The 114,364-nt window shown below is 32.9% G+C and overlaps 10 protein-coding genes across 38 annotated transcripts; 4 read left to right on the forward strand and 6 right to left on the reverse strand.

The window, feature by feature from the left end:
- Window positions 1–7,716: 7,716 nt before the first annotated feature.
- On the forward strand, window positions 7,717–13,928 carry LOC108340585 (auxin response factor 4). The gene is made up of 12 exons (XM_017578067.2): window positions 7,717–8,805; window positions 8,924–8,980; window positions 9,203–9,388; window positions 9,595–9,679; window positions 9,920–10,010; window positions 10,481–10,645; window positions 10,814–10,933; window positions 11,026–11,104; window positions 11,615–11,777; window positions 12,090–12,808; window positions 12,897–13,087; window positions 13,280–13,928. Exons 1-12 carry the CDS (start codon window positions 8,470–8,472, stop codon window positions 13,461–13,463), a joined length of 2,376 nt encoding a protein of 791 aa, XP_017433556.1. The 5' UTR covers window positions 7,717–8,469; the 3' UTR covers window positions 13,464–13,928.
- Window positions 13,929–14,355: 427 nt separating this feature from the next.
- LOC108340485 (isovaleryl-CoA dehydrogenase, mitochondrial) lies at window positions 14,356–21,102 on the reverse strand. The gene is made up of 15 exons (XM_017577903.2): window positions 20,803–21,102; window positions 19,993–20,076; window positions 19,853–19,910; window positions 19,382–19,506; window positions 19,249–19,293; window positions 18,985–19,033; window positions 18,792–18,901; window positions 16,859–16,935; window positions 16,259–16,309; window positions 16,100–16,164; window positions 15,394–15,548; window positions 15,252–15,292; window positions 15,121–15,175; window positions 14,738–14,794; window positions 14,356–14,655 (listed from the first exon to the last, which is right to left on the reverse strand). Exons 1-15 carry the CDS (start codon window positions 20,914–20,916, stop codon window positions 14,509–14,511), a joined length of 1,233 nt encoding a protein of 410 aa, XP_017433392.1. The 5' UTR covers window positions 20,917–21,102; the 3' UTR covers window positions 14,356–14,508.
- Window positions 21,103–25,155: 4,053 nt separating this feature from the next.
- Window positions 25,156–28,847, forward strand: LOC108338863 (uncharacterized). The gene is made up of 7 exons (XM_017575912.2): window positions 25,156–25,426; window positions 25,497–25,552; window positions 25,637–26,553; window positions 27,111–27,303; window positions 27,416–27,601; window positions 27,756–28,132; window positions 28,310–28,847. The coding sequence occupies exons 1-7, from the start codon at window positions 25,269–25,271 to the stop codon at window positions 28,448–28,450; spliced, it is 2,028 nt and encodes a 675-aa protein (XP_017431401.1). The 5' UTR covers window positions 25,156–25,268; the 3' UTR covers window positions 28,451–28,847.
- A 966-nt stretch (window positions 28,848–29,813) lies between these two features.
- LOC108340426 (nucleolar complex-associated protein 3) lies at window positions 29,814–38,347 on the reverse strand. Its single transcript, XM_017577814.2, has 12 exons — window positions 37,945–38,347; window positions 36,931–37,100; window positions 36,642–36,835; window positions 35,738–35,946; window positions 35,531–35,633; window positions 35,124–35,287; window positions 34,140–34,278; window positions 33,550–33,863; window positions 33,057–33,386; window positions 31,907–32,046; window positions 31,688–31,785; window positions 29,814–30,597 (listed from the first exon to the last, which is right to left on the reverse strand). The coding sequence occupies exons 1-12, from the start codon at window positions 38,097–38,099 to the stop codon at window positions 30,121–30,123; spliced, it is 2,493 nt and encodes an 830-aa protein (XP_017433303.1). The 5' UTR covers window positions 38,100–38,347; the 3' UTR covers window positions 29,814–30,120.
- A 3,006-nt stretch (window positions 38,348–41,353) lies between these two features.
- LOC108340292 (E3 SUMO-protein ligase SIZ1) lies at window positions 41,354–54,103 on the reverse strand. 6 transcript variants are annotated; one of them, XM_052878328.1, is made up of 18 exons: window positions 53,940–54,102; window positions 53,696–53,816; window positions 52,937–53,017; window positions 52,700–52,742; window positions 50,433–50,505; window positions 50,051–50,213; window positions 49,751–49,881; window positions 48,698–48,766; window positions 47,622–47,709; window positions 47,458–47,533; window positions 47,222–47,295; window positions 46,992–47,099; window positions 45,977–46,138; window positions 45,789–45,893; window positions 45,630–45,710; window positions 44,307–45,534; window positions 42,102–42,258; window positions 41,354–41,563 (listed from the first exon to the last, which is right to left on the reverse strand). In XM_052878328.1, the coding sequence occupies exons 2-17, from the start codon at window positions 53,717–53,719 to the stop codon at window positions 42,131–42,133; spliced, it is 2,634 nt and encodes an 877-aa protein (XP_052734288.1). In that variant the 5' UTR covers window positions 53,720–53,816; window positions 53,940–54,102; the 3' UTR covers window positions 41,354–41,563; window positions 42,102–42,130. The 6 variants fall into 6 exon arrangements, 5 of the variants coding, with proteins under 5 accessions (XP_052734288.1, XP_052734289.1, XP_052734287.1 ...); XM_052878329.1 differs by lacking the exon at window positions 41,354–41,563 and adding an exon at window positions 41,652–42,022 and having other exon boundaries at window positions 42,130–42,258; XM_052878327.1 differs by lacking the exon at window positions 41,354–41,563 and adding an exon at window positions 41,652–42,022.
- Window positions 54,104–64,906: 10,803 nt separating this feature from the next.
- LOC108340576 (pentatricopeptide repeat-containing protein At2g27800, mitochondrial) lies at window positions 64,907–70,324 on the forward strand. 23 transcript variants are annotated; one of them, XR_001833234.2, is made up of 6 exons: window positions 64,912–65,298; window positions 65,487–65,563; window positions 67,562–68,982; window positions 69,180–69,315; window positions 69,680–69,728; window positions 69,997–70,324. XR_001833234.2 is itself a non-coding variant. In XM_052878335.1 (4 exons), exons 3-4 carry the CDS (start codon window positions 67,649–67,651, stop codon window positions 68,901–68,903), a joined length of 1,170 nt encoding a protein of 389 aa, XP_052734295.1. In that variant the 5' UTR covers window positions 64,908–65,298; window positions 65,487–65,563; window positions 67,562–67,648; the 3' UTR covers window positions 68,904–70,324. The 23 variants fall into 23 exon arrangements, 11 of the variants coding, with proteins under 11 accessions (XP_052734295.1, XP_017433535.1, XP_017433541.1 ...); XR_008249134.1 differs by having other exon boundaries at window positions 64,907–65,298; window positions 67,562–68,793; window positions 68,879–68,963; window positions 69,183–70,324; XR_008249137.1 differs by lacking the exons at window positions 69,680–69,728; window positions 69,997–70,324 and having other exon boundaries at window positions 64,907–65,298; window positions 67,562–68,793; window positions 68,879–68,959; window positions 69,180–69,210.
- Window positions 70,325–72,131: 1,807 nt separating this feature from the next.
- On the reverse strand, window positions 72,132–72,736 carry LOC108339931 (uncharacterized). The gene is made up of 2 exons (XM_017577158.2): window positions 72,546–72,736; window positions 72,132–72,459 (listed from the first exon to the last, which is right to left on the reverse strand). The coding sequence occupies exons 1-2, from the start codon at window positions 72,629–72,631 to the stop codon at window positions 72,246–72,248; spliced, it is 300 nt and encodes a 99-aa protein (XP_017432647.1). The 5' UTR covers window positions 72,632–72,736; the 3' UTR covers window positions 72,132–72,245.
- Window positions 72,737–82,104: 9,368 nt separating this feature from the next.
- LOC108318729 (vicilin-like seed storage protein At2g28490) lies at window positions 82,105–85,238 on the reverse strand. Its single transcript, XM_017556244.2, has 5 exons — window positions 84,829–85,238; window positions 84,200–84,381; window positions 84,012–84,092; window positions 83,173–83,577; window positions 82,105–82,732 (listed from the first exon to the last, which is right to left on the reverse strand). Exons 1-5 carry the CDS (start codon window positions 85,187–85,189, stop codon window positions 82,346–82,348), a joined length of 1,416 nt encoding a protein of 471 aa, XP_017411733.2. The 5' UTR covers window positions 85,190–85,238; the 3' UTR covers window positions 82,105–82,345.
- Window positions 85,239–88,885: 3,647 nt separating this feature from the next.
- Window positions 88,886–93,162, forward strand: LOC108339042 (exonuclease V, chloroplastic). The gene is made up of 7 exons (XM_052878336.1): window positions 88,886–89,343; window positions 89,448–89,552; window positions 90,759–90,880; window positions 91,593–91,742; window positions 91,842–91,995; window positions 92,297–92,373; window positions 92,672–93,162. The coding sequence occupies exons 1-7, from the start codon at window positions 89,005–89,007 to the stop codon at window positions 92,916–92,918; spliced, it is 1,194 nt and encodes a 397-aa protein (XP_052734296.1). The 5' UTR covers window positions 88,886–89,004; the 3' UTR covers window positions 92,919–93,162.
- LOC108339636 (54S ribosomal protein L24, mitochondrial-like) lies at window positions 92,732–96,795 on the reverse strand. Of its 2 annotated transcripts, XM_052878338.1 has the most exons (4): window positions 96,619–96,783; window positions 96,225–96,434; window positions 93,990–94,411; window positions 92,732–92,850 (listed from the first exon to the last, which is right to left on the reverse strand). In XM_052878338.1, exons 2-3 carry the CDS (start codon window positions 96,419–96,421, stop codon window positions 93,991–93,993), a joined length of 618 nt encoding a protein of 205 aa, XP_052734298.1. In that variant the 5' UTR covers window positions 96,422–96,434; window positions 96,619–96,783; the 3' UTR covers window positions 92,732–92,850; window position 93,990. The 2 variants fall into 2 exon arrangements, with proteins under 2 accessions (XP_052734298.1, XP_017432299.1); XM_017576810.2 differs by lacking the exon at window positions 92,732–92,850 and having other exon boundaries at window positions 93,805–94,411; window positions 96,619–96,795.
- Between the last annotated feature and the right edge of the window lie 17,569 nt (window positions 96,796–114,364).

Here is a 114,364-nt window from a genome sequence, read left to right on the forward strand (position 1 = left end):
AAACCACGGGGGATTTTACTGTCTCTCCTCCTTCTCTTCCTATCTGCTCCCACGTGCACCACCTCATCCTAACTATCCTTAATTTTCGTGAAACCAACAACAATCATTACCATCACTTTGTAATTATGTTTCTTCTCATTTTACTACCATCACTTTTCTTTATTCTTCAAGTTTTTAGCTCTTTACCCTTTAATTCCATTCACTTTTTTCTTAAATACTAACCTATCTTTTCTTTCTTTCAAACCATAGTTTCACCTTTTTTCTTTTAACTCTACATACTTTTTGTTTTTTAGTATTTATGATACTATCTGATATTTTTCTTTATATATATAATTTTTTTTTTAAAACTCACCTTGATATGATAAACTTAGAAATGTAAAATTAAATTAAACTTAAAAATCACTATTTGTTTATAATGAAATATATATATTTTGATGTAAGAAATACATCAACTAAGTCTTATAAATTAATTTTATAAAACTCACTTAAATTTGAAGTTTATTATAAAGTGTGTTTTGCATAACATTATAATCTTAAATTTATTTTTTAGAATCTCATTTTATTTAAATAGAAAAAAAATGAAATTATAATCTTAAAGTGTTTTTCATAACATTAAATAAAACCATTTGAATATAATATCAACTAATTATATTATTATCAGGGATAAGTCACAAATTAAGTTTTAGAGAGAGAAACTTTAACTATATATATTTTTTAAAAGTTTAATGACATTTTAACAATAATGATATGTCTAAGAAATATCATACATGTTTTTAGTGTACAAGGATCAACCATTTATCCATCTATCAAAAAAAGAAAGTGATTTAATTAAATAAAGTTGTAATATTTTATAATTGAGTTTTAACAATTATAAACATAAAGTTTAATTTATATAAAATCACTTTCTTTCTAAATTTAAAATTTTTCGATATTACTTCAACTGTTTTATTTTTTCATTTTATAAATAAATTTGATTTTATCTTATATATGTCTTTGTAGAAACGTCTGATCGCAAGTTATTTTTGCGTTAGTTTTGTTTTGTTGAGATAATATTATTTAAAAGATTTATATGTCTTGCATGTGATTTAAGTAAAAATAATACTTGTTAGTATATGAGCATACCGATATGTTGAGATTGTTAATTAAGTCTTTTATGTATATATACATTTTTATTTTTATTTTTTTAACAGTAATTTTGGGAGCTGGAGTTTGGTTAAATAAATTGTAAAAATAAATAAATAAATTTAATTTACAGAACTTTAGGATTGATAATATGGATGTGATTCGATTACAACGTTTTGAATTTTGTGTAAGAGATGTGGTTTTTTGAAAGAATATCCAAAGTGGTTTGGTTTTGATACATAATATATGATTTTTGAGAGATTTACAATAATAATTTTAAGTTTTAAATATAACTAATGCTCTACATAGACATTACTAGTTATTAATGTTTTATATGAATGACACGTTGAATTGTTGAAGTGACACACTATCGAATAGTTTATGTCTAAATAGTTTGTAATATAATATAATAAAAATATGAAATTGAAGATTATTATCTTTGTTATTGAAAATGAGATTATAATTATACTTCAACTATAATTATCTAAAATGTTGTAATTTTTAATTGTATAAACATATTTTGTTTACCATATTTAAGACTAAAATAATCATTTTTAAAATTTGTAAAATCAATATTAAAAAAAACACATATTTATTTCGTAAATAAAAGTTATCAAGTATCGATTTCACAGTAATATGGAAGATAACTAAAGAAAAGGGGTTTACACACTGACATAGATTTTTGAAAAAAAAAACATACCATTTTATAGCATATATAGACAAATATAGTACCATTAAATAATGAATTAAGCATTGTATTTAAAGATGCTTTTTTTTTCTAGAAGGCACACTAGCAAGGAACAGTGGAAACTTTTTTTATTTTTATTTTTTATAGTTAATAAAACAGCAATATATAATTGGAAGTTAGAATGATAGGTATTATAACCGTTTTTCATTAGTAAAGAAATTACAAAGTGGATTTCAATACAAAAGAAGGATTTTAAAGTGAAAGAATGTTACTTAAATGCTCAACATATCCACATGCAAAAGATTCCTTAAACTTGAACATTTCACACCACTTTTAATAATTAAAAGTCAGACTTTGACTTCAAATACAATATGTCGTGCTATCATGCATTGACACGATTTAAAAAAAATGTGTGTGCGCTTTAGTTAATGTTTAAAACTATTATATTGTTTTAAATAAAAACTTAAATAGTTTAAAGATAAACGTTAATGTGATTGTAAATATCAGAGTGAATTTCATCTTATAAAAGTGATTTAGATTTGAAATTTATTTATTAATATAATATAAAAATTAATTAAGTCTATTTTAATAAATTTTATTAGATATATTAAATACAAGTTATATCATTAATATGTTAGAAATATACTTAAAATTCAATTTGTAATATAATATATACTATCTTTTATAAATAAATAGTCACGGACAAAACAATCAATAAATCTATTAGTCTTGTACAAAATTATTAGTGAACTGGTCAATTAGACTACAAACAATATTGATAATAAAAATGATTACATTAACCCTAAGTCAAGTCATTATTATTCGGGTTGCAATTAGGTTAAGCATTAATCAGAAACTCATCCCAAAATCTATAAATACAAGTTTGATATTCAACTAGTTGGTTATTTTTACTATGCATTTTATTAATACAGCATTAAAACAAACACTGACTTGAGCATCTGAGTGTTTTCTGCATGTAGCACTCAACTTGACTGAACGGTAGAGAGAGGACTGAAGACAAAATCTTAACCTAAACTTAAAACTTAAAGATTAGTGATAGAAAAATACTTAACCATGACTCCATAAACCGAAACATATATTAATTTAATATTACTAAACTGGTTTTATAATTATAAATTAAATTCATATCCTTATATATATTAAAAGAAAATCGATTGAATCACTCTTGAATTGCTTTTGTGAGAATATTAACACATATCTTATAGATTATATTTGAGGAACACATGATGACCAACACGATCTTAACCATGACATGTAAATGTACACAACATTAATGCTAAGGCGTTGAAAGTTAACTTATATGTATACTTTAAACAAAGAGTGAGATATATATTGTCGGGGGAATTTGAAAAGCAAGAAAACAAAATGGTTTGATTCTTTTATAGGTTATATAGGTTTGATATTTGCACACGAAAAGAGAAAAATCATTTTGGTTCAATCTGTATGTATATCCCTACTTTTGATGTGGACCAAACCAACTTCCTCTGAAAATTGCATGATTCTTTTTTTAAAACTTTAGGTTATGTCCATGTCCATTTCTGTTCTATCCATTTGTACATATATATATATATATATCAATCTATATGCGTCTATCTTTTCTCTAACCATGTTTTCACTCAAAAATTAACAATGCAATAATTTACTTAATAGAGAGTTACTTTGCTCCATAACCACTGTAAAAATGGATCAATCTCGAATATTATAGGTTAAAGAAAACTTGTGATGAAAAGAGTTTTTTTTTTTAACGTATCGACAACATAATAGTATGCATATTTATGTGATAATGTTGCAAATTACATATGTTCATCTTGTCATATTGTAAATTGTTATAAATAGACAATATAAGAAATTGCATAATTATTGATGGAGAAATATCTATCACTAAAATATATCAATATACTTTGGTGAGGTTTCCTCCAAACAATGAATAGAAAAGTAAGAATTGATGCTGTTTTATAAAATTTTAAAAGACTAATTAACGTTAATTCACTGATTATTAGATGTTAATTCTTCGTTTAACGTAGTGATAAGATAATTTGACATTATTTAATATTTGTTGAGCCTAAAACTAATGTTAAACAGAAAATTAACGTATGTTAAAAGATTGTTTCACGTTGATATATATACAAAAATGTCATATACATTTTTATCAGTCAAATTTTACTATTGACATAAAATTTATAATGATAAAAATCTCCTTTTTTTTTTTGTTAATGTATAATCAATAATAATTAACAATTTTTTTATCAATAAAATTGATCAATATAAACATTTTCATTTACAAACTTTTAGTCATCACTTCTCCTGTCAATAATTTTCATTTATGAAGAAAAGTTTACTATTGCATATAGATTTTATCTATCGTTAATTTTATTTTTTGTAGTAAGAAAGCACAATGGAATAAAAGGGAATATTGTATACTTGTAAATGTACATTGACACAATGATTAACACGTGAAAGAATACTAATTTAAGGTTATGGTTCACGTGATCAATCATTTGAAGCTAGACAATGATACACAAAGGGTGTTAAAACCTAGTAATAAAAAATTTAGATTGTTTATACCTACACTTTTTAATTCAAACTTTATTGTTCTGTGTAAAAAGAAAGTGTTGGGGGCAAACTGCAAGATTTACGGAAAAATTATTTCACAATATTCATATATACTATCAGTTTGATTAGGACTACATTATAGCGTACAAAATGCACTTTTAATGTTCTACAAATTATTATTATATAAAATATATCATACAAATGCAAAATTATTTTGCAAAACCTTATAATTAAAGGAATACTTAGTTTATTTTTTTTAAATGATATAACATCATAAAACTCACTCGTGAAGTTTTGAAAAAAATTTATATTAGAGATGCTATATATTTGTAAATTTTTTATATTAGAGATTCTATTTGTAAATTTTTCATATTAGAGATCCTATTAGTAGTTGAAATTTGAAAATTCAGTTGCTTTCCTAAATATGCAACTAAGTAAATGTCCAAATATTACTAAATTCAAATATATATATATATATATATATGTATATATATATATATATATATATATATATATATATGTATATATATATGTATATATATATATATATCATTTCTTATTTTTTTAATATGTTGTTTAGAAAATTAATTTTTTTCCTCTTTTTAATCAAGAAAAAAACTATTAAAACATCATTCAAGTATGTTATAATGAATCATCACAATTAGTATCAATAATTTACAATATATTCCTAACAACTTATACGAAACAAAAAGAAAACACAAAAGTGGGAATATATAAATATCTACTAAAAGTTTAATGAAATCAACGTTTTCAATTAATAAAAGTATTTACTAAGATTTTACTCTTATAATTTTTGATTTAAACTTTTATGAGTGTTTAGTTGCTATAAATATTATAACATTTACTTTTATTTTCTTACAATGATTAATTTTGATACATATATACTTTTTTTCCCAAATAGTTTTATTGTCAGTTAGCTATAGTATTTAGAACTGTCGTACGTCAAATGGTACACAAGAAGTATCTCACACTTAGTAAATTAATAGTAATAAAAAGTTTAAAACTACCAAAAAAATTTAAACACTAAATTGATTATTTTAAAAAAATTGTAAAAATTGATTATTTTAAACCAATTGAAGGATGTTAAAATTATTTTACCTCCTCTAGACTTAAATATAAACAAAATTAACTAATTTTACATATATTAAAAATGAAGCTTAGGTTTAAGGATACCTTTTTAAAATTACTCTTAATCATATTTATTATATATAATTCTAAAAGTATAAACGATTTTTTTAAAAATGGAAACATTAAATACAATTTTGAAATTGGAATTTATTTATATATTAACATGTTTTACTTATACAAGTGGAGAGCAAATATTCAATAAAGGGTGAGATCGAGATAAAGTGAAAGTCAAAGTAGTTTAACTCATGGTCAAACTAAAAAAAAAAAAAAGTTCAACAATAGAATTAAAATTTAATTTTGTACTTTTGAAATCTAACTAATGTTTTTGGACATGAATAAATAAATGAACCTAAAAACTATTTTTTTAACTATAAATTTATGGTATAAAGCATGTAAATAATTTCTTAAAGGAGTCAAATTATTTTGAGCCTTTGTAATTTTAATGAAATTTAAATCTTTTTAAGTTGTCTGATTATGTTTAATGCTTTTTCTTTAAATTCCTTTAAAAATAACCACTCGAAAATAGCGGTTTATTTTTCTCTGATCATAAGTTATACTTAATTACATAAAAACTTAACATTTAGTTGTAATAGTACCTAATAAATAAATAATCTAAGTATAGTTATTTTCTAGTCTAAACATTGAACAAGTTAGACACAAGAAAAAAAAAACAGCCAAGAGAAAACGTTTTTCATTAACACTACTCAAAATTTTTAATTTTGAAGCACATTTTTAAATTTCTAAGATTGTCTAAATTTTTTTAAACATATTATAATATTTGTGGACAGAAATTAGTTCAGAAATGGGATAATATATTTCGCTATTATTGTTGGGTGCGTCTTTACTTATTTTAAAGGCTAATTTTTTTCTTCTAATTCTTATAAAAAATTTAATTTAATATATAATTTTTACTTAATTTAATTAAAGTTTTTTAGTTTTTAAAAATATCTAATTAAGTATTTTTTATGTTATATTAATATTAATTTTTTATTAAAATTTTTACATTAAATCACTTCACTTAAAAAATAAAATTAATTTAAACATATAGACTTTTAAGATAAAATAGTTTGATATATAAATTTTAACGAAAATTTAATATAAATCCAAAAAAATCAAATTAAATTATTTAAAAAAATTAAAAGACTAAATTGAACCAAATAAAATATTAAAAATATAATTTAAATTTTTAAAAAATTAGAGGAAAAGAAAGAGTTTTAGCCTATTTTAATTAATAACTTTTTTAGTATTGAGTAATAAATAATAAGTATTTTTTATTAATAGTTCATAAAAAAATATTTTATTCTTTTTAAAATATAATAAATTAAGATTTAAATTTTTTCAAAAAGTGCATCTTTTCTTAAAAGGATTGTCCTTTTCTTTGTTTTAAATTACTAGAAAATAGACATGTCTGAAAACAATGAGAGAAAGCAAAACCAGAGGAAACAATCGACAGAAGAAAGAAGGTTAATTTCAAAATCAGAGAAAACATAAAACTAAAAGAATCTAAAAGTAAATAACAATTTCTCCAATTTTATTTAATCTGATTTTTAGGTTTGGTTGAAAGAGATAGATTACAGAGGTGGTTGTAGAATTATAAAGAGGCAGTGATGAGTTAAGGTTTTTGTCTGTGGGTTTGTGAGTAGAGTGAAGAACTGAGATGTGTTGTAAAGTAGTGCAATGGCTAGTGGAAAAAAAGGTTGTGAGTACTTTGACAACTAATCCAAGTCTACAGTACATTTTTCACAGTTCCATAGAGAGACAGAAACCCTCTCACTTTCCTTTTATTAATGAAACCCTGTAGCTATACCTCTATTTGTCGGATATTCGTGTTACAGGCCTCCAAATCATATCAAATCAACTGAAAAACCATTACTAACCGATTAATGCATATTTTATATACACCTAATAGTGAGTATATTTACCTTGGTATTTCTGTTACTGTTACAGTTAATCATGATATACCTTGAAACTCATTAACCTATATTGTGTGTTGAGTTGTCAGATTGTGTTTTTCTTGGAATTGTCTCTTTTTGGAGATAAAAAGAGAGTGAGAGAGAGAAAGAAACCTTGTTAATGATTGTTTGTTTATTTATCTTGTACATTAACTTATGTTGTCTAGGGTGAGGGCCTGAATCAATGATCCCCACAAGCACAGTGAAAGAATTATGAATAAAGAGGATAAAAAATGAAGAAAAGCTAAGGCAAAGCAAAGGGGAGTGTGTGTGGGGGAGTGTGGGTTCTGTACTGTCTTAAGCCTGTCCCCCCACCCAACACACACATACACAATCTCTCTCTCTTTCTCTCTCTCTCTCTCTCTCTATCTCTCTCTCTCTCTATCTCTCTCTCTCTATCTCTCTCTCTATCTCTCTCTATCTCTCTCTATCTCTCTCTATCCTTCCCTTTCTCACTCTATCTCTATGATTCTTAACAGTCTAAATCCAAAAGCCACTACCACATTGGCTTTTCTTGCCTTTTGTTTATGTGCTTCCTATGCAATTGTCTATGTCTGCTCCTTCTGCTCCCCCTTCTCAGTACCTGCAAATGGGGGTGGAATCATACGTTGAATTTCTTGTTATTATTTAATATTCTTCTCTCTTTCTACTCTCGTCCTTCTTTTCTTATCTTTAAATCCTGTCTGGGTAGCCTTCTCAACATGACTTTCTTGTTCTTTTCTGTTCATCCACTTCCACTCTCCCCTTGATTTATTAACACTGTGGTGCCCCCTCCAAATATGATTTCTTTCTCATAAATTAACCTCCTTTCCGTGCTATTTATGCTTTCCACTTTCTGGGGTTTCCTTTTCTCAATTCCACTTGGTGACATACTCTTTCCCTCCCTTGAAGCTGTGAATTTTCTGGTGGGGTGTTTTGGTTGTTGCTTGTTTCTACTTCTGGCTTCCATTTGAGTCTCTCAAGAGCCTACACCACCAGGTGTTCATGGAATTTGATCTGAACCATGAAGTGACTGAGGTTGAGAAGAATGCATTCGGTGATAGGGAACGTGAGAAAGATGCTGGTGTCAGTTGCTGGTCCTCTTCCACTTCTTCATCTTCCAGTTCCTCTTCGGCTCGTGTGTCCTCTTCTTACCTTGAACTTTGGCATGCTTGTGCTGGCCCCCTCACTTCTCTTCCCAAGAAAGGAAATGTGGTGGTCTATTTTCCACAAGGTCACTTAGAACAGGTTGCCTCTTTCTCTCCTTTCACACCAATGGAGATTCCCTCTTATGATCTTCAGCCACAGATCTTTTGCAGGGTTGTCAATGTCCAGCTACTTGTGAGTGCTGAATTAGATTCACTTGGGTTTACTGAATTTCATTTCGACATGTTGCCATTTCCCTTGCATTGCCTCTATTGTTCATTTTGTTTTGCTAAACTGTCACTTCCCGGAACAGGCCAACAAGGAGAATGATGAGGTTTATACACAGGTTACTTTGCTTCCTCAGCCGGAGGTTGGTTTTCATTTGAAGTTGTTTATGTTTTGGTGTGTTTCTAACTTATAAGGGTTGAAATTTGGTTCTTCTTCAGGGGGAACTAGTAAATTTTTTAGGTTCTTTCATTGCTTAATTAGGATAAGGGATATTTGTCTCTGAGCTTAAAATGTTAGAAGATGCACCAACTTTTCCTTTGCTGCTTCACATCAAGTAGTTCTGAATACACTGGATTCTTTTCAGTTGGAAGGGATGAATTCAGAGGGCAAAGAACTTGAGGAATTTGGAGCAGAAGAGGAGGGAGATGAAAGATCACCAACTAAATCAACCCCTCACATGTTTTGCAAAACACTAACTGCCTCGGATACCAGCACACATGGGGGCTTTTCTGTTCCTCGTAGAGCTGCGGAAGACTGTTTTCCTCCTTTGGTATGGCATCTTTCACATGATAATATTAAGCATTAGCACTTACAAAAAAGAAAATGAAAAGTGAAATAAATAAAACTTCTTACATAACTTAAAATAAACTTTTTAAGCATCTCAACTGTTGCAAAATTTAGATAAGAAAGATTTTATTAGAGTGTATAGATTTGATTGTATATCTTTGATTAAGGTGGTGAACTATTCTTTTACAGGATTATAAGCAGCAGAGGCCTTCACAAGAGCTCGTTGCCAAAGACCTGCATGGTGTGGAGTGGAAGTTTCGTCACATTTACCGAGGTAATGGAATTTGAAAAACTAGGGGTGGGGGGTGAGTATGTGACTTCATATATTGACTAATGAGGCCACATTTGATTTACATTGAGAATCAATTTATGACACTGTAGAGCACTTCCATATAAAGTTTGTGGCTAAATTAACTTGGACATACATCTAAATCATGCTCAACTGTTCAAAATACTTAGATCTAAACCAAACAGACACTAATTGGTACAAAAAATCGATGTGGTAATATGTCAGGTCAGCCAAGGCGGCATCTACTCACTACTGGTTGGAGTATTTTTGTTAGCCAAAAGAATCTTGTTTCTGGTGATGCAGTGCTCTTTTTAAGGTATATCTATCATCATGTGTACTGAGAAAGTTTAGCTATTCTTAAAGCAGTATGTGTGTTGTGGCTTAAAATCTCTTGCTGCACCTAAAAGTCTCACCTTCAATTATTAATTATTAATAATGGTCCTCCAATAATTTAGTAGAAAGTAATCATCAAATGCCAAACAAAGTATGGATTTTATTTTCTTTTTTAATTGAATAATTAATGGGTAGTTTTGTAATATGCGCATTACTTATATGGGGGACCTCCATGGTACTGTGTAGTGCCAAAACTGATGGCCTTTGTTCATGAGAATCATGAATCTAAAGTCTTACCAAACTTTGAAAACATGAAAAATGAATGATAATAATAATTTTTGAAAACCCTTTAAATCTTACTAAATGTTCTAAGTTCTAACCATCCAGTTTTAGAGAAAGAAGAGTCTATCTGTCATTTTCCTCACTGGCTAGTGATTATGAATGATTTTGTAGAGGTGAAAATGGTGAACTGAGATTGGGAATCAGAAGAGCTGTTCGACCTAGAAATGATCTTCCTGAATCAGTTATTGGTAGCCAGAACTGCTACCCGAATGTCCTTTCTTCCGTGGCAAATGCAGTATCCACCAAAAGCAAGTTTCATGTTTTCTACAGTCCAAGGTACTAATACTGATTGATCATGTCTTATTGCTTTGTAAGATGTATGAAGTTTTCACTGCAAGTATTTTTTCCTTAGATTTTGATTATGAAACACTCTAATAATGCTAACTCTTGATTGGTCTGTGACTCTGGCAATAAATTTATGTGTTTGAATTTAACATAATACAGGGAAAGTCATGCAGACTTTGTTGTTCCATATCAAAGATATGTCAAAAGCATCAAGAATCCAGTGAGCATTGGAGCAAGATTCAAAATGAGACTCGAAATGGATGAATCTCAAGAAAGAAGGTGAACTACAACAACATAATTATAAATATTTAGTCCCATGTCTTCCTTCAAAATGATTTTTTCGTGTGACATATCAACTTCCTATCTTTCAGGTGTAATAGTGGCACAATGATTGCAACTAGTGATTTGGATCCTTACAGATGGCCAAAATCAAAATGGAGGTGCTTGATGGTACATTTCGATTTTGCTTCATTACTATGTTGCACCCTTTTGTTTTCATATGTTTTCCCAACTTTGCAATGAGCATATGTTCTAATAACCGTATTTTTTTTTCATTAACGAGGCACTTAAAGTGTAGGTTATATCTCTTCATATTGCAGTTTGCAGGTTTTCAGTGAGGAACCAAGGATAAGAAATATTAAGTACATGTTTGTGATGGATAATTTTAATAAAATAAAAGTTTATACTATCAGTGAGCTTTTAAGTATTCTTAACATCAAAATTAATTATTGTGAAGCCACTTTGTGAATCTCAGAGAAATCTGATCCTATTTCCCCAACATTTCTACATACTGTTTGCCTGCACAATTTTGGTGTCTAACTCTTAAACTGTTTTACATATCATCACATCTAATTATTATGAAGGTTTATTAACAAACCACTGACAAAGCTAAGATAAATTAACTGAGTGAAGGAACACATGAAAATCTCATTAATGTAAAGTTGCTGTGACATTCAACAGGTCAGATGGGATGAGGATATTGAGACTAATCATCAAGATCGAGTATCTCCATGGGAGATTGATCCTTCTGCTCCTCTGCCCCCTTTGAGCATTCAGTCTTCCCCAAGACTGAAGAAACTGCGGACAGGTCTACAGGTTGCCTCACCTAGTCAACTCATCACTGGTATTAGTCCTAACACTAAATTATAATATGATTTTGCTTGGATAAACTTCTCTATAAGAGTATTCATAGGAAAAGAACATAAGAAATAAAATGCATTGAGTTTTTTTCATTAGCTTTTACAGAAAAAGTTAAATGAAAAAAAGCTTTTACAAAGGTTAAGTGCATAAGTTGTTGGTTTTTTTCACTTTTCCATTTTCTTTACCTACAAGTATTTATAGAAAAACTTATCCGAACAAGACTAAGGCTGAAATGCTTGTTGGTTGTTAACGTGATGTATCCTATCTTAATCATTCTCTTTGTTTCATTTTGCAGCACGAGGCAGTGGGTTGGTGGGTTTTGAGGAGTCTGTAAGATCACCCAAGGTCTTGCAAGGTCAAGAAAATGCTGGTTTTGTGTCACTCTACTACGGATGTGACACGGTAACCAAGCCACTAGGTTTTGAGATGAGTTCTCCTAGTCATCCAAATCTTGGATCAGCTGAAGTAAGAAAGGCTACCTCTTCTGAGATTAGTAGTGTTCACCCTTTCAGTTATGCAGGCTTTGTGGAAACTAACAGGTTTCCGAGGGTCTTGCAAGGTCAAGAAATATGTCCATTGAAATCCCTGACAGGAAAGATTGATTTGAATCTTGGTACCTGGGGAATGCCCAATCTGGGTTTCAACCTCCACCAGGCAACCAAACCCAACTTTCAACCTACATTGTTCCCTTATGGGGACATTCACCAAGCTGTTCAACCTAGTTTGTTTTGCTCAAAATCCACCACTTTCCAAAGAGAAAATGTCCCATTTAATAAACCATCCACTCAGGCAGGGATCATTGTAAATGAAGTTGGACAACCAGAACTCCCAAATGAGCATAAGCTGCAGGACAATCTTTCTGCTGCTGCTGCATTAGGGGCTGCAAATATGGGGGTTCCTAATGACAATAACGTCCAGGGAAAAGTAAATGCCTGCAAACTATTCGGGTTTTCTTTATCTGGGGAAACCACTGCCCAAAATTTACAGAACTCTGCTAAAAGGAGCTGCACAAAGGTGAGGGATGATGATAACAAAATTATGTTATGATATGCCTTTTTCTGTCTCAAGTTTTACCCACGTATATAACATACACTAAATGAAGGTTCACAAGCAAGGCAGCTTAGTTGGAAGAGCTATTGATCTTTCAAGACTGAGCAGCTACAATGATCTGCTGATTGAACTAGAGAGACTATTTGGCATGGAAGGCCTTCTAAAAGATCCTAACAACGGATGGAGGATCCTCTACACTGATAGTGAGAATGACATAATGGTTGTGGGGGATGACCCTTGGCAGTGAGTATTCTTCTTCCAGGACTCAAAACAACACTTTAAAGAATGCTGCTTTTTTCCACCTTTTAATCAGTTATCAATGATCACATCACCTGTTTCAATATGTACTTAAAACATGATGTCACTTGTACTCTATTCTATGTAAGCTATCTATTGTCAGATCATAAAATAATTCTCATTTTCCTATGGCTGCAGTGAGTTTTGTGATGTGGTGTCCAAGATCCATATATATACCCAAGAAGAGGTGGAAAAAATGACAATTGGGATCATCAGTGATGACACTCATAGCTGTTTGGAAGAGGCACCAATCATTACGGAGGCTTCGAAGTCTTCCTCTGTGGGTCAGCCAGATTATTCTCCAACAGCAGTTAGAGTCTAAGTTTCAGGGTTGTCTTTAGACATTTATTATGCTGGTCCTGTCTCTGTACAAGATTAATCTACATATGTTTTTATGATGTCTTTGGTTACTACCCTTTGAGCTTGTAGGCCCAGCAAAAATTGCATGGTCAGCGCTAGAAAGACTGACAATTAAGTGCACTGAAGTATCTAAATAAGGGCCAGTCTTGCATCATAAAATAAGCCATTATGGCTTGAGTTACGTACTCTGGAATAATGGTGATGGTGATGGTTTCCAAATCTTCCACCATAGTTGCGTACACCGTTGGGAACCCTCTTTGACGTGTGATTCGGGTTTGAAGATCCCAAAACGTGGCCGTAGAACATTGCAAAACATAATTTGGTAAAAGCTTGAAAAGACACTCTAGATATGCATCAATTAATAGAATATTTCATGTGAAGTACATGAAGAAATTACGCAATAAAAACCACGTTATTCAATATCAAACACATTACTGCAGGCATCAAATTAAGAATGTTAGACCTGTTTATTTTTTTAGCTTACCATTGTCTTAGCATTTTAGCATTATTTTCCAGGGAACATTAGAATTCTGGTTTTAAATTTAGTTTAGTCACGAGTAGTAAGTGCGAGACACAATATCCATCTAATTTTTTACCATTGTTCTTCAAGGAATGTTAGACTTTTGATCTTAACTTAATTTAGTCACATTACTAGTAAGTGTTAGGCAACAAGACCAAATATTTAAAATTTTGATAGCAAATGGCTTGGTATACTCAATAATAATTATTAAGATAGCAAAATCAAGTTGTAAAGCGTGAATCGTTGGTTCTCTTGTCTGAATATTGTAATTTGACAACATCACATGAAATACTTAGTAACATCGTTGTGAAGATCTTCAAGGAACACAAAAATATAACATGGAAAAATTTATTCCTTGGACCAATGATCATTTCTCGTTATTATAATTCTTGTTTGATGAATGAAACATTCATTAGTTTCATCCACATCAGCACTATTCAAGATCCAAAAGATTAGAATCGTGTAAGGTGCAAGGCATAGTGGCATGTTATTGCTCCTTGAAGAGCTCACGTCCAATAATCATTCTTCTGATCTCACTAGTTCCTGCTCCAATTTCGTAGAGTTTGGCATCTCTCAGGAAACGACCAGTAGGATACTCATTCACGTACCCATTCCCACCTAAACACTGTATAGCCTGCACATTTGGTGGGGGTAAGCACTGAAAAATGATAAAAGAACACACAAGCAACTATAACTGATACAAACAACTTATTTACCTGCAAAGCAACCTGGGTTGCTCTTTCAGCAGCACAAAGTATGGCTCCAGCACAATCCTGATGATGAACAGGCAAACAACCATGGTGAGAAATTGGTAATGATTTGGATATGATGGAGTAATATGAAATGTTTAGAGAAATATTTAATCTCTTGGTTCTCCCTCTCCCCATTAATAGTTAGCTTTTAATGAGGTAGGTTTCCTAATTGTGTTGGTGCTTATCCAAGGAGGAGAATCAAACACCTAAATATTTCTCAGAACATTTAGTGTTATACCTTTCTTGAAATATATGGAAAAATATGGATGTAGTTCCATAAACAGAAAAAAAAAACACACACACACATTGATGAAGCTTAATAGAACTAATTTAACATGTGGATGCACCTTTGGGTCAACCTTTCCATTGTCACATTCTCGAGCTACAGAATACACATAAGACCTGAAATGAAGAATGTTATCTACGGCTATACAAACTTATTTAGTGAAAAGAACACCATGACGTTGGAATTTTTTACCTTGAGGACTGTAATGCAGTATACATGTCAGCAACTTTTCCCTGTAACCAAAGTTCAATCAATAAAGTGATTATCTAAGATTCATGTATTTAGAAAATCCATGTGCAGGATAATTGCAAAAAATATGTTGTTCATAAGAAACCTGTATAAACTGAAACTCCCCGATGGGACGACCAAACTGCTCTCTTTGTCGAACATAAGGAAGAACAACATCAAGACATGCCTGCATAATACCCAGAGGACCAGCTGCCAAAACAAGTCTCTCCAGATCCAACCCAGACATCATGACATATACTCCTGAAAAACAGAATAAGTGGTAATGGCTGACACTTGACAGTCAACAAATAACAAAATGTTTGTCTTTCTAACAGTACTAACATTGTAAATAGAGAAGGGAAAACAAATGGCTTTACTTTGAAGAGATTCTTTTAAATTACACAAATTTATGAGTCAAGTGTACTTGGAAAATGGTGGCACTAAAAATCAATTCTGGTTCGGAATTAACAAAGATAAGAAAATAAGAAAAATGCTTTTTCATTGTTTCTTTATATTACTGGTAATGAAAAGATAAAGGTTGACGTGATAAACCAGTGTCATAATATGAATTAATGCTTATTATAGAAGGTAGTGATCCTCAGCTTCTGCAAGTAGAAGTACAAGTGATTTTCAATATTAGAGGTTTTTAATGGGTACTTTTAAAGATTGAGTTCAAATGCAAAATAACTTTTTCCTCAGAAAAATGATAGCTTAAAATCAACATCTTTTTCTTTAGTCTACCCAAACAAGTCTGCTTGGGCAACATAAAAATTATTTCACTTTAAAAATAATATAGATTTCAATAGCAATACCTTTCCCCTCTTTCCCAAGAACATTTTCTTCAGGAACAAAGCAATTCTCAAAGACAAGCTCACATCTGCCCCCAGAATCTCATTTTATCAGTAAAAGTAAGGGAAAAGATTAGGAATGGAATATACAGATGAAATTTCCCACAAGACATGCATACATACGTATCACTTCCTCGCATCCCAAGTTTGTCCAATTTCTGGGCAGTACTGAATCTGTAGTCAAACAGAAACAATGTTAGATTTTTCTCAATCATTTGACTTTCCACACTAATCAAATGATCTACCATTAAAGGGAGGCCTGATCATTTCAACCATATGAGACTTGCTGTCTTCTTATACATATTGCTTGCACGTTATTTATGAGTGGTCACAAGATTCATGACACTTTTTCTTTCTGCATCATTTCAGAAAAGGAATTTTGCATGCTGTAGAGTCACTTGGGAATCAAATTTGAACTATCTGATGCTAAAAGGATCGGATACTTTTTATTAGCATTAAAATCTACAGCACATGGCAAGTCCCACTAAACGAGTCTAGTGTTGAATGTACAAGAGAGAAACTTGGTTTAAGGTATAATTTAAAAGCCATTAGTTTGAAAAGCATCACTTGTCAAAAGGTGAAATCATAGCTTAAAATCATGTCACATTATCGTTTGATTGGCCAAAACATGCAGTCATATTGCCTATGAATTAACGAAGTTCAAATACAGAGGTTTGTCCACTAAATATTTTATAACTAGTTGTCAAGGTTTAGAGCAATTACCCAGACATTCCCTTCTCAATAATGAATGCAGTAATGCCTTTTGACCCAGCAGTTACGTCTGTTTTAGCATAGACAACCTGGTTCAATTAAACACAATCAAATATGTGCTATACATTTTCAGCATGTGTCTGAATTATATTAAGATCTAGTTTTATAACACAATCAATTTTTCTTCATATATAAGGTAAAGAAACTAATCAGAAACACAAAAATTGATATTTTTAGACCAGTGAATAAATAGAAAATGTCATCCACGTTAAATATAAGTTCCATGGTGTACTTGGAATCCAAGCCTTATGATAACATACTAGTTTCGCATTTTCTTTCTTACTTTTTGATACATTCATAGTGTAATAAGGTCTTCCGAACATTTTTGTAGTAAGGGAAGAAGTGATTGAGTATGAATTAAGAAAATAGAATGGGATTCAAGAGAATCAATCTGGACTTATGCAAAGAAGATTATAATAGAATCTATTTATCTTCTATGGGGTTGATGGAACCAAAGCAAAGAAAAAGAATTTTCAATTAATTTTGTCAAATTACTAGAACCATATTATCTAGTGCAAAAGAAAGTGTTGCCAACCTTTTGGAAAAAAAGGTGTTTGGATTATATCCAGGCTAGACAAGCAAGTGTGATGGTGTTAGGAATCAACACTATTTTAAAAAAAACAAAGAAAAGTAAATCTGAACTTCTCTGATTTCACCAATCATACAACAAAAGATACAAAACTCAATTTTCTGAAAAACTGCCCCCCTTTCCCCCTAAACTTCCAATAAAAAGAGGTCCTAACAGCTACCAAGCACTAAGCGGTACAAACTACCTTACAGTTGTATTCTTAGTTATTGTTTTTAAACATTCTCCTACAATAAACCTGCAATCATGTGTTATTGTCAACATGTCGTATTTGCTTCTGTCTATCAGATGGGGGTAATTAGCAGTATGAGAATATTTGGACACAATGAAATTAAGGATGATTTACATTAGGGTTCAGCTTTGAACTATTACTTGTTTAATCTAGTCTCAAATGTGCTCACTAAAAATAGAAAAAATTACATGTGTTACAAATATACGAGAGATACATGCACTACAAATATGACAGAAATGATTTTTTGGTAAAATGTATAGAAAAACGTAACGCAAGATTTTTTGAAGTTTATTGGATTAATACTACTAACATGATGGGAAAATTAATTAATATGTCACACACGATTCATGTTTGAAAGTTAAAATGAAAGAGTGCCAAGGATTATTTGTGATCACAACTCACAATACTTGTCAAGCTCAGAAGGAAGTTTGATCAAACCATTACTCAACCAACTAACTCTATGGTACTGAAGGAAAGATTTTAAAAAGGACAACATTATAGAAAAATAGGAGGGGCAGAAATTATAATGTTAAGATGGACGTGTGGCCACACAAGAAAGGACATAATATAGTATTGCATAAAAGGAGATATTGAAATGGCACTTATTGAGGAGAAGATGATAGAAAATCAGTTTAAGTGGTTTGATTATGTCCAGAGAAGGTCATTGGTGGCACAAGTGAGGTTTAGATTGCATTGCTTTTGACCCTATGAAAAAGGGTAGAGGGAACTAAGAAAGACATTGAAAGAAATTATTAAAAAGAAACACGTGATGAATAGTATACTAGAGAATTTGGTTTTGGACAAGCCCTATGACATTGTGTGTTTCATGTAGCTGACGTTACCTAATGGTGAATTGAAAACACAGGGCATATTGGGTGTTTGACTATTATTTTGCAGTCAGGTCCTCAAATCATGATAATGATATGCTGTCACATGGAAAAATAGTCCATTGAAATGACAAATTAAAGAAACACTGACCTATTTCTTTTCCAAAGTCAAAATTAAACACAAACAAGGTCACAATTCAAAGAGCATAGGAAAATGAATTGAATTTTAAAAATTCATACTAAAGTTTGAGCAACTGGCCCGTTAGTACACCACATCTTGTTCCCATTAAGTACATAGCCCCCATCTACACGATCAGCCTTGCATTTCATGCTGACAACATCGGACCCAGCTGCAGGAAAAATCATTCACTTTGCGAAGTCCTTGGAGAATCTAAAATTGAAAGAGATTATTGTTCAAGTTCACATATCTTACAATTGGGCTCACTCATTGCCAAAGCTCCCACGTGATCCCCAGAAATAAGCTTCGAATTTGGAGAGAAAAACAGTTTAGTCTTTAAATAGATAGAAAAATAGACGCAGAAAAGTTGAGAAAGAATACTATTTAGCACAAGAAATGGGTTGAAAGCTATGAGCATTTTGACTGACAAAGTCAATCCTTCACACATCATCAGTAAGATGGCAAGGCAGCAAACGTTCCACTGAAAATAAATAAGATTAAATTGAAAAGAACTAGAACCTTCGGTAAATATTTCTCTTTCTGAGCAGGACTTCCATTTCTCACCTGAACAAAACAGGAGGTGTCAATCCTGAAGACGCATTGAAAGATCATAAAGCATATAACGAAAAAGACTTAAGTTCTCTTCAATCACCAGCTGATTGACACACAAGTTTGAATGAGCACCATATGAAAGACCAACGGACGCTGAAGCACGGCTAATCTCTTCCATTGCTATACAGTGATACAAGTAACCTAGACCAAGCCCTCCATATTCCTCTGCAAATAAGCAGAAATAGAACAGGAAAAGTCTGTTGGCGATATGACCATATTGTAAAGATTCCATGTATACTAAGCTAAATTTAAGAACACCCAAAGAAAAACTACATAAAAAATGAGCCCCTCGTCCATGTGACTATGTTCATAGAACAATACAGAAGTTATGCCCATCAGAATGAATTGTTCTTTGTTAGAATTTATTATCTTCACAATTGTATCACACAGTATATATACAGGGAAAATAACAACCGTCAAATGATAGCAGATAACACCAACAGCTTGCAAAACAGAAAAGGGAGATTTTCACATCAGAAAATGGAAACAATGGAGAGAGAAAAAGAAATACCTGGAGCAGTAATCCCAAGGAGATTGAATTCCCCCATGCTTTTCCATAAGTTCACCTCCTAAAATTACATCAAATGCAATCAAAACATTGAAAATATTATAGCGTTCACTGACATGATATAAATAGATTCTCATACAGACCTTTGGGAAATAATTTGTGTGGTCTATTTTTGAAGCATGAGGGGCAATATTTTCCGTTGCAAACTGAGAAACACTTTCTTTAAACTGCATCATTCAATAAAACCTTCCAATCATTATAAACAGGTATATTTTAAGTTTTAAGAAGCTAGTACACAAAATCATCTTAATCAATACAAACATTTTTTAAAATGTTTTGAAACAGAAAGCAACTTTTAGAAAAATTCTCAAGATTTTCCACCCACTTCGCAAAACCAAATGAATAATGCCGTGTTTGGTTACCCGTTGGGAAGCTATCGCACCATTACAAAGGAAACATTAAAGGAAAAATTCTTTGCATTGTATCAAACATATGATAAGCTTTCTTCCGTGGAAAACCAAAACAAATAATTTGTTGCTAGTAAAAACAACTTGATGCAACTAGGGGTTGGGGGTAAGGCTCCACAACATTTTCAACCCACTTGAAAAATTTGCAAATAAAATAGATACTTCTGGCATTCATTCCCAGAAAAATAGCAGATGCCAGGGCCAGAGCCATCCACATTCAGTTCTCAAACATGTGTCCAGAAGAATTGTCTCTCCTACGAAAGATACACAGATGCCCCCCTCCCTCAAAAGAATTTGTTTCCACTAAAAACTAGTTCATTTTTCTTAAGTAACTGATCATACAACAAGTTACATCAAGAGTCCAATTTTCCTCGACTGAGTAATAAAGCCAACCCAGATGGAAATTAACATCGCTTTCAAGAAAACCCAGATGAAAAGGTCAAACATTTTCACTAAGTTTTCAAAGAAACACTGAATAACCAGAACCTGTATCTGAGTTTCGTCGAAGAGCAAGGATGTGGAAAAGGCAGCAGAGTGAGGCTGAGGTTTGTTTCTGAAAACAGCAGAAAAAATGGACCTCGCGGTGACGATCTTATGCATGGTAGCAGCAACAATGATGGGTCAGAGTTGGAAAATGAAAATGAAAATGGATCAATGAACTGTTCTTGCCACCAGCCGACGGTGTATACAGAGATGGCTTATGTATTTGTTTTTAGTGCTCAGTGAAAAACATTACCATAAATATAAATAAACTATAGAAGATTGAGATAAGGATGAAAATGGTAGCCTCCGTGGATCATCTTCACGCTTATCTGGTTACCAAACATTTCCCAGAAAGGCATGTACTTCATTGACAAAAAAATTTCAATTTTTTATTGATAGATTAACTTCTAAATAACATGAAAAAAATTTAAAAAAATGAGATCAAAACAAAGTTATTTTAAAAATACAAAGAAAAAAAAAACAGAATTTTACTGTTCGTCGCTCCATTTTGACAAGTTGATGAAAACTTAAAATTTCTTATGGTAAAAAGTATATAAAACAACAAACTTAAAAATGATCAAATCACAAAATAAGCATATCTAAGTAACAATATAGATAATAATATATTTTTGGCTTCTAAATGATTTCAAAACTAAGTGGATATTGAATGATACAAAAATAGATAAAAATTAAGCCGTTTATCACGTGTTTAAGGCTGATTGAATTAAAATAATTACAAATTTTGATATAAGTCAAAAATAAATTTGTTCCATTTGCTCATCTTTGTTAAATTCATGGTGGTGTGTTGGATTAATCAACTCATAAATTTCAAATATTAAATTATATTAAAAACAAAAATAATAAATATTTTCATTTAAAAATATATTTCGATTGTATTATATTTATTTGATTGGGATTATATATAGAGTTTAATATATTATATTTAAATTGAAATTTATTTAAATTTAAGTTAGAAAAAAAATTGGGATTAAAAAAAAATAATGAACCAACCCGTTTAACTCATGATGGATTAAACTAGGTTTGATCTTTTTGAACTCACTAATAAATAAATTGAGTTAGATTGGTTTACCAAATAATCAACTTATGATAAACCAGACCATATCGACCAAACTAGATTTGAACTTTTTGAACTCACGAATGGATAAATTAGAGTTACTGAAATTGTATAGGAAAGAAATTATACAAAACTGTGCGCTTATTGCTTTAAAGCAGAATTTACTATAACCAAACAAAATACAAAACGATCGTGATAAAAAACTAAACTTAGAAAATAAGATTATTCATATTGACTATGATTTATTCAAAACAGAATCAAAACAACAAAAAAACATTTCATTTCCTCCTTTAAACTAACTAATTAGTTTATTTCATTAAGATCAATCATTTTCACTTTCTTTGTGAGCCTTTGGAAGGCCTCAAATTTTAAGGCTTTAGTTATTAAATTTATAACTTACTACTAAGATCCATAATACTTTAATTCAATTTCTTCATCTTTCACAAGATTCCTTAGAAAATGAAATTGCACTCTAATATGTTTACTTCTACCATGCATAATTGTATTTTTTGTAAGTTTAATAGTTGAACTATTATCACACATGATATGGGTGTTGGTTTGAGAAAGAGTTAAAATTTAAAAAATTTTCTCATCTATATTGCTTGACATGCACTAGCAACAACCACAAACTCTAGTTTTGTACTCGAAAGAGTCACGATTGGTTGTTTTTTAGACATCTACGACATTGCTCCTAAATTGAATAAAAAAAACATAATTAAATGTGCTTTTAGAGTCATCCTCACCTCCTACATAGTCAGAGTCAATAAAATGCAAGTAGATTTTCTTCCCCACCTTTCTTGTAAAAAATTCCATAACTATAAATTCCTTTTAGATACGGTAGGATTCTTTTGGCCACCTGTAGATGTAACTTAGTAGGTTTGGACATGTATCTACTAATTAGACTCACATTGAACATGATATTTTGTTGGGGAGCACTTAAATACGTTAAGCTTCTTACAATCTGTTTGAAGTGAATGTCATCCATCATTACATCGTCATTATCTTTATTAACCTTACACCCTAGGACAATTAGGCTCTTCACAGGTTTGTCCTCAAACATTGAAAATCTTTTCATAACATCATTTGCATATTTCAATTGACATAAAAATGTTCCTTCTAGTTTTTGTAAGACTTTTATGCCAAGAAAAAACTTCATCTTTCCTAAATTAGTCATGTCAAAAGCTTGTGTCTTACACTTCTTGAAATTAATCATCATGCTCACATCATTTCATGTATAAATGAGATCATTAACATAGATGCTCACAATTAACAAATTTTGTTTAGCACCCTTATTTTATGAATAAGGTTTTTCACTTTGACATTTTTAAAAGCCATCATTCATGAAGTGTGCTTCTATATAGCTAAATCAATCTTTTGTGTTTGTTTTATACCATATAGAGCTTTGTGTATCTTATAAACCTTGTACTCCTTCCCCCTTTTCACATATCCCTTTGGTTGTTCCACATACACATCTTCATTCAATTCCCCATGCAAGAATGCAAATTTAACATCTAGTTGAAAGATGTCCCACCCTCTACGTGTTGCAAGAGCCACAAGCAAACGTACATTGTCCATGCATGCAACAAGAGCAGATCCTTCAAAGAAATCAATTCCATATTGTCGTGAAGAATCATTAGCTACAAACCATTCTTTACATTTTATCAACTTCCCCAAACCATTCAATTTAGTTTTATAAATCCATTTGACTCCCATTGTCTTTACTCTAGCTAATAGATCCATTAGTTTTCAAGTTTAATTCTTCTCAATTGATTGAATTTCATTGCCCATAGTTTTCCTCCATTTTGCATGTTGAACTGCTTCTTCAAATAGAACTGAGTCATCACTGGTGACATTTTGGACCGTGTAGGCTGCTCCTTCTTCTTCTTTTTTTGGCTTAAATGCTTACTTCGTCCCCATGTTAAGAGGTGAACTTCTATTTAGTACCCGGTTTTAAAAATGAAGACATCGGGTTCCTATGTTATGAAAAATATATGAATAAAGTCCTCAGAGAAAGAACAAGTTCAACAAATCATCAAAGAAAAAACTGAACAAGGGATAGAAAAAGCCGGACAACATAACAGAGAAGAGAAAAAGTACGGCCACATCAGCATGGACTTAACGTCGTTGCTGTCAACTTAACAGATAGGACCTTATTCATACACTTTTCATAACATAGGGACTCAGTGTCTTCATTTTTAAAACCGGATACTAAACAGAAATTCACTTCTTAACATGAGGACGAAGTAAGCATTTAATCATTTTTTATTCACTCAAACCTACACTACTAACAAAATCTCCCATTCAAGTTAGTTGTTGTTTATCTCTCCTTTTGAACTTCATTTATTTCATCATCACTTTCAAGCTCCATGTCTTCCGCTAGTTCATTTCTAGCATTGTCATCACTATGTTGTTGCTCACTATGATCACTATAGGGTTCGTCATCACCCCATATCAAACCAGATTCATATGCTCTTTGTAATTGGTGCTACAATTCCAACTTTTTTCTTTTTCAAACAAGACATATTTATTAATCACAGTTCTCCTGGTTTTAGGATGAAATAGACAATAACCTTTCGATTCACTACTAACACCTAGCAAAATGCAAGAAAAGCTCTTATCATCAAGTTTATCTCGTTTGATGTAAGACTCTAGATGTGGATATTCTTAAACAAGTAACTAGAAACCAATATATTAATAAAATAAAGATATTTTATTCAAATACCATATGCTTATTGGTCAGAGCTTAGTATAGTGAAGAAGAAAATCTCTTTTGAATATATAAAAGTTTTGTAGAAAATAAATAAAATAATAATTGGTTAAATTAAAATTTTAATAAACAAGTGTTTATTTAAATTAAAATATTTATTTTGTCAAATTTTTATTTTAAATGACATTCCTTAAATTTAATTCTTTTTTCAATTTGATTATGTTTTAAAAATTAAATCAATCATTTTGGTAAACTAAAATAATTATTTATAGTTAAATAATTATCCACAAAATAAATAAAAATTATTTATAATAAAATTATAAAAAAATAATTATATTTATTTTCATAATTATAATTTTATTATTTTTAGTTATTATTAAAAAAAGTAAGCATACATATTTTTATTAGTGTAAATACAAGAATGACTTAGAGTATCTATATATATATATATATATATATATATATATATATATATAATTAAATTGGGAAATTTAAAAATAATAAAAACAAAATTGAAAAGACAACAATAATTATGTGACATAAACTATTAAAATATAGTTTTTTAAACAAAAAGAAATGGAGCGAGGGAAGAAGAAGAAGAACTGGGTTTGTATTTGCAATTCTTTGTGTGAAGTGTGAAGCTTAAACCCCAAACCAAAACCCTAACGAGGTTGGTTCCCAATTTCCATGGCTTCTGCGCCCAAATCAAAGTTCAGTGTCTATCAAAACCCTTCCTTTTCCGCGGTTCTCACTTCCAACAGTCTTCAACCTTCCAATTTCACCATCCTCTCCATCCTCTCCTTCTTCGCCGCTTCCGCATTCGCCTTTCTCGCTATCATCTTCAGGTGCACACTCACACTTTCTTCTTCACGCGATTAACAACTCACTCTTTATAACACTACTCACACATTGCAGGGAAAATGGCTTTATCGACATTTTGAGCTTCAGAACTTTTTCCCCTTTCACAGCTTGTAAGTTCCTAACTTTAATTTTTGTTCATTGCATTTTTTTAATTAGGGTAATTTGTAATATTTGATCCATTTATTGAACTTCAGATTGGCTTGCCAAGACTCTACAAGCTTTAGTGGGTTTTATCTTGATTGGAACTGTTTCTGCACTCCTCAAAGTTGTGTTTCTACGTAGGGCTAGGTATGCTGGAGGTGTAGTTCCAGTTAAGCCTGTGTCTGATTCTAGCAATGTTAATAAAACTGACATTTTGCTTACCAAACATCAACAAGGGCTTTTAGGAGTGAGGCCGAAGGTTGATTTGGCACAACCTGATTCGGCCAAGAAGCTTCCCAAGTCTAAACCACAATTTCCTTCTTCAGATTTGCTTGTTCCTCTTCATCAGCCCATTCCCAGCCCCACTCGAGGTTCTTCATCTCGCATTGATGTGGATGGTTCAAATTCTAACAGGGGTGCTGCTGTTCGTTCCATTGGTACTCCCTCGAGGTCTCCAGGATCAGCATCGTTGTATCTTGCACCGGGTTTGGTTTCCCCGCCAAGGGGTCCAAATGGAGTGGATTCTGTGGTTTCCAGTCCTTGGTCTAACAGGAGAGCCTCCTCTGCTAGTAAGATAACGTCAGAGGAAAAGCTGGAGAAGTTCCTAGCTGAAGTGGATGAAAGGATCAATGAATCGGCGGGGAAGATGTCTACGCCACCACCTACAGTTCCTGGTTTTGGGATAGTGAGCCCTAATACAGTTACTGGCTCATCTAATACCTCTGGAACTACAAGACTTATGCCATTGAGGCCTGTGAGGATGTCTCCTGGATCTCAAAAGTTTAATACTCCCCCCAAGAAAGGTGAGGGTGAGTTTCCTTCACCAATGTCTATGGAAGAATCTGTTCAAGCTTTTGAACATCTTGGCATCTATCCTCAAATTGAACAGTGGCATGATCAACTCAGGCAATGGTTTTCTTCAGTTCTGCTGAATCCTTTGCTTAACAAGATTGAGACTAGCCACATTCAGGTTCAACTTATTCTTCTTGTGTTCAAATCATGGTTAAACAATCAGAAAAATGTTGTTTGTGAAAATCAATATATGTGACAATAATTTTCAATGACAAAGTATGTTTGAGCTAAAATATTCATGGAGTGTTTATGGACCTCTCATTTGTGTGTTCCAATAAATGGTGTAGAACTGGTTTTGGAGAATTAATTCTTGGTCAATCTACTTTCCTGATTGTGTTTTACTCATGGTTTGATATGTTATTACCAAGAAAAAGGAGTATAAAGTATATTATTTGACTAATGTGGATTATGGTTATTAATATTTAGCACAAAAAGGTTGAACATTCCACAAGTTTTTTATTTTTCTGAAATTTAAGTTGTCATAGTGTTAGGAGCATGAAATAATGTTTGAATGAGCCATTGAAACTAAGCAAAAACAGTTTAAAACTCATTTTGGCAATTTGTATACAAACAAGCTCTTGTCAATTTATGCTAGAAGCCCCTGACATCTAACATGATTGGAAGATCAACCAAATTAATTTATTTCCCCTGGGTCTAAGATTTTCGTATTCATAGGTTATGCAAGCTGCTGCTAAACTTGGTATTTCTATCACAATTAGTCCAGTGGGCAATGATATGCTGTCTACTTCTGCTACTTTGCCAACAATTGACAAGAGTCAAGACTGGCAATCTACGATGTCTCTCAATGAAGATGGGCTTCTTCATCAATTACATTCTACACTAGTGCTGGCCATAGATTCTTCCAAATGTATGTTGCTTCACATTTGTCAATTGAATGTGATTTTTGGTCCAAATTTCATTATATTTGCTGATAGCTTCTGAGCTCTTACAAATTTCTACTGGTTTATATTTGCAAACAGCCAAGTCGTTTGTATCTAATATACTGCAGTCCGCACAGCAGGCTTCTTTAGTTCCTATGATGCAGGAGTGTGTGGATGCTATCACCGAACACCAAAGGCTCCAAGCCTTGGTTAAAGGAGAGTGGGTGAAAGGTTTGCTTCCTCAAAGCAGTGTTCGTGCTGATTACACTGTGCAGAGGATCCGAGGTAGTCAGAATTATGGATATATTGCTTTTATTAGAGAGTAGCCTTCGTTAGATTTCCTGAATAAATTGAAGCAGAACATCATTTGTCTAAGATTGATTTTATGGCCGCATACACCAATATAACCTAACTTTAGTTACCTTGTCTTAATTTTCAGAGCTTGCGGAAGGAACCTGTTTGAAGAATTATGAGTATCTTGGAAGTGGGGAGGTTTATGATAAAAAGAATAAAAAGTGGACACTTGAACTACCTTCTGATTCTCACTTGCTGTTGTATCTGTTCTGTGCTTTCCTAGAACATCCAAAGTGGATGTTACATGTGGATGCTTTGTCTTATGCTGGAGCTCAGTCTAGCAAAAACCCATTATTCCTGGGTGTCCTTCCCCCTAAGGAAAGATTTCCAGAAAAATACATTGCTGTAGTGTCTACTGTCCCTTCTGTACTGCATCCTGGAGCATGTATTCTGGCAGTTGGAAAACAGGGTCCCCCAATTTTTGCATTGTACTGGGATAAGAAACTGCAATTTTCTCTTCAGGTCGGTAATGCCTGCTGTTGAGCCTTATTTTATACTATTATTATTTTACCCGACTGTTATTTTCAATACGTATTATACATTGTGAACTACTAAACATGATTTTCCGATGGATCTCTTATGAACCAGCACTGTTAATTTTTATATTGGTTTGCTAACAGCTCTGGTTTTTTATGTCAGGGAAGAACCGCACTTTGGGATTCCATTTTGCTTCTGTGCCATAAGATTAAAGTTGGTTATGGAGGTATTATCAGGGGCATGCATCTAGGCGCTTCAGCTTTAAGCATTCTCCCGGTTATGGAAGCAGAATCCGAAGATTAAGTCCTGTATTGACAAACCAGTCCCTTCTATCAACATTCAGCACGCTGATTTCAACTCCTGCAACAGATTGCATTTCTTGAAGTCAGATTTTGCAGGAAAGAACACAGTGGAGGTGAATTCCTTCTGATCGAGTGTTAACGCATTATGCTGCATTCTGTATTCTAGATGCCTTTACAATGACCAGCTGATTTCACTGTATCTGGGATATTGCACTGTCAAAAAGAAATTAACAGTCTCTTTGTATACCATTCCTCCCCAAATGCAGTTCGCTCAATACTCAATGTTATTCCTTGGGGGAAAACATGTGATCTGGTTGATAAAACTAAAACAAAAGGCAACCACACAAGAACATGTTTTTTTTTTGTTATTGATCAATTAAATGTTTTTATCATCTAAACCTTGTTTATTTACACTAACACAAGTTGATTGTTTTTCCATTATTTCTTAAATATTTAGAAACGTAATGACTTTGTACAATTACATCATGTACTTGACAAGCAAAAGCTTTCCAATTCTGGTGTCACATCCAATTGTTTCTAATTTTCACGCACAACACTCAAATCATGCGTGAGACTTTTGATCTTGCTAATGTGACGTGATAAAGTGACTGGAGTTGTGTCTCACCGTTTTTTCATTAGCTTATCCTTATTTATCTGTTGCTGAATCATGTACCAAAAAGCCAGTTAATTTAAAATTAATTCAATATACTTGCTTTCAATAATTAAATAACAAGAAATAAATGAGCAATGTAATGGTAGCCACAACCACTCCAGTGTCTAACATGACATGCATCAGCCAGACCAGCTTAAAAAATAGTTTTCAATGATATCTTTCTTCTCCCTTTTTCAATAAAGCAAATGACAATCAAATTTAATTAAGTTCACATTAATTATATAAAATTTGTAAACATGTCATTAACGAAAAAAATTTAGCTTATCCTTATTACTATACTTTTTTATAGAAATGTATTAGTAATTTATAATAGATTTATGTTACCAATTTAATCCATTATAATACAATAATACTAAAAATAAATATCCGATGAGTTTTCTACATTAATAAGTTTTTATCAGTTCCACGAAGCATATTATCGACTTAGAAAATAACCGTAAAGCGTGTACACGTGAGAGAGAAAAAAACAGAAAAATGAGTAATAAAGCATTCCTTTCTGGCTATCAAAAGGTATGTAAAATACAAATATCCAATAAAGAATTTTCCTTTCATTAAGATCGGAAGCTTAATTTTCTTAGATTTAATTCAGAGCTCTCAAACATAAAAGAACAAGACAGTATACATTCACCATTAATTACCAAACCAACTTCTATATTTAACCAATATTCAATAGTAAACACACTTGACTATGTGTCTTTAAAATACAGTAGTGAAATCCGATTTTCATTTCAAAGGAAAGGCAATATTACAAAATTGATTGCGCCTTAAACCACTCTCGATTTATAAAAGGCAAATAAATAACAATACAATATCACTAACACTCCTAAGCCTCTAATTGTTACTATTAATTCAATTGAAGGTGAGCTAGGAACACATAATCTCAAGTGGGGAAGAACTGTAACTGCATAACTTAAAAAGTGGACGCTACGGAAGCAATGAAGATAAGATGCAACAATTGTTAGAACCTATGGGGCCATACATCACAATGCAATGGCTGATCATCTCCTTGGTTTTGATTGTTTCTTTTGTTTCTTATATTGTTCATATAGCTGTAGCGATAATGCAGTCCTGTCCAGCTCTTTTCTCAACCTTTCATTTTCCTTGATGTCATGATGAACCATGAAATGGGAAACAAGTTTCCTCTGCAACTCATTGTCATCAAATGAACTCTTGACAGTTGTAGAACCAATGGAAAGTGATGCAGCAGGGCCATTTGTTCGTCTCTTGTTTTTTAATTTTATACTGCCAGTTTGTTGTGTGAAACATAATTCTTGGTCCAGAGACATTTCCTTAAAAGCTAGTTGAGGAGAGGACTTGGATAAAAGAACCTGGTTATGTGCAGTACTCATACTTGAAATTCCCGAGGCCAGTGTTGATATAGCTGTATGATAATGGCTGGACAAAAGATTGAGTTCCCAAAGTACCGAGGCAAGGGCACCACTTAAATTGGGATCTGTGGAATGTGGTAGATATTTCTGCATACCGAAGAGTGAGACAATCCATAAAAACAGAGACATAAAAGAGTGCTCCACACTAGAATGTTTTGCAATGAAATTCACAAGTTTTGCATTTTTTTCATACTTCGACTTAAAATTCATACCCAGTTACTTTCTCAAAGAATGTTTTATATAAAGGAAGCATGCTCCCTTGTTTCCCCTTTCCCATATAATTATATCATGCTCTTGTCATTTCATTATCATTAGTCTCAAAACAAAAATATCTAGTATTGTTACTCTATAAGCTAATCCACAATCCATAAAAATAAGTGCAGTGCACTTTACTGTCATAGAGCTGAAGGTAACTTAATAACTAGTAACATACTGAAAGGAAACACAGGAACGACCAAATGCATTTAACCTAGCAGATGCAAATGTAACCAGATATGTCTAACAAAAAAGATTGTCTATTTACGCAACATATATTCTGAATATCCTACGTAAAATTTATGCTTAACTTTGTATAAATTCAACTTCAAACATGCATTTAAAAGAGAATATCACTAATGGACATTTACAAGGAATGGAGGACTTCCCTGTCTTGTAATACCCAGTTCAATTTCCTTATTTCTTTTACATTATTCTGCAAATGTGGATTTAGGATTAACTGTGATGTTTATACCTACTTATTTGTTTAAATCATATTTCTAGACAATGTAAGATCTTAAACACATTCCTTATGTTGAGGGTTGGACATCTTGAGCATAGCACTACATATTTGTGCTTGATCCAAAAACAAAACAATTGCGAGTGATGTGATAGACTCAACAAACTTAGTCATAAACTTTAATATCATCTTAGAATATGAGTTTAAGTTTATATCAACTCCAAAAACCAACTTATAAAATAAAATTTGCATTCAGTTAGAGACTCTATTTTAGCTATACCTCTAGATGATTCAGATCTACAATAACTATATCCTTGAAAAGATATCATAACATCAGCACTCTTATTGACCACCCTCTTGTCCATATTTAATTAAATTTCTCAAGCTATAAAAAAAAGAGGAGAAAAAACGAAGCAAAGATTCTGCACTTAATGCATGCAAATAACAATGACAGAAGCTTACAGGAATTGTGCCAGAAACAGAGCCTCCTCCAATATCATTTTCCAACAAATTTCTGCACTTGACATTCTTCTGAAGGAGATGCTTTACGGTGACCAAGGCTGAAATGGGTTCAAAGGATAACTAAATACGTAAGTAAGTTTCTCTTTTCCAAATATTTCCAGTTTCTTATACCAAATAGTAGTGCATATGAAATTGAAGGATAAGAAGGATGGAGCATACCAGCCATGGAATCTGCTGATCCAACACACAGTGAAAATGTTGCTAATCGTTTTATAAATGCAGCAGTCTTTTGCATGTCATGTTGCTTATCATCGCACAACATTATCTTCAAAGCTTCTGCCAAAACCTCTCCTTGATCTCTGTTTCATAAATATAAAGCAGGAACTGGAACAAGTTAAAAAAATAAAATTAAACTGGAAAAATTGCTAATGAGGTGCATTTCCTTGTACACATTAAAGTTGAAACAAGGAATAAATTTGAAAAGATTAAAACAAAATTCAACAGCACTTTATGTTTCCATTCCATGCTTTAATTGGATGCACATGTGTGTGTCCGCATCAAGCATATATGGAATAAGACCAGTTTTCCAACAAAAGTATATATCAAAAGAACTAACCGATTCTAAAAGCACAAGAAGTTAGGTGAAAGCATGTTAGTAATTTTTATTTGCATTTCTCTAATATATTCATTCATGACAAGGCCGCTGGAGCTTTAGGTGCCAATATATGCAAGCAAACTCTACCTTGGGCTAAAACTATAATTTAATTAGAAAAATGAGGGCAGATAAGACTGAATTCCTAGCCATACGGAAATGAAAACTCTAATACCTACTTATTCTTAAAGCTTAAGGTAGCCAGGACCCAAAGGATGTATTGTTCTCCAGTTTGTTACTGTAGTTACTAAAATTACGTCTTAAAAAAGAAGACTTTAAATCTAATTCACTTTCACAAAATCAGATTTCTATCACACTCCCTTCATACCAAAGAATTTGCACCGGTTTAGCAATAAATATTTAAGGATGGTTTTGATAGCAGAACTGATTGCAAGTGATAAGATAAGTTCAACAAATCTCACCACAATAAACTCTCACTATCTCAAAAAGTGAATTTTAAACATACTAATGAGGTCGTATGCTATAATTTTGTCAAATCTTTATTCAATGTGTGATCTCCAAACATATACATACTAATGAATGTAAATTAGCATGAAAGACAACACACAAGAACAAATACACGAATATCATAGCAACAGAAATGACCTATCCTGCATGTCTGGCTGAATTTCAGCAATAGAAAAAAACACTGGTCATTGGGAAAAACGTTGAAAAAAGGAAAATGGTGACTTCAGGATATTGTATTTTAAAACAAACCTTCCTGGCCTGTATTCAAGAATAAGATTGTAAAGATGGATAAAGAAGTCCTGTAAATCAACATTCAGGGCATCAAGATTGTTCCTCATCACTTTAAAGGCAACAATGCAGCATTGGAGACGTTCCGATACACTCAAACATTTGGAACACTTGTCAGAAGTGTTGCCTGAATTGCTACTTCCAGAAGCAAGTACTTTCAGATGATTCATCAGATCACCCATGAAATCAAGGTCAATCAGATGTGAGAATTTTGCCAGTCCTTTCAGACAAGGAGCAAGCAAAGGGAGGGGTTCCACTGCAGCAGATAATGCCCCAGCGTTAGCTTCAGGCCTGAGCAAAAAAGTGAGGGAAAATTATCAAACCATCGTGACTGAAAGTGATTAATTATTATTCAAAACTTAATGATCAACACAAACAAAAATTATGCACGAAATATTGACACAACAAAATATAAAAAAAAAATAAAGTAAAATACACGCAATATAAAACACACCTGGCACCGATGGACTGCATTGTATGCTTCAAAATACGAAAGTACGTCTCAAAGACAGCAGAGAGTGTTTCAGTTTGCATCTGTTTCCTCTCCATAACATCCAGGGCAAAGGATGCAGCCTTGTAATCAGCTTCAACCTCCTTTCTTGTCTTAGAAATCGATTCTTGCCTACTTTTCTTTCTATCATTCTCCATCAACTGATTTGATGCATCAGTGTGTTTCCTTTTCTTACTTTTCTTATCTTTTAATTTCTGATCCTCTTCTGTCTTTCCAGACTTCAAGAGATCCTCATTAAATGAAAGGGACAAGAAAACCTGAAGAGGTATTGCAAAGAAGAAACGTTACTTAACAGCTCTATCAAACATTCCACACAATAAAATAAAATAGGTTTCACTAAAGTAACAACAGGACACAACTTGTTTTGTGCCCTTTAAAAGATAAAACCTTTTTTTTATTAAAACATGTCTAAAATGATAGAAACTGATTTTACCACAAAAAAAAAGTGAAGTAGAAACTGTTTAAAGAAACAGGAAAACGATGAAGTATAGATTTCAAACAAAAGATACAATTATCGAGAGGGTGGGTCGTACATCAACAGAATCTGGGTGCAATTGGCAATTGTAAGCTTTAACATAATCGGCAATCAATCGAACTGCCTCAACAGTGACCTCACCCCCATGTTTACCCTCATTTGTAAAGAGTGATTTAATCGTGGAACAACAAACTTTCCTGTTGAAAAGAAACAAGAAACTTCAACTAGGTATATAGCAAGAACTAGGAAGTATCATGAAATAAAATAAAGAAAAAAATCAGTATCCATATTAAGCACAAAATAACTCAACCCGCAAAGTACTGTCTTCCAAAAAGATTCAGGGGTCAATGTTAAAAACAAAAGCTAAGTAAATAATACATTATGTCTTTCCACAACTTGAGAAACTGAAATTAGAAGTATGACTGAGTTTCTGACTCAGCTTCCAGGGGAGAGCGAATGATGTCGCAACATAGAATCATGGAATGAAACAAGGTATTTAATTATGCAACTTGGCAACAAGTTCCTGTGGTAAAGTTCATAACTGACTACACGCCTCAAGCAGGTATTATTCTTCACAATAGTTGTTTAAGTCAACAAAAGATGCAATTATGTTAAGCTAAACCATCAAATGCAACCTCATAAATAATAACATTCTACAACTCTTTTTGACAAGGTATGGTTTTCAATACTTGGTAAAATATTCTGTATATACCCACTCCAAACCACCTCAATCACAAGAAATTAATTTGAACACACTAACAAAGGACTCAAAGGAACTTCCATTGAGAAAGAAAATGCGTTTTCTTTACATTTATAAATTCCAATGACCAGTAAATCACAGACAATTTTAAATCCAACAAGAACCCCATTACCATAGACTTTTGGTCTAATCACCCAAATGGCAGCATACATAGTTTCCATTTCTGATGAATTAGAATAACATTTACAAAATTAATTTCATGTTTTCCGTGGGAAATTCCATAAAATTCAGAAGAAAGCTTAACATAATGAAGAATCATCAACAGCGAATATACAATAGAACCTTATAGCCTCATCAGTAGAGCCTATGTTTCTGACAGTAGCATCCAACAAACTTTCACGAAAGTTGAAATGGGGATTTGCATCAAGCAAAGAACAAATACAACGAACTGCTACATGTTGAAATAAAGGCTTCTTCTCTAAGGCTACCAGCCTTTGCAAATATGCCTGACAACGTTGACAAAAAAAAATACATCTTAGCAGAATATAGATCAACAAAGTTCATATTTTGTAACAACTTCAAACAATATATCTTAAAAAAATTGACCAATGAAGTAGGTCCAAGAAAAAGGAAACAACCACCATAGAAAGCTCAGGAACTGAAAGTCATATGTATGAACAGAATAACTATGATTCAGTTAAATAAAGGAATCTTAGTAAGTTGCATAACATTTTAGAATGAATGCGAACCTTGTATGCTGAAAGAAGAGTAGACTCATAATAACGCATCTTTCTAACAGTCTTTGAAACCTTCATTTCTAGTTCCTTTTCAGTAGGAAGCCTGATCCGATAACTGCCACATTAAAAATAGGATTAATGTTGATTTTCAAAGCAAAAATAATCATAATATCGTTACATATAAACTGTGCATTATAATATATAACTATCAGGCAATACCCAGGGACAATATCTTTGAAAACTGCCAAGAGGGATAGAAGTCCAAGCTTAACAATGGTATGATCGTTATCTTTAGATAATTGCACCATCTCTTTCAGTAATTTAATGTTGGACTCTGGATCTGTAAGTAAGGCATTCCCCAATTCTGCAAGTTTACACTTCTTGCTTTCAAATGTCTCCTCAGCTGTAAGATCTTCCTTTACCTCAGCCTAAACAAAGTCAAGACAGTATACCAAAAATTATGCACAATATCTAGTTCAATAATTTTTAGCCTTGTAAAAGGTGTAGGCAGCTCAACATAATATATGATATTTACAATTAATATGAAAATACAGTTAGTAGGTGGACTTCTGTGGAATGTGGATCCTATTAAATAACAATCATAAAACACACTTTACTTAGTGAGCCATACATGAAAATAAATTAACAACAGTGTACTGATATCATTTATCCGTTTTTAATGGATATCATTTCTCTAAATCATACAAGTGGACAGCATTATGGGCATATAATATAACAGTATAACAGCTGAAATATATGATACATATCAAAGATAAATATGCATAAAAAGTTAAGTTGTACACAAAAAAAATAAATACATAAAAGCTAGCATTAGATTAACTTAAAAGTTCAATTGGCTGACAACTTGTCAGAGGACACGAGGATGCAGGATGCAAGCTAGTATTATAGTAATGTGACACATTATTCATCAGAAACTTCAAAATGTGAATGTTGCATGGAATCAATTAAGAAAAAATTTACCTTTGTTGTCATTCCATTTGTATTTTTTTTTTTAACAAAGCATTCCATTTGAAAATTGTTAAGGTATCAGATGTGAAGAAGAAAATGAGATTTGAGAAACCATAAAAAAACTAAAAAGATTTTTAATTTGATTGGATAATACCAGCACTGCTGCATGTGGTGTCTCTTCCACTTCTACTTTAGCCACTTCTTTCCCTTGTTTTTTGGCCTCCTTCTTCATTTTCTTAAGTTTGGCTCTCTTTTCAGCCTTAGTTAGCTTCACCATACCTTCATCCGCAATGGCATCCTCTGCAGTTCCCTCTTCACTTAGATCATTTTCTGATACGGCTTTTGAAGCTGCAGAATTGTTGTGAGAACCCAAGCACTTGATAAAAGGTCTAAAAATAAAGAATAATCTTGAGATAGCAATGCATATCTTGAACACTAGATACCTGTCCGGTAATGGAGTTTTCCATCCAATGTCTTGATTGGAAGAGCATCTACACGATCAACCTGCAAACCAGTTTCTTCTTTTTCTTTCTTGAGAGCATTTTTTTGCATGCGTTTCTCATAAAGTTTCTCCAATGCATCGTCTTTGGCATCAGCAACCCGCGTAACATGCCTGAGGATGTGTGAGAATGTCATTTCGTAAGTAACCTTATCATATAAAACTCATCACAATACACATTGACATAAGCTGATAAATTTCATATTTCTATAGAATCATAGCAACCTAGTATAAGGTACCAGAAGGCCAACTATTCTGGGCCCACCAGAGTTATCTTGGGTGGAAATACGGAAGAAAAAGAGTTAGCTATAATGATAGAAGAGTAGAAGTGAGGTTACATACAAAGGAACGTGAGAGATATGTAGGGAAAATTTGGGTAGTAGCTTTTTATTAGGCAGAGAAATAGTTTCTCTCAGGAGCTCATGCTCTGGGATTACAGGGTTCTCTTCTCTAATAGTTTCATTTTCTATCTATAGTACAAATTTATACCTGTATTGCATGGGTTCCTGTCATAGACTAAACAGATACAATAAGACATTTACACACTAGACAAGTAACAGTTGCACGCTTAGCCTAAAAATTAAAATAGCAGGCTCAAGTTTGTCAGAGTACAAGAACCCATAAAATTGTTCTAAAGCAAAAAGCAGAAAAAGTTCTTGTCACTCTAAAGCTTATTGCTATGGATATATTTGAAAGATAAGTTTTCCATCTTGACAAACGGCGAGATAAAATTTTCAGCTATTTCCCCAAATTATGCACCTAAACAGTCAAAGCAGACAATAAACAAAAGGTTTCAGAGAGGCAAACTGCGCAAATTTATAATTTTCCCTATTTATAAATCGTGACAAAAGCTTCGAAACTTTCGGTAACAATCTACACAAAAATGTAGCATTGCAAGTAAGGGCGCCATAAAATGTTATGAAAACAAAGGACAGAGGGTTGGAAGAAAGAGTCGAACTTGGTGATTGAATGGGTGTCCAAGGTGGAGAGCAAGGAGGCATAGTTGCGATTCTCTTTGATGAATTGGAGGTCTTCGTCGGAAACCTCAACTTCGTCGTCTAGAACCTCCGGGGGAAGGTCCGGCGGAAGAACGACTTTCTGCTTCTTTCCCATCGATCAGTCAGGGAGTTCGTGAAGCGTGGTCAGAGTCTTCAGGTGGTTTGTGCTTGAGGACTCGGGCCAACGGCGTACGCTGAGGTTGAGAAGAAGGAGAAGAAGCGGTGGAATGGTCGAGAAAGAAGAAAAAAGAGGGTGCGGCGGAAGTAACAGGAAGGGGACAGAGTGTCGTGTTGGGGCAAACTTATTTGTAAAAGGCCACTGATAAAAGAAATTGCATGCGGCTGGTGTGGTTGTGTAAATTAACCCTGCGATGCAGGTTTTTCTTCTTTTTTTTATATGTACATATCCAAATAAAATTTGGAACATATTCGTAAATATTTGTTATTAATAATAATGGATATTTTAATATCCATTTATAACAAATTAGATATAAGTATATAATCTATTATTTGAAAAAGATGAAAAATGAGAATATAGTTTATATTTTATTAAGTTAAATTTAATTAAAATTAAAATTAATTTATATTTTATTAGATTAAATTTAATTTAAATTTATATTTAATATACTTTTTGTAATTTTATTTAAATTTTAATTTAAAAATTTAATCTTTTTAAATATTCACTTTATCTATAAATATTTGTAACTTTTCAAATATTTACATATATTTTTTAAACTTATATCCATATTGACAAAAGGTAAATTTTTTTTATTGCAAATGAAGTAACAAATAGAAAAAAGATATTATTCCTGATTTGATCTGTTACTTTTTAATATGTCAACTAAAGTACAATAAAAATGATATTACGCTTAAAATATGCTCTAATTTGGTACTATATTACCTAATTTCTTGAGAGTATATAATGTAATATTTGTTTCTTTATTTTGTGATATTATCTATATCATATATAGTCCTTTTAAGTTTGTTCTATCATTTTTCTTATTTTGGGATAGCCTACTGTTTGCATGTACAGTTTTTCATTAATATTTATATTCTTGGAAAGATAGAACAAATTTTTATTTGATTAGATTAATATTAACATTATTTATATGTTCTAATGATATTCATGGAATTTTATTTATATTTAAAATATTAGAATTTTTACTATATTTATCTCTATGTTATTCTATTTATTATAATCATATTATTTTTATGATTATTTATGTATTTTGTATCACAACTTTCTTATATATTTACAACTTTCTTATATATAGAATGAGAATAGGAGGAATCTTTTAATCTCTCGAGAATTATTTTACAGTTTCAATCTAAAGTTGTTATCAGACCAACATCATTTGTCGTTGTCCACCATCTTCTACACGGTTTTGCCACTATAAAAAGTTGTGAATAAAGTTTGTCACTATTAACCTCTATTCCCTGTCATTCCAACATCCTCTGCCATTGTCCGTCGTTGGCCACTGTAACAATTTCATCCGGTGACCTCACCTCTCCACGCGACAGTCAACTCCATCGGTGTTGGAGCTTTGTGTTGCTCACGCCTCGTCGTCTCCTTACCGAAACGCCATCGCGCCACCTCTATATTGGTCGCCAACCTCTCCTCTCTCTATGTTGCCCTTTCGAACCGTGTTCTGTTGTCTAGACGAAACCCTTTCGATAGTCACCTAGGGTTTGCGGTTTCTCCTTCAGATTCTTTATCCCTTGATTCGAATTGGCTTCTGACAATGTCATCTCTTTTTTCGAAAGTCCCTCCATCACATTTGAAAAGTTAAAAGAAAAAAATTAGTTATCTTGGTCGGTTGCCGTTGAGATGTGGTTTCTTGGTCAAGGTCATTGTGATCACCTTGAGCATGATGGCAGTCATGCACGAGTTGATAAAGCTGACCAATGGAAACAAGCATATTTTCAATTGTGCTCTCTGTTATGGCAATCAGTGGAACCCAAACTTCTTATATCTGAGAGATTTCAAAACTTGTTGCTCCTTTTGGAAGAAAGCTCAAAGTATCTATGTCAACGATATTCAACGTCTTTATGACACAACAAACAAACTTGCATCTCTTAAAATGGCAGATCATGATATAGTGTTCTTCATGGTTAAAGCTCAATCTATTATCGAAGAACTTAAGATGTTTTTGGAAGCAGACTCATTAGAGGATACTAAGAAGAAAGTAGACAAATATTACATGGTGTTAATCATTCATGCTCTACATCCTAATTTTGATCATCTCAAAGATCAACTTCTGACTAATCATGAGGTCTCCTCCATGGAAACATTGATCACTTGCCTTCTGCGTGTCCCCGTACCTCAAACTCAGGACGCACATGAACTAGCAGAATCATCTGTCATGATTGCTACACGAGGAAGAGGAGGACGAGAAGGTCAGGGACATCCTTAATACACGTACTATAAAAGGATGAATCACACTCAAGAGAATTGCTACTATTTACATAGGTTCCCTTCCAAAATCGTCAATATTTCGAAGATTGAATCTTCCACTTCTAAGTTTACCGAGGATGAATATCAAGAGTATCTAAGGTTAAAGTCTAACAACTTGGCACAACCATCTCAATCTCCACAACCTGCATTTCTCAATCCATGGAATATCAAAATTCATGAGTAATTAATTCAGGTGTTTCTGATCACATTTATGATAATACTCCTTTGTTTTTCTCTATTTCCTTTCAAGAAAAGCTTCATTTCATAACTCTTGCTAATGGATTAAAATCTCCTAAAAAAGAGTTGATCATGTTTCCTTGTCTTTCTCCTTCATTCTAAAGTAGTTTCGATTACAAATTTTTTGTTATATAGAACGTAGTTCGAAAAAATAGATTGAAGAAGGATACAAAACCAACATATTATATTATTTTGAATCTCGTCCAAGGATGTTTTGTGTTCCTAATCTTAAAGTGCTACATGATCAACTTAATCATCTTCATTTGTTTAAATTAGAAAAAAAGTATACTAAACTTAATAATTTATAGACCTTAGAATGTTAATCATGTCAACTAAAAAAACATGTATACCTACCATTCCTAAAAGGTCTTAATCCATATATAATTCTAATACAACTGGATAAACCTTGGATACAATTCTAAGGGATTCATTTTAATGCTTATAATATTATTGGATAAGTTATAATATTTATCTCATTTTTATAATACAACAACCCTACATGCTTTATAAAATTATTCCCTTTGATATATTTGATTAATATTAATACAAGTAATGAAATTATTTTGACCAATTTCCTGTGGATGAAAAAATACTACTAAAAAATTGTATTAAGAAAAGTGTCCACAGTAATTTATCCGTCCAACCCTCTTATAATTTATTTACAGAAATCATATTTTTTTTTCCTTTCCTACATCTCTCTTTTTGAGGTGTGCACCACAAAAGTTATTAATTATATAAAGATATTATAAGAAACCTTAAATGCGATTACATCCGATGGCTAAAAAGGAAAGATGCAGGAGAGGGTCCTGGTCCTTCTTTCTCCAATCAATCTCGTGCAAACAAAACATGTATTCAGGCGTAGTCAGGCAGGGAGGCACATCTGATGGCTAAATGTTATAAAATAAATAAATAAATATCAACGTCAAATTGTGATGAGGCATGATCAACAACATAACATTCAAGAAAAATGACCAATTTAAGAAACAATATCTTTGATTTAACTGTAGGATCTGATATGGCTAAATCATTTACAGGTTATTGCTCTCCGCAGAGACAAAAATGCTGATATAATGTCCCACCAAATTTCAAAGTTTAAACTACCATATTCGAATGAACAACTATACAATAAAAGCAGCAGTATACCCCCAGCACACCCTCTTTGAAAATTGATGGGAATAATAGCTCCAGCTTGGTATACAAACATGTCCTAAGGACAATTTAGATAGCAAGCACAAAGAATCATTACGACCAACATCCTTGTCGATGGGGTGGGTGCAAGCATTTTTGGGAGGGTAACTTGTAGCTCTGTTCCACCAGAGATGCCTTAGACCACATAAATGTATTAACTGCCATTTCATGAGGACCAAAAATGCCTCTCAACTTTCTTCAGTTAATAAATACGAAATCTGGTGTTAAGAAGAGTACCTAAAGTTTTTGAGACACAAGGTCTGACCTTACTCTGAATCTGAATCAATAGAAAGGTACAAGCGACGCCTTTGGCGAGGAAATGAGAAAGGACTATCTGACCTTTGCCTACCTGGCCTGTCAGTTCTGACATCATTCATCCCAAGGAGTAAAGAAGCTGCATAGAGAGGAATAACCAATCAAGAAAAGTAACGGAAAAATAAAAAATGTCAAAACTGCATTAATAGTCAGTATCTCAGAAGTAAAAATGCAATTATCTGAGATAGTGAGCAGAAAAGGGGAACCGAACACAACGAGGAAAGTGAGGAGAAATGAGGAAGATGCAAATGCATGAAAGATATGAGGAACACTGACCTCCTCAACTTTGTTTAGAGGTTAACATGCTCGATACTATCTAGTATTAAAGTAACCATTCATACTTTCCTCTGGGTAAGCAAATTATGAGCATTTGACTGATTTTAGGAGTAGAGTTCTAAAAAATCAATTTTCTGTCACAAGGATATGATGCAGCAGCAGATTAACACAGCCGTATAATGTATCTTGACAAATCCACAACTAAACATTTGAAGGTTTCTAACCATTTAACAGAAGGTATAGCAGTGCTCGATGCAAAGAAACTGAATACCCAGCTCCCAATCCTCCTTCATAGCCCCTCAAACAAACTTGATATGAAGCTTAGGAATGTACTAAAAATCACGCATGAAAGAATTAAACCCACCATCTCAAAAGACTTAATATATTCCACTTATGATTGAGACAAAAAGATAGCAGAGGCACGCAGGTGTCCAGAAAAGAAAAGCCAATAAAATTTTAAGAATGCATATATTGTCCACAATATGTAGATAAATGTAAATGCTTATTTTATTCGCCTAAAGATGTTTTGAGAATATTAAACATCTACTATAAACTAAAAAATATGAGCAAACAAAATATTATGCACTCAATTTTGGATGATTTTAGAATTTTATGTATACTATCAAAATGATATTATACCCAAAAAAAATGTGTATAATCTATATTTAAGAACTGAATCTGAGCCAAATTTAATGTTCCTTTGGAGATTTGAATTTTTATTGTATTGTTGACAATCTATTTGCCTGTATATTTAGAATCTAGAAAATTTAGATGAATTAGGGAAAACGTGTACTACATGTATTCTTGTAAAAATTTGATTTTCACATTTTTTTCTGATTTTTCATAATTAGAAATTCTAAAACAAAATAATTCAATCCAAATAAATTTGGATTGATTTGGATTTAGATTTTGAACCAAAACATATCTAATGATATAATAAATATATATATATATATATATATATATATATATATATATATATATATATATATATATATATATATATGTATATCTTAGATGAATTGTCATCCCTTAAAATCAGTCTAATCCAGCTTGAAATCCAAAAACATCCTTCATAATATGGGTTGAGGATAATTGACAGTGATACTCCCAAGAGAAACTCGTGAACCATTCTCAAACTATTGATTTTATTTCTAACGGTTCAAGAACAAATAATTTAACACAGAAAGATAATAGAAATACTTTCTAATGAAGGGTGTGATAACATGTATTTAATGAACACAGCTAAACTAAATCTTTGAATTAAGATACGCAAGTAATATATTTATTTACAAAATTGAAAAACTTTCATGTCACTTATCAAGGTTTTGCTGACATAAGCCCTTTTGGACTGAAGATGAATAGTCATAATAAAACTAGAAACTATAATATTTCAAATATATAGGCTTACTATCTGGTAAACTTCAAAACCGTCAACCAAATTGTCCTTTTAAGTATTACTAGGATGTGCAATAAATATTCCCAGACCTTAAATTTTCAAGGCTAAATGTTGTGTTTCGTAACGGAATTTATATTTTAAATGAAATTATTTGATAATTTGTTATGATAAAATGTCACATCAATCTACACTCCAATATATCTTGGATGGTATATTCTTACATATATAACAAGGAACGGGGACACTTTTTATTTTATAAAAAACTATTTATTTCTTTTACTTTTACTAATTTAAAAAGCATGGTCAATTAAGCATAAAAAAAGAATATGGCCAATTCTGCTTCACTAATATTTTTTATTATTCTCGCCGTTGAAAAAGTGCTCCAATCACCACCAGCTACTCAGTAAAAAAAGTAATGAATATTCTGATTCAGCAAGGTCAGAGAAACGAACCAGTATCATCCAAAGTATTTGTGCCAACTTCTCTGGTTGGGATTTGATGTCTAGAATTCAATCCATTTTGAGTAGAAGCATCACCATTATTACCACCAGCACCACCTCCAAGACTAAGGGATATCCAATCCTCCTCAGTGCAGACACCATTAGCCACATTTGCCTGATCTCTCAATTCATTCTGCATGGATGAATCTGCTGGTCTAGTGGGGAGAAAAATCTGAAGTGAGGGATCATCACCACCAAATGCTAATGGATTGTCCACCAAACCACCATTCAAATCAGCATCCAACCGACCAGCAGAGGAATCTTGCAAGATACCACCAGATCCCAAAGCAGTATCAGGAGCTAGTGCATAACCATTTAGTGATGACGAGCAATTCACAGGACCATGTTGCAGATGGACCAATGCATCTGATACATCTGCATCAGATCCAAATAGTTGAAATCCAGGACCAGCCTGCCTTCCAGAAGGCATAGACCACAGGGAAGGTATCCCAAAATCATCATCATTGGGAAAGAGTCCTAAGCATGAATTTCCACCAAGATTATGATCTTCAGCATACGAATCAACCATTACAGGAGGCTGTACAGAATAACCATCTGTAGCATTATTTGGGTTGTTCCTATACGCAACTGGAGGAGATACCAAGAGATCATTATCCTCTTCAGAATCACTAAGAACAATAACTTCTGCACCAACCACCTGAGCAGAAGTGCCATGTCCAGTATAGTCATATGCTAAATCAACATTATTGAGACACAGAGAATCCATTTCAACGCCATTTGCAGTGGAATAGTCAATATGCCCGCCACCACCCTGATTTACACTAGGATCATCACCATCCCGGCCACTTCCAGTAGCACTGCTGCTCATTGGAATAACAACCTGTTCGGGATTTCCAAAAATTGCTTTCAATTTATTACCAGAAGACGTGTTTGTGCCCTGAGGTTTACTGACTTCCCAATCTCCATTGCGATTTTTCCTGATGCCAAGTTTTAAACCAGTTGGAGTGTCAAAAACCCCTTCCTGTTTGACCTGCTTCAATGCCAATGTATCCACTCTCTTGAAATCTCCATCAGCTGAAACGCATGGGGATCCATCAGGAAGATGCCACTGTGCTAGACTCCCTAATTCCTGGCGTTCACTTTCACCCTTTGTCTTCACACGCCAAGAACCATCAGGCTTCACCTCAACCTCTGTAATTTCCTCGCCACAATTTACCATCTGTGCCACCAAATCAAATTAAATAATGGCTACATATTTTTTCAAATAGAAAATTATGACCATTAGAAACTATTATTAATTTTTTAAATAACTACCATAGAAGTGATGCGATTGAAATAAGGATCAATGATGATATTCTCCAAAGCATAGTTTTTGAGACATATAGGACATTGCCACTGTAGAAACAATTCAGTTCATCAGCAGAAAAAAAATCAGAGGGGAGTAGACAAATCATGCAACATTTGGAATCTTGCCTTCCTTGATCGTTGATTTATTTCCACAAGAACTTCAAGGTCAAAGCAACCCATGTGAATACAAGGTTTGAATCTTCCAGCAATCTTCATTCTTGAACCACTCATCTAAAATTTCGCCAAAATATAGAAAAACTGTTAGTAGGACTTCATGAGTTGCCAAATAACCCATCTATTAATGAAAACCATACAGGACAACGAAGGTTGACACTGAAAGTATCTGAAACCACTTCCAAATCACTGTCACTATCAGCATCACCATCTGCGTTTCCGCCCCCAACACAACGACACACCCGTGCAAGAGCGTCTTCAAAAAGCTCACCATCAGACTCCTTAGGAATTAAGTTTAGGATCTAGAAAACAAAGCATCAAATATTAAATAAGTTTGTAACAGTAGCAAAAGGGAAGCAGTTTTTCGTAAAACATATTCACAAGAAAGTAGGAACCAAAATCCAACACCAACATCTAAATACAGACTTGTTGGTTGGCTCAAAAGTTGTCAATCAGACTTCCAGTCTGTGTTAGTAACCAATGGACGGAGAGTTAAACCAGACACAAAACAAAAATAAAACCAGCAAACTTGGTCAAAACACAAACCAGATCTATTTATTAGTAATATTTATCAATATGCAAAAAATCAGCATTCTTTTATTTAAAAAAAATCTCATAAGCCAGACAATTTTGAACCAAAAAGAATGCCCAGGAAACTACAAGAAAAAAACTAAAATATTTTAGCTTGCTTTAGAATAGAAGCAACACTTCTTGAAGTTTTCCATAACATCTACCTCGGTAATATTTATCAATATGCAAAAAATCAGCATTCTTTTATTTAAAAAAAATCTCATAAGCCAGACAATTTTGAACCAAAAAGAATGCCCAGGAAACTACAAGAAAAAAACTAAAATATTTTAGCTTGCTTTAGAATAGAAGCAACACTTCTTGAAGTTTTCCATAACATCTACCTCGGTTAAGTATGGTTAGGTGCTATTCAAAATTGACAAGAAAGATAACCATAAACCTACTTAGTTTTGTCAAGTTTTAAGAAGAAATCAACTAAAAGGGACCAACATTTGAAATTCAGGCCCAATATCACACATGGAGATACTTCAATCGTTATCATTCCAATATCACAAGGCTAAATTAAGAAACCAACAGTACTTCAAAATATTTAGCTTATATATTTGTCAAGCTTAGAATGCAATCCACCTGCTGCATGCTGCGCCTTCTAACAATCCGAACCCCTAGACAAAAAATACGAGCATCGCATCCTGTTAATGAAATCTTATTAATTCCATCTTTTGTGTACGGCGTGATCTGACAAAGGAGAAATACAAAAGGATATTGAATAAATCAAACACAAATAATAGTATATGAACTTTTGTATGGCAAATTTAAATAATTATACAATTCACAACTATAAATAACACAAAACATACAATTGGGCCATCATCCCGACCATTAGCTCCAAGCAACTGTGAACCAGGTCTGTTAGTTGCTCGAACAGGAACACCTGTACAAATAAAAGTCAAACCAATTGAAATAGATTTCACTACAAGGGTCTTACTTTAAAAGCACTGCTTCCAGGTGCATAACATTCTGTGAAAAGTAAAACCAGACTGCCAACATGAAACCAAATTCATTAATAGTAGGGATAGCACGACTTCAAACATACCATTGACCTGCAGGTCTGTATATTGCGGCCATTGCATCCTGAACGGAACCTTGTCGTTTAGGAGCATACACCAAGCCTACTTGTCATTTTTTTCAATAAATAAGTAAAAGCATTGCACAGAAGGATATACATTAACCCAACATGAACTGAAAATCCGAACCAACCTCAACATCAAATTCTGGTTTGGAAACCAAGTCTTTGTCTGCTCTAGTAAGCTGAAATGTTCTTTCCACACTCTGCACAGGGTTGGTTCTGAACAATTTAAACAGGAATATAGTTAAGTTAGTCAAGCAAAAAGCCACATTGAAAATTAGATTTTAAACATAGACTAGATAATTATTTCACGGGGTCACTAGTTTTTGTATTGGAAAGATATGAAGTTTACTAGACTAGCACCACCTAATAAAAACTTAGACAAACACGGAGAGATGCAAAAAAAAATAAAAATAAAAATAAATAAGAAAAGAAGAAAAAGAAAAGGAGAAAGTCTTCACTTCTTAAGCTATGTTTGGTAATCAGTTTAAGATGCTCCAAACTCAGTTTGGAGAGTAAACTGAATTATGTGACATGTGTGATTACTCTCAAAAGTGGAATTGCACTTTGAAATTTGGACAAGCAAGACATGGTTTGCCTTCTCAATATCAGTTTGCAAACAAAATTTTAACCGTACCTAAGATTGCAAACTTTAGTCCAAACATGCACTTAATAATAATAGGTTACTTTCCAGAGTAATTCAACCACAGAACAGTATTATCAATTGTGGAATACGGTTAAAGGCCAAAATTCAACAATATAAACATACCATTGCAACCTATGGTAGTACAAAAAGCAAGCCTTCCTCCAAAGTTGACTATGGGGATTGGCAAAAGAATTTGCCATGGCAACCGCCATATAACAGCAATGTCACTTTAAACAAAATTCAACAGCTAAAGAATTTTAATTAACAAAACATGCATAGTAGACTGCCTCAACATTACAACCCCTACAAATAGTACGTAAATCATCCAAAGAAAGCAAAAAAACTTATCATCAAGTCAAGGAACTTGCACTTGTGCTAAAAAATTAGAAATTGACACACCACTCCAAATAAAAGAAACAAGCATTCAAGCCTGAATGATGAGCATCTTATTCTCTTACATGCAAGTTAAGCAACAAAAGGTACATCTAAATCCCAAGACATTCCATTTGTAAGATGAAGAAATCAATTACACCATGTATAACACCCACACAATGTACTCACCCATCAGTTGGATTACTGGTTGTTGTTAACTTCACAGGAAGTAAAGGGTGCGCCACTGCAACCCAAAATCTGCAACAGAGAACAGAAGAAGGTGCAAAGTTAACTGGCAAAAAAACAGAAAAATACTAAATAATAGGATGCATAGACTATCCTTGTCAATAATGACAGAATATAACAAGATAAAATGAAGGAAGAACATCCAATAAACAGAACAGAAAAATTATAGCCAAATTGATAATAAGCATATAACTCAATAATCTGAGACAGAAACTCACACTGTAAAGAGTACCTCTAGACATAACTAAAAGGCAAGATACATGTTTGGATATGATTAATTTTTGTGGGGTTGTGGAGGCACAGGCTTTCTAAAAAGCTAAAAGCTAGAATGATCGACAAACTTATCAGTAATAAGAAGACCTTTTCCTAAGCGGGAAAACTTTTCAATCAAAAGCAAAATATAGGAGCTCATGGTAAAAGACTATCAAAGTATTTTCTAGCTAACTTTTGTTTTCCCATTTTATACCCCAACAAATTCATTACTTTTAATGTAAACTAACCACAAGAAATAACTTATAGCCCTTAATATATGATTACAAGGTAATTCTTTTATTTGTTTAGACAATCCAAACAAAAATATCTTCAAATCACTTTAAAACTAATATACCAAACAAAACTTACTTCCATAATTAATTATAAATTTATAACTTACTGAAAAATATCTTTTCTACAACTAACCTGCTGAACAAACTAAAGATACAATACTGTTGCCATATAAGAACAACTGAATCAATCAAACAAACATTGCATTGAAAAGTTGCAATATTGTGATTTGGTATCATCTCAAAACTATAGAGCCCAGTTCACGGTACCAACAGAGTATCGTAACTGAAAAATTGTAAATCATAAGCAAATAATATCAACCACAAAGAAAATAGCAGACAAACTCTTTAACATTAAATTAAAAATAAAAAATTAAGACGAGGGAAAACTTTCAAACAAATCATTATTTCACATCTAGCTGCTAGATAAAACAAAAAAGAAAAATTGACTTACGGGTCAGCACGAGTGAGACGACATAGTTCACAATAAAACTTATCAGGAACTGGTGGGATGCCTTCTGTAGGTTTCTCTGGAATAATAACGCAACTGATGTGCTGCCACACTTGGCATCTTGGATCATCACACTGCAATACGACAAGGAAAATGAAATTCCAAAATAATCATATGTGAGCAACACATTGGATATCTAATGAAAAGTGTGCCAGATCATCATATTGGCTAAATAAATCCTATCTGTTGTAGATGCATACAATTCTTTAGATCATAAAGAAAGAAACATATCTAATGCTACACCTTGACCAAATCCTCTGTTTCCAATCTACTTCCACATAAACAGCGAATCTTTGTATCTGGCTGGAAGGAATCGTCAATTTCACCTTTCACCTTTATACTACTACTATCTGATGCCCCCTGTCCCTTAGATGCTAGATCAGTGGCCCCAGATATCTGCATTTTCCTGCAAAATAGGAAATAAACGAAAGTTAATAAAATAAAAGTTAACAAAACAAGAGACAAGAAATTACAGCAAATATGGAGCACTATAACTAGCTTCAACCAGACCTAATAGTAAGTTAACGGATCATTTACGTGAACTCAGCCAAGTGTGACTGCATGTTTCCGAAGCATACTAAAGCTAGAAAAAAATATAATACAGAGTGCCGTTTCTAACACTGACCTATAGGTATCATCAACTAATTTTGCCACCTGTTCCTTTCCACCAGCATTCTTCTTAGCCCACATTTTTGAAACTGGGAAGAAGAAAAACAAGTTGCTTAACTAACAGTGGAAAGAGGAAAGATCACATGAGAATGTATTCCATGTATAAAAATCATTAAATTTAATAAGATGCACAAGAATTCAAATGCATTATGATTCACTGAACTATACCACAAAGTGGGCAATAATTCCCAGAAAATATAGAAAAATCACAAACCAGCTTTAAATACAAAAATGATAGAAGTGAAATAAATAAAATTTGGGGTTCATATACAAGCCCAGGGTAAAACAAGCAGCATCAATAAAAAGGGAATTAATATAGGAGCAAATTAAACAACTCTTAACTGTTTTATACCCTAATATACAACATAAAATGTATTTCTTCAATGATATTTAATATTCTTTTAACTTAATATTATGTTCAAATTTTCAATATTAAATTGTTTTATTCAATTATTATACTATTTATTTTCAAATTTTGTTTATATATACAAACACACACACACACACACACACAGCTCATATATGTGTAATAGTTCCCCTTTAGAAAAACCCAGTTGCATGCTGACTCAGTATGATAGTTAGAACTCTGGTTCTCCCTCCCTCCCTCTCTCTCTCTCTCTCTGTGTATATATATATATATATATTGTACCGACATTTGAAACGATAATATACTTATTAGGCTTTAAAACTTTTGCAGAAACCCCTCTCTATGCTCTTACATGGTATTAAGAGCTCCTTTTTACAAGGGGCCTAATGGAAACTCAACCTTTAGTTCCAGAACCTTCTGTCAGAGATTCTTCTTTGATGGTACCACTACCCTGAATCCACACACTGTCTTCTTCTGCACTATCCACCTTATGCATCGATCTCCATTAAGCTTGATGGTAAAATTTTCTTGCTATGGAAACAGCAGGTTAAAGCAGTATCAAATTGCATCATCTTTGTAGCTTTGAAGTTATCCCTCAGATCCCAACTAAGTTTTTACCAGAAACTGATTGCGAGCTCAATATTGTCTCAGAACACTACCAAAAATCAGTGAAATTCAAGATCAGATGTTCTTTTCTTGGCTTCTTTCATCTTTTTTCTGAATCAATTATCACTCAAATAATTGGTTGCAAACACTCGTGTACAGTGTGGGAAAAATTGATAATTACTTTCAGAAAATTTGCTAGCAAAAGCCATGCAACTATGAACCGAACTCTGTACCACCAAGATATCAAATAAATATATCAATCTTTGAATAGCTACTTCAGATCAAAGCAGTTGTGGAATCACTTCTAGCTGTTTTAAATCTTGTCTCTTATCAATAACAAATTTGTACAGTCCTTGCTGGTCTTCCACAGGAATATAATTCCTTCATCGGATTGGTTCATAGGCGAAATGACCCTTTGTCAATTGAAATGTTAAGTCTCTTTTTACTTGTGCAAGGAGCTCAATCTGAGAAGTTTCAGTCAGGAGTTTCCCTGTGCTACTATAACTATGAACATTGCATAGGCATCCACTGTAGAACGCAACTCACCCCTCTGAACATATGTAAATGTCACTATTACATAATATATAATATTGCATAATATATAATTATTGAGAATTAATAGTCTTAAAATTTTAAAATATTCTTAAATATTTATAGAGTACTCTATGGTTACATAAAAGTATATAATACGATTATTCACAAAAATCCCTCCACAATTGTAGGACTGCTAGGGATGGAGAGTGACCCATTTTGGGTTGCAGGTCCAACATCCATTTTTCACCATCAGCTGCCACATCGTAATCCACTATCTTTCAGAAAAAGCAAAACGTGTCCAAATCCTACTACAGCCCCATACTTAGGCAGAAAACACTCTTTGCTTAGAGGTTGTCAAACCAGTCATTGAGATCACCTCTGCCTCACAGGAAGTTACCGTTGTCAGTCTAACCAGAGAACAAAAAACCTTTTCATGCCTCCACTTCTGTGGCAAAAATGACCACAAAACATGTGGCTACCATCAAAACAGCTCATTTAGAGGGTCAGGGTGCCACTTCCGCTACCCTGTGATCACAGCACTAATGTGTGTGATTAACAACTAGATTCAATGCATATTTCTATGAGCATATATTGTGTAAATTTTCAATGTACAGGCACAATCACAACCCGAACAAACATTGTGAAGATAAACTAAATGTATTAGATAGAATTAGACCCAAAGGTCGAGTTGTGTGTGTGCATGTGTATAATTTTACCTTGTTCATCTGAGAGCACAGATAATATTCGATCAACAAGATCCTACGAAAGAAACACCGGCATCATTACATAATACCAAAACTCCAAGATAGCAATCTAAATCCAGAAATTAAAAGGAAATAATACATGGAGACCAACCTAAAATACTAAAACAACAATGTAAAAGCCTAAAGGACTCATCACAGAAAAAACCTCAAATAAAAACTGTAGACATGGTACTATTTTTATTATCTCACCTGCTTCTTCCCCTGCTTTGAAAGGTGCAACTGAGTGAGCACATCTTTGAGCTCTTTAATACGAAAATAGTTCAATTTTTCCTACAAGAGATTATCATAAAATATAATCGCAAAAGTCCAACATTAACACAACAAAGAACCCAATACTCAAATATAAACACAAAAAGAAATCAAATATATCACTGAAGTTTGCAGAAGTGATGCAAATGAGATTCAAGTGTATCTATATGCCAAAAATACATAGCGCAGGACAAAAACTGAATAAGTAAAGATTATCCAACTATGGAATTACATTGCCCACAAAATAATCTATCACAGCATAAATAATATCAAATCAGAATACTGAGCAGTTAAAATCACAGGAAAAAAATACCAGTCACAGAATAACTAAATAATACATCACCAAACCTATAAAAAAAATACAAATCCAATAATTGAACAAGGCCCCGTTATGCCGTGAAAAGTCCTCCATTGACCGTGCAAACAAACAGTTCCAAAAATAAACAATTGTCTCGCTACCATATTTAATCTCTAAATCTCACAAACTGCTCTGATCACCAAAAGAAATCATAGTCATGTTCTGCATCAATGATTTATTGAAAAGTTAAAAACAAAGTCAAATTGCAATCCCGTGCACAATCAGCTAGTTCCGAATGAATTCTAGTGAAAAAAAAAAGTGATCAATTGTAGTATCTACACATCAATTCAGAAGGTGTGTTAGAGTCCATAAAGTGAAAAAGTGAGAGAAGCGTGGTATACCTTAACGCTAGGTACCAAATCCATGGCATCAAACCGAATAATTTGGTGGAAAGAGAATCAGGATAATCACGAAACCAAAAATCGACGAAGCTAACACATAGCGGCCCCAATAGCACTCAGTCTGTTAAAATCAAATTAAGAAAATAAGAATTAATAGAATTAGACAATTAGGGAAGTGTCGAAATTGGAAATGAAAGAAAGATAGATTGATCGAAGGAGGAAGCGGCGAATAGGAATGACTGACCATAGAAAGGAGGGTTGCGGATGGCGATTAGGGTTTGGAAGAGAAGGAGGTTAACACCGACTTTGTGTTGCACACGGTTTGTGTTGTGTGGCGTTGTGTTGGGGTGGGTGGTTTGCTTTGCGTGTTCTTTTGACCGTGGTGACTCCAAACAAAAACCAGAACCAATATCTTTCTCTCTCTCCACTTACAAAATTCGGACCCATTGCGGATTATCCAATTCAGTTTTTGCTGCAACACGTCCGGGTTCGGGTTGGGTGTGCTCACGTGCACAGGAAGCATATGTCGACCATATATCCTACATAAATAATAATAATAAATATTGAGTAAGGTGAACACATCAATGAATTCCAACTAAATAGGTGTTCTAGAATCATCCAAAATTTCATATAGTTGTTTTTATTTTGAGTTCCTGCTGAATTTTTTATAAATTATAATCACTTTTTACTTTAAAAAATGGGTATTTTATGTTTAATTTAAGTTCAATTTTATTTTTGAAAATATCTTTTTTAGGTTTAAATTAAATTAACTTAGAATTCTGTTTTATTTGTGTACTCTCAATCTTGAGTTGACCATTGACTCACCTAACCGATGCTTAATCATCCTCTGACTGACCTATGTATTTAAAACTATATTTCATATATGATATATCTCATGTAAGATTTATTAAATGTAAGTTATATGAGAGGACACGTAATTAAATCTGGTTAATGTTGTTAATTTTTCTTAAACCTAATTTTTACCATTAATTTGAAAATTGATTTAAAAGCGCGTTTTTACTGGTGTCTTTTTGTTGTGTTAATTTAATTTGACAGTTTTATCTTTTATTAATTTTTTTTTAAATGGAACATATAATTTATAAAAGTAGTCGTATAATTAAAAAAATTATATAGTAACTATTTCTCATATGATATCATAAAAGAGTATGTGTTTCTACACAATCTTATTTCATATTATAGTGTTATTAGCAAAAATATAAGTTGCAAATGTGTTGGAACGTTTAAAAAGTAAAAAAAAAAATTTAAACATTATAATAAAAAATTCAAGAAAATTAAATATATTTCTAAATGTATGTCATGTTTATTTTGTTATTTTTTTTTATGTATGATTGAAAGTTAGAAATAAAGAGTAAAATATATATGTCGTTTAACTAGATTTTTTGAAATAAATAAAAAAGTAACTAATTTATTTATTTAATAAAAACTAATTGAAAAAATAATATTAGAAATAATTAAATAATTTATATTCTTATAAATAATAGATATATTTTTTAATATTATTTTTATAAAATGGTACATATTTTTAAAATTGTATTTTTTTTAAATCAATTACTCATAAATAATAAAATTATGTATTTTTTAAAAAGTATTATTTAATTTTTAATTAATCATTCATAGAAATAATAATGAAATTATACAAATTATAGTTATATATTTGAATGTAATAAAACTATGAATATACATGTTTAAAATCTATATATATATATATATATATATATATATATATATATATATAATGAATTATATTGTTACAAATTATAATATAAAAATAACAAAGAATTCAATTTATCATGTGTGACTTGTTTTAAATCTATTATGAATATAATAATAATAATAATTGTAATATCCAAAATATATAGTATAAACATAAAAGAGTAATCGACATTATAATATAATAGAACAGTTAAGATTTTCAGATAAACGGTTAATCTTACAGTCATCCAAAAATGGCTATAAAATTTAAACTTTAAATACGTATTTCAAATTACACAGAACAAAATACATAGCCTGTCTAGGCTATACAGCTGAATCATCGCCCTCGAAGACCTGTTCTAAAGGCACCTCATATACCTCTGCTCACATCCAATGGATGATCATTGCAAAAGAAAATAAAACACAAAGATACAAACACAAGCAGAAGGGTGAGCTAGGTATACAAAGATCATACTTATTACAATAACACACATACATGCTTAATTCAAGTAAACTGGATCACAGATCATAACATGTTATACTTTAAACTTGACTCGTTCGGACTTAGAATGATTGTCGAGCTATGGCGAGTCGTGCACTCGTGGTGGCTTCTACTGCTTTGCAAAGCCATTGCCAATGGGTTTCACCCTACCACACTCACAAGGTTAGTCCGTTATCACTCACCTTGGGTCATACTGGAAGTACAAAAAACTAGGACCTCCTGCTACTCCTCACGACATGGTTCTCTCTACTTGAGAATGAAATACCATTGGAGTTTCATGATAACCCCCAAGACTAAGCTCCTGCATTCATTCTAAACTTACTTGAATCTCAACAAGATATTTACTTTGAATCACAACAAAGGACACCACCATGTATCCTCTCCTTGAGAATCATGGAATTACGTCCATTAACCATACTTGCACTTTAAACACCATTCATAACTCTTATATTCATACACTTTTACTTTAACAATATACATAAATCACACTTTACATCTCAAACAACATTGTACTAAAACCAAACCAAGATAAAGAACAAAAGAGTACATTATACTCAGATGATTCGCTTAACGCACCCTATTCGCAAGGCGAGACAGGAGTTGCTCGCACAATGACACCTTTCGCTATGCAAATTAACTCGCAGAGGTACCAGACTTCAAACCTATCGCATAGCGCACCCAGGTCGCTATGCGAGAGCCTAGACAGAGACTACCCCTCCCAAAGACTCGATATGCACCCAAACTCGCCTTTCGAATTAAAATATTAGCAGCTCCAGACCATCACTAGTCTCATAACGACAGGATTCGCTATGCGAATCACCAGACAGAGAGCAGCACCCTCCAGTCATTCGCACAGCGTTGCAACTCGCACAGTGAATGACTCAAACAGAGAGCACCCTTTGCAGGGACACGCTATGCGAGACCATTCACATAGCGAGTCTGCATAATCTGCAGAGCACGAGTTCTGCAAAATTATGCACTCACACACCTCCTTACCATTTTTAGTCCATTTTTCCAACTTCTAACACCTCTAATTCATGTTTTATACTTAAATAAACATGTCTAATTGATTCTAAACGTTCTTACTACAATTCTAAAGTGATTAACACTTCATTCTTGCCCTAAAGCACTAAACTCTTCATCTAAAAGACCCCAAATCCAATTTTTACTACTTTGAACATATTTTAGACCAGTTTGATGCTCCTAACAAGTCACAAATGACCTATTTAAGTTATCCCAACCAATCGCAAAAACCCTTGACTCCTAATTCTAACTTTCACTACCTCACTTCCTTGGAATGACCTAACAACTACTAAAACTCCAAATTTTCTATCTAACCAAAGTTATAATAGATTTCACACTTCAATCACTTTCAATTTGATCAATTATAGTAATTCAAACTCATCCAACTCAATTTCAAACATCTCAACACAGTTTCATAGATTTCAGTTTCAGCACAAACCATACCATATACTTAAGGCATAAAATATCACTCTAAAACAACACACCAAGTCAAATTTCAGCGTACATACATATCATACCACAAATTTAAAGAAGTATTCTAGCTCCCCTTACCTCAAGTACAAACTGACCAGCTCACGGAATCGTCTCTACAGTACCTTGCGCTAGAAAAAGACTTAACAGGACCCTACAAGTCACCTATTGGTGATCAAGAATAGCTCTTAGAGCTAGAGTTTGACAGCAAAGTGAAGAAAAACGTTTCTAATTACATGCAACCGACAGAATCACATGTTCTAGGTTCCAAAACAGTGGAGGAGACAGGAAGAACTACTTACAGGTTAGAATGAAGAAATTGATCGGTCAAAGACGGAGCCCTCTACGCCGTGAAAACTTGGACACCACCTGATCGACAATCTAATGGCTTAGCGAGGAGGAATGATAGAGAGAAGGAGGAGAACTTGAAGAATTGAGTTCTAGAGAGATATAGTAGGAGTAGGCTAATGAACCAGGTTGTTCAAATTCTATTTATACTATACAAATCTGGTTCTATTAGTCTAATACACTAATCCACTCTTTTAATCCCAATTTTTTAAGGTTCTCACAACAATAACAATAATAATAATAATAATAATGTTGAGACTAACTATTAGAACAATATATTAACAATAAAGAAATAAGAATCATAAAATGGTGGTAAAAATTGTAATACAAAACAATTACTGCAAATTTAAAAGCTAGATTTTTAGTGGTATTTATTATAAAAAATATTAAAATGTTTTAAAATTAAATAAAACATATTCAAATTTAATTTGTTTAATTTTAAAATTAAAAATGAAAAAACTAAATCAGTTAACTAAACTGATAAAGTACAAGAATAATGCACGAAGTCCTTAAAGTTTATTTAATCTGATGATTTTTATTTTTTATTTTTCAAAATGAGACATTATTCCGTTTCCAAATTTTTTTAACAATTTTCCTTTACATGACATTGTGACAAATTAATTTCTAATCGATAAATTATTTTGACAATGATCAATTTAATGGTTGATAATATGATTTTTTTAAGAATATTTTTTATTAGAGAATTTAAATTTTTTTATGTATATTAAATTTTTATTGATATTATTTTAACTAATTAGGATTATAATTTGAATTGTAAAAGTATAAGTATAAGTGATGACTTGGGTCCCAAGACCATTCATGAACCCATCACTAGAAGCATGGTTAGGAAGTTACAACAAGACTTGAAAGAACTGAATCCAGAAGGACAAGCCTTATTCAACCGCTTTGAGTGGAAGTCAGGAGACAAAACAAAGGATCTAACATAGCCCATTCCAGCCCATGGAGAAGGATAGTCCAAAGAAGAACCAAGAAAGTCCACACGGGTTGCAACCCTTGCTACGCTCAGCACCCACAGACCACTCTTCCAACAAGCACCTTGGCAGCACGTGATTCAGCTGCTTCCATCACATTTTCCACACCTATACACGTGACTATGATCTATTCTTCACGCTGCTTATCAGCCACCATTAGATCACTGCATGGGTTGGCTTGGATTCCCTATAAAAGCACACCCATCAACTTGTATTAGATTACTTTTGAATGATATGAGTTTATACTGCTGATGCATTTCCAGCCCAAAACTCTGCCCAAAAGTCACTTCCTTTTAAGCTTTCCATCCACATTTAGCTTCCTTCCAGTGAAGGCCGCTTGAGCTAGTTCTTTCCCTTCACCTAGAGCTCTTCAAACATCACTGTCACCACTAATTTCACCCCTGCACCACTGCTGCCAAATCACCAGCACCTGCCTCCGCTGCCTCTGGTTTGGATTCTCGCATGGAGCAACTCATCAATAAGAATGATCATGGTATTAGTTAAATGATTACAGTTGTTGACTATTGAAATATACTAAGACCATAAATAAATTGTATAAAACTATTGTGTGAATTATATGAATATGATAATTTTCAACAAGAGTGTCATATTAGATAGTGTAGTGTTGATGGAAATTCAAAAAGTTAAATTAACTTAGATAGTGAAAATTGGAGAATGTTTATATAAAAAGATTTAATGTAATTTTTTTTTATTAGACTATATAAAATAACTTTGGTATGAGAGAATTTAAACCAAAATGTATTATTATATACACTAAAGACACACAACTTTATAAATATTTAATTCAATACATAAGTATTTTCAAACTCTAGTTTAAAATAAACTATTTATTAGTGACTATTGATCGAATTGAATGAAAATATATATTACGTAACACGTTTGGATTTATATATATATATATATATATATTCATGCTATCAGTTTGATATACTATTTTAATATCACAAAGACACATAGTAATTTTATACTAAGAGAAGAGTTTTAATCTTTTAGTTATATGATATTAAATCAATTTTGATTTAATTTTTATTCAATCTTGACACTTTGAAAAATAGAATATAAAATTATCACAAAAATTAAAAATATAAAATTTTAATTTTTTATATGATTTAAAGTTGTCTTAATTTTAAATCATTTAACAACTCATAAAATTTTATTTTCTTTTAAAATTGTTTATCTAAATAATATATTTCTTATAAAATATTTAATTTTCTTTTATAAAAGTTAATTATCCTCTGCAGTTATCATATTAAGACAAGTTGAAAGCTTTAAATTTCATTCTGTTCATGAAAAAAAATTTACATTTTGAGCTATTGTGCATCTTGGAGGTGTGAAAATGTTAGTTTTTTATACTTTATACATTAAGATTAAGATCAAGATCGTATGATGATTGAAATGAAAGTAAAAGAATTATTATTTTTTCAATTTAAGTTGACAATTAAATTCCATCCAAATTTAAGACTATAAATTTAAGGTTTAATACCTAATTTTGTTTCCAGTTTGGTTGTCAAATTTCAATTTAGTCTCTCGTTAGAAAAGTGTTTGAATTGATCCTCATTTTTTAAATGTTGAGTCAAATTAGTCTCTTCCGTTAAATATAATCAAACGAAGTTAATAGGGTGATGATCTGTCAGAGTCGGTGGTTACGTGTCATAATTTACTTGTGTGAATACTGACGTGTTACGAGTTCACGAAACCCAAAGTCAGATCAACATGAACAGCCAAAACCCCAGACCCAAATTCAAAACCGAAGACCTCACATTCTCAAATCGCAAAACGGAAGAGAGGATCAGAAGCTCAAATTCATCTCTGTTTCACAAGCATGATAACCAATCAGCGTGACAAGGTTAGGATGATGAAGCCTCCCAAGGGTCTTGATCTCGGCTTGGAATTGTTGAACACACTGTCCAACTGCGAGTCGTTTGACTGCCACCATGATTCCTTATGCTATCTCCGCCTTCTATGTTGCTCCAAAACCTCCACTCCCAATACATTTGCCAACATTGAAATATCTTATGGCTTGGACAACACTTTCAAATGTCAATGTGACCCCAATATCAGTAAACACTGTAACTTCTTTTCTTGTAGAGCCAACAACCCTGGATGTTGGCTTCCACTTCTGTGTGTAAAAGAATAGAACAATCAGGACTATAAGTACCAAAATAATGGCTGAAGCAGAAGTTATAGAGCTGTTATCAATTGGCCCTGGCTGATTCCTTGATGGCATACTCAGAGACACTCCGCGGCAGGGACTTAGGTATGGATTCCCAAAATTTGAAAGTCCTAACCTCCAAATTCCCAATTTAAAAAACCCTAAATTCAATCCAAATTCGAAATCCCCATTTCAAACCCTGGCTCAAAACAAAACAAGACCAAAACCTATAAGGAAGAGACAATAACCCACATTCCCAAATCAAAAACAAGGTCAGGAACCCTCTACAAGACAAACCGAAAAAGGAGAAACGAAAGGAAGCTCCCTCCTTGCGTCGCGAATCAAAATGGAGAGAAGAAACCCGCTGCACCTCCGTCGTGCCTTCGTTACGACTCCGCTGGCTACACCCTCGCCGTGTCGTTGCCTTCCCAAACCGACCAGGATTTCGCAATACTAAGCCACAAACCGAAAACCCTCTTCTCCAAGGTTGATGATCCGCGAATAATGGACAGAGACATTCGGAACGAAACTGATTGGGGTTTGCTTGCTCGAGATAAATGACAGAGAGAGAAAAGTGGGAAGAGAACCTCTGAATATGGTTTGTTGAGAGGAACCAACAATAAGAAAAACAAATTGGTGCTTCCCCTCTTTCAAGGCCAAACCAGAACTATTGGGAAAGGGGAAGAAGAAAGGTGATTCCCTAGCCAACCTCTCACACGAGACAAACATACGGATAAACACAATATTTTAATCAACACATAAGCAAGCACACAATTATATTTTTCAAACGTAACCACTGACTACTGCCACATCATCATCCCATTAACTCCATTTGGTTATATTTAACGAAATAGACTAATTTGACTCACAAATTTACAAATAAAAACTCATTTCAAACATTTTTCTTACGAGGAACTAAATTGAGATTTGCCAACCAAATTGGAGATAAAATTGGGTATTAAACCTAAATTTAATTATTCAAAATATAAAATATAATACAGCCGTTATGGATGAAAACGTACCATATTAATTTAAGGTTACGAATTTTAATTATTCAAAATATAACATAAGTAGCAGGCGTTATGGATGTAAATTTACGGATTATTATTTTATTTTTTTGTTACGAAAATAAGTGATGAGCCACTATTTAAGAAAGTTTAGGTGTATATTTTTAGTTAAATAAGGTAAGACTATATATTTATATTTTTTTTCTTTTTTATTTATTTATTTTTCATTTTAATTGTTGTTAACCATACGATAATATATAATATAGTTCACTCACACATGAATTTGCATTAAATGCTGTGAAGTTTGTTTGGAATATGTCACAATCATCCATAAGAAAAGAAGGTAAATGATATGTTTGAAATAAATACATTTTTTCTCCATCTCTATCCATTTGTTTAAATATCTATTTTACTTTTTTTGTAACTCTTATTCTTTTTAATCTTTAAAAACTCCATTATTGTGTTTTTCTTTAATGAAATACTTCAATTATTTCATTTAATATTACATTTAACAAAAATCACTATTGGAAATTGAGGTTTTGTATGAATCAAAATAAGTTAATTTCTTTCTTAAGCATTTGCTATTTAAATGGTTTTTTAATCTCGATAGAGTTATTACTTGTTAAAATATTTTTAAATTGTCTAACACAAAAGTTTGGTAAGTATTTGATTATTCGCAAGTATTCCCTTTAAAGGCATTTGGTAATAGAGATGATTTTTCGGACAAAATATTTTTTAAATTGAAAAAATATTTCAAATATTTATTTTAATATTTTTATATTTTGGATTGGAGATTTTAAAATATAATTTTAGATTATGAAATACTTTTAAAGGGAGTTTGATAACTTGCATACGTTCTTTGTTTCAGTTTGTACATTTTAGCAATGTGTATCAAATTTTAGTAGACAAAAATACCCTCATATATTATAGATTCTAAGTTTTAAGATCTAAGGTGTTTGAATAATTTTCATTCTCAAAGCTACAAAAAAGAAACAAGAAATTTCACCTCCGTGTCATTCCTCATCCTTCTCAACCTTTTCTCTTTCATTTCTAACTTATCCAATTTGTTTCTCTCTCATCTCTATTCTCTCTTTCATCCACACATAGTAATACGTGACACTGCAATTTGTTGATCTTGTTCTGTTCGTTCATTTGTTTTCACTTTAATAACAAAATAATCGATGATGCTGATGTCTACAATAATTTCAAAACTAAAAAAAACAAGAAACCCCCCGTGAAAAGACATTAACATCAACCCATATTAGTTGCAAATCATTTAGTTTCTTAATACCAATTTTGACAAAATCATAGAATGAAAGGAGTAGAAAGTAAATTATAAGCGTGATGGTAACAAATTTATTAAGTTTAAATTCCAATTTGAAATTTAGTACATTTTGTTTTTCTTAATTTCACTTATGCGACAAATGATAAATCACAACATCATGTTTATATTGACCAAACAAGTTGGAGATGTGAATTGTTTAAAATAAACTTACATGATTTACTTTAGAAAGTAATTTTCTAATCCAAGTGAGAGCTACCGGATTCATTATGACTAGTTTACTAATTTCTGGTTGATTTTTAATTAGTTGGTATATGAATGTAATTCTTTTTGAAAACTACTCAATATTCTGCAATATACTCAAATCTATAAGATGTGCAATTTGTTATAATATCTTTAATCTTTTTACAAAAATGAAATGAAATTATGCTTAATATGAAACATTCCAAAGGGAACGAGCAATGGTATCTGTTTTGAACAAAGGGACAGAGTCAACAACAACAATTTTCTCTGTTCATTACTCTCTTCAATAATTTGTTCCTGTTAAATCATTTAGTACGAAGTGTAGGAGCTTCATTTTTTTTGTTGTGTTTTGAAGTTGGTTATATGCAAAATATGAAAAGTGTATTTCAAAATATTGTTTTCTAACGAAAATATGTTTTTAGAATTATTTTTAAGAATTGACTTCAGAAATTCATTTTTTGGACAATAATTTATCCCTTCCAGAATTCCCTTTCCACATAAGGATTTTTCTCTTTTGGAAAATATTAAATCTCTCTAAAGATAAACTACTAATTCTAAAATTTAATAACAATCAGAAGAGAAAAGATATAACACAATCCTCGAATCAAAAATCAACATCAACATCATCAATTATTTTGTTATTAAAGTGAAAAACAAACGAACGAACAAAGCAATAACAACAAATTGTAGTGTCGCATGTTACTATGTCTGGGCGAGAAAGAGTATGAAGATGTGAGAGAAACAAATTGGATAAATAAGGAATGTGGATTAAGGTTAGACGAGTGTTTCTGATTTTTTTCAGTCGAGACTACGGTAGAGATGATAGATAAAATGTTGGAATGAGAGAGATGAAAGAGAAAAGGTTGAGAGGAACGAGGGATGCGAGTAAGAGTTTGGGGATTTCTTGTTTTTGTTTTGAAAATGAAAATTATTCAAATACCATTGACTTTAAAATTTAAAATCCATAATAAATGAAGATATTTTTGTATACTAAAACCCGATACATATGACTAAAATGTCCCAACTAAAAAAAGAGTGCAAGTTAGCAAACCCCTTTTTTAAAATAATTATTTTGAATTTTTTTATTTTTTAGATTAAGTTTATTTTGGAAAATATTTTATAAAGCTGGAAATACATTTCCAAATATTCAATTATGAATATAAAAGAATTCTGGATTAAATGTGTCAAAGGTATTTTTGAATTTGTAAATATTTTTTAGAACACACATCCTATAATATTTTTTGGAAAACATGTTTTGAAAAATATTTCTATATCTAAAAATATATTCTGAACACTCAATTTAGAAATTATTAAAAAGGAAAAGGTGTTGGGATTTTTATTATAATTTTAACGAGAGCAGAGAGAATTATAAATTTTACGGGGTACAGTAAGAAAAAAGTGGAGTGCAGGGAGAAAGAAACAGGCTTACCTAATTTTATTATGTTTTTGGCCCAATTTCTTTTGTTCCTACACTCTTTGATTTTGTTGGCCACCAACCCAATCTGGTTTCCTAATAATTACACCAAACAATCCTCTTCTCTTCCAATTTTCTTCCACCGCTCCCATTTCCGGCGTGACCTAACCACCACCGTCTTTAATCTCCGAAGCCCCGCCGTGTCCACCGCAACTTTTATATTCCATTCTCTATCCTCAAGACCCCCGCGCCAATTTCAGCAAAGGACAGACCTCCACGTGCACGGCAAACCCCTGACCACCTATCCATCCCGAGAGAAGAGGCGTGAAGCGGCGACGTCAGAAACCCAGGCCGCTGCCTCTATCTCCGGCGAGGCTTCCTGGAGCTGCGGCTAGTTGATCCCACCTTAACCCGAGCTCCCTTGGTGCTGTTCTGGTAATTTGAAACTTCATTTACGCTCTGCTTTGATTTTGAGGCGGAATCAATGTGATGTAAATATTTTTTTTTAAGAAATAATTCAAAAATACATTTTTGTCTATCTTTTGATAAGTTTGAGGCAATCACAAAGTGAAGCATGATTTTTATATGATTTTCTTTCCTAATTTTGTTATTGGAAAATGCAGACCCTGGATGATATGGTGAGATATTACAGAAATGCATGTAGGATGTTTGCCCCTGCTCACGATCAGCTCTTGTTGAGGTATGCATCTCTGAGCCAAAGGCTATTGTGCTTAATTTGCATATTTTGACTGCCAAAAGTTGGTTGGACAAGAACAGGATCTCTTGATAGCTTTCAACAAATATGATTTTTAAATGCATTATTTCTCATAGTCATCATTAAATTTATTTCTGAAGAAGTTTACCTCTGACTCATTCTTTCCTAAACGAGCACACAGAACATATTCACACCCATTGCTTATTTCGAGGAAAAATTTGAATATAAACTACTAAAAATAACTTATAACCCATATTATAAAATTACATGGTATTTTTTTAGACAGTCCAAACAAAAACAATCTTAAAACCTTTTTAACTAAAAATGCCAAACGAAATTTATTTCTATAATTAATTATAAGTTTACAACATTGAACATAAATCTTTTCTACCTCTAACCCGAACACACTGATATAACAATCTTACCCTCGAAGAATAACTGAATAAGTATAAGCAATCCCAATTACTATTGGCCAATCATCTCACCGAAAAAAATTACAATATTGTGATCTGGTATCATCTCAAATTTTATGAGCCGAGTGTATCAACAGATTATTTGTAACTGATAAATTGTAAATCGTAACCAAGTAAACAAATTTAAATTTAATAAATTTCAATTATTTTATCAAAATAAAATATTTAAAAATAAAACAATTTAAAATGATATTAATTTGTAAAAATAATTTACTATTGAAACCCTTGGGAAAACAAACCCAATCTCTTATATATCCCTGCACAACTGGATCAACTGTGACATTGTCAGCCAGTGAATTATCAGTAACTGATTCATCATCAAGCAGTTGTTTCATTTTAGTGGGAATTATCATAGTCATATAAAAAGAGACTCATTGAGACATTCGGAGATAGTTGAGCAGTACATTAGGTTTAGAGATTAAATATGTTCGTGAGGAAAGTGAGGAAATTGTTTTGTTTTTGAAACCAAGTTTCGAGTTTGCGGAAATTAGTGAACCTCTAATAATAAACTCTACTTATAAATTTGTAAGAATTTATTTTAAATAAAAAATTAAAATTATTTATAAATAATAATATATATATGTGTGTGTATATATATATATATATATATATATATATATATAATATTATCTTTCTCCTAAAAGTAACACAACACCATCATATAATTCCTCTCAGTGCAATCCTACACCTTCCTTTCTCTTCTAAAAATAATTCCTAATTAGGATAATGGTGAGCCATTAAAATCAATTAAAATCTCACTCATTCCCACCAGTCACACGAAGCACGCAGGGAGGACTGGTCTCCCTTTCTCCACCCAATCTCGCGCAGCTTCTACTCCCAACCTGTTGCAGGTGAGGGCGCGCGACAACGTATGTGACTCGAGTGCGAGCGGTTAGAAAGAAGGAATGACGCAGTGAGGGCAGCGGAAGAGGGGAACCCTAATTCCCTAATCAGCGAGTTTTCTTCACTCTCGCATACCACACCACAGTTGTTTTGGGTTTTAAAAAAATTCCTGAGCTCGCCAACTCGATTGCAAAATCAAGTATGACCCAGTTCAACGATTCTACTCCGATTCTACTGAGTTTACATCAAAATCAAGTTTATGTGTAGAAATGTAAACTTGTGCGAGTTAAAGAGTTAACTCGCGAGTTGATAACCATGTCTGAAACTGAATTTGCATAGATAATGAAGGACTTTTCACTGCATAACTGTTATAACATGTGCCTCGTTCAGTTGTTGGATTTGTATTTTTTTTTTCTTTATAGGATTGGTAATATACTATTTACTTATTCTGTGACTGGTATTACTTTTCCTGTGATTGTAACTGCTCAGTATTCTGATTACACATTATTTATGTTGTGATTGATTATACTATTATTGAATACTTCGTGGACAACGTAATTCCATAGTTGGATAATCTTTGCCAATAATAATTTGTATGTGTGCTTGAACATACTCGCTCTGCAGATTATATAAAATCCTAATTCATTTGATTAACAATCTTACATAGGTTGTGACCAACAGGTATCAGAGGTTTAATTAAGGTTGTTACAGCAAGCAAGTAAGAACTACCCAACTACACTCACTTTTGCTTTCTATGCTTAAAAATCAAAGTATGTTCTCTCTGACAAGAAATTGCTTCAAGTATCGTACTACCTACTTCAGGAGGAATATCCCAAGTGAAACCATACGCTCCACACTCTCATTTTGCCACAAATTTCATGACCCCAATGAGAAATATTTACTCAGGATTGTTTTTTCTCATCACACCCACAAATTTGAGCGCTCTTCATTCCAAATCAACAGTAGTTGCACTCAATTCCCTGTCCCATTTGCACCCTTTAGTTCTCCCTATTCAACAAAAGCTCCTTCAAGATCTTACCGAAGACGAGCCAGAAATAGGTTGTTGAAGTCCTCCAAGCCTACCCTAGACCAAGCCCAATTTCAGTTGGCACTGTCCCAACTTCCCCCAAGGTTCACTACTGAAGAACTGTGCTCTGTGATTGCTCAACAAGATAATCCCTTGGTTTGCTTAGAACTTTTTCACTGGGCATCTCAACAGCCACGATTTCGGCACGATGTGTCCACGTTTCATATCACCATAAAGAAGCTTGGTACGGCAAAGATGTTCCAAGAAATGGATGACATTGTGAACCAACTGATTGCAGTTCCTTTAATTGGTTCAGAGGCATTGTTCAACACAGTTATATATTATTTCACTCAGGCACGGAAGCTTACTAGAGCTGTCAATGTGTTTAAGCACATGAAAAGTAAAAGGAACTTAATTTGCTGTTATAGGCCCTCTATTAGAACCTATAATATTCTTTTTGCTGCATTTTTGGGTAGAGGAAGCAACTCCTATATAAACCATGTGTATATGGAAACAATTAGATGTCTGTTTAGGCAAATGGTCAATGATGGGATCAAGCCTGATATTTTTTCATTGAATTCTATGATCAAAGGTTATGTGCTATCTCTTCATGTTAATGATGCATTGAGGATATTTCATCAAATGGGTGTGGTTTATGATTGTCAGCCCAATGCGTTGACATATGATTACTTGATTCATGGCTTGTGTGCCCAGGGCAGAACAAATAATGCCAAAGAGTTATTTAATGAAATGAAGACCAAAGGTTTTGTTCCTGGTGGTAAATCTTATAACTCGCTTGTCAACTCGTTGGCGCTTGGTGGAGAGATTGGTGAAGCAGTAAATTATCTGTGGGAGATGACCAATAAGCAAAGGTCACCTGATTTTATTACATTTAGGACTGTACTGGATGAGATATGCAGACAAAGAACAATTCAGGAGGGCATGCGTTTTTTGCAGGAGTTGCAAGAAAATGACCTTGTAGATGGGCATGCTTACAGGAAGCTTCTTTATGTGCTTGAAGATGACTATGGGAATTCAGTAGGTAGAAACAATGGAATTGAGTGAGCAGAGTTTTTTTCAGTCACTGTAAATTCCCATTCTTTTATCATTGTAGTTGGCTGTTTATTTAGTTTTAAAGCCATGAGATATTACATGTATTGTATAGTAGGGCACATCCAAATGATGGTGCAAGGGCTTTGTGAGACTACCAATTTTGATCATGTGGACTCTTTATCTGATATCAAAATTTGCTTTGCAGAAGGAATGTGAATGATAGGACTTTTTGATGAGGTTCGGATGCCATTAACAGAAAATGACCGTAATCCAATACTAATTGACATAAAGACTCATTCTCAAGATACTCTTCCTGCTGAACCGGAAGGAAGAAATGGAAGGTTTGCTTATTTTTGTGTCCTTTCATTTCATTATGTTGGATATGAAATGTCATCTTAATTTATTGGATTGAATCCGTGTGTTGATCTTATTTTTAGCAAGCTTCAATTTATGCTTAACAAGTATTTGTAGGACGATTTGGTTGCTGATTATTACCCTTAATTTTTTAACTTATTTATGCTACATGTTACTAGATCATTCACTCTAAAGTTTCCATGATGACATATTGGATTCATCCACTATGAAAATAGTCTGCTATAAAAGTTTCAGCTGATTAGGGAGTGAAGCATGACATTTACATGATTTTCTTTCCTACTTTTATTATTGGAAAATGCAAACCCTGAATGATGTGGTGAGATATTACAGAAATACATGTAGGATGCTGACGTCTTGCTCATGATCAACTCTTGTTGAGGTATGCATCTTTTGAGCCAAGGGCTAATGTGCTTAATTTGTATATTTTGACTGCCAAAGTTGTTCTGGACAATAACAAGGCCTCGTGATAACTTTCACCAAGTATCACTTTTAAATGCAATATTACAATCCTTTACACTGACTCGTCCTTTCCTAAACACATTCATGCACACACATTCACATCAATTGCTTATTTTTTTTTTAGTAAAAACTTGAAATGTTGACTCGATTATTCAATGATGATAAGTAAATTTTGATAAATTTATCAGTCACAATGAGTAGCAGTTGGATTGCACTACATGCCCTTGTTCACATGGTTGTCTTTGCTTCATGTCAAATATGAATATCCGAAAGTTCATTCACGTTTTGGAGAAGATAAATTTGCACATGATCATGACTGACTAAAGAATCAAATTTGTTCTTGCCTTGGATAGTAAGAAGCCAATGCTGGAAATGTGGACAAGGTTTGAGAGATCAAAGGATTAAGCATGTAGATATTCATACATGTAGGATGACTTTTATATGGTACATATGTTTGACTATGTTTCATTGTATATTTTGATGATCCACCTATATGATTGCGTTGTTTTGTGAAAACTATATATATACACTTAGGACAAGCTTCATCCCAATGAGACAACCTATTTAGTATTGCCAATTGCTAATCTCAGCTTAAAATTAATGAATTCAGTTTTTCGTATTTATAAAATTGCTAACTACTAATTTGCATATTAGTACTTTTTAAGTAGCATTTTATTAATGAAGAACATTTCTGTTATTTGTTTTATATGGTTCAATTAATACCTCATTGACTCATTTTTTTAGTTGAGTTGGTCAAGTTTAATAATTATGGTAAAAATAACTAATTAACCTTAATCAAGGAGTCTGGTTTTCCATTAGAAGAATTTTATCTGTTGTTTTTAGAGACATAGGGTGAATTGAAAATAAAAAGATATTGAAAGCATTTTATTTTCTTTACTTTCAATATTCTTTTGTGACTCTAAATTTTGTCTAATTCTAATCAGTGGTTCATGACCGATATAGTTTGTTCATATCTGTTTTAACAAATTTGAGTCTTCATTTTTAAGAATGTGAGATTTTTTTAGTGTGTCTGACATAAAACTTTATGATACTAATCATTCAATAATATCTTTACTGAATTTGTTTAAATTTTTTTCTGGCTGAAACGATAAAATATCATACAGATTACGCCTACTTAAAATACTTTTTTTTGTTTTTAAATTAAATTGCTTTTATAACACAGTTTCATCCTCCAAATTACAAATAGAACGATAAAATTAAATTGCTTTTATAACAGATTAGCTTTTCACTTTGAGAATTTTTTTTTAATTTCATTCAGACAATACATTCATTATTTGAATTCACTATCATACTCGAATATGGTGTTTCCCAGTGAATCTTAGATTTATCACACTAAATAAATTTACTATCAAATAATATGTTTGACAAGCAAAATAAAATTTAATTGGTTCTGAATATAATAGAATTTACAGAATTTACAAGTACATGGAAATGCATTTATTCCAATCTTACTAATCAATTTTTTACTTATTATTATATTTTCTGTACTAGAAAATAATATTTTAAAAATAGTGAGATTTATTATTTTAATATTCAAATATTTTAATATAAATAGTTTTATTATAATCGAGTCCATTATTTTAAAATATATAATTTTTTTTGTATTTTTTTTTAGAATTCTTTAATTTTTTTAAGATTTTTTCTTTTTATTGTCTGATTGAATTATCGATACTATAGGATTGATCTTTGCGACAAACTCTTTAATTTGGATTAATTAATTTTTTTATATCATAAGATTGATTTTTGCGACAAACTCTTTAATTTGAATGAATTAGTTTTTTTTTCGCATAAGTTAGTTTTAATATTTTTTATTGTCTTTTTTTGTTATTTGTTATATAAGAGTTTTCCTTCACTTGCATGTCTTTTTAGTTATATATATTAATCTATGATGATAAGTGATCATAACAATATGTTATGATTGTTTTTATGATGTTTCTATATGTGTATAGAGTATTCTACAAGTTGTGAGGAGTTTGACTAGTTAGGGTGAGCTATTGAATCAAATAAGAAAAACTAATTGTTTTGGTGTGTGAGTTTAATAAATATGATGTTTTACATGTTGATGATTGCTTTTATTTTGAGAATGAAATTGGATTGTTATGGTGAATTTGATTGGTGTGTATAAACGAATTGATTTGTATGATTTGAATGATTGATCTCTGATTGATTGTTTTTGCTTGGTAAAGAAAAAACAACCTAGTTGAAGATTTACTCATAAAAATGACTCTGACATACCGGTAAAAATCAAATTCTTATCAGACACCTGTTCTAACTTGACAATCAACTGTTCTAGAAAAACAAATAAAAAAACGTCTTTTTTTATATAAATAAAACAAATAAAAAACACGGATCAATTCAACAGGGATACATAACAGAGTTCAGAAACAGTGGTAATCTGAGTGAAGAACTGATAAGGCTATGCAGCTTTTGCTGTTAAACCAAGGTGAATACAGAACAGATCATGAACTATGATGTGACCAAGATCTCCATATTCTTCAGCCATGATCACAGAGGAGGTTTGAAAGTTTGTGATGAGGGTACCCTTTTGTAGATGCTTTGCATGCACACACTCTCTGGCCACTGATATCTGCTTCTTCATGTTCTTCCTCCGACTGTCATGATCTGCTATTCTGCAGCACCAAAAAGTTAAGATCATGAATTAGAGAGAAAGCAAAGAAAATGGAAGACAGAGTTGAGAAGGTTGAATTTCAGATACTCCTTAGAGAAAGAAAGAGGATTGGTGACTCCAGAGAGACAAAGTGGAAGTCCATGAGTAACATGAAGGTTGAGCATGAACTGCATTTTGTGATCGGATTTCAGAGAAATTGAGAGAGAGAGAGAGAGAGTGAGTGAGAGAAAGAGAAGAGAAATGAATAATATGGACAAAGTCTTTAGTTGTAAGCATTTGTGTGACGTCTCTATTCTCTTCTCCACACGGTGTCCTTTTTTTTAAACTCTGAATATTACTATTTTATTAATTCGGATAATTCAATAATGGCTGCATTTCCATAATTTTATTCCTTCATTTTCATATTTTTTTCTCGTTTCAAAAAATTATTTTTTAATTATATAATTTAGAACTTAAAATAATTTTAAATTTGTGATCTGAAAATTAAAAATAAGTTTTGAATTGTGCAACCAAAAGGTTTTTAAATTATAATTGTATAATTCAGAAGTAAAAAATGACTTTAAAATTACATAACATGCAAAATGAAACAAAATCTTTTATGAGAATATGGAAAGGAAGTTATCGAGATACATAAACAAATTGCCTTTAATAATGAGTAAAAACTATTATTTTAATATAGTTTTTGTATAGCTAATTTTTTATGTAAAAAATTTCTTATTTATATTGAAAAATATTTTTTGTGTGATACATAAAAATCCTATCTCTAATTTTATTTTTAATCACTTTTTTCTCCTTTAAAATCTCATGTTGTAAGTCTGGAACAAAACTTTTGTAAATTTGTTTTAAATTAAAGAAATAAACTAATAAACACAAAAATAAAAATACTAATAATTAATGATAAAAACAGCATGTTTAAAATAGAATAATAGCTTAGTAGCTAAATAATATGTAAAAGTTATTATCACCAAAAATATACATCTTAGAATAATTAATTAATAATTACACAATATAAATGAGATATTGAAAAGTTAATAATCAATATTTATTATAACTAGAGAATGAAAAACACATTAAATCAAACATATTTTCAAATTTCAAATTTTAAATCATAGTTTTTGTTTTATGAATAATTTTTTTAGTTTTAACATTCAGGACTTAACTTCTGGAGAAAAGTATATTAAAAGTGTCATTTAATTTAAATTCATTTAGTTTTAATAAAATTAATTTAATAAAAAGCACAATTGCATTGAATGAGTTACCAATTTAAAAGATAAAATCTCGGTGATGAAGTCAATAATTGAAATTTATCGTTATTAACAAGTGAAAAGGAAAAAAAATTAGATGAATTTATCTTTTTAATAACATTTTATCCTAATACCTTAATATATAAAAGTAAAAAGGGATAGACTAAAGGATTTCCTTCTAAAGTTAAAGATATTTTTGTAAATACACATTGAATAACTAACTAAATAAATTAGTAAATATACACACAAAAAATGATAACGATTAATAATTTTAAAATGAAAGTATGATGTTGAAAAGTAATAATTATTACCGAACTAGGAAATGAAGAGACATAAATTTAATTTGAACTTATTTTAAATTTTAAATTATAGTTTTCAAATTACGGACAATTTTGTCTTAGTTTTAGTATTCACGAAAATTCAAAAATTTATCATATAAAAAGTAAACAAATCTCCCATAAACAATTTTCATCCAAAAGGTTACATTTGTAAATATATATATTAAACAGGTAAATGATTACACACAAAAAAAACGACAACAAAAAATTAATAATTGAAATATGGAAATGTGATATTGAAAAACTTATAATTAATATTTATCCTCATTAGACCTATAAAATAAAATTTCTTAAGCTGAAGTAAATTTCAAATTTTAAATCGTAGTTAAGGATGCATTTTTCTTATTTTTAGCATTTGTAGTAATTCTAAATCGTTTTTTTTAGAAAATAATACTAAAAGTATTTAATTTAGACTAAATTAAATTATTTTTATTCTAATAAATTAAATTAAATTAAAAAAATTGAATTATGTAATGAAAATGTCACATTTAAAATTAATATTTTGCACGTATAACTATATTGATTTATCTTTTCAATAAAATTAGAATAAAAAACTACATTTAATTATTTTCTTATTTTATAAATTATGTAATTTCATAGTGATTTCTTTCGCATAAATTAGGCAATATTAAAACTACTTTATTTTCTCCTTATGCTTGATTTGTTTTATAATGTTTAATTTTTTAATTAACATTAACTTATTTACTAATTTGGTTTTAGGTCTTCCTTTTTTTTTCTTTAAAATGTATAATATAATTCGAACAGAGTAAAAGAAAATTTACAATATATTTAGAATTCTTATTTTATACATATATTATAATGTTTATCCAATAAAACAAGCACAAAATTTAATTTTTCCTTTGTTCTCGTCAAACATTGAAAATTTACATTTTTATATGTTATAGTGAGTTATTTTATAAACGCAATTTTTTATTATGCCTAACAAAAACAACAAAAAAATACAATATCTAATTGAAAACAAGTTGCAACACTTTTAATTGTTTTTCTTAATCTTTTCATATATTGTTTAGTTTTATGAATTCTTAAATTTATTTCCAATAAAAATTTCCAGAATTTAAGGTAGTTAAAATATATTTAGTTTTATTATGATTCAAATTTCTTTTAATTATTGTAATATTATATTTACTACTTCTCTAGTAAAAATTGATCTCATCCACTCATTATTTTAAAATATTTGATCCAATGATTATAAATAAATAGTGGTTCACCGATGTACCACGTATCAACCTCGCACTCGCACTCGCACATGCCAATGCCGTAACACATCACGTGCTTCTCATCTTCAATTCTACCTTGTGTCTTTATTTAGACCCGTACTTCATTTTTTTATATAAATTTTACAGCATAATTGATCTGAGAGAAATTTCTCATAGTACTTTTTTAAAAATTAAATGCTTTTTTTTCTCTTATTCATTTTTTTTTGAATTATCTATTTTAAATATTTTTTTAGAAGAAGTATATTTTATTTGACAATAATCCGATATTCATAAAGCTTTTACGACAATACTTTTTTTTAAATATGGTTTTGTTTTTAATTTTAAAATAAAAATAAAAATTAATATTTTTTCTTAACTTATGAACTTTTATTTTTAAAAGTACTTCAATTTAGTCTTCTCAATCAAATTTTATTAAAATTATTTAAGATTTCAAACAATTTTTTTAATCAATATTAAAAAATATATATTATAAATAACTCAAATATTATTATTAAATTAAATACTCTAATCAAATAAGTTTGATACTTTATTCAAATACTACGTCTTTAAATCTACACATTTGAAAACTAAATGATTATTATGAAATGAGTTTTATAAGTTGTTATGTAGTAAGGATATTTATGTAATAACATAAATATCTTAGATATTTTAGACAGTTAAAATATCAGTCAAAGCCACTAACCACACTTTTAGGTAAGGTGGTTATTTTTATTCTTTATAAATACAGTGACAGGACCCAAGTCCAGGTACGTTCTCTTTATGCTCTAGAGATCCTGAATAATACTTCAGAGCAGTATCCAATTACTCTCTTCTGAGCTTCAGCTCCATAACTCATATCTGACTTGAACGTCGGAGTATCTTTGCAGGTACCTCCCCCTCCTTTGGTGAATACGAAGGACAACAGTTGAAGAAATGCAAGCATCCCAGATATCCAGGAGCAACAGAGACACACAAGAAAATGTACACCGAAACATTTTGGCGTCCACCGTGGGGCCGAGTGCCAACCCAAAGAAGCCACAAGAGGAGCCTCGGCCTTGACGAATCCCTTTTCCAAATTAAGCTACTGTCGCATCACCCCCAGGGAATCTCCTCCGCGAGCCATTAACGCCACCGCGAAAATCAAAGCCACAAATCTGCACCTGAACCACAAATCCACCATCCATCTCCACCTGAACCATTGAAACGCAATAATGCGAGACACAAAGATCAAACCCAACCTCTGAAAACTCGACTCGCACATCCTAGTTCAATCTTCGAACAACGCCGTCGTGAAATCATGCCTTCTTCATGGCAATCTGCACCCAAATTGTGATTAGGGACAACCATTTTCTCAGACGCGAATTCTCCATCGCGCATCTTCGCAGCACATCACCATAGTCAATCTTCCTACACATGCAATCTTCCTACACATGCAACCATCTTCTCCAGGGAACCCTTGCGTCTTCTCCTCTGCAAACAAGAGCCACACGAAACCGCAATTCCTAATTTCCCCAAATTCTCAATTACGCCAGAAATCGCAGAACAACGGGAACCCTAAATTCCCAAATCGCAACCCAAAGCTCAATGGCGCCGCCGCTTTTCAAATCACTGCGTCGCTGTCAACGCCATCTTCACGCATTCAAAATGGCGAACTCTTCACACAGGAATTGAAACCCCAAGGAACAGAATCGAGACCGAGAACAGAAAAACCCCAAACCGGACCCTGTCCTGACCACGCATCATCGTCGTGATTCAAGAGCCACTGTCGCGCTCTTATCCTCTTCGGTGTCGCAGCGGTGGCGCCACCTCCGTCATCTTCAAACTCCATCAGGTGCGGCTCAGGTGACAACCACATCAAGCCATCGCCATCAAAGTGCCACCGCAAGGGCAAAGCCGCCAGTTCATCCCAAGCCTGGGGACTCCATTGTCTTCGATCATCTTTGATCGCGACTTCCGTCTCCGTCGACAACAACAGCATCAGAATCAGCCGTTCCGCAATGTGGCTGATTCTAGGGTTTTTTGGGGCAGAAAGGATTCTAGGGAGACCCATTCTCCACATCTTCCGCAACCCTCGCGTAACCCACGCGTCATTCGGTTCTGCCTCCACGTCATCCAACCCAATTTCTATTCCCCAAATTTTAAACGTCAGTCATCCATTCAAAATCTGTACGAGCGTGCCACTTGACCAAAGCGATAACTTATATGTCGAACGTTCAAAAAGCTCGGCCTCGCGTACGTCATTGACGTTCGTCCTTCGTATTCAAACGCTCGACAATCTTGGTGTACGAGCATCCAAGCCAATCAGTGTGTACGAGCGTCCAAGCACTCCTGCGCTCGTCCTCGACATTCGGATTCGAACGCTCGACACTTAATGTGGACGAGCGTTCAAATAAAGACCGTGCGTCCTCAACCTTCGTATTTGAACGCTCGACAATGCCAATGGACGAGCGTTCAACCAATTAGCCGTTCGTCCTCGGCTTTAGCGTTCGACCATCCATGGCCTCAACCATACGGCCAGTCGTTTCAATAACGTTCGTCACTTCGCTGATAATGAACGTTCGGTATAGAGCGTTCGTCATTTGGTTCAGCGAGCGTTCGCAAAGCACTCGTCAATTCGTGTGTGCGAGCATCCACACTGCTCGATGTGGACGAGCGTTCAAACAGCAGCCGCTTGTCCTCATCTATATATCCGAACGCTCGACACTCAATGTGGACGAGCGTTCAATAAGGGGACCGTGCGTCCTCGACCTTGGAATTCGGACGCTCTACACTGCCTTTGGACGAGCGTTCAAGCAACAAGCCGTCCATCAGCCGTTCGTCCTCGACCTTCGGATTCGAACGCCCGACAATCCTTATGGACGAGCGTTCCAGCAATAAGCCGTTCGCCTCGGACCGTTCGTCCTCGTCAGTCGGATTCGAACGCTCGACACTTAATGTGGACGAGCGTTCAAACAAAAAACCATTCGCCCTCGCACTCGGACTTGAACGTTCGACAATGTCTGTGGACGAGCGTTCAAGTATTCAATACCGTTCGTCCACTCGGTTCCCAGCGTTCGACCTCGCTTGCCACTTGGCCAAAACGACAACTTATATGTCGAGCGTTCAAAAAGTTCTGACGTTCGGCCTCGCGTTAGGCCTCACATGTCATTCAGCCTCTACCACCCGAACGCTCGACAGTCAGCGTGTACGAGCGTCCGAATAGCCAACTGTTTGGCATCCCTTCGGTTTCAACCGCTCGGCTTAGCATTTGGCCTCTACTGATCGGACTTACCTCCAAACGAACGCTCTATCATTCGAGCTCCACTCCACTCCAATGACGTTCGTTCTATTGGCATCAACGTTCGGCCATTACATTTCTCGGACGTTCGTCATTTAGCTCATCATCGACGTTCGGTCTCTACCACAGGAAGCTTTCGGTCAATGGACCTCTTTGACGTACGGCCTCAAGCATACAACATTCGGGCTAATGGACGTTCAGCCATCAGGTTTGCAACTTGACCAAATGGTCTCACCTATATGCTTAGCATTATTTCTTACAGTGCAGATAATCATATCTTGTACGTAAAAGCGGACACCTGAGCGCCGTTCACCCTGAAGCACTTCTAAACCCAGCAGATGTTCGCCCAAGAACACCCACGTGCATAAAGGGATACACTCCCGCTGGCCGATGTTCGCCCTAGAACACCCAGGTGCATCGAACAACACGTGCATAAAGGGATACACTCCCGCTGGCCGATGTTCGCCCTAGAACACCCAGGTGCATCGAACAACACGTGCATAAAGGGATACACTCCCGCTGGCCGATGTTCGCCCTAGAACACCCAGGTGCATCGAACAAAGGGACACACTCCCGCTGGTAGATGTTCGCCCCAGAACACCCAAACAATCAAACTTAGGGGACCATCCCCATAGCCTAGCTTATGTTCGCCCAAGAACATCTACTTTCAAAGAATCTGTCGTTCAACATCGAAGGCGTTCGTCATTTGATCTCAACGCTCGACATTCAATTGTCAACGAGCGTCCACTCAGTCAGTCGTTCAGCTTCAACGCTCGACATTCAATTGTCAACGAGCGTCCACTCAGTCAGTCGTTCGGCTTCAACGCTCGACATTCAATTGTCAACGAGCGTCCACTCGGTCAGTCGTTCGGCCTCAACGCTCGACATTCGATTGTCAACGAGCGTCCACTCAGTCAGTCGTTCGGCTTCAACGCTCGACATTCAATTGTCAGCGAGCGTCCACTCAGTCAGTCGTTCGGCCTCAACGCTCAACATTCAATTGTCAAAGAGCGTCCTCATGATCGGCCTCGCATGCCACTCGGCCTCTACCGCTCGGCTTAGCATTTGGCCTCTACTGATCGGACTTACCTCCAAACGAACGCTCTATCATTCGAGCTCCACTCCACTCCAATGACGTTCGTTCTATTGGCATCAACGTTCGGCCATTACATTTCTCGGACGTTCGTCATTTAGCTCATCATCGACGTTCGGTCTCTACCACAGGAAGCTTTCGGTCAATGGACCTCTTTGACGTACGGCCTCAAGCATACAGCATTCGGGCTAATGGACGTTCAGCCATCAGGTTTGCAACTTGACCAAATGGTCTCACCTATATGCTTAGTATTATTTCTTACAGTGCAGATAATCATATCTTGTACGTAAAAGCGGACACCTGAGCGCCGTTCACCCTGAAGCACTTCTAAACCCAGCAGATGTTCGCCCAAGAACACCCACGTGCATAAAGGGATACACTCCCGCTGGCCGATGTTCGCCCTAGAACACCCAGGTGCATCGAACAACACGTGCATAAAGGGATACACTCCCGCTGGCCGATGTTCGCCCTAGAACACCCAGGTGCATCGAACAACACGTGCATAAAGGGATACACTCCCGCTGGCCGATGTTCGCCCTAGAACACCCAGGTGCATCGAACAAAGGGACACACTCCCGCTGGTAGATGTTCGCCCCAGAACACCCAAACAATCAAACTTAGGGGACCATCCCCATAGCCTAGCTTATGTTCGCCCAAGAACATCTACTTTCAAAGAATCTGTCGTTCAACATCGAAGGCGTTCGTCATTTGATCTCAACGCTCGACATTCAATTGTCAACGAGCGTCCACTCAGTCAGTCGTTCAGCTTCAACGCTCGACATTCAATTGTCAACGAGCGTCCACTCAGTCAGTCGTTCGACTTCAACGCTCGACATTCAATTGTCAACGAGCGTCCACTCGGTCAGTCGTTCGGCCTCAACGCTCGACATTCGATTGTCAACGAGCGTCCACTCAGTCAGTCGTTCGGCTTCAACGCTCGACATTCGATTATCAACGAACGTCCACTCAGTCAGTCGTTCGGCCTCAACGCTCGACATTCGATTATCAACGAACGTCCACTCAGTCAGTCGTTCGGCCTCAACGCTCAACATTCAATTCTCAAAGAGCGTCCTCATGATCGGCCTCGCATGCCACTCGGCCTCTACCGCTCGGTCATACGTATCCTCACGTTCGGCTTCAACGCTCGACATTCAATTGTCAGCGAGCGTCCACTCAGTCAGTCGTTCGGCCTCAACGCTCGACATTCGATTATCAACGAACGTCCACTCAGTCAGTCGTTCGGCTTCAACGCTCGACATTCAATTGTCAGCGAGCGTCCACTCAGTCAGTCGTTCGGCCTCAACGCTCGACATTCGATTATCAACGAACGTCCACTCAGTCAGTCGTTCGGCTTCAACGCTCGACATTCAATTGTCAGCGAGCGTCCACTCAGTCAGTCGTTCGGCCTCAACGCTCAACATTCAATTGTCAAAGAGCGTCCTCATGATCGGCCTCGCATGCCACTCGGCCTCTACCGCTCGGTCATACGTATCCTCACGTTCGGCCTCACTTGTTCCAGCTTTTTGCCATTTGGCTTCGCCTCCTTTTGGTCCATCAAATTCAACCACTCGGTCACGTTCAATCCACACATGAGCAATGACCAGGAACACGCTCTCTAATTACAGCAAAGACAGCCTCCCTCAAACTCATAAGTCCTATAGTTACCACGTCACCGGTTAACTCGGACTTGGGGGGCATGTTATGTAGTAAGGATATTTATGTAATAACATAAATATCTTAGATATTTTAGACAGTTAAAATATCAGTCAAAGCCACTAACCACACTTTTAGGTAAGGTGGTTATTTTTATTCTTTATAAATACAGTGACAGGACCCAAGTCCAGGTACGTTCTCTTTATGCTCTAGAGATCCTGAATAATACTTCAGAGCAGTATCCAATTACTCTCTTCTGAGCTTCAGCTCCATAACTCATATCTGACTTGAACGTCGGAGTATCTTTGCAGGTACCTCCCCCTCCTTTGGTGAATACGAAGGACAACAGTTGAAGAAATGCAAGCATCCCAGATATCCAGGAGCAACAGAGACACACAAGAAAATGTACACCGAAACATAAGTCACTCAAATACTCTGTCTTTAAATTCACACATTTTAAAATTAAATAGCTAAGTTGGATTAAAGTTTCGAAAAACTAATTCTAATCTAATTTTCACTTTTAAGATAAAAAACATATTTAATCATTTCTTTTATCATATTTTACTTCTACCGTGAAGACTAATAATATTAATACACACATTATATAAAAGAAAATAGTGTAATTTTTTTTCTACATAAATATCATTACTGTCACAGAGATGTTTTTAATGTAAAATAATTTTTTCATATTTTATAATACACATTCAAATAAAAAGAAAAAAAGTTGTGTACAAGTCATATTTATCAGAATCAAAAGCTCAATAATGCAGGTGCATGAACAGAAAAGCAAAAACCAGCTCTTTCAGAAAGCACACATGAATGAATTGAAAGCAATGCAGAAGAGAATTTGAGAACACTAACACACACATCTCAACCAAACAAACGCAACACAAAACTCAAAACAGAGTTCCTCTAGATACTCTACCACTACCACAAGCATATTTCAAAGCAAATGATCTCTTAAAATGCATTCAAAACCATATAATTAGCAAAGCTTCTGATAGCCTTTAGCAGCATGTGTACTTGTTCTTGCTCTTCTTCTTCCAACTTCTTCTACCATGGATCTTATGGTGGTTCAGACCATGTTGACGGAAAGATCACAAGTTCATCCTGAGGATCAAGGGCACGCCGCAAAGTGTCTACACTCACCCCAAGCGCCGCCGCAAGCTGAGGCCCCAGCATGGTCCTAAGAATTGACACAGAGCCAGCCAGAAACAGTGGCTTGTTCTCTTTGGCAGAGGTAGAGAAGCCAAAGAACTCTAAGGGTCCATCCCTTGATGCTATTTGACAAAAGGGGAGTGATTTTGGAACAACAAACACGTCCCCCTGTTTGATTTCAGTGCTAATTGCTTTGCTTCCATTTGGATACACTATATGAAGCTCCCCACAGCCCTTCAGCACTATGGTATACTCAGATGCCCTTGCATTCACATGAGGTCCCAACATGGATCCCTGTTCATCAAAAGTCCATGTGACAACATCTCAATCAACCTACATGAATTGTTAGGACAAAACATATCTATAGTACTATATAACTATACTATAGTTCTGTACAAGTATTATCTGTGTTGTTCTCCAATAGTACATAACTTAGTATAAACTACATGTAATGTTGTAAACCTTTTATCAGGATGATTATCAATTCTGATTGCAGAACAACCAAAGGAACTAAAAGAACTGAGTTGAGTTTTATGGATATTCAAATGCTAAACTAAACCAAAATTTGAAATTTGTTACTAAGAATGTCAACAAGTACGAATTTGGATTCTCTGTTGTTTTTATGTCCTTTGCTGAGGATTAAAAATAGATTCACAGTTTTAAAACATCAAAATTCGTGTATATATTTTGAAGACACAATGACAAAATCCAAATTTTAAATACTGCAGGCATACAGCTTTGAGATAGACATAGAAAAGGCCAGTGTCAGGTTTGGTGAGTGGAGAATACTGCACTCCATCCAGTGCCTTGCTCCAACCATAATCGTTTCTGAAATCAGATATTTTGTCATAGAGATTTGTTGCCTTGCTCCAATCAACACTGTTTTTGCTCTCTGTCTTCTCATTCACCTTGCCAAATACATTGTCCAAGAGTTTTTCCCATGAACTACTTGTTTGCTTCTTCTCTTCTTTTTCTTCTTCTTGGTCTTGCAGCATTTTGTCCAGTTGTTGTTGCTCTTTTTCTTCCTTCTTCAGTTTAAGGAATTTAGTCCCTAAGCTAGGTGCATGAGAATCATCCATGTACATGATTGGCCCATCTAGTTCCTTATAAAAGATACTTTCAACCTCCATTCTTGATTCCTATAATGACAATTGATTAAGGAAATTTATTACTATTTCTGTGTATTGTTCTGGTTTTATATAATGCAAATGCATGATATATATCACTGTAGAATACAATAGAGTTTGATTTCTATGCGCATTCAGCTTAATATTCACTATCAGTCAATAAAAAATTATGGCTGATGTGCCTTTTAAAACTATTTTACGAAAAAAAATCAATGAACTTACCACACTAAACATGTTAATTTGTGATTAGATAATCATATAATTTTTTTTGTTACTGTCATGCACTTACAGTGTGAAGAAATATTTTTTAATACCATATTCAATCACATATCAATCATGTATAACAAATGATAACTTTTATGAAGAATGATTTCTGATTGAACCAGAGTAAAAAAACAAATACATGGTCCTGCATGCCATTGAAACTCATGACTGTATCAGCTTACATTAAATGCAGTTTCAAGAATAGCTGGTCCGAATTCAGAAAGCAGTGAGTGTGAATTGGCTCCTCCACCAATATAGAAAGACTGCATGGCCAAGGCAAATTGAAGAGTGTAAAAGCTTAGTCACAAGATGGCACAAATCCAAAATGAAAGTATAGTGAAAGATGTGAAATTGTGATGGATGCATGTACATGGAAGGTATCTAATCCCAAACTTGTAGAAGGGTCAATGCTGCAGATGATGTGAAGTCTCTGACCTTCCTCCATGTTCACAAAATAAAATGCTGAACCTGATGGAATCACATACACATCCCCTGCCTTCAATCTCCTTTCCACCAGTTCATCATCATATATGAATCCCAAATTTGCTTCTCCTGCAGAAAATTTCAAACTTAACTAGCAGTTTCTGTAAGGAGATAATGTTTGATGCATTTTTCAATCTAATGTTTAGAGCATAATCAAAGTAGTTTAACTGAACAATATGATAATCTCACAGCTTCAATACATTATAATAAAGTGAAGTTTTGAGATGATATTAATGGTCTACCACACTAATGTTGCATCAGAATTAAGTGTCTAGTTGTGACCTAAGTCAGTATAAAAGCTTTTACTGTTACTATACATATTTTTCATCCCCATGATCAATTTAACTTCTGAGAATCAAACAAAGTTACCACACATACTAATCATCTCCAAAATCAAATCTTTCACTGGATTACTTAAAGGGGGTTATGACGTTTATCTGGTCTTGTTGATATTTTGCAGTTCCTTTATATGATTTAGGATGAAAAAATGTGGGATTTGAGAAATGGTACTAATACCTTTATGGATGAATATGATGAGATTGGAGTCAAGGTAGTGAGGGACGAACAAGGAGTTTGGTTCCATAGTGATGAAGGCAATGTGCATGTGCCTATCTAAAAGCCTCCTACAACCACTTTGGGTTTTCAGCACACGCATTTCCCCTGCATCAGTCTTCACCATTCTCTTAGGTTTATGCATCAAGAACAAGTTGTCTTCTTCACCTTCAGGGATGGCCATTGCTCCATGGCACAGAAGAACTGAGAGGAAGAACAAAAGGGTAGTTGTGTTTCCCATTACAGATGCAATTTGAGGTGGAAGATGAAAGAAAGAGGTGGTTTTTGAGTGTGAAGAAAATACAGAGACACACGTGTCATCCATGTGGAACTTGGAGGGATTGCTGGCGATGTAATGTGTAGACAACTTGAGTTTTAGTAACATCGGATCAAAGAGACACACACAATGTCTGCTCCAAAAATTCTGACATCAATGTTTCTTATTATTTCCCTCCAACTTTCAGATTCAATTCTTTTCAATAACCAAAACTAACAACAAGTAAAAATTATCGATTAAAAAAGGTTTAAACCGTCCTCGTATTTATATAGAAATCTCAAATGGGTCATCGTTTTTTTTTGTCTCAATTGGGTCATATTTTTTGTAAAAATGAACAAATTTTACCCTAACCGTTAAGTTGTTCCAAACGATGTTAAATTAGGTTGAGCTGTATTTTTTGCATTGATGGCGTGACATTATACATTTAATTGAATTTAATTGAATGGGTGATGTGTTTTAAAATCAACAGATCTCCGTGGCTACAGTGCTTCTTCTTCCTCCAATCACTGATCACCTTTCATCTTTTTCGCTCCTCCGCCCAAGTTGTTTTCTTCCCACTCCCACCCTCTAGCCCTCACTCCCCAGACACACCCTTTCTCCCTCTCAAAAACGTTGTCGTCATGTGAGAACAGAAACCCCAATCTGGAATAGAAACGTCGTTGTTCGGACAAGGATTCCTCCAAGAGACTCTTCCCGTGGACGCACAAGGATTCCACCGCCATCGCCGATGTTTGGCCTTCTACTTCCGCCTTCGATGTTGGTCGGGGATGCTCTAGGCTGTCAACTGATGCAGTTTCTATGATGTATCTGTCTTTCTTCCGAATGTACTCCTCTTATCCGTGGCAGCTGGAGCAACCCTTAAAATGAAGAAGATGCCTCCCAGGCGCCGTGCACTCTTCTACTCAATCCATGCTTTTCTCCAAAAAAAATGAAAACACCCGTGAAGCCCCCCAGTGGCGGCTGGACCCTTCTCTTTCAATTACCCCTTTCTTTCCCCAATCCTTGCTGGACTGCTCACTCATCACCTCGTCCGTGGGCTCTTCATAAATGGAGAAATGAATTGTTTTTTTTTCTTGGCGTCTGCTGCGTGCTCGTTTTTTTCCAGCCAAAAGCCCTTTTTTTTTTCTTTTTGACGCTACCCTCCATTGCTTCTGCCTTGGACCAAGACCGTGACACTTGCTGTCCGCGTGGGTTGACGCTGCTGCTGGGTGCGTGAAGATAGCTGGATGTCACCTCAAGTTTAGTCCAGGCACCTCAGTGAGGGTTTGAAGGTAGGAGTGGGAACGAAGCAGCTTGGGCAGAGGAGCGGAAGAGGTGAAAGGTGATCAGTTGGAGGAAGAAGAAGCACTGTAGCCACGAGATTTGATGATTTTAAAACACATCACCCATTCAATTAAATGCATAATGCCACGCCATCAATGCAAAAAATACAGCTCAACCTAATTTAACGCCGTTTGGAACAACTTAACGGTTAGGGTAAAATTTGCTCATTTTTACAAAAAATATGACCCAATTGAGACCGAAAAAAAAACGATGACCCATTTGAGATTTCCATATAAATACGAGGACCAACCGAAGGTTTAAACCATTAAAAAAAGAGTTAAATATGTTTTTCGTACCTTAAGTATCACACGATTTTGGTTTTAGTTCCTACTCGAAACTTTGATGGTTTTTAGTCTTTATAGTTTTGAAACTTTTACTATTAGTCCTTAAAATTGGACGGCGTTAACTTTTGTTTGACGTGGCTAACGGCCTGCCCCCACGTGTGATGTCATCTTCCCTGATTACTTTTAATTGATGTGGCAGTAAAGGTGTGGTGGTTGGTCGGTTTAGTGGATAGTCGGCCACAATGTCTGGTGGTCGGTCGGCCTGGTGACGGGTTATGGTGACAGGTTCAATATATGAATGACAGAACGATATTGGACAAAGACCGGACGGTGTTGGAAAAAGACCGAACAGTATTGGGCAAAGACCGAATGATATTGGGCAAAGACCGAACGGTGTTGGCAAAAGACCGAACGGTATTGGGCAAAGACCGAACGGTTATGGTAACGGATGGAGTGCAATATACGAAAGACCAAACGGTGTTGGAAAAAGACCGAAGGGTTATGGACAAAGACCACCATGCCGACTACCAGATTGAGTGGCCGACCACCCACCAGGCCGAACGACCACCACACCTTTATTGCCACCTCAATTAAAAGTAGTCAGGTTGCATGACACGTGGGCTGGCCATGAGCCACGTCAAACAAAAGTTAACACCATCCAATTTTAAGGACTAATAGTAAGAGTTTCAAAATCATGAGGACTAAAAACGATCAAAGTTTCAAGTAGGGACTAAAACCAAAATCGTGTGATACTTAAGGGACGAAAAACATATTTAACCCTTAAAATAAAACATCAGTCACTGTATTATGTACATTTTTTTAACCAATAAACCAATTAGTTCTATAATGTATTATGTTGTGCTTTTGTCCTAAATTCATTTTTTTTAAATAAGTTTTTAAATGTAAAATTTGACAATTATATTAGTTTTAGAAAAGTGTGATTTAAATGATAATATATAGGTATATGGATAATGGCTTCCTAGTTTTATGAGTTTTTGCGAGTTGTGAGGGTGATGAAAATGGTGGTTAACGATGGCTTGTGCAAGGTAAAAATAGTAGTACAAAAGAATTGAGAGAGAAGGATAATGGCTATAGCAAGTGAAAATCCCTAATTTTTTGAAAGGTTTAATACGTATTTTGGTCCCTCTTTTCGTAGGGTCTGTTCAAATTGGTCCTACTTTTTTTCAAAAGTTCACTAAGATCCCACTTTTCGCAAAAACGATGCACGTTAGTCCTTTTTTAGGTTTAATACGTATTTTGGTCCCTCTTTTCGTAGGGTCTGTTCAAATTGGTCCTACTTTTTTTCAAAAGTTCCCTATTTTGATCCCTATTTTGATCCCTCTTAGTGAACTTTTCGTATTTTGGTGAGCTGTACATTTTGATCCCTCAAAAGTTCACCTCAACGAAAAATGTACAGCTCACCAAAATACGAAAAGTTCACTAAGAGGGATCAAAATAGGGATCAAAATAGGGAACTTTTGAAAAAAAGTAGGACCAATTTGAACAGACCCTACGAAAAGAGGGACCAAAATACGTATTAAACCTAAAAAAGGACTAACGTGCATCGTTTTTGCGAAAAGTGGGATCTTAGTGAACTTTTGAAAAAAAGTAGGACCAATTTGAACAGACCTTACGAAAAGAGGGACCAAAATACGTATTAAACCTTTTTTGAAATAATTAAGTTTAATTAATTTTTCTCAATTTTTTTTTAATTTAAAAAAAAACAAAAATTCACGTCTATAACTATCTGACAATTTATCATGTCATTTAAAAAACTAATATCACCGTACCACGTAAATAATATTTTAAATTGTTAGTCCAATTTTACTGTAAAGAATCTAATTAGAACAATTATGTAAAAATAAGGATCTAGCCTTTTAAATTTAAAAATTCATTTTTAGTTTTTCAAGTTTAAATATTCATTTTAACCTTTTAAATTAAAAACAATACGTTTAATATTTAAACATTTTTTATAACTGAATTTGGTCTTTGAAATATTTGAACATTAGATTTAAGAAGTTGAAGACAATTTTTGAATATGTTATATTTTTATACAGAATTATTTTATGAAGTTAACTATTACACATTATAAAGGTCAGATTCTTTACAATTTAATAAAAAAAAAGTTGGTATTTTTATTTAGTGAAAGAGCAAGAGATACGTTACGTGAAAGCTTGAATCTTGTGCGAAAGTTGAACAAGAAGCGAAGCAATCGGAACCCCAAAACGCGGCGTTTTGAACGGTCACGACACTAACATGGCTGAAACATCATCTTCCTCGGAGGACCAGAATCCAAATCATATTCCCATCGAAATTATCAGCGACGACGAAATGGCTTTCATTGAAGCTGCTTTGGCCTTCGCTTCCACTCGTACTTGCTCCGCAATTCGTTCTTCTTCTTGTTCTTCGTCCCCTTCAAAATCACCCCTTCACAATAATGCTTTATCCATTACCGTCGTGTCCAAAAGAAGCTTATCGAGTGGCAGTGATATTGAGGACTTACCCCCTCGCAAGAGAAATCACACTCTTTCTGATTCCTTTCTTCGCCGCTTCAGGAACAGACGGGGTTTGTCCGTAACGGATATTACTTCTACGGTATCAATTTTCGTGTTTTCTAATTGGGTTTTTGCTATCATGAATTTTGTGTGTTTTGAGGAAATTGGGTTAGTGTGTATTTATTATTGAATGTTGTGTGATAGGAATGGTGTCCAAAACAAATGGAGTTTTCTCTGCTTCTTGGAGGGAGAAAGGTTAATCAAGCAATGAGAGCAGGCATCGCTCGCCATGCGAAGCTTGAACAAGAGGTCATATCATATCTTGTTTTTTTCATCATTCATTCAACTTCTTGCTTCATCTTCTTACGTTACATGCTCCTCTTTTACTTCTCAATGTAATTCAAGGGCATGTTCTGTGCTATGCTTCTTTGTAAAAGAACAAAAAAAAAAGAAATAATTTCCTCCCTGAAATTATCATTCTAAATCTGGGATAATTTGTATAAACTTTAGTATTTAGCTTGTCATAAATCTTACTTTTTAAGTTATGTGCAGGAATATATTCGTTTTTATATATTTTTCTTGTTCTGTAAATATTTATGGAAAGTCAATCCAATTGGAAGTTAAGATTTATAATTATATGTGAAAATACCTACGAACATGATCCACCCATATATTTATTTTGAAAATAGTAAAATAATTAAAAAAATGAAGTAAATCCAAATTAAAATAATATGCATTAAACGAAATAATATGTATTAAATGATGTCAAAATAAAAAATTTTAAATTATTGTTATAAATTTAATTGATAGATATCCTAGTATCTGACACATACATAACCCAACTCAAATTGAAGATTTTTAGCATGATATGTGCACTTCAAGTGTAAAGATATTTACATGTATTTTTAGTTAGTCATACGTTAAAACACTGCACAAACATCTAATTACGCCTTACCTTAAAAGTCAAACCAAAATTGTCTATGAAATTTTTCATGGCAGGATATGCCTTTTAAACTCTTGATACAAAACCGTATCATACATGACAGTCATGATTGGATCACAGTATAAAAAGTTTGCACTGTGAATGTAAAAATGTTTTTTTTTCTTTGTAAAATTTTTTTTTACACTGATATGTATTATGATTAAATTCTAGAATAAATATTTTAATCAATTCAATTCTTAGTCAGGTTTTATTTTTAGTAGTAAAAAACCTCAGAGTTGAAGCCTGGTGGTGAGATGTATCCACATCTGTTGGATGTTCTCCTAAGTTTTTGAGTAGTTGAAATTTGTTGACACTGTTAGGAGCATTCCATCATCTGATATGATATTCTGTATTTTGTGAGCATTTCTTGCATGAGCACGTGTCCATTAGATAAGTATTGTTTCGATGTTATCTATATCTTTTTATCAGTTATATTTAGCAGGCATTATGTGCTCACTCTATAACTGTATCGTGTTTTTGTATTTCTGGTGTTTAAACCTCAAGTGCTTCTTCCAATAATTTATCTAGTGCAGGTTTTGAAACGGGTGGAAGTGAAGATCAAATATCAAGAAGATTTGTGGGCCCTGAAGTTTCTTAATTTTATAAATGGTGTTAATCAACTATTATTTGAAGGAATGACTCGTGAACTGCCAGTGTAAGTTGATGACATTTTATGAGTAAATCTTCATGTTCTCATCGGTTTTCACAAAGCTTGTGAAAGTGTTCTTTTCTAACATAACTTTAGTGTACCTCTCCCTGAGAGGACTTAAATTTGGATAATGGCATATGTTGGATCGAACCTATTGTAGTGATTGTTATGAACTACACCCACTGCCAATTTGTAAGTGATAGAAGAATCACTAAACTATGAATTGTTTTGAGAGTTTATTAGAAATATTATAACTTTTTTTGAAAGAAAAGTAGTTGTTTTACAGCTTTTAACTGATTGCCAAGTCTCTAAAAAGGTAGGAAATTACTTGTCTAATCACTGGTTATCTTCTTGGACTTAGAATTTGAAACATCTTTTGACTCTTTCAGCAGTTACATACAAGAGAAAAGTTGGTGTAGGTTCCTAATGAAATCTCTTTAAGTTGTTAGTACTTATTTATTTATGCAGTCAATGATGATGCTCCAACTTGTATTTGTTTAAATGCATTAAACCGGCGAATCTATTGTCACATTTTGTAGCCAATAAAGTTTTTAATCTACTCGTTACAGTTTATTAAGATCTGGTATCATATTTTATAGCAAATAATTTTTTTTAATGTTACTGGTTACAGTTTAGAATTTACTTGAAATTTGCTCAACCCTTCATTGGTGGGATTTGGAGCAGTTGTGATGATGATGGACTACTCTTCTGATATCAGAATAGGCTTTGCAGAAGATATATGGATGGTGGGAGTCATTGATGAGATTCGGATGCCATTAAAACAAAATGATCATAATCCAATACTAATTGACACAAAGACTCGCGCCCGAGATACGCTTCCTGCTGAACCGCAACGAAGAAATGGAAGGTTTGATTATTCTTCTACCATTTTATTTCATTCTCTTGGAGGTGAAATTGAATCACATTGCATTGGATTGAATCTTTACTATGTTCTTAATTTTGGCAGGCTTCAATTGATGTGCTATAAGTATTTGTGGGACAATTTGGTTGCTGATAATTTTCCATCTAATATTTTTTTCACTTATTTTGGCTTAAACCCTCAACATAATCTATGTGAAGATCTAAAAGTGACAAGTGCTGACTCTGGATTTTCTGCTTCGGTAAGTGCTTGATTAGAATGTGTTTGGGAGGGGGAGGCAGTGTTCTCTTTAAGTAAGATTGATTATATTATAAAAAAATTTTCCATTGAGTTTGTAGTTTTCATCCGCAATCAAAAAGTGATTTTTTTACACTATGAAAATATTCTGCTATAGAAGTTTTACATTTAGTATTTTGTTTTATCCACAATCGGTAGGTGATTTTTTACATTATGATTTCTGCTATAAAAGTTTCAGCTAATTAGCAGTTGCGGCATGGCTTTTACATAATTTTCTTTCCTTATTTCGTTATTGGAAAATGCAGACTTTGGATGATGTGGTAAGATATTACAGAAATACATGTAGGATGCTGGCCCCTGCTCATGATCAGCTCTTGTTGAGGTATGCATCTCTGAGCCAACTCGTGATAGCTTTCAATAAATATGATTTTTAAGTGGAATGTTTATAATATTAACCCCTATTCAATTTAAATTTCTGAAGAAGTGTACTACTTACTGACTCACCTAATCACATACATGCACACACATTTTGAGTAAAAAGCTTGAAAGTTTGACCCAGATTTTGAAAGGCAAGAAATAGTTATAGATCATAATGTTAATAAATTTGCCAGTCAGAATGACTAGCAGTTTGTTTGCACTACATGAGCCCTTATTCTATGGTTGTGTGTGGTCTATGTCAGATATGAGTATCAGAAAGATCATTCATTGCTTGGTGAAGATAAATTCACATATGATCATGATTGGCTAACGAATCAAATTCGCTCGTGTCTTGAGTTTTGGCTTGGAGAACAAGAAGCAACTTACCCTCCTGAAGATGAACGCTGGAAATGTGGTTACTGTCAATTTGCTCCTGTCTGTCCTGCATACAATGGTAGTAAAGAAACGATGGGACCTAAAAGCAATGATTTAAACATCAAAGAAGGCTAGATATCATAATGCAGACTCTCTAATGTTATTGTTACCTGCATCAATAATGGTGAAAGCCTTCCATAAGAAAAGCTTGGTATTTTACCAGAGCTTGTGGTAAACGCCTGGGTAGGTTTACAGTAGGCATTATTTTATTCATGCATAAAACACTGTTGTTGTAAGTTGTAACCGAATGTCAATTATTTGGCAGCTATCTATTACATTCTCATCTTGTATAAAATAGAAAGATGGTTTTTATTTGGAACATCACTGTAAAGATAGTCTTCATCCTTTCAATTTTCAAAGGAAAAAAAAAGCTATTTATTTATAACATTGTTGCTAAATATCTAACAACAGAATGAAGATAAAAAGTTTTTCAGTTATACCACAAATTTCAAAAGATGGTCCTTTAGCAGAGGGGTGTTATTAACCACTAGTTTACCACTACAAAAGGCAGAAAGAAAGTTAGACTGAAACATCGAACAGAAGTAAAAGGGGGAAACCTGGGAATCAAACAACATTACGGAAAAACTATGCCTATATATAATTGTACTGGTCTTATAAGCATATTAACTACAATTTCTTGCGGTATATGAAAACAGTGTTAATAAAATGGAAGCTGCAGCAGGAAACTCCATTTTTTGGTTGTGAATTAGGTAGTGAAATGACATATATATAATGGGTGTTCAGATCGCTCAAAACCTAGAGGTTCTCCTTAAGAACCAGTCTCCATGAATTCTGTTCTAAATCCAAGCTCCTATCAATATCCAACCTGACTTTGGTACATTGCAAGTATGCAGCACAGACCAGAAGGTTTCAAAATGTGAAAAATGAAAAGCAAGAAATAACGTGAGAACACTACCCTTTGTATTGATTTCTACCTAGTTGCACCTCGGGAAATACAGTCTCGCTAGAAAAATTGAACTATATTATTATTTTGACATAATAGATTATGCTTTTCACTACCCAAAGTTTATAGCTTTTCAACAAGAATCTCTGAAGAAACCACTATGATGCAAAAATCAAATAACAGATTTTTCACACTCTGAGCTAATAAAGCTTACACCGCAAGTATCAGTTGACACAACATACATTAATTAGAAACAACGCTTCCAGCTTTGAGCTTGTCAGAAGCTAAGATATACGAAATGGGAACCCGTTCGTGCTTGCTCATCCCAGTGTACATCTTTCTTCTAACCTCCTTTCGTGCTTCCCTTTCAGACAGTTTCAAATCTTTAAAGTCCTGCTCAAACTTCGCTTCAGCCTCAGGTGAAAAGAATACAACCTCCTTTTGGCCAAGCTCTTCATACAATTTCTCAATTTTTGCCTTCCAGAGAATGCCCATTTCAGTGTCCATCTTGTGATAAGGAGTTTTCAGCAAGTACTCATCAATCCCACCTGCCTTGTCTATGCATCGGATGGCATGTGTGGTCACTTTAACACGAACGTGACGATCTAGGATGTAGCTGAAGAGCCGCTTTTCCTGCACATTCGGTTTCCAAGTTCTCCTTGTCCTGTCAAAAGCATTAGAGAAAGAACATCAATACTTCATTCTCTCTAACATATTTAAATGGTAAAAGAACTTACTGACATAAAAGTGTACAACCAACAAACAACAAAGAGATTGAACCCATAACTATCGTGCGGGAGATATTGCACATACTACAAAAAGAACTTTTGCATTCCATATTTGGTGTGGCAAATATTAGCAACTGTTAACAGGACATATAGTTCCAAACATAATTAGTGTTGACCATCAAGAAATCACTAATTTCATTATTTAACATCTCAGACTAAAGAATTTTGTAGACCAAGTTTTCAACAATGGTAATTGATATAAACAATGACTGGAACAGGTAAATAATCAGTACATTATAGAACTCAATCAGAATTATAATCACTGAAAAAAGGGTCGACAAAGAAAGCTTTGCCAAAGTTGGATCCATGGAGAGTCCAAGAAATTGACAGTTTAAATTAATGATTGCAACCTGCCTCCATGGAAAATGGAATTTCACAGATTCCAGTACTAAACAAGTGCAGAGGCAACTTGCAAATCAATCATCTCTCTTTACCCATCCAACTTTTAGGAATCCAAAGATGATTAGCTCATTACTCTCACATTTTTTAATCCAGAACGTTATCCTTTATTTATACTGTTGAAAATTTTAACAAAGGGGTTATGCAATGGAAGCATAAAACAGAGCAATAAGGAAAAACAGAGAGCCTAGTCTAGAGAATCCCTCTTCTAGAAAAAACAGCTACCCACTGAGCTGGGGGATGCAAGGAAGCTAGCCTCCCATGCAAAGGATAGAGGATTGGAAAAACAATTCCAGTCTTCATGCAAGCAATATAGCTCGGAATTAATAGCATTGACCACTGTCATAGTACTTACTTAAGGATTATAAACAACAGGCATAATCATAGGCATAGAATTAACAACACGCTCATCATGATGGATGCAAAAAAGTTGACTAACCAGTTACTAAAATGCACAGTAAGTTTTACATTGCACAACAGCCAATTATGTTTCTGAACATGTATTTCGGTAGTTCTTGGGGAAACATTGATGGAGACAGATATTGGAGCAAGAGGATTTGTCAGGAACAAGTTGAACAAAATATAGCAACAGTGTACTTCATACACTGTTCTGTGGTGTGCCCTAGTTAAAGAGAAACCCAAGGTCGTTTGTGGAGAAGGTTTTAGGCAGTCAGATTTTCAGGGCAGGAATATTTTCACGGCTCTACTTCGTTGCAGATTGTGAGGATCTTACATCCTTTGAGGGATTGAAACTAGAAAAGTTCTGGAAAGCTGCATTTGTATCAATGCTTTAGCTTTTGTAGTTAATCTAATTAGGATACCTTATCCTCTTTATCCCTCAATCTCTTCACCCCTTCAAATTGTTCTATTCTTTTACCTACAAATAGCTTCATCCAAAACATCAACCAAGAACAACTCTAAGTATTACATTTGACTTCTTCAACTGGAGCTATCCCCTCTTCCATAGAGTTCCCATTACAACGTGAAATGTATAATTTATTACTTCAATGGGGGAAAATATGCTCAGAAATTGATAGAGTTAGAGAAAAATTAACTACACGTTGGCCTTTGAGCTGAAAGAAATTGGGACCATAATGAGCCCATCACCATTCAATCCATATTATTCAACTAACTCCATTTCAAAAAGTAACTTAACACAGTTATAAAACAAAAGAAACCGCAAACATAGATCTAACACCAGAAGCTACAACATGAAACTTTTCGTTATGACTCGTACCAGAAGAAACTAACACCAAAATAAAAAAAATATGCGGAGAAGTGGATACAAACTTGTTACCGCCATCTTCACTGACACAATTTCCAAACTGAATGTGTCGCCCGGCAAAGAGACCACGTTTTGCGCGATTCATCACAACCTTGCTTCGAGGCATGCATTTCTCCAACGTTTCCTTATCTCTTTTATTCAAACCATTCTCTCCCACCGTCTTCAGAATTTTCTTCATCATTTCTTTTCCTCTGAACGCCATTTTCTCTATCACTCTGCACCGAGGAAAACACTTTAGTAAGATTGAAAAGCTTAAAAGATAAACCACACGAATTGCACGAGATTATTTCCTATTAGCGGAATTTTATATTCGGTCATTCGAAAATATTGGAGAATAGCGTGCGTAACGAAACGAGGAACCAGACGAAGTAATCAAAAGAATAAATAATAACAGATTACGTTGTTGGTCACTGAACAGGGTTCCGCCGCCGTCACCACCGATCGTCGCCACCGTTACTTGGAGTGTCTTTGAACAGAGCAAAAGAAGGGAAAGAATGTAACCTATGAAACGGTACCGTATTGAGGGAAGTTTCTTCGTACCCGGCCCAACCCGCTACATTGAATCTGCACGGGAGCGGAGTGAAAATTAAAATAAAAAATAACATATTTACGTAGACCAAAAATAAAAGGCAACATTGAATAAAGAATGACATATTTAGAGAAATAAATATAAAACAAAATGTTATAATTAACATATTTAATTAAGTTTTGTAACATCTCAAAAATACAGTCTAATTCATTAACTCATTCATAAAGAATAATCACGTTAAATAATATTACAGATCAGTCTTACGTTAAAAGAGAAGTACGCTTGTGGCCGAACGACCTTACAAAGAAAGACAAAAAATTTAAAGCTGTACAGGAGTGCAATTCTGACCGAACGGTTTACAAAAGAATTATATCGAACGGTCTTGCAAAAGAAAAGGAAAAAGGTGATCGAACGATCACCTTACTATCAAACTATAATACTGACCAAACGGTTCTACTGTTCGGTCTTAACTTCTACCTCGACTAAGTTTTCTTCTTCCAGCGCTTCTTCCAGCAGCTCGTCTCCTTCTGCTCACATCCACATGGATGATCATTGCAACAGAAAGACAATCGAACGTACAAAACATTCAAGACAGAAAGACATAGGGTAAACTTATGTAATTTAATTCATGTATCAACATATATTTCACACAATTCAACCACACAAGATAATTCATTAACTCATTCATGCAAAGCCTAATAGTAGACTGACTGTCCGGACTGTATGAATTCTGTGTAGCTACGACGTTCGTGCACCCGGGTGATGTAGTAACTGGGATACCCTCAACAGTTGCCACCCGAGGTTAGTCCTATCTGTCCAAATTAACCATAAGGACTAGGACCTCATGCCGTTCCCACACATGACTTACCCTCCTCTACGTGAGGACGAGTAATCACGGAACATCAGGATGAACCGCCAGCTTAGCATGCCCACATTCATACTTTACCAAATTCTAATATCCATTCATGAGATATTCTTCCCCGGAATACTCGTTCATAATCATACTCATTTCATCTACATCATATTCCATCATCTTTTAATTTCAAACTTCAATTTTTAACGAAGATCCCTTAGGATACCAAATACCCAACGTAAAACTTCAACCCTTAACGAGACCGAACACTTGGACTGAGACCGAGAGGTTTCCAGTTCCAGAACAGATCAAAACCGAGAGAGAATTACCATCGGGATTGAGAAGAGACCGAGTTCAATAATAATTCTCAAGATTAAAAGGATCGAACGTTATTTACAACATGAGTCAATTTGATGAATTGACCCATGAGCGTTTAGATTGAACACCTTAAAGCCTAGACCGAGTACTAAGACTCTAGGCTGAAACCAATGGAGACAGACACTACAAGACATTCAATTAATAGTACTTAAAAGAATTATATGAAGAAATCAAACGCTTATAATTACTTAGATTATTTGAGTTTAACATCAAGAAAACCGAATGTCAGTCAAAGACCGAGCACGGTAGAGAGTGAACACCATTGAGTTTGGACGAACGCTATTTTCATCAAGGTAGATTATAGAAAAGAGAATGAACGCTTGGTGTAAGACCCAACACTAAATAGTACGAGCGCTTGGTGAAAGACCTAGCTCTAAATAGTACGAGCGCTTGGTGAAAGACCTAACTCTAAATCGTACGAGCGCTTGGTGAATATAAGATCTCATTTGACTAATGTTCAAGAACGAACGGACATACTACTACACAGATATACTTAAATTTATATTAAAATATCAATGAAAGGATATCCTTGGTGGAACGCCTGTACACAAATTGTACTAGACGAAGACGCTCGTCCTCAACATAAATTCCTTCCAAATGAAAGAATCCAGTTCTAAACGAGTCCCCGAGAAAAACCGAACGGTCAAAGACCATTCAGTAACGAACATACATTATCATAGGGAATTTCATACTTAGAATTATTTATCTCAACTTATTTCTCAACATTTATCTTCATAATTTCATACATTCATATCATAGTAAATTTCCATACTTCATACAATCAAAACATAGCAACAATCATATTTCATATTAATTCAGTCAATTCAACGAACGTACATACAATCCAAACAAACATACAAATCAAATTATATAAGCTTCCCTTACCTCTAAGCGTGACCGAACGTTCACAGAGGCAGAATACAGTTCACACTACTACAAGTCCTTCTACCCTCAACGCTCAACAATTCTCCAAAACTAAACCAAGTAAAATCAAAACACTATCAGAACTACAAATTTTAGAAAGTAAACAACACATGAAACCAAAACTTGGTTTGCATGTCCAGAAAACCGCACGACTGAGTGAAGAGAAGAACTTACCAGCTCAGCTTCACAAACCGATTGGTTCAATCAAAATCTCTTGACACTGGGAGAGTGGAAATGGTGCCTGAGTGATGATCGGAGTAAGAAACGGTGAGGATTTCTTAGAGAGAAGATGAAGGAGATTTAGAGAGAAGGAGGAGATTTCAAAATTCTGGGGAAGAAGGTTGCATGCAGAGAGTGGCGTGAAGTTTGAAAACTTAGAGTTTTTCTTCCAACGTCAAAACGAACGTCCGCTCAGCTACTAACACCTGCCTTCCACCATCTGATTGTCGAGCCCCCCTCTTGACACGTAACTCTACTAAAACGAATCCTGAGTGAATTTTTAATGATTCTGACAAGTTTTATGAAAATTATAAATTAAAATATTTTTAGATTAAATTTTTATATGAATCTTTTGTTCTAATATTATATATTTTTTTAAATCTTTTAGAATTTGATGTTTGGAATGACGTATTATTTCGTTTTTCTGGTTTTAATTTGTGGATCAATTTTTTTTTCTTTTTTCAATCTCATCTAATTCATTGATTAACTTAATTTTAGGTATGAAATAAATAAGTTGTTTAAAGAGTTAGAAGAGATAAAAAAAATTAGGGATAAATAAGTTTGTAATCTCTCAATCTTATTTTTTTGGGTTATCTCCTTCAATCATATTCAACGCATAAAAAAATTTCCAATTCAGCACACCTTAATTGCAATGTCCCCAAATCACGAAACAGATAATCATGATCTCTGTCATAATCTCGCAACAACCACCATTGTTTTCCAGCCCTATGACGAACCAAAGAAAGCCTTTGTCATAAAAATCATATATTATCACGAGTTCGCCATAACCTGAAACACAGACCTGCAGAAACAAAATCACATAACCACAATCAAATCCATGAGCGTTGCTGCTCTCTCGCATTCTCGTCGTCGTAAAGGACATAACCTGTTTCGATTGGTGTTGGTGGATTTGTAAGCAGATGAGAAGGAGTACTTTAGTGGGAGCTTGGTAAAGTCAATGAATGCGAACCAAGTGGCGATCCAGGGGAGCTTGTGCTGAAAAAGTATACATGGCATGAAACGTGACACATCTTTAACCACTCACGTGGGTTTTTGATTACTAAATATTATAGTTTCATTATGGAAAAAGATGAAAATGAAGCAAAGTTTGGAAAAGAGACTAGACCCAAAAACATTTTATAGTTGAGGGATAAAAAACATATTTAACCAAAAACAAATCTTAAATAGGAAATAAATGAGTTGATTCATAAGTTAAAGGAAATTGAAAAAAAAAATTAATTTGGAAATTCAAGTAGGAGGATAACTATTACATAAAACTATCACATACCATTTTAAAAAAAAATCAAACAAAATTATAATTAAATAATATTGAATAGTAAATAAAAAAATCTAATAAGAACAAGTACTTAAATTTATGGTATATTTAAAACTTAATTAAATCATTTAAATATATAATCAAAATTGAAGATAAAATTAAATATTTAAAATAAAAATATATTTAAACGCAATTGTGATTTTCATTTATATAAGCATTATCACGTCAAATGATAAAAAGAAATGATTTCTATACAAGTGTTTGAGTTTAATTTTTTAAAATTGTATATTTCATAAAATAATTGCATATTTATTTTTATCTATTTCCCTAATTTATTTATTGTTATAATAATTTTTTTCTTATTTCAATAAAAAAATTCTGCTTGCTTAATTATTTCAAAAATTATTTATTCAAAAAAAATATTTTAAATTTAAAGAAACTAATATTTATTCTAAATCAAAGGAATGACTAAAATTCAACATACATAATCTCACTTATTGAACAACGAAAATTAATACAAAGTTTAAGTAAGAAATCAGATATTGAATATAAAATACAATTTTTTAAATTAATGTCAATCTTACGTAAAATTCATATTGATGTAACTACTCTAAATAACTAAAAAATTGGTGAATTATATATGTAAAATGTAAAGTGAATAATCTCTTCCACTCTATTCTAAAAATTATTTTGTTGAAAGAAAATTGGTTCAACATTAAAAAGTAAAATTCTTTAGTAATTAGAAGAAAAATAAATAATTTAAAAGATGAATTATTGGAATGCGACCTATTCTTTAGATTGGAGTGTGAATTATTATTAATCATCTTATTAATTGTTTTTAAAAAAGATATTCACTCTATAAAATAATTTCACAAACTTGAAATCAGAATATCATTAGAACTAATCATTATATATTTAAAATATTTTCGATGTTAGAAGGAAGAAAAAAATACCGATTTGTTCTATTTAAAAAAGAACATGATAGGTTGACATTTTCAAAATTTATATATATACAATATGATATTATTTTATCTCAGAATTTTATTTATATTATTATTATTATTAACATATAAATATAATATTTTATCATTAAAGCAAGTTTTTGAAGGTTATTTTTAAAAATATCGTAATATTTTGAAAACATTTGTAGTTGCTTGTCATAAAAGCTTATTAATTAGTTTGGCAAATAAACTTACTCTATATAGGAAGAATTTATTGTTTACAATAGACAAATGTGTATCAATCTTAGAAAAGAAAAACTTGGTTTTCTGGTCTTCTCTCCTCTTTCTTCTTCTTTTTTAAGTGTGTTGTGGGTGCCATCAAATTACTAAATGAACTTGTTTCATGCAAGAAGATCAATGGTAACACTTGGAAATCCACAATGATAAGATGTTAGACAATTACATAATATATAGGTAGTATAAACCTAAGTCAATTTTGTAGAATTATTAAATTTAAAAATATACTTTTTAATAATAATAGCTCTATCAAATTGAAAGTTTTTATTGAATTTACCCATTTACAATAATTATATATATATATATATATATATAATTACTAATAATATACAAGTTAATTATATAAAAAATTATGATATCTCTTTCAACTCAAAATCTTTGTATATATTTATGGATAGAGAGATCATGAGTATAAGTAAGTGAATGCTAATTGTTTAATCCGGAATAACTTTTTAATTTAATGTAAACAACATTTTGTTTTATACATGTTTTAAAGAAAAAATTATCCAAACTAAACGAATAAAGTTTTATAAAGGATAAATTGAATTTCAGTAAAGTTGTTGGATATCTTGTATAGATTAAAATAAGATTATTTTACAATAATATATGCAAATTTAATTTTATAAATAGGTTTTGCAAAAATGGCTTAAGTTTAAAATTTATTTTTTAATATGATATCAAAATTATAAATTAAATGAGTAAAAATAATGTGTCAATACGAGAGGTACGAGAGGTGTGTTAAGAGTGTTATGTTAAATAAAAATAAAATCAATTTATAATATAATAAATATAAAAAACTAATCTTTTAAAAGGTCAATTTTATATAAATAAGTAAAAATTTTATTTTAAAAGTTCATTTTATAAAATTAAGTTAGACTTTAAATTTTATTGTTCTAATACATGAATTGTTAAATTTTTTAATTATTTTATCCTTTTACAATTAGAAAGTAATATGACAAAAATAGCTCTTAATTGATACGATTAAAAGTTAAAGAAACAAAGGTGATGCCTGTTTTATCCTTTAAATTAGGAATTTAAACCGTAACTTTTCATCATCAATAAACAAAACCTATTACGTTGACATGATAATATATTAAAAAATTACGACTAAAACAATCTCGTATCAGTTAAATTAATTTTAATATTATCAAATTAAACCATTAAAAATATGAGGCTGATAATAAGTCTTTTTACATGAACGATCTTCAAGCTAGAAACTTAGATCAACGTCGTCCGTTCTTTCTCTCTCGTTTAGTATGATTGGGTGCGTGTCCGGTGCTACTTGCAAAAAGCATTCCATGCTAAAAATTGTTTGTCTGAGCACTGTGATAATAAAATGCATAGTAAAAAAAAGAAATAATTAGTATTTATAGATTTTGAGATGAACATCTAATAAGTACTGGTTTCATTACGACTTAATTTGATAATGATTAAAATTAGGGTTAATATGATTATTTTTTTTGTTAATTTAATTTGTAGTTCGAGTGTCTGATGGACCGAACATTCTACGATAGATCAAGATGTGTGACCGATTGATCTATGACTAGCCGTAGAGTTATACTATACATTTATCATTTTTAATGTTAATTAGTTTTACATCGGATATTTTATTATTAAATATATATTTTATATTTCATATGAAATACTTGGAGCACACTAATGATATGTGAAAAGTGGTAAATTTTAAGTCAATAGCAAAAATTTTATTCTGTAAAAGAACTTTTGACTCTGCTGATGAGATACAGGTATGAACTTGACCAATGTGCATTTCGTCAAAGTCAATCATGTGCTTGGTTACCATCTTTACATTCTCGTATTTCCAATTTTCAACCACTGAAAAAAGTGTTATTTAGCTCATACATATATAATGTTAAGAATTTAAATGAAAATTTAACTTAAAAAAAATAAAAAAAAATAAAATATTTATAAATTTATTGTCTTTATATTTTAAATTAGTTTTAAATTAGAGTGATATCAACTTTTTTATATAAATTTAACTTAGTTTTTATTATTATTGATCTCGCGCAAAAGATTCATTATACACTACTGATATAAGAGAGAACAACTTTTTGAGTTAGAACACACATTTTGAATAGAGAAGAAAAAAAGAAATTGAAATAAATACATTGAGATTCTAAAGTCATAATTATTCTAACTTAAAAATATCAAACAAAATACTTAAGATAGAAAATTTTCATTGTTAATTGTGAATGGTCAAATTAGTTTTTAGAATTTTATTAATTTAGTAATAAGATGAATAAAATATAAACTTTTATTATAACCTAGTTATATTAAAATATAAGATAATTTTAATTGCTCGTCAACTAGAATAGATCAAGAGACGTATTGTTAGAAAAGAAAAATCTTGTAGATCAATAATTTCGCAATGTTTTTATGCATCAATCCAAAATGTTATAACTACCCTAGTTTTGTCTCCACACTGGCAAATCCAAACTTTCTCTTCCACAACATTAATTCTAAAATATAATGATTATAAGTTAATAATGTTATAAAAGTGAGCTAATTTTTATTTTGATAGATAAACTCTCTTTCTCTTTATTTTTTCCTCGAAAATAATATTAGTAAATAATGATAAAAAGATTTGCATTCCTATTATAAGAAAAATGGATTTATAATCAGTTAGAAAAAAAAATCAAAATTACTCATGGTTAAAAATTTATCGATAAAATATTTGTTAATAAATTTTATTAATGAATTTTTTTGATTTGTTTATAATTATTAACGATAATTATCGATCAATTTAATCTTTTTCTTATCTTTTTTTTTCTTTATATTTTTTCTTTTTTTCCTCCATCGTTGTCCTTGTTGTTTGTCGTTGTCACGACTGTCATTGTATACACCACCTTTGGCTCTTCATTCTCCTCCTCTTTCTTCTTCTCTTCTTTCTTTTTCATTGTTTTTGTCACTGTTGTCGTCACTTATCACCATTGTTGTTATTTTTGCCACCTCTTCTTACTCTCTCTCCTCACCCTTTCTCATGCTCATCATCTTCTTCTCATCAATTTTTATTAATTTATGACACACTTCTAGTTTGAGAGAAGAATTAAAGTAAATTTTATCGACAAATTTTAAACTAATATTACATAAAAATAGACTTAATTACTCTATTTATTCCAAATATGTTTAAAAAGTTTTAAGTTGGTCTTCACTTGAATTTTTGTTTCAATTAAGTTTCAATTTCTGAAAAATTAACACAATTAAGTATTTTCTCTTAGCGTGTTAAGGTACTAACGAAAAATACTTAATGAAGCCAATTTTTTAAAAATTGGAACTTGATTGAAACAAAAATTCAAATGGAAATTAACTTGAAATTTTTAAACCAAACTTGGGATGAATTGAGCAATTAAGTTTATTTTTAAATAATATCAGTTTATATTTTTAAAATATGATACCCAAGTTTTTGTTCAATATAACTAGAGATGAATTTTATAAAAATTTTCCTTATGGCAAACAACTTTTTTCACTGTTAATGAATCCTCTCTTCTCCATTTCATCACCTCTTCCTCTCTTTCTTGTTGTGCTAACAGGTACTAATGAGACCATCTCACAATCCCCTTCTTTCTTTCATAGCGTACATAGCGTACGAAACCCCTGTATTAAGAGCTTATTTCTTTCGTAACGTACATAGCAAACAAATCTCTTTATTTGAGGTCATTGTCTCCACAACACTAATTGTAACATCCTGATTTTTGGGATGTCCCGATTACGAGTAAAATTTAAAATTTTTATAAGCATAATATCATCGCGAAAATTCACTTATATAATACCAAAATTAGTAAAATAAAAACGAAATAAAATAAACACGATTACATGGTCTTTAGCACTTATAATACAAAAACTTTAAATAACACAACTCTTTTCCCACTCTCGCGTCTCTATCATGCATTTGGAGCATCTGCAACATTTGCTCCCGTATAACCAAAAGTTATACGATCATCGCAAGACACACACAATCACAAACACAAACAAATATGTGTAAGCTACCATAGCACAACCAATAACAACCTGGATTTGACCATTGCCTATCAGAGGGCCAATATCACAGAACAAACATCTGGATTCGACCATTGCCTCGTAGAGGGCCAATATCGCAAAATAATAACTAGATTCGACCATTGCCTAGCAGAGGATCGATATCGTAGAATAACAACCTGGATTTGACCATTTTCTAGCAGAGAGCCAATATCACAGAACAAACATCTGGATTCGACCATTGCCTAGCAGAGGGCCGATATCACAGAGAAACCAAAGGTTCCAGATAAAACTGGGCTTAAAGTTGCCAGACCAAAGCTCGGGTTGAGAGAATTGAGGTGTGCAAACCTCGTGGAGGGTGTCCTAACCCTATGGATGAAGCGAAGTGAGGTGTCGTAACCTCGTGGAAGGTGTCATAACCCTATGGATAAAGCGAAGTGAGGTGTCATAACCTCGTGGAGGGTGTCATAACCCTATGGATGAATGAAGTGAGGTGTCACAACCTCGCAGAGGGTGTAATAATCCTATGGATGAATGAAGTGAGGTGTCACAACCTCGCGAAGGGTGTCATAACCTTATGGATGAATGAAGTGATGTGTCACAACCTCGAGGAGGGTGTAATAACCCTATGGATGAATGAAGAGAGGTGTCACAACCTCGCGGAGGGTATCATAACCCTATGGATGAATGAAGTGAGGTGTCACAACCTCGGGGAGGGTGTCATAACCCTATGGATGAATCAAGAGCTTCTTTCTTTCATAACGTACATAGCGTAGGAATCTCCTTGTTCCAAGTCACAGTCTCCACCAAACACTAATCCACTATTTGATTATCCAAATCCCTCTCACATTCACCTTCTTTCTTTCATAGCATACATAACGTACAAAACCCCTATATCAAGAGATTCTTTCTTTCATAGCGTACAAATCTCCTTATTCCAAGTCACAGTTTCCACCAAACACTAATCACTGTGTGGTTATCCAAATCCATCTCACAATCTCCTTCTCTCTTTCATAGCGTACGTAGCATAAGAAACCCTTGTATCAAGAGCTTCTTTCTTTCATAGCGTACATAGTGTACGAATCTCCTTGTTCAAAGTCACAGTCTCCACCAAACAGTAATCCACTGTGTCATTCTCCAAATCCATCTCACAATCTCCTTCTTTATTTCATAGCGTACGAAACCCCTGTATCAAGAGCTTCTTTCTTTCATAGTGTCCATAGCGTACGAATCTCCTCGCTCCAAGTCGCAGTCTCCTATAAACATTAAACCACTGTGTGATTCTCCAAATCCATCTCACAACCTTCTTCTTTCTTTCATAGCGTACATAGCGTAAGAAACTCTTGTATCAAGAGCATGTTTTTTTCATATCGTACATTGCGTACGAATGTCCTTGTTCCAAGTCACAACTTCCCCCAAACATTAATCACTTATGTGATTCTAAAAAACCTTTTCCTTTATGTTTTTCCCTTCACTTCCCACCAAATGCCTGCACTCTACTCTACCACTCTCCCTTTTCTGTGACTTCTTCTCTCAAAACCCAAACATGCCCTTATCCCATTCTCCATCATAGTTAGTTACTCACTTTCGCTCTCTTCCATCTTCCTCTCTCTTTCTTCCTTCTCTCACTTCTTTTCCAATGAAAGGTGTCTTGTCTTTTCTTCCCGAGCTCAGAAACCACTTTCTGTTGCTTCTCCTGGCAATGGAGCTCCTGCTGCTTCTTCTCTCTCCCTTTGCATCTCCTCTCAGTAGCGAAGGTTTGTGTGCACTCTGACTCGAGACACCCTTTTTGATCATTTAAATTTGTTTCCTTTGCATGGCCCAGAGAGAAAACAAGACTTTCTCTTGCGTTTGTGCATGTGTGTGCGTACGAGGATCATGTTTGGTTTATGTTGGACGGTTAAAAACTATAAGCTTGGTCGTTTTCTTGGTGTTTCCTTGAGGACTGGAATGATTGTAGAGTGACTAGTGAGTGAACTTGTTTTCGGTGGGGTTTGGTTCAAATTTTATTTGTATTGATGGTCTTCTGATAATTTCATTTGCATCTCTTCTCAGTAGCGACACTTGGTGTGCACTCTCACTCGAGACACCCCTTTTCGTTCATTTGTTTCCTTTGCATGGCCTAGAGAGAAAATAAGATTATATTTATGATTGTATAATTAATTGGTATTTGGTTATCCCAATATATTAGTTAGCGAATGGCAATAACCAGTTATACGTTTTGCTTCATCATATCTACAATTTTGGCGGTGATATTTCCTTCCTGAGAAGGACTCATGTGTGAATTAGATTGATGCTCGTGTGTCTTTGTGTGTGTGTGTGTGTATATATATATATATATATATATATATATATATATATATATATATATATATATATATATATATATATATATATATATATATATATATATATATATCTGTGTGTGTGTGTGTGTCTGTGTAACCTCTGCACAATTATGCACGCTGACAGTGATTTAATAAATAAGATTACTTTGTTATCTTTTTCAGTTTTAATTGTTAATTTGTTATTAGTTAAATTAGTTTCTAACTAATTTATATTTGTTATGATACTTGAATATCTTTTTTTTTGTTGTTTATTCAGTTTTCTTATTCTAAGGTTTGTTACTTTCTTTTATACATATACATATATATATATATATATATATATATATATGTGTGTGTGTGTGTGTGTGTGTGTGTGTGTGTAAACGAGACACCCTTTTCTTACCGGAGTTTCTTTGCATGTAAAATATATATGTGATTCTCCAAATCCATCTCACAACCTCCTTCTTTCTTTCATAGCGTACATAACGTAAGAAACTTCTGTATCAAGAACTTGTTTCTTTCATAGCGTACGAATGTCCGTGTTCCAAGTCACAGTTTCCCCTAACCACTAATCCACTGTGTGATTCTAAAAAACCTTTTCCTTTATGTTTTTTCCTTCACTTCCCGCCAAACGCCTGCACTCTACTCTACCACTCTCCCTTTTCTGTGACTTCTTCTCTCAAAACCCAAATATGCCTTTATCCCATCCTCCATCATAGTTAGTTACTCACTTTCACTCTCTTCCATCTTCCTCTATCTTTCTTCCTTCTCTCACTTCTTTTCCAATGAAAGGTGTCTTGTCTTTTCTTCCCGAACTCAGAAACCACTTTCTGTTGCTTCTCCTGGCAATGGAGCTCTTGCTGCTTCTTCTATCTCCCTTTGCATCTCCTCTCAGTAGCGACGGTTTGTGTGCACTCTCACTCGAGACACCCCTTTTCGTTCATTTAAATTTGTTTCCTTTGCATGGCCCAGAGAGAAAACAAGACTTTCTCTTGCGTCTGTGCATGTGTGTGTGTACGAGGATCATGTTTAGTTTATGTGTGAAGGTTAAAAATTGTAAGCTTGGTCGTTTTCTTGGTGTTTCCTTGAGGACGGGAATGATTGCAGAGTAACTAGTGAGTGAACTTGTTTTCGGTGGGGTTTGGTTCAAATTTTATTTGTATTGATGGTCTTTTGATAATTTCATTTGCATCTCCTCTCAGTAGCGACAGTTTGTGTGCACTCTCACTCGAGACACCCCTTTTCGTTCATATGTTTCCTTTGCATGGCCTAGAGAGAAAATAAGATTATATTTATGATTGTATAATTAATTGGTATTTGGTTATCCCAATATATTAATAAGCAGGTATACGTTTTGCTTCATCATATCTACAATTTTAGCGGTGATCATTCCTTCCTGAGAAGGATTCATGTGTGAATTAGATTGATTGTTAATTTGTTATGAGTCAAATTAGTTTATAACTAATTTATATTTGTTATGATACTTTATTATTATTTTTTGTTTATTATGTTTTCTTATTATAAGGTTTGTTACTTTCTTTCATATATATATATATATATATGTAAAATATATATATATATATATATATATATATATATATATATATATATATATATATATATATATATATATATATATATATATGTAAAATATATATGTGATTCTCCAAATTCATCTCACAACCTCCTTCTTTCTTTCATAGCGTACATAGCGTAAGAAACTCCTGTATCAAGAACTTGTTTCTTTCATAGAGTACAAATGTCCTTTCCAAGTCACAGTCCCCCCCAACACTAATCCATTGTGTGATTCTAAAAAACATTTTCCTTTATGTTTTTCCCTTCACTTCCCGCCAAACGCCTTCATTGTACTTTAGCACTCTCCCTTTTCTGTGACTTCTTCTCTCAAAACCCAAACATGCCCTTATCCCATCCTCCATCATAGTTAGTTACTCACTTTCGCTCTCTTCCATCTTCCTCTCTCTTTCTTCCTTCTCTCACTTCTTTTCCAATGAAAGGTGTCTTGTCTTTTCTTCTCGAGCTCAGAAACCACTTTCTGTTGCTTTTCCTGGCAATGGAGCTCCTGCAGCTTCTTCTCTCACCCTTTGCATCTCCTCTCAGTAGCGACGGTTTGTGTGCACTCTCACTCAAGACACCCATTTTCTTTCATTTGTTTCCTTTGCATGACCCAGAGAGAAAATAAGATTATATTTATGATTATATCATTAATTCGTATTTGGCTATTCCAATATATTAGTTAGGGAATAAATGAATCTCAATAACTAGTTATACGTTTTGCTTTATCATATCTACAATTTTAGCGTGATCATTCCTTCCTGAGAAGGATTCATGTGTGAATTAGATTGATGCTCGTATATATATATATATATATATATATATATATATATATATATATATATATATATATATATATATATATTATTTTGTTATCTTTTCCAGTTTTAATTGTTAATTTGTTATTAGTCAAATTAGTTTTTAACTAATTTATATTTTTTATGATACTTGAATATTTTGTTGTTGTTGTTTATTCTGTTTTCTTATTCTAAGGTTTGTTACTTCCTTTCTCACAGACACACACACACACACATATATATATATATATATATATATATATATATATATATATATATATATATATATATATATATATATATGATCTCTGCATAGTTTTGTATGGTGATTCAATAAATAAGATTAATCTTTTATTCTTTCGAGTTTCAATTGTTAATTTGTTAATGTAAAAGAGCTCTGCTGTAAACTGTGACACCCGGACACTGAGATGAGGGCGGGGAGTGACGCCGGTGCAAGAGGTATGGTGCAATAATTTGTTAATTTATTGCTTTTTATAATACACTATCTGGAACAATAATAAAATATCTTCATTCTTATTTATTCTTAATCAACCTATTACCCTATTTTAAATTCATAAATAAATCAGTTATATTATTTTAAAAAAATCAAATATATAATTTAGTATAATCTCAAAGAAATAAAAATATTATTGAATTATGTTACCATATTAATTTATTTTTAAAGTTTTAAAAATTAAAATATATAAAAATTTATATAAAAATAAATTCTACATCATACAGGATACAGGGGTTCCTAACCAAATGAACCTTGCTGCAACAACCACAACACTTCATGCTGACTCTAACCAAAAACAAAATTTTACATCATGTTGTTATAAAAAATTTATGGTAATAAATTATTATATTATAGTAAATGAAATATATGTATTTATGGAAATTAAATACAATCTCTTGTTGAAGCAACTAGGTTTTCTTATGATAATTTAGTTTGATTTTGTGAATTTTAAATATTAATTTTTTAATATTATAGTTAAGTCTAAAATTAGTTTGCTTTTTGATAGTGTTATATAGTGATGAATGAGTGTGTGACTGATGTGATAGTACTGGGTAGCTATATGAGTAGGTAATTGGTATGTGTGTTTTTTTATGCTGCAATATCTGATCTTCATATTCATCTTCATGTCAATATCTCCTTCTGTTTCTTCATCTTTTATATTTGTAGAAAAATGTCTGGTATGTGTAACGTGCATAAACACTGTTATATCATCTTTGATTTGTTTATATAACGTGTTTGCGTGAGTTTTTCTTTGAAAATGGACTCTCATGTTAGTTCCGGAATCAAGGAATATATATATATATATATATATATATATATATATATATATATATATATATATATATATATATATATATATATATATAAATTCTATCAAAATTAATTTATATTTAAGAAGTTTATCAAGAACACTTTAATTAATATTTTAAATGACAATATTTTTTTATCTATTTTATATTTAAATTTTATAATTATTTTTTAAATTTAATTAACCACCTATAATAAAATTATAAAAAAAAACATATATGTGTAAACGAATGAGTTGACTAATATTAAATAAAAAATAACTAGATTGTTATAGTGATATAGTTACTCCCTCTCACTAATAACACATTATTTATTATTGGACTCTACACACTCAATTTAATAATTTCACAGGTTAAATGTGTTGTTGGTCCCTTAATTTTAGTGAAAATTTGAATTAGTCTCTCTTCAAAACACTTTGGTCTAATTTAGTTCCCAAACTTTAGAAATATGTGAATTTAGTCCTTATAAATAAATTTTGTTAGATTTATTTGATGTTTCAAGTGCGTTTCATATAACATTTGAGTTATTTACACCGTTTGACACATTTTTGTTTTAATATTAACTAAAAAATGTGTTTAAAACATCAAATAAAGTTAACAAAATTTAGTTAAAAAAACTAAATTTATACATTTCTAAAGTTTGAAGACTAAATTAGTTCAAAGTTTCAAAGAAGAACTAATTTCAATTTTTGGTGAAAGTTAAGCAAAAACATATTTAATCATTTTAAGATACCATATTGCAGTTAACTTTTAAGTATGCTAAGAGTGAGAGAACTAACAAAACGGGCCAATATAGCCCATAGATACACAATAGTCAGTAGTACTAATACATCCACTATTCCTATATTTATTTAAAATTGAGACTTAAAAGTTTAAATATTTTTTGGATACTAATTGACTTTCTATATATACTAAGACTCGCACTAAGAAACATAAAATAATTGAGTATTGTGTGTGATACATTATATGAAAAAGGTAATATTTGAGCCAAAGAGGGAAACCGCTGCTCAAAAAAGTAAGATTTGTCGATTAATATTTTTCTTTCTTCAATCTCATCTAATTCATTGATTAACTTAATTTTAGGTATGAAATAAATAAGTTGTTTAACGAATTAGAAGAGATAAAAAGAACAAATCTTGAGAAAATTGAAAAAGAAAATTAATTCGGAAATTCAAGTCGAAGGATAACTATTACATAAAAATAACTATCACATACCACTTACAAAAAAAAAATCAAACAAAATTATAATCAAATAATTTTGAATAGTAAATAAACAAATTTCATAAGAACAAGTACTTCAATTTATGGTATATTTAAAACTTAATTAAATCATTTAAATATATAATCAAAATTGAAGATAAAATTCAATATTTAAAATAAAAATATATTTAATCGCAATTGTGATTTTCATTTATATAAGAATTATCACGTCAAAGGATAAAAAGGAATGATTTATAGACGAGTGTTTGAGTTTAATTTCTTAAAAATGTATATTTCATAAAATAATTGCATATCTATTTCCCTAATTTATTTATTATAATAATAATTTTTTTCTTATTTCAATAAAAAAAATTATGTTTGCTTCTTAAATAGATAATTATTTCAAAAGTTTTTTATTCAAAAAAATTATTTTAAATTTAAATAAACTGATATTTATTCTAAACCAAACGAGTGACTAAACATACATAATCTCACTTGTTGAATAACGAAAATTAATATAAAGTTTAAGGAAGAAATCAGATATTAAATATAAGATGCAATTTTTTAAATTAATGTTAATCTTACTTAAAAACCATATTGATGTAACAACCCTAAATAACTAAAAAAATTTGGTTAATTATATATATGTAAAATGGGTATTGACAATTAATGTCACATGTATTATACATGTAGTTGATAATAAGGATATTATTTGCTTATTTGCTATTATGAAATTTTGACATTCATTTCATATTATATAAATCAAATTACAATTGGATATCAACTATTTAACTCTTTATTTAATATTAAATACAAATAAACCTATAACATTTTGATTACGGAGATATATACATATGGTATGATGTTTTTTTATAAAATCTTGCGCTTATCATAATTTTTTTTTCTCTAATAAATTTTTTCTTATCCAAAACCCACAATTTTTATCCCAAAATTGCCATGACACATTTAATTTTTCTCGGTGATATTGACCCCGTAGACAACAAAATTTCATTCAACTATCATCACCTAAACCTCATTTTATACATAAATATAAAAGTTTAATAAAGTCAATATGACTTCAATCAGAATTTTTATACTTATTTATATATATATATATATATATATATATATATATATATTATAGACATTTTTTCTTAAAAATAATTATATTCATATAATTCATTCAATCAATCACACAATAAACTTCATTTTCAAAACAATTAATATGAGATGGTTAAATACTTAGTCATCACAACCAATTATTTTTATTTACATAACAACTAAATCAACTTAACAATCACCAGTACATATATTAGAGTTTAGGTTTTAATATCACATATTCCAAAATTAAAATCGCCATTAATAAGTTTTATTTTTGTCACCATTGCTCCCAAAGATAATTCATAAATTTAGATAATTAAAATTTCTTACATCGTTATATTATACTTAGATGTCTCTTAAACCTTCAAAGTTAATAATAAGTTTCATTGACAGTTTTAGAACTAAAATACATTTA

The sequence above is a fragment of the Vigna angularis genome, chromosome 5, assembly GCF_016808095.1.
Source record: "Vigna angularis cultivar LongXiaoDou No.4 chromosome 5, ASM1680809v1, whole genome shotgun sequence".
Taxonomy (NCBI): domain Eukaryota; kingdom Viridiplantae; phylum Streptophyta; class Magnoliopsida; order Fabales; family Fabaceae; genus Vigna; species Vigna angularis.

Bases quoted from the DNA above. Each gene is read 5' to 3' on its own strand.
- LOC108340585 (XM_017578067.2), top strand. From the start codon at position 8,470: ATGGAATTTGATCTGAACCATGAAGTGACTGAGGTTGAGAAGAATGCA. The intron at 8,981-9,202 runs GTTGGTTTTCAT...GATTCTTTTCAG, and splicing joins CTTTGCTTCCTCAGCCGGAG to TTGGAAGGGATGAATTCAGA. The intron at 9,389-9,594 runs GTATGGCATCTT...ATTCTTTTACAG, and splicing joins AAGACTGTTTTCCTCCTTTG to GATTATAAGCAGCAGAGGCC.
- LOC108340576 (XM_017578046.2), top strand. From the start codon at position 67,649: ATGCTTAAAAATCAAAGTATGTTCTCTCTGACAAGAAATTGCTTCAAG. The intron at 68,983-69,179 runs GTGAGCAGAGTT...TTTGCTTTGCAG, and splicing joins GGTAGAAACAATGGAATTGA to AAGGAATGTGAATGATAGGA.
- LOC108339931 (XM_017577158.2), bottom strand. From the start codon at position 72,631: ATGCAGTTCATGCTCAACCTTCATGTTACTCATGGACTTCCACTTTGT. The intron at 72,460-72,545 runs GTATCTGAAATT...TTGGTGCTGCAG, and splicing joins CCTCTTTCTTTCTCTAAGGA to AATAGCAGATCATGACAGTC.
- LOC108340485 (XM_017577903.2), bottom strand. From the start codon at position 20,916: ATGCATAAGATCGTCACCGCGAGGTCCATTTTTTCTGCTGTTTTCAGA. The intron at 20,077-20,802 runs GTTCTGGTTATT...TGAATGATGCAG, and splicing joins TCGACGAAACTCAGATACAG to TTTAAAGAAAGTGTTTCTCA. The intron at 19,911-19,992 runs GTCTGTATGAGA...ATGTAATTTTAG, and splicing joins ACACAAATTATTTCCCAAAG to GAGGTGAACTTATGGAAAAG.
- LOC108340292 (XM_052878328.1), bottom strand. From the start codon at position 53,719: ATGGATTTGGTACCTAGCGTTAAG. The intron at 50,214-50,432 runs GTCAGTGTTAGA...CCTATTTTGCAG, and splicing joins TTAGTTGATGATACCTATAG to GAAAATGCAGATATCTGGGG. The intron at 47,534-47,621 runs GTTGGTTCGGAT...AATGACAAGTAG, and splicing joins AACCAGAATTTGATGTTGAG to GCTTGGTGTATGCTCCTAAA.
- LOC108339042 (XM_052878336.1), top strand. From the start codon at position 89,005: ATGGCTGAAACATCATCTTCCTCGGAGGACCAGAATCCAAATCATATT. The intron at 91,743-91,841 runs GTTTGATTATTC...TAATTTTGGCAG, and splicing joins CCGCAACGAAGAAATGGAAG to GCTTCAATTGATGTGCTATA. The intron at 91,996-92,296 runs GTAAGTGCTTGA...TGGAAAATGCAG, and splicing joins ACTCTGGATTTTCTGCTTCG to ACTTTGGATGATGTGGTAAG.
- LOC108338863 (XM_017575912.2), top strand. From the start codon at position 25,269: ATGGCTTCTGCGCCCAAATCAAAGTTCAGTGTCTATCAAAACCCTTCC. The intron at 25,553-25,636 runs GTAAGTTCCTAA...ATTGAACTTCAG, and splicing joins TTTTTCCCCTTTCACAGCTT to ATTGGCTTGCCAAGACTCTA. The intron at 27,602-27,755 runs GTAGTCAGAATT...CTTAATTTTCAG, and splicing joins CACTGTGCAGAGGATCCGAG to AGCTTGCGGAAGGAACCTGT.
- LOC108339636 (XM_052878338.1), bottom strand. From the start codon at position 96,421: ATGGCGTTCAGAGGAAAAGAAATGATGAAGAAAATTCTGAAGACGGTG. The intron at 94,412-96,224 runs GTTTGTATCCAC...TGCTTTTGACAG, and splicing joins AGTGAAGATGGCGGTAACAA to GACAAGGAGAACTTGGAAAC.
- LOC108340426 (XM_017577814.2), bottom strand. From the start codon at position 38,099: ATGGGAAAGAAGCAGAAAGTCGTTCTTCCGCCGGACCTTCCCCCGGAG. The intron at 35,288-35,530 runs GTTCGCATTCAT...CAACGTTGTCAG, and splicing joins CTCTTCTTTCAGCATACAAG to GCATATTTGCAAAGGCTGGT. The intron at 31,786-31,906 runs GTATGCTCCATC...AACCCATTTCAG, and splicing joins ATCAGCAGATTCCATGGCTG to CCTTGGTCACCGTAAAGCAT.
- LOC108318729 (XM_017556244.2), bottom strand. From the start codon at position 85,189: ATGGATGACACGTGTGTCTCTGTATTTTCTTCACACTCAAAAACCACC. The intron at 84,382-84,828 runs GTATTAGTACCA...AATTTTCTGCAG, and splicing joins CATCATATTCATCCATAAAG to GAGAAGCAAATTTGGGATTC. The intron at 84,093-84,199 runs GTACATGCATCC...TTGGCCATGCAG, and splicing joins TGGGATTAGATACCTTCCAT to TCTTTCTATATTGGTGGAGG.